Source organism: Caretta caretta, chromosome 23, assembly GCF_965140235.1.
Source record: "Caretta caretta isolate rCarCar2 chromosome 23, rCarCar1.hap1, whole genome shotgun sequence".
Taxonomy (NCBI): Eukaryota; Metazoa; Chordata; order Testudines; family Cheloniidae; genus Caretta; species Caretta caretta.
In genome coordinates this window covers 12,053,383-12,186,272 of record NC_134228.1, presented here as the reverse complement: position 1 = coordinate 12,186,272, position 132,890 = coordinate 12,053,383, and the positions used below count along the sequence as shown (strand labels likewise).

At 59.7% G+C, this 132,890-nt stretch overlaps 11 protein-coding genes across 18 annotated transcripts in view; 8 read left to right on the top strand and 3 right to left on the bottom strand.

The window, feature by feature from the left end:
* The window catches only part of LOC125627927 (uncharacterized), an 11,633-nt gene extending 5,613 nt beyond the window's left edge, over window positions 1-6,020 (top strand). The window contains exons 10-12 of the mRNA XM_048832543.2: window positions 375-1,825; window positions 5,492-5,541; window positions 5,735-6,020. Of these exons, the coding sequence (XP_048688500.2) occupies window positions 375-1,825; window positions 5,492-5,534 (1,494 nt within the window). The 3' untranslated portion in view covers window positions 5,535-5,541; window positions 5,735-6,020. The remainder of the gene's footprint in view (window positions 1-374; window positions 1,826-5,491; window positions 5,542-5,734) is intronic.
* A 355-nt stretch (window positions 6,021-6,375) lies between these two features.
* COX6B2 (cytochrome c oxidase subunit 6B2) lies at window positions 6,376-9,080 on the top strand. 2 transcript variants are annotated; one of them, XM_048832676.2, is made up of 5 exons: window positions 6,376-6,615; window positions 7,782-7,833; window positions 8,129-8,266; window positions 8,464-8,564; window positions 8,887-9,080. In XM_048832676.2, the coding sequence occupies exons 3-5, from the start codon at window positions 8,131-8,133 to the stop codon at window positions 8,938-8,940; spliced, it is 291 nt and encodes a 96-aa protein (XP_048688633.1). In that variant the 5' UTR covers window positions 6,376-6,615; window positions 7,782-7,833; window positions 8,129-8,130; the 3' UTR covers window positions 8,941-9,080. The 2 variants fall into 2 exon arrangements, with proteins under 2 accessions (XP_048688633.1, XP_048688632.1); XM_048832675.2 differs by lacking the exons at window positions 6,376-6,615; window positions 7,782-7,833 and having other exon boundaries at window positions 7,993-8,266.
* An 884-nt stretch (window positions 9,081-9,964) lies between these two features.
* RASIP1 (Ras interacting protein 1) lies at window positions 9,965-20,484 on the top strand. Of its 2 annotated transcripts, XM_048832549.2 has the most exons (12): window positions 9,969-10,145; window positions 12,428-12,582; window positions 12,932-13,509; window positions 14,076-14,446; window positions 15,119-15,739; window positions 16,305-16,342; window positions 16,744-16,895; window positions 17,179-17,294; window positions 17,461-17,701; window positions 19,090-19,262; window positions 19,483-19,630; window positions 20,045-20,484. In XM_048832549.2, the coding sequence occupies exons 2-12, from the start codon at window positions 12,449-12,451 to the stop codon at window positions 20,242-20,244; spliced, it is 2,772 nt and encodes a 923-aa protein (XP_048688506.2). In that variant the 5' UTR covers window positions 9,969-10,145; window positions 12,428-12,448; the 3' UTR covers window positions 20,245-20,484. The 2 variants fall into 2 exon arrangements, with proteins under 2 accessions (XP_048688507.2, XP_048688506.2); XM_048832550.2 differs by lacking the exon at window positions 19,483-19,630 and having other exon boundaries at window positions 9,965-10,145; window positions 20,045-20,211.
* Window positions 20,485-24,742: 4,258 nt separating this feature from the next.
* On the top strand, window positions 24,743-37,171 carry MAMSTR (MEF2 activating motif and SAP domain containing transcriptional regulator). Its single transcript, XM_075122312.1, is given in 13 exon segments — window positions 24,743-25,004; window positions 26,110-26,163; window positions 26,370-26,428; window positions 26,941-27,016; window positions 27,267-27,409; window positions 28,647-28,887; window positions 29,368-29,462; window positions 32,180-32,215; window positions 32,982-33,139; window positions 33,141-33,414; window positions 34,074-34,202; window positions 34,307-34,361; window positions 34,720-37,171. Coding segments are annotated over 13 exon segments (1,791 nt in total). The 5' UTR covers window positions 24,743-24,949; the 3' UTR covers window positions 35,136-37,171.
* Window positions 37,172-37,377: 206 nt separating this feature from the next.
* Window positions 37,378-45,776, bottom strand: IZUMO1 (izumo sperm-oocyte fusion 1). The gene is given in 10 exon segments (XM_048832643.2): window positions 37,378-37,581; window positions 37,800-37,894; window positions 37,896-37,972; window positions 38,116-38,266; window positions 38,838-38,938; window positions 39,340-39,420; window positions 40,021-40,041; window positions 40,277-40,363; window positions 45,292-45,366; window positions 45,542-45,776. Coding segments are annotated over 10 exon segments (999 nt in total). The 3' UTR covers window positions 37,378-37,505.
* A 1,878-nt stretch (window positions 45,777-47,654) lies between these two features.
* NTN5 (netrin 5) lies at window positions 47,655-83,475 on the top strand. Of its 3 annotated transcripts, none has more exons than XM_075122521.1 (7): window positions 47,655-47,747; window positions 71,841-72,808; window positions 73,167-73,355; window positions 73,460-73,609; window positions 74,992-75,045; window positions 76,313-76,393; window positions 81,828-83,475. In XM_075122521.1, the coding sequence occupies exons 2-7, from the start codon at window positions 71,872-71,874 to the stop codon at window positions 81,845-81,847; spliced, it is 1,431 nt and encodes a 476-aa protein (XP_074978622.1). In that variant the 5' UTR covers window positions 47,655-47,747; window positions 71,841-71,871; the 3' UTR covers window positions 81,848-83,475. The 3 variants fall into 3 exon arrangements, with proteins under 3 accessions (XP_074978622.1, XP_074978621.1, XP_048688544.1); XM_075122520.1 differs by lacking the exon at window positions 81,828-83,475 and adding an exon at window positions 79,034-79,781; XM_048832587.2 differs by lacking the exons at window positions 73,167-73,355; window positions 81,828-83,475 and adding an exon at window positions 79,034-79,781.
* Window positions 83,476-84,843: 1,368 nt separating this feature from the next.
* On the top strand, window positions 84,844-92,400 carry LOC125627973 (sulfotransferase 2B1). 2 transcript variants are annotated; one of them, XM_048832636.2, is made up of 7 exons: window positions 84,847-84,999; window positions 86,281-86,437; window positions 88,663-88,871; window positions 89,050-89,176; window positions 89,440-89,534; window positions 90,326-90,506; window positions 90,614-92,400. In XM_048832636.2, exons 2-7 carry the CDS (start codon window positions 86,293-86,295, stop codon window positions 90,727-90,729), a joined length of 873 nt encoding a protein of 290 aa, XP_048688593.2. In that variant the 5' UTR covers window positions 84,847-84,999; window positions 86,281-86,292; the 3' UTR covers window positions 90,730-92,400. The 2 variants fall into 2 exon arrangements, with proteins under 2 accessions (XP_074978606.1, XP_048688593.2); XM_075122505.1 differs by lacking the exon at window positions 86,281-86,437 and having other exon boundaries at window positions 84,844-84,999.
* Window positions 92,401-94,115: 1,715 nt separating this feature from the next.
* On the top strand, window positions 94,116-106,199 carry DBP (D-box binding PAR bZIP transcription factor). Its single transcript, XM_048832628.2, has 4 exons — window positions 94,116-95,289; window positions 99,491-99,820; window positions 102,037-102,257; window positions 103,840-106,199. Exons 1-4 carry the CDS (start codon window positions 95,127-95,129, stop codon window positions 104,053-104,055), a joined length of 930 nt encoding a protein of 309 aa, XP_048688585.1. The 5' UTR covers window positions 94,116-95,126; the 3' UTR covers window positions 104,056-106,199.
* A 798-nt stretch (window positions 106,200-106,997) lies between these two features.
* Window positions 106,998-116,739, bottom strand: SPHK2 (sphingosine kinase 2). The gene is made up of 6 exons (XM_075122506.1): window positions 115,551-116,739; window positions 111,028-111,177; window positions 110,571-110,665; window positions 109,734-109,849; window positions 109,044-109,356; window positions 106,998-108,817 (listed from the first exon to the last, which is right to left on the bottom strand). The coding sequence occupies exons 1-6, from the start codon at window positions 115,972-115,974 to the stop codon at window positions 108,380-108,382; spliced, it is 1,536 nt and encodes a 511-aa protein (XP_074978607.1). The 5' UTR covers window positions 115,975-116,739; the 3' UTR covers window positions 106,998-108,379.
* A 1,578-nt stretch (window positions 116,740-118,317) lies between these two features.
* Window positions 118,318-123,268, top strand: RPL18 (ribosomal protein L18). The gene is made up of 7 exons (XM_048832678.2): window positions 118,318-118,578; window positions 119,691-119,777; window positions 120,047-120,154; window positions 120,519-120,617; window positions 120,759-120,882; window positions 122,563-122,632; window positions 123,144-123,268. Exons 1-7 carry the CDS (start codon window positions 118,576-118,578, stop codon window positions 123,217-123,219), a joined length of 567 nt encoding a protein of 188 aa, XP_048688635.1. The 5' UTR covers window positions 118,318-118,575; the 3' UTR covers window positions 123,220-123,268.
* Window positions 123,269-124,745: 1,477 nt separating this feature from the next.
* On the bottom strand, window positions 124,746-132,201 carry LOC125628457 (uncharacterized). Of its 3 annotated transcripts, none has more exons than XM_075122503.1 (4): window positions 132,085-132,201; window positions 126,406-126,661; window positions 125,747-126,233; window positions 124,746-125,329 (listed from the first exon to the last, which is right to left on the bottom strand). In XM_075122503.1, the coding sequence occupies exons 2-4, from the start codon at window positions 126,584-126,586 to the stop codon at window positions 124,897-124,899; spliced, it is 1,101 nt and encodes a 366-aa protein (XP_074978604.1). In that variant the 5' UTR covers window positions 126,587-126,661; window positions 132,085-132,201; the 3' UTR covers window positions 124,746-124,896. The 3 variants fall into 3 exon arrangements, with proteins under 3 accessions (XP_074978604.1, XP_074978605.1, XP_074978603.1); XM_075122504.1 differs by lacking the exon at window positions 132,085-132,201 and adding an exon at window positions 126,809-127,087; XM_075122502.1 differs by lacking the exon at window positions 132,085-132,201 and having other exon boundaries at window positions 126,406-127,087.
* Window positions 132,202-132,890: the final 689 nt, after the last annotated feature.

Sequence of the window (132,890 nt, the reverse complement as noted above, 5' to 3'; positions counted from 1 at the left end):
GGGAGGCAGGATGGAGGACTCAGCCAGGTGAATCACACATGGGATCCACCCCCTTTCCATTCATTCTCCTTCAGTGTGACGACTTTGCAGGCCCTTGGTCCCTGGGGCTGAATCCCCGTCCACAGGCACCACCCAACTCCCCCGGGGAATGGCCAGGCAGGCCACGGAGCCTGAGCCCATATCTGCCTCCAACATAGGGCCCCCGGGGCAAGGGGACTGTGTGAGCTGGGGGGGGACTGGCACCATTCCCATCCCCCATAATCCCCTGCAGCGCTCGTGCTCACTCCCATGGCACCCTGTGCCCTGAGCCCTCCCCCCCACGGCATCCACTGCCCTGAGCCCCGTCTGATTCTCTGTGACTTCCCTCCCCAAAGAGAAGGAGCCAGGAAGATGCCAAGACGCAGCTGTCTTCGAAGCCCTCCAAGCGGGTCACCATCTCAGGCGTGGTGGAGCTGTCGGTCCCGGGCAGCCAGGAGACCAGCTCCGTGGCACCCTCAGCTATCGAGAGCACCAGGGTGCAGGGCCCGGCTGGCTCCGGGGCAGCTCCGCAGCGGGAGAGCGGCCCACTGCCCAAGGTGCAGTCTGGGAGATCAAGAGCCGCCACAGTTCCCAGCCCCCCTGAGCGATCCAGAGCCTCCGTGGGCGTGGGGCACTCAGCAGTGGCCACGGCCTCCGTGGGCGTGGGGCATTCGGCGGTAGCCACAGCATCGGCAGCAGTGGGTCCTTCCAGGCTGGGCAGTGCCCGGACCTCGGGGATGGGCGGAGAGAAGGACCCGGGCAGGAGATCCAGGGAGCTGAGTGTGGAGAGGAGCCGAGCCCAGCAGGGCCACGCCAGCCCCTCCACGGAGCAGGGTAGGTCCCGTTCCCGGAGCCCCATGGGGAGGCCAAGCCAGCCAGGATCCAGTGCCGTGTCTGGAGATTCTGGAGCAGCCAGGCTTTCAGAGCGATCCAGAGTCTCAGTGGCCGCCGGCCCTTCAGAGAGATCCAGAGTCTCAGTGGCTGCTGGCCCTTCGGAGATGGCTACGGTGTCGGTGGCCGTGGGTCCATCCGAGCTGGAGCCATGGAGCAGCGCCCGGCTCTCAGGGAGGGACCAACTGAGCCTGCCAGGCAGGGGATCTAGAGAGTGCAGCAAGGCAGGGAGCTCCACGAGAAAATCTGGGACCCCCAGTGCCGTGGCTGCCCTAGGGATGGAGGGTGATGATGTATCTAGAGAGACATCCAAGAAGTCCAGAGCCTCTGTGGTTCTAAGCTCTCCAGAAAGATCGAGACCTGTGGCTCTAGATTCTGCGGAAAAATCGAGAGCGTCGGTAGCTCCAGGTTCTCCAAAGCGATTCAGTGTCTCGGTGGCCTCTGGCCCATCAGAAAGATCCAAAGCATCCGTGGCTGCTGGCCCTTCGGAGATGGCTACGGTGTCAGTGGCCGTGGGACGGTCTGAGCCAGGGTCTCTCAGCAGCTCCTGGACCCCGGGGACAGATGCTCAGAGGGCTCCCAACGCGGGGAAGAGCCGGCTTAGCTCCCCGTGCTCCGGGGCTCCTCTGGGGACGGAGGCCGGCCACGCATCCCCGGGCAGTGCCACCCTGGGGACATCCAGGGAGCAGAGCCGAAGCCTGGCCAGGGAGGAAGCAGGGGCCCGTTCCCAGAGTCCCTCGAGCCAGGCGCCCCATGCGAGAGCTGCAGTCTCGGGGCCCAGAAGCACCCGGCCCTCGGAGCTGGACAGACAGGGGGAGCCCGGCTGGGGATCCAGCCGTCCCAGCGCGACGAGGAGCCGGAGCAAAGGCCGGAAGGAAGACAAGCAGGACCCCTCTGTTGGGCACCCTGCCAGCAAGTATGTGGGGCTGGGGCACGTCATGTCAGCTGCATGCGTTCAGCAGAGGCCATTTCCGCAGGACTCCTGGGTTCTCTCCCTGGCTCTGGGAGGGGAGTGCGGTCTAGTGGTTAGAGCCGGGGAGGGGGTTCCATACCCAGCTCGGGCTAGCTGGACCAGCCTTCCATTCCATGAAACGGGTCATTTTGAGATTTGCTTCCCTTGTGACACTGAAAAGAGGCCCTTTGAATGCGTTCCCTGGCCAGCTGGGACCCGGGGGCGCTCTCCTGGCGTGGCCACCTGCCCACCATCAGGGCACAGCCCTGTCATGTGATGCCTCTGCTCTGCGCCATTTGGTTGAGCGACCTGAGCCAGGGCATGGCACTGGCCAGGGGCTACTCAGGGCTGTGATGGCCCCCGTTGCCCAGAGTGCTCTGCGGGGAGATCTGCTCCCCAACTCCACAGGCAAAGCAAGCCGCCGCCAGACCTATGCAGGGCAGCCCTACAGGCACACCCCAACACTCGAGGGTCCCCCTGCAGCCTCCAGGCCCTGGGTGCCCCAGTTTACCAGCCCCCCTCCACTCCCTGCGCTGCATTAACCTCCAGCGTTTGGCCCTACGTCTCGTGAGCCACAATCTAGGCAGGTTTCGCCACACTAGACTCAAGCGGTCTCGGTCCTCTTGCCCCAGGCCTGCCTCTGCCGCCAGCCGGTCTGGGATCCCCCTTTCATGAGACAGGCCCGCGAAGGATCCTGGCGGGGCATCTCCACTGGGTCAAGCTCCTGCACCTGGCCTGGGTCAACTGGCCTGGACCGCCAGGCTAGAAAATCGCAGCGGAGTCATTTGGGCCTGGGTTCTGGGACCTTCCCCCTCACGGCCGTTTCTTTTCCCCTCTTAATCATAGAATATCAGGGTTGGAAGGGACCTCAGGAGGTCATCTAGTCCAACCCCCTGCTCAAAGCAGGATCAATCCCCAATTAAATCATCCCAGCCAGGGCTTTGTCAAGCCTGACCTTAAAAACTTCTAAGGAAGGAGATTCTACCACCTCCCTAGGTAATGCATTCCAGTGTTTCACCACCCTCCTAGTGAAGAAGTTTTTCCTAATATCCAACCTAAACCTCCCCCACTGCAACTTGAGACCATTACTCCTTGTCCTGTCCTCTTCTACCACTGAGAATAGTCTAGAACCATCCTCTCTGGAACCACCTCTCAGGTAGTTGAAAGCAGCTATCAAATCCCCCCTCATTCTTCTCTTCTGCAGACTAAACAATCCCAATTCCCTCAGCCTCTCCTCATAAGTCATGTGTTCCAGACCCCTAATCATTTTTGTTGCCCTTCGCTGGACTCTCTCCAATTTATCCACATCCTTCTTTTAGTGCGGGGCCCAAAACTGGACACAGTACTCCAGATGAGGCCTCACCAATGTTCACGTTCTCTTCACATTTTCAGGCCAGTTCCCTTCCCCCTTGCTGTGCATTTCAGCAGTTTCTGGCAAAAATGTTTTGTTCAAACAATATTTTGTTTGTTTCTTGCCAATTTTTGGTCAAAATTAGGGCTGTTGATTAATCGCAGTTAACTCACGCGATTAACTCCAAAAATGAACCGTGATTAAAAAAATCAGTCGCCGTTTTAATCGTATTGTTAAACAATCAAATACCAACTGAAATGTATTAACTATTTTTGGATGGTTTTCTACATTTTCAAATATATTTGTTTCAATGACAACACAGAACACAAAGTGCACAGTGCTGACTTTATATTATTATTTTTATTACACATATTTCCACTGTAAAAATGATAAAAAAAATTAGGGTTTTTCAATTCGCCTCATACAAGTACCGTGATGCAATCTCTTTATCCAGAAAGTGAAACTTACAAATGTAGATTTTTGTTTGTTTGTTACATAACTGTTACAAAACCAAAACAATGTAAAACTTTAGAGCCTACAAGTCCACTCAGTCCTACTTCTTGTTCAGCCAATTGCTCAGACAAACAAGTCTGTTTACGTTTACGGGAGATAATGCTGCTGGCTTCTTATTTAAATCTCACCTGAAAGTCAGAACAGGCGTTTGCATGGCACTTTTGTAGCCAGCGGTACAAGGTATTTACTTGCCAGATATTCTAAAGTAACATTTGTATGCCCCTTCATGCTTCGGCTACCATTCCAGAGGACATGCTTCCATGCTGATGATGCTTGTTAAAAAATAATGCATTAATTAAATTTGTGACTGAACTCCTTGGGGGAGAATTGTATGTCCCCTGCTCTGTTTTCCCCGCATTCTGCCATATATTTCATGTTATAGCAGTCTTGGATGAAGACCCAGCACATGCTGTTCGTTTTAAGAACACTTTCATTGCAGATTTCACAAAACGCAAAGAAGGTACCAATGTGAGATTTCTAAAGGTAGCTACAGCACTCGACCCAAGGTTTAAGAATCTGAAGTGCCTTCCAAAATCTGATCAGGACGGGGTGTGGAGCATGCTTTCAGAAGGCTTAAAAGAGCAACATTCCAATGCGGAAACTACAGAACCCAAACCACCAAAAAAGAAAATCAACCTTCTGCTGGTGGCATCTGACTCAGATGATGAAAATGAACACGCGTTGAGCTGCTCTGCTTTGGATCGTTATCGAGCAGAACCCGTCATCAGCATGGACGCATGTCCCCTGGAATGGTGGTTGAAGCACGAAAGGACATATGAATCTTTAGAGTATCTGGCACGTAAAAAACTTGCAACGCCGGCTACAACAGTGCCATGCGAACGCCTGTTCTGACTTTCAGGTGACATTGTAAACAAGAAACCGGCAGCATTATCTCCTGCAAATGTAAGGAAACTTGTTTGTCTGAGTGATTGGCTGAACAGGAAGTAGGACTGAGTGGACTTGTAGGCGCTAAAGTTTTACCTTGTTTTATTTTTGAACGCAGTTTTTTGTGTGTGCATAATTCTACATTTGTAAGTTCAACTGTCATGATAAAGAGATTGCACTACAGTACTTGTCTTAGGTGAATTGAAAAATACTATTTCTTTTGTTTTTTACTATGCAAATATTTTTGTAATAAAAAATAAATATAAAGTGAGCACTGTACACTTTGTATTTTGTGTTGTCATTTAAATCAATATATTTGAAAATGTAGAAAACATCCAAAAATATGTCAATAAATTGTATTCTATTATTGGTTAACAGTGCGATTAATTGTGATTAATTTTTCTAATGGTGCGATTAATCGCGATTAATTTTTTTAATTGCTTGACAGCCCTAGTCAAAATTTGTTTAATTTTTCAGCCATTTCTTGGGGAGGGGGGACGGTTGGCCAATTTTTATAGCCCAAATTTGGTCGATTATTTTCAATTAACCCTTTTCTTAGCCACTTGTTTTGCAGCTGTTTGTATTACCTGGCAATTTTTTCATGACTTTCCAGTTTCCTGGGTGATTTTTTTAGCCAAAGTCAAAATTTAGATGGAAATGGAAAATCATTGGGCCGGTTGTGATTTGCTATGGAAAATCCACCCCATTTTCCGATCAACTTTAACCAGAGAGTTCTGCTTAATAGCTTCTCTTGACTTGCCTTTCTGCGGAGCAGGGCAGTTGGAGGGCTACTTACTCTCGTGCAGAATCAGGTGTTTTGATCATGACATTGGGGCCAGGACGGTCCCAGCTGATCACGGCGCGGGCGTTTGTCTCCACAGAGGCGGCAGTGAGCGGGCTGCAGACAGAATGAAATCCCAGTAGAGGTCAGGTAAGCGCAGGCATAGCTCCATCTCTGTGAGCTTGGATGTGGTGCATCAACACGCTGAGATCAGGGCCCCGGTCGTGCCGGGCGCTGTACAGACCGAGTGCAATCCCTGCACCCCACAGCGTCCCATGCTGCAGGGTGCAGTGGCCAGCAGTACGTTCTCTGCCCTACATGACGACGGTTTCTCTTCCCGCAGGCCGGACACAGCCCGAGCTGGAGGGGAGGATTCGTCGCTGGCCCCCGGGAGTCTCTCAGGGACAGGACGGCTGGAGGGCCCAGGCCAGGGGATCGGGGCAGGGAACAGCTAGGACGCCCCACAGCGGCCGGCCGGCCAGGGGCACAGGGCAGCGAGTGTCGCGCCTTTCCCAGCTTTGCCTATTAAACTTTGCAGTGAACGTTGGGTCAGGGTTGTGTGTGCAACTGTCCCTCCGCTGCGGCAGCCAGTGACCACCAAGGCTCAAGGCTGGACCCCTGCCCTAGGGCGGCGCTAGGGGGCTTGGGCTGCAGGGAGGGGGCTGAGTGCGGGGGGGGTTCGGGGGAGGTGTCAGAGGACGCAGGGGGGAGGGGACTATGGGGGGGCATTCAGGAGGGTGATGGGGGAGCAGCATGAGGAGGATGGGATCCGGGGGGGGGCGTTCAGGGGGGTGGGGAGAGCAGCATGGGAGGGTTCTGTGGGGGGGCATACAGGAGGGTGGGGGGAGCAGAAGGGGGGACTGGCTCGGGGGGGGGGCTTTTAGGGGGGTGGAGAGAGCAGCGTGGGAGGGTTCTGTGGGGGGGCATGTGGGGGACACACGCTCGGGGGCTTGGCATTCGGGGGGGGGGGTGGGCGGAATCAGGACCATGGAACCCCACGCTCTTATTGGCTGAAAGGCCTCCCCTCCCCGCACATTTCTAGAAGGTTCCGTGGCAGTTGCTCCTAACTGACATGCGGTGGGGAGAGGCCAGGCCCCGCCCTTTGCTCCCATTGGCCAGAGCCTTCCATGGCGGGGAAGGTTCCAGCCAATAGGAACTCAGGGGACACTAAGTCCCCTGCCCTCTCAGAGTCTGTGGGGAGCAGTTCCAACCCATGGTCACACTGTATGGGGGGGCGGCGAGGGGAGCGCAGGCTGGGGGGAGGGGTTGGGGAAGGATCCTGGCAGCTGGGGGGGGGGTTGGGGAAAGATGCTGGTGGCTGCGGGCGGTGAGGGGAGCGCAGGCTGGGGGGGTCAGGGCGGGATTCTGGCAGCAGATAGGGGGGCAGCGAGGGGGGCGCAGGCTGGGGGGGTCAGGGCGGGATTCTGGCAGCAGGTAGGGGGGCAGCGAGGGGGCGCAGGCTGGGGGGGTCAGGGCGGGATTCTGGCAGCAGGTAGGGGGGCAGCGAGGGGGGCGCAGGCTGGGGGGGTCAGGGCGGGATTCTGGCAGCAGGTAGGGGGACAGCGAGGGGGGCGCAGGCTGGGGGGGTCAGGGCGGGATTCTGGCAGCAGGTAGGGGGTAGCGAGGGGGGCGCAGGCTGGGGGGGTCGGCGGGATTCTGGCAGCAGATAGGGGGGCAGCGAGGGGGGCGCAGGCTGGGGGGGTCAGGGCGGGATTCTGGCAGCAGGTAGGGGGGCAGCGAGGGGGGCGCAGGCTGGGGGGGTCAGGGCGGGATTCTGGCAGCAGGTAGGGGGGCAGCGAGGGGGGCGCAGGCTGGGGGGGTCAGGGCGGGATTCTGGCAGCAGGTAGGGGGACAGCGAGGGAAGCGCAGGCTGGGGGGGTTGGGGTAGGATGCTGAGGGGGTTGGGGAAGGATGCTGGCGGCTGGGTGGGCGAGGGGAATGTAGGCTGGCGGGGGGGTCAGGGAGGGATTCTGGCAGCAGGTAGGGGGGCTGCGAGGGGAGCACAGGCTGGGGGGGTCAGGGAGGGATTCTGGCAGCAGGTAGGGGGGCTGCGAGGGGAGCACAGGCTGGGAGGGTCAGGGCGGGATTCTGGCAGCAGGTAGGGGGGTGACGAGGGGAGTGCAGGCTGGGGGTTCAGGGAAGGATCCTGGCAGCGGGGGGGGGCGGCACAGGGAGCCCAGCAGCAGGGGGTGGGGCAGCGAGGGGAGTGCAGGCTGGGGGTGGGGAGTGCAGGCCAGGGACTAGTCGTGGGGGGATCCTGACAGCTGGGGAGTCAGGGAGGGATCGAGCAGTGGGGGGGCGCACGCCGGGGGGGTCAGGGACAGATCTCAGGAGCACCCCTGGGGGCAGAGGGAAAGGTCACCCCCCCATTTTATTCTTTCTCCCTTTAGAAGTGCAAAGCAACTGAATTTACTAGCTTGGGGCATTGGGGGTGAGACACAGGTGAGCCGCAGCTTTGGGAGGGGAGTGGGGGCCAGCAGCCAGAGCTCGGGGAGCAGGGCTGGGAGCCAGGACTCCTGGGTTCTCTCCCCGGCTCTGGGAGGGGAGGGGAAGGGAGGGAGGGTCTAGTGGTTAGAGCAGGGGGGCTGGGAGCCAGGACTCCTGGGTTCTCTTTCTGGCTCTGGGAGGGGAGTGGGATCTAGTAGTTAGACCGGGGGGGGCAGGAGCCAGGACTCCTGGGTTCTACCTGGCTCTGAGAGGGGAGTGAGTCTCCACTTTCACATGCCTACTTTTTCAGGAATGCAAAGCTCTTATGGAGCTGGCGGGGGGGAGAAGGGCGCCCCCCAGGGGTCCCGGGGGTATTACCGCACTGCCCCCTTCGACCCCCGCTTCCCCAACACCAACCAGACCCGCAACTGCTACCAGAACTACCTGGGTGAGTGGCAGAGGGCCCTCGGGAGGAGGGGGGGGAAACTAGGAGCCAGGATTCCTGGGTTCTCTCCCTGGCTCTGGGAGGGGAGTGGGGTCTAGTAGTTGGGGGCAGGAGTTTGGCTGTGAGGGGAAGGGTGGCAGGGTTGGGTCACTGGTGCCTCCTTGTGGTGGCAGAGGGTAATGCGTGCTGTCTTCCTGCAGACTATTACCGCTGCCTGAAGACACTGGGGGCGAAGGGAAAAGACATCAAGCCATGCCAGTGGTACTACCGGGTCTACAAGTCCCTGTGCCCCATCTCCTGGGTATGTGGGGTGCCAGGACCCCGGGGGTACCCCCCCACTCTGCACTCAGTGGGAGAGGAGGGGAAAAGGTCGCATGCCCTATTCCCTACCCTCCTGAGCCAGCCAGTGCCCTGCTCTGGGGCTGGATGGGAGCCGGTACCTCCCAGGGGAAAGCCCCCCCTGCCTCATTCCCCACCCCCTGCTGGGAGGGGGGCTGGGCCCTGCTCTGTGCGTGGGGGTGGGGGGCCCTGCTGCCCCCTGCTGGGAGGGCTGAGACCTGCTCTGTGTGGAGCTGCCCCTCTGGATGTGGCCCCCACCCCTAACCCCGTTTCCCTCCCCCCAGGTGAAGCGCTGGGATGAGCAGCGGGACGACGGCACCTTCGCTGGCAGGATCTAGGCCCAGCTGTTGCTGGGGGGGGAGGCAGACCCACAAGCCCTGCCCCATGGCGTGGTCCTGCCCACTGCAGCACACCCCGTAGTGACTCTCCCCGCTGGCATCTCAGAGCCCCACAATAAACCTGCTTGTTCCATAACTTGGCCCTGGAGTCCAAGTGTTCTAGTCCCCATAGCGCTCCCTCCGAGGAGATCCCCCGCTAGCTCTGGGTTTGGGCCCAGAAAGCCCTAGTGGGCACGCGGGGCAGTGCAGGCTGGGCCAGTCCCAGTGCACCCCCTCCCTGCCCCCTCACACTGCGTCCCTCTCCATACACACACACTGCCCTCACCCTTCCTGCTCCCCCTTTCATCCCCCACTGTCCCCCCACTGCGCTGTGCCCCAGACACTGCCCTCTCCCTCCCACCCACTACCCCCACATCCTGTGTCCTCCCCTCCCACCTCATGCCCCTCCCCCACACCCACTGCCCCCCAACGGTGCCCCTTCCCCATTCACTGCTCCCCATATCATACCCCTGCCCCCCACTGTGCTTCCCAGTGCCCCATCCCCCATAGACTCACTGCCCCCTCCCCCACACCACACTCCCTCCCCCACTCACGGTCCCCCCGTTGTACCCCTTCCCACTCATGCCTCCCCACCCCCTCACACATTGCATCCCCCCTCGTGCCCCTGCCCCCACTCTACCCCCTGCCGCCCCCTCGCATCCCCTGCCCCAGCATACAGTGCTCCCCCACTCACAGCCCCCCACATTGTGCCCCTCCCCCACTCATGCCTCCCCATCGCACCCCCTCCCCCCATGCTGCCCCCAGAAATCCCGCCCCTCCCCCACTCACTGCCCCCACATCCCGCCCTCTTGCCTCCCACTTTGCACCCTTTCCCCCCCACCGCTCCCTCTCGCTTGTGGCCCCGCCCCCCCTTTGCTCTGCCCCTCCCCGCCCCCCAGCTCCGTGTCCCCCGCCCCGTCGGAGGGGCCCCGCTTCCTGGCCCGGCTCCTTTTCCTGCCCCCCCGCTCCAGCCGGGCGGGGGCCGGGGAAATCTGCGCTCAGTGACTCCAGCCCCGACTGGCAGCGGGCTGGCTGCAGAGCTGGGGCTGGGCTGGGGGTCGCGCCCCACCGAGGGGCCATGGGGCGGGCGGGGCAGCCCCCAGGCTGGAGCTGAGCGCGGGAGCGGAGCCCGGGAGAGGAGACGTCCGGCGCCCCGACGGGACTGGGTAAACCCCCTCCCCCGCTTTTCTCTGGTGCAGCGCAGCTGGGGGGGAGAGGGGTGATTGGGGGGCAGCCGGGGGGAGGGGCAGAGTGAGGTGATCGGGGGCCAGTCAGCGGGGGGTGGGGAGTGGGATGATCGGGGACCACCGTGGGGGGGGAGTGGGGAGATCAGGAGCAGCCAGCCGGGGTGGGAAGTGGGGTGATTGGGGGCAGCCATCTGGGGGGGAGTGGGGTGATAGGGGGCAGCCTCCCCCCCCCGCTGTAATTACTAGCCCCCACTCCCCAACCAGAGGGGGGGACAGAACCCAGGAGTCCTGGTAGCCCAGCCAGGCTCCTTACGGCTTTGGGGTAGGGGTGAAGTGGGGGTAATTCGGGAGGGCAGCCCAGGGGGGAAGGAGAAATTGGGGTGATTGGGGGGCAGCCAGCTAGCCGGGGGGAGGGGCAAAGTGGAGGTAATTGTGGGCTCCAGAGCTCAGATAGAACCCAGGAGTCCTGGCCCTCAGCCCCTGCCCCCGCTCTAACCACTAGCTCCCACCCCCTCCCAGACTGCGGGACAGAACCCAGGAGTCCTGGTATCCCAGCCAGGCTCCTTACAGCTTTGGGGCATCGGGGTCTCCCCGATGTGGCGCCTTTGTCCCCTCTGAATCTCACCCTGGGGAGGGGGAAGCATTTGAACCAATAAAGGGCCTCGAAAGACAGCCCAGGATGGCCCTGGGGTCCCTCCACCTCCATGGATCCCCCGCCCCGATGCAGCTGGCTCCGGGGCGGAGTGGAAGGGGGGCTTGCAGCTGGATCTAACTCGGTGGAAGCCACTAGCTGTGCACTGGCAGGACCAGACCTGGCCCCCAACATCCCGGCCCCCAACCTACCCCCCAACCCCGACTCACCCCAACACCGCATCCCCCACTCACCCCAACCTCCCAGCCCCTAACCCACTCCCATCTCTGACTCACCCCAACACCCCATCCCCCAACCTACCCCCATCCCCTGCTCACCCCAACATCCCAGCCCCTCACCCACCCCCATCCCTGACTCACCCCAACACCCCATCCCCCACTCACCCCAGCATCCCAGCCCCAACCTACCCCCATCCCCCTTCACCCCAACATCCTGGCCCCCAACCTAACCCCATCCCTCACTCGCCCCAACACCCCGGCCCACAACCTACCCTCACCCCCCACTCACCCCAACATCCCGACCCCCAATGTACCCCCATCCCTCTTCACCCCAACATCCTGGCCCCCAACCTACCCCCATCCCCACTCGCCCCAACACCCCGGCCCACAACCTACCCTCACCCCCCACTCACCCCAACATCCCGACCCCCAATGTACCCCCATCCCTCTTCACCCCAACATCCCGGCCTCCAACCCACCCCCAACCCCCACTCACTGCAACATCCTGGCCCCCAACCTACCACCATCCCCCGCTCACCCCAACATCCCGGCACCCAACGTACCCCCATCCCCCTTCACCCCAACATCCTGACCCCCAACCTAACCCCATCCCCCGCTCGCCCCAACATCCTGACCCCAATGTACCCCCATCCCCCACTCACCCCAACATCCCGTCCCTCAGCACACACCCAATCCCCCCCTCACCCCAACATCCTAGCCCCCAACCTACCTCCCATCCCCCACCCACCCCAACATCCCGACCCCCATCCTACCCCCCATCCCACACTCACCCCAGCATCCTGGCACTCAACATACCCCCATTCCCCAGTCACCGCAACATCCTGCCCCCAACCCACCCCAACATCCCTACCCCCATCCTCCTTCACCCCAACATCCCGGCCCCCAACCTACCCCCATCCCCCACTTGCCCCAACATCCCGTCCCTCAGCACTCACCCAATCCCCCCTCACCCCAACATCCCAGCCCCAACCTACCCCCATCCACCCCAACGTCTCAGGTCCCAACCCACCCCTTGCCCCCACTCACCCCAACATCCTGGCCCCCATCCTACCTTCCCCCGCAGCCTGCAGCCTCCTGGCCCCCAACCTACCCCAATCTCCCACTCACCCCAACATCCCGGCCCCCAATCTACCCCCGTCCCCCACTTGCCCCAGCATCCCGGCCCCCAACCTCCCTCCATCCCCCACTCATCCCAACATCCCAGCCCGCAACCTCTTCCCCCCTCCCCCCGCATCCTGCAACCTCCTGGCCCCTCACCAGCGCCCTCTGCCGGGTCTGGCTGCCGGCTCCCACGCTGTCTGGCTGAGCCCCTGCCCCTGGCACGACTGCCCCACTCCCGCCAGCGCTCTGCCATGGCCGTGTCCCCCCAGGTGCCCGGTGCCCCCGGCACCATGTTCTCAGAGGAGCGGAAGGAGGGCAGCCCCCGCTTTGGGAAACTCCACTTCCCCGTCGGGCTGTGGATCAACTCGCCCAAGAAACACTTCGTCAAGATGAGCCGCCGCTGGCCCAGCGTGGGCTCTGTCAGGTACCGGTCCCCTGCCTCCTGCCCCCTGGAACGCCCCTCCCTCCTGCCCCCTGGAGCGCCTCACAGCTCTGCTACCCCAATATTCTGCCCCCTGGATCAGACCCACGGGCCCGTCTGCCCTGGTATCCCGCACCCTCCTGCCCCCAGATCAGACCCACAGGCCCATCTATCTCAATATCTTACCTCCTTCCTCTCCCCCAGTCAGTCCATGGCCCCATCTCCCCCAGTATCGCCCCCTCCCTGCTACCGAGGCCAGCCCCACGGACCCCTCCAGCCCACACTCCCGGCCTCCCCTCTCCTCTCAGAGCAACAGGCCCATCTAGCCTGGCCTCCCGCCTTCCCTCCCCAGGTCCACCTCCTCGGACACGGCCAGCCGGGGCAGCGAGACGGTGGAGCTGCGACCCCCCAGCAAGGCGAAGGCGGGCCGCCACAAGCGCCTCTCCAACCTGTTCCACCGCAGCCCCAGCAGTGGGGCGGGTGTGGGGGGCGGGCGCTGGGGCAGCGAGAAGAAGCTGGCGGATCTCATCGACCCGGTGCCCGAGGACCTGGTGGAGCTGTCCAGCCAGCCCCAGCTCCCAGGCATCCTGAAGATCTTCGGGGGAGCCATCTCCCGGGGGGCCAACTACAAGAGCGTGCTGGCCACGCCACGCTCCACGGCGCGCCAGCTGGTGCGGGAGGCACTGGAGCGCTATGGGGTGGCGCCGGAGGAGGAGGGGGGGGGCTATGTGCTGTGCGACGTGGTGGGCCGCTTCGAGGGGCCCGGCGGGGCCTGGCAGGCCGAGCACCTGCGCCCCGTGGGTGACACCGAGCGGCCCCTGGTGCTGCAGGACGTGTGGAAGCCCAAGGCCGGCCTGTCGCGGCGCTTCGAGGTGCGGCGCCGGTGTGAGGTGGAGCGGGTTGGCGAGGCCGAGGATAACGAGACGGCAGGTGAGGCTGCAGGGGGGCTGCCCCCGTCCCCTGGGTCGTCCCAGGCCAGGAGCCACGGGACCCCCAGGTCGTCCCAGGCCAGGAGCCACGGGACCCCCAGGTCGTCCCAGGCCGGGAGCCACGGGACCCCCAGGTCATCCCAAGCCGGGAGCTACGGGACCCCCAGGTCGTCCCAGGCCAGGAGCCACGGGACCCCCCAGGTCATCCCATGCTGGGAGTCACGGGACCCCTGGGCATGCCAGGCTGGGAGTCACGGGACCAACGGGTCATCCCAGGCCAGGAGCCACAGGACCTCTGGTCATCTCCCAGCCAGAAGCTATGGGGTTCCCCAGTCATCTCCTGGCTCGGAGACGTGCCCCCCCCATATTCCTGCACCCAGGAGCCACGGGACCCTCTGTTGTCCCCAAATTCGGAGCCATGGGGCCCCCCAGTTAAGTCCTGGCTTGGAGCTGCAGGGGGAGAATCCCTGAAACCCCCAGGGCAGGGAACCGGGCTGCGGGTCTCTGAAACTCCCGGATTGGAGAACCAGCCAGCCCCCTCTGAGGCCCCCCCTTCTCGCGCTCCAGGCATCAACGCCCAGGCGCGGCGGCTGCAGAAGAGCCGCTCACGGGCGGCCTCGGGGGGCCCAGCACCCAAGGAGCGGGCCGACAACCTGTCCCTACGCCGCAGCATCAGCGACATGAACCTGAGCGCCCGCAAGCGGCGCGAGCGCAAGGCCGTGCTGAGTGTGGCGGGCGCCGAGGTGGGGCCAGCCAGCGAGGAGCAGGACGGGGAGGTGTCTCCGGCCCAGGAGGCAGAGCCAGCGGACGGGGGCGCCAAGTCCGGGGAGGCCGAGGACTCGGCAGACGGGGCCAACCTGGAGCAGCTGTCCCAGTGCCTGATCCAGCCCCCCACCCAGCACCCTTACTTCCTGCTGCTGCTCGGCTGCGACAAGCAGGTCGGGCAGGGGGCTCTGTGGGAGGCTGGGCTGCAGGGAGCGGGGGCTCAGCAGGGGGCGCTGTGCTGCGGGGAGCAGAGTGGGGGTCAGTAGGGGGCACTGGGCTGCAGGGAATGTCTCAGTAGGGGGCGCTGTGCTGTGGGGCGAGGTCAGTAGGGGGTGCTGTGACTCCAGCCCCCAGGACCATTTGCTCCTCACTGTTGTCCAGCAGAGAGCATGCTGGGAGCACAGCTTTCCCATAATGCTTTGCACCCTCCGGGTTGGCCGTGGGGGAGGGAAGGGGTGGTGGGAGCACCTCAGGAGATGGGGGGCGGGGGGGTGCAGTAATGGAAGAGCCCATTTTAACATAGAAAATAGAGGGGATTCTTGGGAGATTCCCCCCCAAGAGTGGTGGGGTGCCACAGTGGGAGAGAGCCCATTGCCCCCCAGAGGGCAGGATGGCATGGCAGGTGTGGCATGGTGGGAGAGCCCATTCCCCCCCAGAGGGCAGGGATGGTGCAGTGGGAGAGCCCATTCCCCCCCAGAGAGCGGGGGTGGTGTAGCAGGAAAGCCCATTCCCTCCCAGAAGGCAGGGGTGATATGGCGGGAGAGCCCATTCCCCCCAGAGGGCGGGGCAGGCCCACGTTCGATGCCATTCCCGTTTTTACGCCATTTTCTCCCCTCACCCCCCAGGATTTTGTGATCTACGTGATGACCCGGCGCCGGCACGTCTTCGGGCGCCGCCTCCAGCCCGACAAGGGGGGCTACGTGGACACCTTCCTCTGTGCCCCGGACATCCTGCCCCGTCACTGCTGCGTGCAGGAGGCCGAGCCGGCCCCGGGGCTGGCCCTGGTGCGGCCCTTCCGGGGAGCAGCCGTCACCCTCAACGGGGGGGCCCTGGTGCGCGAGGCCGAGCTGCACCCCGGGGACCTGCTGGGGCTGGGCCAGCACTTCCTCTTCATGTACAAAGACCCCCGGACCCCCCAACCTCAGCCGGCTTGGCTGCCCCGGCCCTGGGCCTCACCCGGGCTGGCGGGCGCCTTCTCATGCCAGGCCTGCGGGCGCTCCCTCCAGGAGAGGCAGGACGCCTTCCAGGCCTACGTGGAGAGCCGGGAGCCTGAGCTGCGCTACCGGCCCCAGGAGGAGGAGGCGCTGCTGAGGGAGATCGTCCGGCTCCAGGGGGCCACTGCCTTCAACCTGGCCCCGGCTTTCCTCCTGGGCCTGTGCCTGGAGCACTCCACCCGCGTGCTGGAGCCCGGCCACTTCCCCCGCCTGGTGGCCAGGATGGCCCAGCTGGTCAAGGAGGCCGTCTGGGTAACGAGAGGGGGGATGGGACGGGGGCTCGGGGCTGGGGATCAGCAGTGGCGGATTAGCCACTGGGCCAATGGGGGCCCGTGCCCAGGACCCCGGCCAATTGGGGGGCCCCGGAAAAATGGGTGCCCTGACCCTCTCTGCCCACCCAGCTCCTGCGAGGGGCGTGGGGGCTTGGAGTGCCAGGCAGGGGGCGGGGCAAGCCCCCTGCCCTGACCCCATGTACCCGGCAGCAGCGCACGGGGGGGCAGGGGCAGACGGACTGCAGGTGGACGGGGTGGGGAATGGGCCCCCACTTGGTCTGGCCCAGGTTCCTATAAAACCCCAATCTGCCCCTGGGGGTCAGGGACCCCTCCGAGAGTGGGGAAGGGCTGAGGGAAGAATGGCTGGAGACAGGGGCTGCTGTGTATCCCAGGGTTGGGGCAGGGCTGGGCATGGGGGCCCTTGTGTATCCCAGGGTAGGGGCAGGGATTGGGGTGGGGTTCCCCTGTGTATCAGGGGTCAGGGCTGGGGGAATGTGACAGCAGCCCCATGGCCCGTTCCAGATCTGTTCTCTCTTCCCTGCCAGGAGAAGATCAAGGAAGTCGGGGACCGGCAGCCGGAGAAGTGAGTGAGAACCCGGGACCCCAGCCACACCTCACCCTGGGTGTGGGGGCTCCCTGTCACGCCCTCCTCTGCGGCAGCAGGCAGGGTAGGGGGTGCTCTGTCCTCAGACTCCAGCCCCATGCCAGAGGGGTTGCATCTTAGCGCCGGGTGAGGGGACCCCAGATACCCAGTCCCTGTGCCCCACCCCAGAGGGGCCGTGTCCCAGTGTCGGGCGAGGGGTCCCCGGATACCCACCTCCGCATCCACCCCAGAGGGGCCGTTAACCCATTCACGGCTAAGTATGTCCCAATGGAAGCTGCTAAGAACTGCATGGGGTCCCAAAGGGCCCGGGGTGGGGGGAGGGTGTCTCAGCAGCTCCGATGATCCCCCAGTTGCTCCCCCCACCCCTCTCTTCTCTCCAGCCAGCAGGACAAGGGCCAGGTGGGGGCGCTCAGCATCGAAGAGGTGGCAGCTGACTTGCGCCCCCTGATGCTCTGGATGGCCAACGCAATGGAGCTGCTCAACCTGGTCCAGAAGAAAGTGCTGGACATGGAAAAAGAACTTGACCTGGAGGGTGAGCAGGACTCCTGGGTTCTCTCCCTGGCTCTGGGAGGGGAGTAGGGGCTAGTGGTTAGAGCAGGGGGAGACGGCTGGGGGCCGGGACTCCTGGGTTCTCTCCCCGGCTCTGGGAGGGGAGTAGGGGCTACTAGTGGTTAGAGCAGGGGGCTGGGAGCCAGGACGCCTGGGTTCTCTCCCCAGTAGGGGATGGTGGGGTGAATCCCAGAGGGATGGGATGAGCTCAGCAGGGAGCCCGGCTCACAGAGAGCCCCACAGCTGGCCCCCTTTGTCTTCTCCAGGAAGTTCCCATGATGCTTTGCTGTCCAGCGACCTGGAGACCTGCGACGAGGCCATGGCGGTGCTGGACGAGGTCATCATGTCCACGTTCCAGCAGTCGGTGTATTACCTGACCAAGGTGAGCTCAGCCCCCCTGCAGCCCAGCGCCCCCTAGGGCCAGCCCTGCCTGCCTGGGGAGAGCACCCCCTGCTGAACCCCCCACTCCCTGCAGCCCAGCACCCCCTAAAGCCCTGTTGGCTTATTGCAGCCCCTGTCTGGCGTTTAACCCTTTCCTTTCTGGGCAGACGCTGTACTCGGCCCTGCCCGCCCTGCTGGACAGTAACCCCTTCACTGCCGCAGCGGACCTGTCCCATGCCCAGGAGCTGAGCACCATGCCTGAGGGCATCCGTGGCACCCTGGCCATCTACCAGGCCACGCTGGAGCTGACCCGGGAGTGTGAGCTGCACCCCGACCTGGTATCCCAGACCTTCGGCTACCTCTTCTTCTTCTCTAACGCCTCCCTCTTCAACACCCTCATGGAGAGAGGTGAGTGGCTAGGGTCCGGGACTCCTGGGTTCTCTCCTGCTCTGGGAGAGGAGTGGGGGCGAGTGGTAAGAGCAGGGAGTTGGGAGCCAGGATGCCTGGGTTCTCTCCCTGGCTCTGGGAGGGGAGTGGGGGCTAGTGGATAGAGCGAGGGTGGGGAGGCTGGCAGCCAGGACTCCTGGGTTCTCTCCCCAGCTCTGACAGAGTCACCATTCTCATGAGCCAGACTCAGTGAATCACAGGCAGCCCGAAATCCCAGCCACCCTCCCCCGTTTCCTCCCATTGTCCCATCCCGGGATCAGCAGGAAGGCAGCTCCTTCCTGCCCATGGGCCCCGGGGCAGGGCAGGAAACGGGTCCTCCCCACCCCCACCGAGCCAGGAACCAAGGCTGGAGGGGAGGGCCATGAGAGGCAGGGATGTGTGGGGAGGGAGGGCTCAGTCAGTGGGGCCCAGGAACCATTGTGGGGTTGGGAAGGCTTGATCCCGGAGGGGGAATGGGGGGGTCGCTGGGGCTACCCCAAATCCAGACTCTGAGGCAGGGCTCCCAGCCGTGTGTCTTGCCCCCTTCCCCCAGTCTCAACCCCTGGCTCCCTGCCCCCCACCTCTCCTCCCCCACCTCATGGCCTCCCCCACAGCGACCAGCACACGCCCACACATCACATCACTGCTTCACCCCTCCTCCCCCCTCATATTCATCATGTCTCCTGGTGGGTGAGTAGTCAGGACAAGAGGCTGGGCAGGGGTGGATGGAAGGGGTAGGGGGTTGGGAAGGTAGGTGGATGAATGGGAGGGAAGGCGGGGAGGTGGGGGACAGGTGGGAGGAAAGGTGGGGGTATGGCCTGGGGAGGGGAGGCAGGGGGATGGGAGGAGGGGAGGCAGGGGGATGGCTGGGGGGAAGGCGGAGGTGAAGGATGGGAGGGAAGAGAGGGGGACCGCTGGCGGGGGGGGGATGGATGGGAGAGAAGGCGGCAGGATGGCTGGGAGATGGGTGAGAGGGAAGGCAGGGGGATGGGTGGGAGGGGAGGGGGGGGAAGGCGACCTGACAGCCAGGAGATGGGTGAGAGGGAAGGCATGGGGAGGGCCAGGAGAAAGGCAGGGGGGAGGGGAGGCGGGGGGATGGCCAGGGGGACAGACGGGAGGGAAGGCTGGGAGATGGATGGGAGGGAAGGCAGAAGGATGGCCGGAGGGGAAGGCAGGGGGGAGTCAGGGGGGACGGATGGGAGGGAAGCTGGGGGGACAGCTGGGAGTTAAGGTGCATGGATGGATGGACGGGTGGATAGGAGGGTGGGTGGCTGGATCCTGCCCCAGCGCGGGGTCGAGGCCCAGCTGCCCCGGGGGTCCCATCCAGCCCCACCCTGCTGTGACTGTGGGTCTCCTGCTCCCGACGGCAGGCACCGGGGGGCCCTTCTACCAGTGGGCCAAGGCCGTGCAGATCCGCACCAACCTGGACCTGGTGCTGGACTGGCTGCAGGGCGTGGGGCTGGGCGACATTGCTGCCGAATTCTTCCGCAAGCTCTCCACCACCGCCAACCTGCTCTGCGTGCCCAAGACCAGCCTGGTCAAGGTGAGGGGCAGCCTGCAGGGGGCGCCGCGGCCACAGCGCCGCTGGGGGAATGGGGCAGGGGGCCTTTCCCCTCCAGGGGGCGCTGGCTCCCATCCGGGGCGGCGACTGGCTGGCTCAGAGCGGCGGAGAGGGGGGCACGGGGCGGGGGGATCTTTCCCCTCTGGGGGGCGCCAGCCTCCTGCAGCTCCCAGGGATCTCAGCGTCTCTCGGCTCCCCCCAGGCGACCTGGTCCCGGCTGCGCAGCGAGTACCCGGCCCTGACGCCCGCCCAGCTCCACCACGTGCTGAGCAACTACCACCTGGGGCTGGGGCGCCCGTACCCCGAGGGCTGGAGCCCCCCGCCGCAGGAGAGGGAGGAGATGGCGAACAGTGAGTGCCGGCCCCCCTCGCTCCCACCCTGCAGCCCCGCCCCCCAGGCCCCCTCGCTCCCGCCCCCGCAGCCCCTGACAGCTCAGCCCTGCCCCACCGGCGCCCCTCACTCCCGCCCCACAACCCCGCCCCCCCAGCCTCCCTCGCCCCCGACCCGCAGCCCCCTGCCAGACCAGCCCTGTCCCCCCAGCCCCGCCGGCGCCCCTCACTCCCGCCCCGCAGCCCCGCCCCCCCTAGCCCCGTCGGCGCCCCTCACTCCCGACCCGCAGCCCCCTGCCAGCCCAGCCCTGCCCCCCCCAGCCCTGCCGGCGCCCCTCACTCCTGACCCGCAGTCCTGCCCCCCGCAGCCCCGCCGGCGCCCCTCACTCCCGATCCACAGCCCCTGCCAGCTCTCACCCCTCTCCCCTCCCCCAGGTGAGATCTTCGAGAGTTTCTCTGACCACCCACCCCTGATCCTGCCCAACGAGGGATTCCGGCTCTGCCCCACGGCCCCAGTGACGGACGACGCCCTCCACCGCCAGTTGTGCGGCCTACGCCGTTTCCTCTGGGACCTGGAGCAGGCCTCGCTGCCAGCCAACCAGCGGGCAGCCCATGGGCTGGAGGGCGGCCAGTGACCGCGGCTGGCACCAAGGGCACCGAGCACCTGCCGACACCCGACCCACCTACCCGGGCTCCCCAGCGTGGGGGGACAGACATCACAGGGCCTGGACAGTGGGGGGCTTCACCCCAATAGTCCCCCAAAGTGCCTCTCCTCTGCGAGAGCTGGGACCCCGATGGGGTTCCCGTAGCCCCTGGGCTTGGACGAACTGTGTATTCCACTGTGTGTAGCAATAAACCCTGTCTCTGTGTCAGCACCCATCTCTGCCAGCAGGAGGTGCTGGGGGCCTCTCCCAGCAGCGGGGTCTGAGTGTGTGTGAGACAGAGACCAGTGCTGCCCCTGCTGGTGTGTTTGTGGTGGGGGTGGGGAGAGCCAGGACTCCTGGGTTCTCTCCCGAGCTCTGGGTGGAGAGTGGGGCCCAGTGGTTAGAGCATGGGGGGGCTGGAAGCCAGGCCTCCTGGGTACAGTCCCTGGCTGGGGAAGGGGAGTGGTATCTAGTGGTCAGAGCAGAGCTGTCCCGGCTGGGTCTATATTTATCAATGGCGTCAATCCCGGGCGTGATTTAATCCTGGAAACTTTAGCTGGGGAAAGACGCATGAGCTCATCGCGCCCGGCTGCAGCCGCCACCCCCCAGGGTCCCTTCACAGCTACAGCACCCAGCCCTGCTCCCCAACCACCCCTCAGGCACCCAGAGACAGGCATCAGTCCCCACAGAGGCGAGGGGAAAGAACCCTGGAGTCCTGATTCCCAGCCCCCATGCTCTACACATTAGACACCACTCCCCCCTCTAGAGCTGGAGATGGAACCCAGGAATCCTGTCTGCCCTTCAGCAGCCCACACTCCAGTAGGGGCAGAGCCCATCTCACCCCACCTGGGTTTTCCCTGCAGGTGCTTTTGGTTTGGCCGTTTGTCTGGCTCAGCATCAGCACGGAGCTGGGGCTGGAGGGGGGAAACATGGGGGTACAGGGCCAGGCAGAGGCGGGGCCTGGGTGCGGGGTGGGAGGGACCGTGGCTGGGGGCAGGGTGGGCATCAGGTCGGCTCTAAATACCCACAGCTGAAACTGATCCGCAGTGTCAGTGAAATCCAGCTCAGGCCAGACGGCCAGAGACAGGTGCCACCTGTCGCGGGATCCCCCAGTGCCCCGCTGCAGCCGCCGGCAAAGGGCACCCGGCGCGCCGGTCCCTGGCTCGCCCTGGGCCCCGCAACTGCCCTCGGCACAGCCCCACAGCGCAGCCCCAGCTCCCAACACGTGTGTCCAGGCCACACCTAGTGCGACGGGGCCCCCATCTCGGTGACTGTGTCTGGGCTGCGCCCGGCCCGACGGGGCCCCGATCTCGGTGACTGTGTCTGGGCAGCGCCCGGCCCGACGGGGCCCCGATCTCGGTGACTGTGTTTGGGCAGCGCCCGGCCCGACGGGGCCCCGATCTCAGAGACTGTGTCTGGGCTGCGCCCGGCCCGACGGGGCCCCGATCTCGGTGACTGTGTCTGGGCTGCGCCCGGCCCGACGGGGCCCCGATCTCGGTGACTGTGTCTGGGCAGCGCCCGGCCCGACGGGGCCCCGATCTCAGAGACTGTGTCTGGGCTGCGCCCGGCCCGACGGGGCCCTGATCTCGGTGACTCTGTCTGGACAGCGCCCGGCCCGACGGGGCCCCGATATCAGTGACTGTGTCTGGGCAGCGCCCGGCCCGACGGGGCCCCGATCTCGGTGACTGTGTTTGGGCAGCGCCCGGCCCGACGGGGCCCCGATCTCGGTGACTCTGTGTCTGAGGAGTGAGGAGTTCGGGTGCTGAGCCAGAAAAAGGACCCAGGAGTCCTGACTCTCACACACGCCCCCTCCCCCGTACTAACTCCTGAAGGCGCAAGAGTCACATCCCCCTCTCCTGGTCAAACCCAGGACTCCTGGGTTCTCCCCGGCTCTGGGATCGGGGTGGGGACTAATGGTTAGAGAGGGGGTAGGGAGCAGGACTCCTGGGTTCTCCCTGGCTCTGGGGGCGGGGACGGGGGACTAATGGTTAGAGAGGGGGTAGGGAGCAGGACGCCTGGGTTCTCCCCGGCTCTGGGAGGGGGGTGGGGTCTAGGGTCAGCCCAGGGGCGGGTCCCTGCTGAGCCAGCAGCGCGAGTGGCGGTGTCGGGTGACCGGCAGGTGGGGGCTTTTCACACGTGGGGGGGGATCGCAGCTGCTGCCCCCCCTCTTTATCGGGGCAGCTGTGACATCACCGGCCCGCGGTCCCCCCCCCCAGCCTGCAGAGCCCGCCCGTGACCGGCCCCAGCGCCCCCCACGCAGCCGGGCCGGGACCCGCGGGAGAGACCGACCGAGCCGGGCCGGACAGCGACCGGGACAGTCACCGCGCGGCGCTGGTGGGTGGGACCCCGATCCCCGAACCTGCCCCCTGGGGCCTCCCGATCCCCCAGCCCTCCCCCTGGGAGCCCCGATCCCCCCAACCTGCCCCCTGGAGCCCCCCAACCTGCCCCCCGATCCCCAACCTTCCCCCTGGTGCCCTCCGATCCCCCCAACCTGCCCCCTGGATGCCCGATCCCCCAGCCCGCCCCCGGAGCTCCCCCGATGCACCCAACATGCCCCCTGGGGCCCCCGATCCCCCAACCGGGCCCCTGATACTCGAAACCCGCCCCCTGGGCCCCATGATCCCCCCCAACCTGCCCCTTGGGGCCCCAATCCCCGCAACCCACCCCCTCAGGCCCCGATCCCCCAACCTGCCCCCCGGTCCCTCTAACCCACCTCCTGGGACCCCCAATAACCCCAACCTCACCCTATGATCCCCCCAACCTGCCCCCTGGGCCCCCCTGATCTCCCAACATCCCCCCTGGGGCCCCCCAATCCCCCAACCTGCTCCGTGGGTACCCTAATACTCTCTACACACCCCCTGGGCCCTGTGATCCCCCCAACCTGCTTTCTGGGGCCCTGTACTCCCCCCAACCTGCCCCTCGGTCCCTCCAACCTGCCCCCTGGGGCCTTCTGATCCCCCTAAACCACCCCCTGGGCCCCCCAACCTGCTCTCTGGGGCCCTGTGATCCCCCCAGCCCACCCCCTGGGGCACCAGATACCCCCAACTTCCCCCATGAAGCCCCCAATCCCCCAGCCTGCCCCCTGGAGCCTCCAACCTTCCCCCCTTGAGACCCGATCCCCCCAGCCTGCCCTCTAGGGCCCCTGATATCTGGAATCCCCTTAACCTGTTCTCTGGGGTCCCATGATCCCCCCAGCCTGCCCCTTGGGGCCCCTAATCCTCACAATGCAACCCCTGGAGCCTCCAACCTGCCCCCTTGAGACCCGATCCCCCCAACTCACCCTCTGGGGCCCCCAATCCCTCTGACCTGCCTCCCGATACCCCCAACCCACCCCCTGGGGGCCTCCAACTTGCCTTCTGGAGCCCCACAATCCCCTCAACCCACTCTCTGGAGCCCTGTGATCTCCCCAGCCTGTCCCTTGGGGCCCCCGATCCCCCCAACCTGCCCTCTGGAGCCCCAATCCCCCAAAGTGCCCCTGACCCCCCTATCTGCCTCCTGGGGCCCGAACCTGCTCCCTGGAGCTCCCAATCCCCACTACCCACCCCCTGGAATTCCCCAATCCCCCAAATTGGCCTCCTGTACCCCCTGATCCCCCAACCTGCTCCTTGGGGCCACCTGATCCCCCACCTGCTCCCTAGAGCCTCCAACCCATAACTCAGCCCCTAGATCCCCCAACTGGATCCCCCCAAACCTGACCGCTCTCCCCAATCCTGACCCCCAGTCGATTTCCCTTCACCCAGTCCTGCCCCAGCCCCCCCAAATCTGCCCCCCAAGACATCCCTGCCCTCAAACCTGCCCCCAATCCCTTTCCCACAAAATCTGATCTCCCAAATCTGTCCCCCTATAGCCCCCCTGAAATCTGCCCTCTGGATCTTCATGTCCCAGAATGTGCCCCACCAGGTCCCTCTGCTGTCTGACCCTGCCTCCCAATCTCCCCCCCCCCCCAGATATGCCTGTCTCTAAACTGTCCCATCCTGTCCCCCAAGCTCCCTAGATCGGCCCCCAGATCTCCTCTCCCCTCTCCCCTTTGTTCTCTCCCCCTCCACACAGAGCCCCCTAGATCTGCCCTTCACCCCCGCCCGCGCCCCCATCCCAGCCTCCCCCCTCAGCAAGGAGCTGGGATGTGTGTCTAGGATTAAAATGACCCCCTATGCAGGAAAAAATCTCTGTCCCAACAGGATTAGAACTGAGGGAGGGGTGTGCTGGGAACCAGGACTCCTGGGTCCTTTCCTGGCTTGGGGTGCGGTGGGGTGGGGTGGGGAGGGGAGGGGAGGGGAGAGGTGATTAGAGCAGGGGGGCTGGGAGCCAGGACTCCTGGGTTCTATCCCTGGCTCTGGGAGGGGTGTGGCATCTAGTGGTTAGCGCAGTGGGGGACTGGAAGTCAGGACTCCTGGGTTCTTTCCCAGCTCTGGGAGGGGAGTGGGGGCTAGTGGTTAGAACAGGGGGGCTGGGAGCCACTGAGTGAGAGTTTCTGAGTGTTCCCTGCATGCCATTATCCACCCCGGGACATTTTAATCTCCCTCAATTTATGGGGGCCCCTTTCTTGGGGGAGGGGTTGTTCAGTCACAAGCTTTATCTGTGACCCCCACATTCTCCTTCTGTCTCTCCTCCCTGCTGGATTGTTTTGGGATCCCCCCAGCCCAGGGCAGCCAGCCAGGTGCCCCCCCATTCGCGCTCGATACCCCCAGCCCTGACCATGACCCTGCTGGCCTCCGAGCGCTCCATGCTGATCCGCAGCAAGTTCCGATCCGGTGAGTGGGGCCGGGAAACGGGCCCCCCGCTCCCCTGTCCTGCATGCCTGGGTCCCCAAGGCCTCATTCTGGCCCACCTGAGGTCCCGCCTCTGCCCGGATGCCTGGGTCCCAGAGCTGAAGGGATTCCTCTGCTGGGGGGAGGGGGGTGTCTGTGAACAAAACAACCCTGCCCCCTCCTGGCCGGGGCAAAACCCAGGCCCTGGTTTAGCCCCAAAGGGCGGAGGGGGGGGGCTGAGTGGCACCAGTGGCGGAAAGGGGGCAGGGTGATCCCCCAACCCCCATGGCCATAACCATCCCCCTCCCAAGCTGGGGTCTGGAGCTCTGCGCTGCAGGGCCCCCGCCAGCCTGCTCTGCCGGGAGATAGTAGGCAGCCCTGTGGGGGTTAATGAATCAGGATCCCCCCCCCGGAAATGAGCTTCTCCTTCACTTCCTGTCCTAAATCTCCTCTTGGCTGCCTGTTCAACAGCCGGCCGCAGCCACCCCAGAGCCAGCCGCAGCCCACAGTCTCAGAGCCAGAGTCTGCAGCCCAGCGCCCCCTGCTGAGCCCCCGCCCCCCGCAGCCCAGCGCCCCCGCTGAGCCCCCGTCCCTCCCTGCAGCACAGGGCCCCCCGCTGAGCCCCCAGGGGTATTTCATGGGTGGGGGTTATATGGGGTGGGGAGAGGGTGGTCCTGTGGGGGATGGGGTGTCTCATGTTACTGGCTCCCGGAATAGCTCTCGGTCCCCTGATCCCAGCTGCCACCCGCCGGACACCTGCTAGGGGGGCGGGGGGAGGATAAGAATAGAAGGGAGCGCCATGCCCCGCCCCCCTCCTCTGCTGCTCCCCTCCCATGCCCCACCCCTTCCCCCACCTGCCCCTCCTTCTCCCCCTCCGGTCCTCTGCTGCCCCACCCCATGCACCCCAATCCCATGCTTCTCTCCCCTGCCCCCCTTTTCCTCCCGGGTGGGAACTGAGAGGCAGCAGGGGCTGGGGGGGTTGCCCAGGATTGTGGGGCTGCATGCAGAGCTCTGGGGGGGACCCTGGGATGTGGGGGAAAAGGGGATTCCTGGGGGGAAGGGCTGGTGGTCCCACCCCCCCTGACTGTTTTCTCCCCCCCCCCCCCAGTGCTGCAGCTGAGGATGCAGCATCGCAGATCCCAGGAGCAGCATCTCCTGACACGTGAGTGGGACCAAGGGGTTGGAATGGGGCAGGGCTGTTAAGGAGTAGGTCCATGGGGCAGGGGCAGGGGCAGGGGCCCTGGAGGGGTTGGGTAACCAACCACAGCATGTCTGTGATGGAGCCCAACCTCGCAGCCCTCCTTGGTGTCCAGGGAAGCCTCTCCTACTGAGGGTGGAGGGCTCTAATCTTCTCATCTCTCCCCACAGCTCTGACCAAGCCTGTCCCGACCTACCTGGAGGTGAACGGGACCCCAGAGCAGAGCCGGGTGAGCAAGCAGGATGGCCTGGGGGCAGGAGAGACTTGTGTGGCTATGTTGCTGCTGCAAGGCAGGCTGGGTAATGGAATATGCAAACGACCCCCCCCACCCACTGGAGGGGCTGATTGTGCTGGAGACGCATTCAGGTGGAAGGGAGTCAAATTCCCATTGGACAGTGGGGGAAACTGAGCCACAGAGAGGGGAAGGGACTCGCAGGGGAGAGAATCCAGGAGTCCTGGTTCCAATACCCCCCCCCCCAACCAGTAGACCCCACTCCCTTCCCAGAGCCAGGAGAGAACCCAGGCGTCCTGGTTCCCACCCCCCACCCCCTCTAACCACTAGACGCCACAACCCTCCTAGAGCTGGGGAGAGAACAGGAGCCCTGGATCCCAGTCCCCACTGCTCTAACCACTAGACCCCACTCCTACCCCTCGGCAACCAGTGCTCCTGCCCTGCTCCCCCCCAGCACCCCAATACCCCCCTTTGTTGTTCCAGGCTGTTCTGACCCCCACCCCTTACAGGCCAACGAGACCCTGAAGGTGAAAGTCCAGACGAGAACCCACAAACCAGGAGCTGCCAAGGGCCAGTTCACAGAAGGTAGGTGCTGCCCGGACACCTGGGTCCCCAATCCCACACTCCGGCTCATCTGGGGTCCCCCCCACCAGGACATCTGGGTCCCCAATCCTTTGCCCCAGCCCATCTAGGGCTCACCTGCCTGGGGTCCTGGTTCCTTCTCCCAGATGTCTGGGTCCCATGACTGGCACAGCCAGATCAGTGCATGGTACTTGGGCTTCCCGCACCCATGACCTGTGCCCTCCCCACTCATGCTGTGCCCCCCCCCCGGCAGAGTCTGGGGGGGACCCCTCAGAGCGGAAGGAGAAGAAGACGCGTCTGGCCGAGGATCTGAAGGAGAAACTCCTGCAACGGCCGGGGCCGCTGGAACTCGTGACGAAAAACATCCTTTCCCTGGACGCCAGCCTCAGAGATGCTGTGAAAGGTGGGGCAGGCACCAGGATTCCTGGGTTCTCTCCCCGGATCTGGGAGGGGGGTGGGCTCTAGTGGTTAGATCGGGGGGGGGGGGCTGAGATCCAGGACTCCTGGGTTCTCTCCCCAGCTCTGGGAGGGGAGTAGCGTCTAGTGGGTAGAGCGGGGGCTGAGATCCAGGACTCCTGGGTTCTCTCCCCGGATCTGGGAGGGGAGTGGGGTCTAGTGGGTAGAGCGGGGGGGGGACGACTGGGATAGGGGGGATGCGTTCTGGGGATGGGGGGCCGGCTGGCTCAGGGGGGCAGGTGAAATTTTCGAGACATCTCTAATTCCCCCCCCCAGCAGCTGATCCAGCCCCTGCTGCCTCAGGGACCTTCCTATTAGAGGAGGATCTCAGCACCTCTTCATCGTCCTCCTCCTCTTCTTCCCCGTGCTTCACCCCCTGCCTGGGGGGGCCCCCCGGCAACCCATCCCCCCCCTCGGCCTCAGCGGCCGCTGTCCAGGTGAGATACATGGGGGAGCCCAGAGCTGGGGACAGGAGGGGGCTGCGGGTCGGGAGTGAGGGGCACTGGCTGAGCTGGGGGGTGCCCTAGGTCTCTGCTGCCATCTGGTGTCTGGATTTTTCCACTGCAGTTACCACGGGGGGGGGGGGGGGGGCGGGGGTGCTGCAAGCCAGGACTCCTGGGTTCTATCCCCGGCTCTGGAAGAGGAGTGGGGTCTAGTGGTTAGAGTTGGGGGGAGGAGGGGGGCTGCCCAGGACTCCTGGGTTCTATCCCTGCTCTGTGACTCCTTGGCTTTCTGGGCCCCTCTCCCTGCAGCCGGAGCTGCTGTCGATCCTGGAGTCCCTGCCCCCCTCGGTGCCTGCCCCGGACCCCAATTCCCAGACTCCTGCGGGCAGCCCCCCGGCTAAGGCCCCGGCCTCGCTGCCCAAGGTCTGTGCCAGGCTGGGATGGGACCGGGGGTGGGGGGCTGTGGGACGGGTCCCCAGCAGGAACTGGGAGGGGTTTGTAGGGGGGCTGGAGCTGGGGTGTCCCATCCAGGGGGTGGGTGTTGGGGTGTCCCAGCGGGGGGATGGGGAAGCGGGGCCAGCATTGAGATGCCCCAGCTGGGAAGTGGGGGGGCCAGAATTGGGGTGTTCCAGTGGGGGATGTGAGGCTGGAGTTGGGGTGATCCCAGCAGTGGGGTGGGGTGGGGAGGGGGCCCCACTGGGTGGGTCCCAGCCAGATTCTCCCCCCTTCCCCAGGCCCCCCCACGCCCCAAGAAGGCAAAGGACCCCAAGCCCAAGGTGAGGAAGTTGAAGTACCACCAGTACGTGCCCCCCGCGGCCCGGCCCCCCCGGGCCCCGGCCCCCCTGGACGCCGCCTACGCCCGCCTGCTCCAGCAGCAGCAGCTTTTTCTCCAGCTCCAGATCCTGCAGCGACAGCAGCCGCCGGCCCCCCCGGGACCCCCCACAGCGCTGTGCGTGCCAGCCCTGCACCCCCTGAGTGCCAGGTACCCCCCAACTCCCCCTGCACCCCCTCAGTGCCAGGTACCCCCAACTATCCCCGCACCCCCTCAGTGCCAGGTACCCCCCAACTCCCCCTGCACCCCCTCAGTGCCAGGTACCCCCAACTATCCCTGCACCCCCTCAGTGCCAGGTACCCCCGCACCCCCTCAGTGCCAGGTACCCCCAACTATCCCTGCACCCCCTCAGTGCCAGGTACCCCCGCACCCCCTCAGTGCCAGGTACCCCCAACTATCCCTGCACCCCCTCAGTGCCAGGTACCCCCGCACCCCCTGAGTGCCAGGTACCCCCAACTATCCCTGCACCCCCTGAATGCCAGGTACCCCCCTGCACCCCCTCAGTGCCAGGTACCCCCCAACTCCCCCTGCACCCCCTGAGCACCAGGTACCCCCCCTACACCTCCCTGAACCCCCTGAGTGCCAGGTACCCCCCAACTATCCCTGCACCTCCTGAGTGCCAGGTACCCCCCTGCACCTCCCTGAACCCCCTGAGTGCCAGGTACCCCGCCTGCACCCCCTGAGCGCCAGGTACCCCCCTGCACCCCCTGAGTGCCAGGTACCGCCCAACTATCCCTGCACCCCCTGAGTGCCAGGTACCCCCCTGCACCCCCTGAGTGCCAGGTACCCCCAACTATCCCTGCACCCCCTGAGTGCCAGGTACCCCCAACTATCCCTGCACCCTCTCAGTGCCAGGTACCCCCGCACCCCCTCAGTGCCAGGTACCCCCAACTACCCCTGCACCCCCTCAGTGCCAGGTACCCCTGCACCCCCTCAGTGCCAGGTACCCCCAACTACCCCTGCACCCCCTCAGTGCCAGGTATCCCCCAACTCCCCCTGCACCCCCTGAGTGCCAGGTACCGCCCAACTATCCCTGCACCCCCTCAGTGCCAGGTATCCCCCTGCAACCCTGAGTGCCAGGTACCCCCCTGCACCCCCTCAGTGCCAGGTACCCCCAACTACCCCTGCACCCCCTCAGTGCCAGGTACCCCTGCACCCCCTCAGTGCCAGGTACCCCCCCAACTCCCCCTGAACCCCCTGAGTGCCAGGTACCGCCCAACTATCCCTGCACCCCCTCAGTGCCAGGTACCCCTGCACCCCCTCAGTGCCAGGTACCCCCCAACTCCCCCTGAACCCCCTGAGTGCCAGGTACCGCCCAACTATCCCTGCACCCCCTCAGTGCCAGGTACCCCCAACTATCCCTGCACCCCCTCAGTGCCAGGTACCCCTGCACCCCCTCAGTGCCAGGTACCCCCCAACTCCCCCTGAACCCCCTGAGTGCCAGGTACCGCCCAACTATCCCTGTACCCCCTCAGTGCCAGGTACCCCCTGCACCCCCTGAGTGCCAGGTACCCCCAACTATCCCTGCACCCCCTCAGTGCCAGGTACCCCCAACTATCCCCGCACCCCCTCAGTGCCAGGTACCCCCACACCCCCTCAGTGCCAGGTACCCCCAACTACCCCTGCACCCCCTCAGTGCCAGGTACCCCCGCACCCCCTCAGTGCCAGGTACCCCCAACTACCCCTGCACCCCCTCAGTGCCAGGTATCCCCCAACTCCCCCTGCACCCCCTGAGTGCCAGGTACCGCCCAACTATCCCTGCACCCCCTCAGTGCCAGGTATCCCCCTGCAACCCTGAGTGCCAGGTACCCCCCTGCACCCCCTCAGTGCCAGGTACCCCCAACTACCCCTGCACCCCCTCAGTGCCAGGTACCCCTGCACCCCCTCAGTGCCAGGTACCCCCCCAACTCCCCCTGAACCCCCTGAGTGCCAGGTACCGCCCAACTATCCCTGCACCCCCTCAGTGCCAGGTACCCCTGCACCCCCTCAGTGCCAGGTACCCCCCAACTCCCCCTGAACCCCCTGAGTGCCAGGTACTGCCCAACTATCCCTGCACCCCCTCAGTGCCAGGTACCCCCCTGCACCCCCTCAGTGCCAGGTACCCCCAACTATCCCTGCACCCCCTCAGTGCCAGGTACCCCTGCACCCCCTCAGTGCCAGGTACCCCCCAACTCCCCCTGAACCCCCTGAGTGCCAGGTACCGCCCAACTATCCCTGCACCCCCTCAGTGCCAGGTACCCCCTGCACCCCCTGAGTGCCAGGTACCCCCAACTATCCCTGCACCCCCTGAATGCCAGGTACCCCCCTGCACCCCCTCAGTGCCAGGTACCCCCCAACTCCCCCTGCACCCCCTGAGCACCAGGTACCCCCCCTACACCTCCCTGAACCCCCTGAGTGCCAGGTACCCCCCAACTATCCCTGCACCTCCTGAGTGCCAGGTACCCCCCTGCACCTCCCTGAACCCCCTGAGTGCCAGGTACCCCCCCTGCACCCCCTGAGCGCCAGGTACCCCCCTGCACCCCCTGAGTTCCAGGTACCCCCCAACTATCTCTGCACCCCCTCAGTGCCAGGTACCCCCCTGCACTCCCTGAGTGCCAGGTACCCCCCAACTATCTCTGCACCCCCTCAGTGCCAGGTACCCCCCTGCACTCCCTGAGTGCCAGGTACCCCCCAACTTCCCCTGCACCCCTGAGTGCCAGGTACCCCCCTGCACCTCCGAGTGCTAGGTACCCCCCAACTATCCCTGCACCCTCTGAGTGCCAGGTACCCCCCCCGTACTCCCTGAGTGCCAGGTATCCCCCAACTCCCCCTGCACCCACTGAGTGCCAGGTACCCCCCAACTCCCCCTGCACCCCCTGAGCACCAGGTACCCCCATGCACCCCCTGCAGCCCCTCAGTGCCAGGTACCCCCCAACTCCCCCTGCACCCCCTGAGCGCCAGGTACCCCCCCTGCACCTCCCTGCACCCCCTGAGTTCCAGGTACCCCCCAACTATCCCTGCACCCCCTCAGTGCCAGATACCCCCCTGCACTCCTGAGTGCCAGGTAGCCCCCAACTTCCCCTGCACCCCCGAGTGCCAGGTACCCCCCTGCACCTCCGAGTGCCAGGTACCCCCCAACTATCCCTGCACCCTCTGAGTGCCAGGTACCCCCCCCGTACCCCCCTGTACTCCCTGAGTGCCAGGTATCCCCCAACTCCCCCTGCACCCCCTGAGTGCCAGGTATCCCCCTGAACTCCCTGTGCCCCCTGAGCGCCAGTTACCCCCAACCCCCACTGAACCCTCTCAATCCCCCCTAACTGAATCTGCCCCCCTCTAACTCCTCCTCTCTCTCTGCCCCCCCCCAGTATTTCCCCAGATCCGGTGATCACCTTCGCGGCCCCCCAAATCACCCTGGCAGCCCCGCCCACACCCCTCACCCCTCCTGTGCCCCCCAAGCCTGAGCTGCTGCCTGCCAACCTGGATGACCTGACAGTGAGTGTGTCTGTGAGAGGGCAAAGCTGGGGAGGACCCTGATCTTTCTCCTGCTCCCCCATGGGGGCAGACTGGCGGGGGGGCTGCCAGGGTGGAGGAGGAGGAAATGGGGAGTGGGGATTTGGGGGTTGTGAGGGAATGGGGGAGGGTCATGGGCGTGGGGGGGTTGTGACGGGGCGGGGAGGGGTTATTGGAGGGGTGGGGCTGGGGCTGTGAAGGGGTGGGGAGGGGAGTTATTGGAGGGGTGGGGGGATGATGAGGGGGCGGGGAGGGGAGTTATTGGAGGGGTGGGGGGATGATGAGGGGGCGGGGAGGGGTTATTGGAGGGGTGGGGCTGGGGCTGTGAAGGGGTGGGGAGGGGAGTTATTGGAGGGGTGGGGGGATGATGAGGGGGCGGGGAGGGGTTATTGGAGGGGTGGGGCTGTGAAGGGGCGGGGAGGGGAGTTATTGGAGGGGTGGGGGGATGATGAGGGGGCGGGGAGGGGTTATTGGAGGGGTGGGGCTGGGGCTGTGAAGGGGAGTTATTGGAGGGGTGGGGGGATGATGAGGGGGCGGGGAGGGGTTATTGGAGGGGTGGGGCTGTGAAGGGGCGGGGAGGGGAGTTATTGGAGGGGTGGGGGGATGATGAGGGGGCGGGGAGGGGTTATTGGAGGGGTGGGGGGATGATGAGGGGGCGGGGAGGGGTTATTGGAGGGGTGGGGGGGATTACAGGGATAGGGAGCTTGGGAGGGGCTAGCGGATTGGAGGGGCTCCCTCCTCTGCCAAGAAGACATCCTTGGGGGGGTGGAACGGGGGCGTCCGTCTGTGCCCCCCCCGACACCCCCCTCACCCCCAGGTGTCAGAGCTCCGGCAGCAGCTGCGCCAGCGCGGGCAGCCGGTGTCGGGCACCAAGCCGGCGCTGCTGGAGCGGCTGAAGCCCTTCCAGGTGCGGGGGGCCCCGGGGCCGCCCCCCCCCGGCCCTGCCCCCCGCCGACCGGGCGCTGAGGGAGAAGCAGCGGCTCATTGAGAGCCTGACCTGGGAGCTGCGGCGGGAGCAGCAGGAGGCCGACGACCTGCGGGAGGAGCTGCAGCTGCGCAAGTGCCGGAGAGGCCGCCCGGAGGGGGAGCCCCGGCCCCCCTCGCCCCTGGCCAGCCACGGCCCCCGGCCCCCCGCCGGGGAGACCGCCGAGGGCACGGCCCCCGGGAGAGAGGGCTTCCTGGTGAGAGCCGGGGGCGGGGCTTGTGTGCCGGGGGCGGGGCAGGATCAGGGGTGAGGGCGGGTGTGCCGGGGGCGGGGCTTGTGTGCCAGGGGGCGGGGCAGGATCGGGGTGGGAGCATGTGTGCCGGGGGCGGGGCTTGTGTGCCAGGGGGCGGGGCAGGATCGGGGGTGAGGGCGGGTGTGCCGGGGGCGGGGCTTGAGTGCCAGGGGGCGGGGCATGATCGGGGCGGGGCTTGTGTGCCGGGGGCGGGGCAGGATCGGGGTGGGAGCATGTGTGCCGGGGGCGGGGCTTGTGTGCCAGGGGGCGGGGCAGGATTAGGGTGGGAGCATGCGTGTTGGGGGCGGGGCATGATCAGGGCCAGGGCATGTGTGCCAAGGGGCAGGGCATGATCAGGGGCGGGGAGGATGGGCCAAATTGCGGGGCGCATGGCAGTGGGTGTGGCCGTACCATAATTGGAGTGGGCGGAGCAATCAGAGAGGGTGGGGCATCCCAGGTAAGCGGGGAGTGGCTGAGGGGGCGGGGTCATGACCAGCTGGTAGGGGAGGGGCACTCAGAGGGAGGCGGGGCCTAGCCAAGGAGGGAGGGGCAAAGGGCTATGTGGGGAGCAGGGGATGAGCTGGGGGACTCTCAAATTTACCCCCGTGTCCCTCCCCCCTCAGGTTTTCTGCCCCCCTTCCTGTGAGCCAATCGGGGAGGACCTAGAACTGCCCCTGCAGATCACGGCCAGCCCCGCCCCGGCCCCCCGCTCCCTGGAGGAGGAGCTGCAGGAGGCCATCCAGAAAGCCCAGGTACTGGGGGGGGGGTCCCCATATACCCAGCCCCCGTGCTCCACCCCAGAGGGGCCGTGCCCCAGTCTCTACCCTTCACTCCCTTTCTCCCTCCCCGTCCACAGCTGGTCCCAAGTCAGTCGATTGAAGACATCCTGGAGGAGCCGCTGGGGTGTGCAGGTGAGAGCCAGGTACACCCCCCCCCGCCCTCAGCACTCGCCCCCCTGCCCCAGCCTGGTGTATGGGGTGCCATGGTGCAGGGGGCTCGGCCAGGGGCCCTGGGCTGTGGGGAGCTGGGCAGGGGGCTCCACGGAGGAGGGGGATTCAGCGGGGGGCGTTGGGCTGCAGGGAGCGGCATGGGGGGCTCAGCGGGGGGCGCTGGGCTGCAGGGAGCGGCATGGGGGGCTCAGCGGGGGGCGCTGGGCTGCAGAAAGCAGGGGAGGAGGGCTCAGCGGGGGGCGCTGGGCTGCGGGGAGCGGCATGGGGAGTTCCATTCAGCATCCCATGTCTATCTAACCCCCCAACACCCCCTCTCCAGGTGACCTGCTCCCCACGGATGCCCCCTTGCTGCTCCCCACGGAGCCACGCCGGCCCTCCTCGCCCCTCAGCCAGCAGGGGGCACCCAGCAAGAAGCCCCGTCGCAGCCCGTCGGCAGCGGCCATCTTGGATTTCCCTGGCCACTACGACTTCCTCACCCCTCCCTCCTCCTCCTCCTCGTCCCCCTCGGACTCCCTGCGCGGGGTCTTCTCCCCGGAGCCCCCGGAGGGGCCCCCATCGCCCGGCCCCCGGCCCGCCTTCGACCCCGTCGATTGGCTGGAGGCCTTGACGGCTGGCCCGGCCTCAGGGATGGGGCCCGGTGCCCCCGGCAGCAGCAGCATCTTCTCCACTGACTTCTTTGACTCGCCCGAACTGAGCGTCAACCACATGATTGACCTGATGGTGGAGCAGTGGTAGGGGGTGCGGGCCTCCCTGGCCCGGCCATGGGGAGCCCCCCACCGCCACCCCAGAGACGCCAACCAATCACACCAATGCGGGCGCCATCTTGGACGGGCAACGTCAACTCTGGGCACCATCTTGCATGACTGGACCCATTGTTCGGAGTGATGTCAATCCGGGCGCCATGTTGGATGGGTGGAACCATTGTTCAGGGTGACATCAACTCCAGGTGCCATCTTGGATGGGTAGAAGCATTATTCTCAGTGACGTCAACTCCCGGCACCATCTTGGATAGGTTGAACCCTTATTTGGCATGACCTCAATTGCAGGTGTCATCTTGGATATTTGGAACCATTACTCCAGGTGACATCAACTCTGGGTGCCATCTTGGATGGGTGAAACCATTGTTTGCAGTGACGTCAACTCTAGGTGCCATTTTGGATGGTGATATCAATTCCAGATGCCATCTTTGATGGGTGAAACCATTGTTTGGGGTTGACATCAGCTCGGGATACCACCATTGATTGGTGAAGCCAACTGGATGCTATGTTGGATGGATGAAATCATTGCTTGGGGATGATGCCAACTCCAGACACCATCTTGGATGGGTGAAACCATTTTACTGGGTGACGTCAACACTGGATGCCATCTTGGATGGATTAAACCATTGCTGTTTTGGTTGTCAGCCCCAAGGGGCATCTTGGAAGGATCAAACTGTTGGTGTTCAGAGTGATACGGTGCGTGGCTGCCATCTTATGTAAGTCATACCATAACTGTTCAGGGTCACATCAGCTCCAGCTGCCATCTTGAATGGTTAAGCCATTGTTTGGGGGTGATGCCAGCTTCCACCACCATCTTAAATGGATCAGACCACTGGTGTTTGAGTCACGTCAGCTCCAAGTGCCATCTTGGATTGGTCCAGTCATTGGTGCTTGGGGTGATGCCAAGTCCAAATGCCCTCTTTATTTGGGCCGTACCATTTAATTGGACCTGAGTGTTTCATTGGCAGGTGGAAGGCAACTCCACCTGTGGGATGCCATCTTGTTTGGGACATACCACCTTTGACTCCAGTGTCTTACTGACCAGAGGGGAGGCTGTGGAAACCATCTTAGTTTGGATTGTACCATCTTTGGATCTAGCTGGGTTGGGAGTGGAGTGGCCAACTCTAGACACCATCTTGGACGGATCGTACCATTTTTTTTAACCTCTTGTTTTACTGGCAGAGGGAGGTGGGAAATGGTGACTGTAGACGCCATCTTGGTTGGACTGTACCATCTCTGAGCCTAGTGTTCTATTGGGGGCTGCCCCACTCCCGCTGCCGCCCCCGGCCCTTTTCACTCTCCCCCCACTGGGACCGGGTCCTCCCCTCCTCCCAGAGCCCTTCACCTCCCTCCTCCCACCCAGGCTGCCCCCCAGCTCCTGGCCTCCTCCCATTTACACCCCGTCCCCCCCACCCCCACTGTGCCCTGCCTGATAATTAAGGGGTGGGGAGTCTCTGACCACTGGTGAGGGGGCAGCTCCCTAAGGGGGCTGAACTAGTGGGGGAGGTATCGTAGCACGGGGGGGGGCGGGAGCTGACAGTGGCCAAAGGCTACTGAGAAATTTGGACTGATTGGGTGATAGGGCACCGCTGTGGGGAAGCTCGTAGCCCCCCCCCCAGGCACTGCTGTGGGGAAGCTCGCAACCCCTTTGGGGCACTGCCGTGGGGAAGCTCACAACAGCGGAGCTCAACTCCTGTTTGCTCCCCAGAGTGGGGGTAGGGGCTCGTTATCACACACATCACTGTGGGGGGGGCAGTGGAGGCTCTGGCCTCCCATGAGCCCCGATTCGCAGGGGACTGAGTAGAAACCCCCACTTATATCCAACCCCCCCAATACACCTGGAACTGCCTAGCCTCGTTCAAACCCCCGCCCCAGCTCCACAGTTCTGATGGCTCCGCCCACATGGATCGGGAGGCCCTTCCCCCAAGTGCTGGCTGGGGGAGGGGTCAGTCGAGGGGGGACTTCTGGAAGCCAAGCTGCTCCCCCCACACAATAAAGCCCCTTCCCACTGCACCGGCTGCCTCTGTGGTTTTTAACTCCAGCTGGGCAGGGCGGGGTCAGCTGAGGGGTTGTCCATAGGGAGGGAAACTGAGGCACAATGAGTTTGGCATAGAACCTAGGTGTCCTGGCTCCCAGCTCCCCCCTCCACCCTGCTCCAACCACTAGACACTGCTCCCTTCCCCAAAGCGGGGACAGAACCCGGGAGTCTGGGACGACAGTGCGTTGGCAATAAAATCCCATCTATTTCAACGTAGCGGGGGGAGGGGGTCCAGTACCCCCCTCGCCTCGGAGGTGGGAGGAACCAGTGCTGGGCTGGCGGGGGGGTTGGTTCCGGAGGGGGGGCAGGTCATGTCTTCAGCTGCCCCCCCTGGCTGCCACCGTCCTCCTCGGGCACCTTCTGCTGGCGGCGATAGACGCAGGCGCTGTAGGGTGGGGAAGGCGGGTTAGGGAAGGAGAGTGGGGGAGCTGTTGGTGGGGGGGAAACAGAGGCAGCATCTGCCCCCCACACTGGCTCGGGCCTTTCCCCCCACCCTGGCACAGGCCTTTCCCCCCATCCTCCCCCAGACACGCAGACCCTGGCACATGGGGGCCCTGCCCCCCTGGGGGAAGGGGTGAGGGGGACCCCGGCATCTGGACTCACCAGCCCCCGAGGAGCAGTAGGACCAGCCCGGCGCTGCTCCCGATGATGACCCAGACGGTCCAGTCTCCAGGCCCCCCCAGGGGGGTCGGGCTCCGTGGTGGGGGGGGGCAGCGTCAGGGGCCCCAGCAGGGGCGGCAAAGGCGGTGAGGTGCTATTCCCCAGCAGGGGAGTCACTGCAATGGGGAGGGGACAGGTGTTAGAGCGGGGAGGGGGGGGGGCTGGCTCCTCTCCCAGCTCTGGGAGGGGAGTAGGGGCTAGTGGTTAGAACTGGGGGGAAGGGCTGGGGGCCAGGACTCCTGGGTTCTGTCCGCCTCACCTGTCACCTGGAAGCGCAGCTCGGAGCAGACCCAGCCCTGGGTGTTCAGCATCTCGCAGCGATAGAGCCCCGAGTCCTTCACTGTCGCCTCTTTCTTCACGAGGAAGGCATCGGGGCCCGTGACTATGACCTGCTCCACGCCCTCCACCACCTGCCGGAGAGACACAGGGATCAGGCAGGCTGGGGGTCGGGAGTGAGGGGCACCGGCAGAGCTGAGGGGAGCCCAGGGCCAGGCTAGCAGGGGTCTGCAGGTCGGGAGCGAGGGGCACTGGCAGAGCTGGGGGGGAGCTCAGGGCTGGGTTGGCAGGGGCTGCAGGTCAGGAGTGAGGGTCACCGACAAAGCTGGGGGGGAGCTCAGGGCTGGGCTGGCAGGGGCTGCGGGTCGGGAGTGAGGGTCACTGGCAAAGCTGGGGGGGAGCTCAGGGCTGGGCTGGCAGGGGCTGCAGGTCGGGAGTGAGGAGCACCGGCAGAGCTGGGGGGGGTAGGAACTGGGCTGGCAGGGGCTGCGGGTCAGGAGTGAGGAGCACCGGCAAAGCTGGGGGGGGAAGTTCAGGGCTGGGCTGGCAGGGGCTGCGGGTCGGGAGGGTCACCGGCAGAGCTGGGGGGGAGCTCAGGGCTGGGCTGGCAGGGGCTGCGGGTCGGGAGTGAGGGGCACCGGCAGAGCTGGGGGGGGGCAGGACTGGCTGGCAGGGGCTGCAGGTCGGGAGTGAGGGGCCCTGTACCCGGTAGAAGCGGTAGCTCTTGGCCCCGTAGCTGGCACGGTGCCAGGTCAAGGCACAGTCCAGGATCAGGTCGTCCTCCTGCTGGACCTGCAGCCTCCGCTCTGCCAGAGACCCAGAGATCAGAGCTCATACCCCCCCCCCGACCATCTCATCCACCCCAGTAACACCCCCCACATCGACCCCAGCAGTGTGCCCTGGATCACAGCAATTGGCCCATCCCTCCCTGTACCCCCCCCGGGTCAGAGCAATGGGCCCATCCAGTCCAGCTTCTGACAGTGGCCAAAGTCAGATAGAGGGGACCCCATCGTAACCCACAATACACCTCACCATGTGGTGGGGAGGGGATTTTCCTTCCTGACCCTGCAGGAGGAGTCAGGCCCTGGAGCCTGAGAGTGAAACCCCAAAACAGGCTGGAGGCCTCTAGACCCTCCCCGAATCCCTTCACAGTCGACCCCTCCACATCGTCTGACCCCTCCATCCCTCCCTGGCACCCCCCGCTCACCCCCACAGCGCAGGTCCCGGTTGCAGGAGTAGATCTCGGTGCCACAGGCCCGACAGTCGATGAACTGGTGAACCATGCACCCTGCGAAGAGGCGGGGGTCAGAGTCCAGTGGGGAGGTCAGAGCCGGGGGGCTGTCAGGGCCTAAGGGGTGGTCAGAGCCAGGGGTGGGTCAGAGCCCTGCAGAGAGGTGGTGGTCAGGGCCCCGGGGGGGTGGGGGGGTGCCAGAGCCCTGCAGAGAGGCAGGGATCAGGGCCAAGAGGAGTGTCAGGGATGGTAGGGGTCAGAGCCCAGGGGGTGTCAGGGTTAGGGCCCTGCAGAGAGGCAGGGGTCAGAGCCCAGGGGGGAATCAGAGCCCCAGAAGCTGGGGTGGGGGGATGGCCCCTCGGGGAGTAAGGTTGGTGCCAGTGTCCTGGGGGTCAGAACCTGACTTGCTGGGGGAATTGGACCCAGGCATTCAAGGGCTGGCGGGAGGTGAGGGATTACTGGGGGTCAGCAGGGAGGCCCTGAACAGCTGCAGGGGGGTTAGCATTAGGAGGTCAGGGCGCCCTGGCCTGGAGTGCAGTCAAGGATAGGACCCTCCCAGCACGGAGATCCCTGACCCCCCCCCCCAGGGAATCAGAGATGGGGTCCCTGGAACCCCCCAGGATCTGTCCCTGCCCCCCCCCTCCAGCTCCCACTCACCACACTTATTCGGGCAAAAAACTGCAAAACAAGAAGGAAGAAGAAGGGTGAGAAATGGAGCCCATCCCCCCCCCCAATCCCCTGGGGAACAGGGCTGTGGGTCGGGAGTGAGGGGCACCGGCCGGGCTTGGGGGGAACAGGGCTGGGCTAGCAGGGGGCTGCGGGTCGGGAGTGAGGGGCACCAGCAGAGGTTGGGGGGAACAGGGCTGGGCTAGCAGGGGGCTGTGGGTCAGGAGTGAGGTGCACCTTCCCTCACCCTCTCTCTGGAATCGGGCCATGAGGCTTGTGAAGGTCTCTCTCAGCTCCTGCAGACTCCACATCACCTCGTTGAAAAGCTGCCCATCTGCAGAGCAACCAGGGTGCTGTGAACACCACACAGGACAGTGCCACGGCCCCACACAACTGGGCAGCCATGTGAGCGTGGCTCCCGTCTAGCCACACCCATAGCCACCCCAGCCCCACCCCTCAGATCCTCACCATGTGACTCAGCAGCTCAGGTCCTGCCCCGCCCCATCATTAGGTTCAAGAGGCAACAGGGGAATTTAACTGAAAACCAGACACCCCTCCCCGACACCAAAGCGGAGCCCCTCCCCCCATATCCCACCACCCACATACAGAGCAAACACCCCCACCCCCCGCGAAAATCCCTCTCCTAGAATCGACCCACGTCGTCTAAGCGGTTCAGGGTTCAAATGGTTAATCGAGCTGCAAAACCGCAGAGCAGCCAGCAGAGGGCGCTGCCTCATTGGCAATTGGAAGGGGGAGCCCAGGGCTGGGCTAGCAGGGGGCTGCGGGTCGGGAGTGAGGGGCATCGGCAGGGCTGGGGGGAGCCCAGGGCTGGGCTAGCAGGGGGCTGCGGGTCGGGAGCAAGGGGCACGGGCAGGGCCGGGCTAGCAGGGGGCTGCGGGTCGGGAGTGAGGGGCATCAGCAGGGCTGGGGGGAGCCCAGGGCTGGGCTAGCAGGGGGCTGCGGGTCGGGAGTGAGGGGCATCGGCAGGGCTGGGGGGAGCCCAGGGCTGGGCTAGCAGGGGGCTGCGGGTCGGGAGTGAGGGGCATCGGCAGGGCTGGGGGGAGCCCAGGGCTGGGCTAGCAGGGGGCTGCGGGTCGGGAGTGAGGGGCATCGGCAGGGCTGGGGGGAGCCCAGGGCTGGGCTAGCAGGGGGCTGCGGGTCGGGAGTGAGGGGCATCGGCAGGGCTGGGGGGAGCCCAGGGCTGGGCTAGCAGGGGGCTGCGGGTCGGGAGCAAGGGGCACGGGCAGGGCCGGGCTAGCAGGGGGCTGCGGGTCGGGAGCAAGGGGCACGGGCAGGGCCGGGCTAGCAGGGGGCTGCGGGTCGGGAGTGAGGGGCATCGGCAGGGCTGGGGGGAGCTCAGGGCTGGGCTAGCAGGGGGCTGCGGGTCGGGAGCGAGGGGCACGGGCAGGGCTGGGCTAGCAGGGGGCTGCGGGTCGGGAGTGAGGGGCATCGGCAGGGCTGGGGGGAGCCCAGGGCCGGGCTAGCAGGGTGTGATGAAGTGGGACTGTTCTTAATGTTTCCTCTGAATAGTGTGGGGGTGCCTCAGTTTCCCCCAGGCAGTTCTTAAGTATCTAGGGGGTGGAGTAAGGGTGTATGATCATTGCAGAGCCCTAGAGGGCATGTGTGTGCAGGAGTCTGGACACAGAGAATGGCCGACACCCTGTTTCCTGGCCACTGATGGCCTGAGCCCTTCCCCCCCTGCAAGGTGAGAGCTGAAGGGTCCGAGAACAAAGGAATCAGGTGCCCTCCTGGCCCGGGAAAGGAACAAAGCCCAGAGGAGGAGGGGCTGGAGGGAGTTTCAGTTTGGGGCTGGCTGGGACAGGGAGTGAAGTGCAGACGTGGTTGTCTGGCTCACTGCCCCCCAAAATGGACCCAGCTGAGGGGTCCCGTTCTCTGCACCTGCAAGCTCTGTTTTAGACCATGTTCCTGTCGTCTAATAAACCTTCTGTTTTACTGGCTGGCTGAGAGTCACGTCTGACTGCGAAGTTGGGGTGCAGGACCCTCTGGCTTCCCTAGGAGCCCCGCCTGAGCGGACTCGCTGGGGGGAAGCGCACGGAGGGGCAGAGGATGCTGAATGCTCCGAGGTCAGACCCAGGAAGGTGGAAGCTGTGTGAGCTGTGTGTCCTGAAGACAGGCTGCTCACAGAAAGGCGACTGCCCCAGAGTCCTGACTGGCTTCATGGGGAGCAGTTCCAGAGCATCGCCCAGGGACTCCGTGACAACTGGTGGCAGTGGTGGGATGTATTGCACCCCGTGGATGGTGCTTCCTGCAGTAAGTGACTGGGGAGCAGTAACACGAAGGGGGATTGCCGAGGACTAGGCCTGCTGAAGGCTCAGAGAGGAGCGGTTTCGGGGGGCGGTTAACCCCTGGGAGTGTGTGACCAGCGAGAAGGACTGTGCAGTAGCAGGGTTCCCCTGGGGATTGCAGTGAGCAGTCCAAGGGGCGGAGGAGTCTGCAGCTCGACCCTGGCAAAGAGGTGGTGACCTCGAGAAGGGCTGGCACACTAGGGGTTCTCCCTGGAAACCGTGGGGAGCTGAGAACACCCAGGCCTGTGAGTCCACAACAACTTGGGAGGAGCGGAGTGATGGCCTGTCACTGTCTCCTTAAGAAGGACATTGTCACCCTGTGCAAAAAGAGAGGGTTGAGCGTTGGAAAGTTCACCAAAGCACAGTTAATCGTGCAGCTGGAGGAGGATGACCGCTCTAAGGAACAGATTCCTGACCCCAACTGGGGCTATAGCAGGATCTGGGAGCAGCTGGAGCGGGAGCCAGGCATCGCCAAGACTCCTGTCCCCGACCAGACGAGGGTCTTCACGATCGGGTTCCCCATCGGGGGATCGAGACGGACGGGACTGGAGCTGAGTCCGAGAGACCAAGAGGACTGTGAGAGACAGCGAGAGCCCGAGAAAGAGCTGCAGAAGCAGCAGCAGCATGAACTGGCGGTGGGGGAGCGGAGAGGCATAGGGGACCCCTCAGGGGTGAGTGGGGATAGACCCCGGGGGGCCAGTTCCGCAGGGAACCTCGAGACTAAATTGCTGCCCCTGGTTAAGGGGGGGGGTTTGGATGCCCACCTCACTGCCTTTGAGCAGGCGGGAGATTTGAACCAAGGGGACCCTGCGGAAAAGCCCCGGTGTCTAGCTCCCTTGCTGGGTCCCAAGGCCATAGACTCCGTCAGCCAGATGGTTGGGGATGTGGACAAGCTCCCACTCCTGACCCCAACCTATATGTCTGGGTGGAGTTTCCTGGGGCCAGGCCCCCCGGACCTCCAGTGGGAGCAGAAGGTGATGGTCAATGGGGAGACATTCTTGGGGTGGCCAAAGGGCATGGGCTGCATAAACCTTCCCACATGCGGCCTGCGAGTGCTATCGACCACCCCTGACCTAAGGGAGGGCGTGAAACTGGAAGGGCCTGGTGTAACTCCTACCAAGGAATGGGAGAGATGCTGGGGCATCCATGGGAACGTTGGTGGCTTCGAACTTCCCCAGGTCACCGGCTAAAGTGACCCCGCTCAGTTCGATCTCGAAGGGGGGAGAGATGTGACGAAGTGGGACTGTTCTTAATGTTTCCTCTGAATAGTGTGGGGGTGCCTCAGTTTCCCCCAGGCAGTTCTTAAGTATCTAGGGGGTGGGGTAAGGGTGTATGATCATTGCAGAGCCCTAGAGGGCATGTGTGTGCAGGAGTCTGGACACAGAGAATGGCCGACACCCTGTTTCCTGGCCACTGATGGCCTGAGCCCTTCCCCCCCTGCAAGGTGAGAGCTGAAGGGTCCGAGAACAAAGGAATCAGGTGACCACCTGGCCCGGGAAAGGAACAAAGCCCAGAGGAGGGGGTTGGGGGGCTGGAGGGGGTTTTCAGTTTGGGGCTGGCTGGGACAGGGAGTGAAGTGCAGACGTGGTTGTCTGGCTCACTGCCCCCCAAAATGGACCCAGCTGAGGGGTCCCGTTCTCTGCACCTACAAGCTCTGTTTTAGACCATGTTCCTGTCGTCTAATAAACCTTCTGTTTTACTGGCTGGCTGAGAGTCACGTGTCATGGAGTCCCTGGGCGATGCTCTGGAACTGCTCCCCATGAAGCCAGTCAGGACTCTGGGGCAGTCGCCTTTCTGTGAGCAGCCTGTCTTCAGGACACACAGCTCACACAGCTTTCACCTTCCTGGGTCTGACCTCGGAGCATTCAGCATCCTCTGCCCCTCCGTGCGCTTCCCACCGCGAGTCCGCTCAGGCGGGGCTCCTGGGGAAGCCAGAGGGTCCTGCACCCCAACTTCGCAGTCAGACGTGACTCTCAGCCAGCCAGTAAAACAGAGGTTTATTAGACGACAGGAACATGGTCTAAAACAGAGCTTGCAGGTGCAGAGAACGGGACCCCTCAGCTGGGTCCATTTTGGGGGGCAGTGAGCCAGATAACCACGTCTGCACTTCACTCCATGTCCCAGCCAGCCCCAAACTGAACCTCCCTCCAGCCCCTCCTCCTCCTCTGGGCTTTGTTCCTTTCCCGGGCCAGGTAGTCACCTGATTCCTTTGTTCTCCAACCCTTCAGCTCTCACCTTGCAGGGGGGGGAAGGGCCCAGGCCATCAGTGGCCAGGAAACAGGGTGTCGGCCATTCTCTGTGTCCAGACTCCTGCACACACCTGCCCTCTAGGGCTCTGCAATGATCATACACCCTTACTCCACCCCCTAGATACTTAAGAACTGCCTAGGGGAAACTGAGGCACCCCCACACTATTCAGAGGAAACATTAAGAACAGTCCCACTTCGTCACATCACGTCTGACTGCGAAGTTGGGGTGCAGGACCCTCTGGCTTCCCTAGGAGCCCCGCCTGAGCGGACTCGCTGTGGGAAGCACATGGAGGGGCAGAGGATGCTGAATGCTCCGAGGTCAGACCCAGGAAGGTGGAGCCGGGTGAGCTGTGTGTCCTGCAGACAGGCTGCTCACAGAAAGGCGACTGCCCCAGAGTCCTGACTGGCTTCATGGGGAGCAGTTCCAGAGCATCGCCCAGGGACTCCATGACACAGGGGGCTGCGGGTCGGGAGTGAGGGGCATCGGCAGGGCTGGGGGGAGCTCAGGGCTGGGCTAGCAGGGGGCTGCGGGTCGGGAGCAAGGGGCACGGGCAGGGCCGGGCTAGCAGGGGGCTGCGGGTCGGGAGTGAGGGGCACGGGCAGGGCCGGGCTAGCAGGGGGCTGCGGGTCGGGAGCAAGGGGCACGGGCAGGGCCGGGCTATCAGGGGGCTGCGGGTCGGGAGTGAGGGGCACCCCAGGGCTGGTACCTTTGAAGTCATTCTCCATGATTCGGGTCACGGCCCGTCTGAAGTGGGCGGCGGCTTCTCCCATCGTCTTCTCATCTGGGGGGGGTGATGTGTTAGTGGGGGGGGCAGCAAAGGGGATGAGACCCAACGCTCTGGATTGCTGCCCCCCCCAGACAGCCCCTCCTCTCCTAACATCCCCCCAGCTCCCTCTCCCCCCTCCCCCCGGGCTGTATTGGGGTGGCAGAGGCGGGGGGTAGGGGCCCCTGCGCACCGATGACCCCCATGTATGTCTGGGGCCCGATGGGCAGCTCCGCCAGCCCCTGGAGGCTGCGCTCGAGCAGGGCCTCCAGCCGCGCCCGCAGGTCCGGGTCCCCCCGCAGCTGCCTGGCCAGGTAGGGCCCCTTCAGCTCCCGCAGCAGCCGCATGGAGCCGGGGTCGCAGCGCAGGCAGCCCCGGCCCCCTGGACCCCCCAGCACCCACAGCGCCAGCCACACCGCCCAGGCCATGGCCGGCCACCAGGGGGTGACCTCGCACCACCCCGCCCCCCTGCCTTGCGGCCAATCGCCTTCGGCACCCACCCCCGACATCACAATGGCCGGGCCAATCACATGGTAAGATTCAACCCTTCACACCCTGATCTGGGCGAGGGGTCCCTGTATACTCAGCCCCTGCCCCACCCCAGAGGGGCCACGTCCCAGTGCCGTGCAAGGGGTCCCTGTATACCCAGCCCCTGCCCCACCCCAGAGGGGCCACGTCCCAGTGCCGTGCAAGGGGTCCCTGTATACCCAGCCCCTGCCCCACACCAGAGGGGCCACGTCCCAGTGCCGTGCAAGGGGGTCCCTGTATACCCAGCCCCTGCCCCACACCAGAGGGGCCACGTCCCAGTGCCGTGCAAGGGGTCCCTGTATACCCAGCCCCTGCCCCACCCCAGAGGGGCCACGTCCCAGTGCCGTGCAAGGGGTCCCTGTATACCCAGCCCCTGCCCCACCCCAGAGGGGCCACGTCCCAGTGCCGTGCAAGGGGTCCCTGTATACCCAGCCCCTGCCCCACCCCAGAGGGGCCACGTCCCAGTGCCGTGCAAGGGGTCCCTGTATACCCAGCCCCTGCCCCACCCCAGAGGGGCCACGTCCCAGTGCCGTGCAAGGGGTCCCTGTATACCCAGCCCCTGCCCCACCCCAGAGGGGCTGCATCCCGACGCCGGGCATGTGAAATCCGAGCTCCTTTAGGGTGACAGGTGTCTCTGATTCAGGGTTAATCCCACCTGCCTTTCCCTTCCCCCTCCAAGCTGAGTCCCAAATGGTTGCTGTGTCCCCACAGCCCCGCAGTGAGTCCCCGGCCCCCTGGCAGGGCCGGGGCCCTGTTGGTCTTTCATAGCAGCTTGTGTGTCAGGGCTGGGACCACCTGCCCGGGCGGGGGTCAGAATAACTCTGGACACGGTCTGCTTCGGATTAATTAACCTTTGATCCAAATGGGCAACCCGGGGTGGGGGGCGGAGGGGGGTCATAAAACCAGCATCGAGATTGATGGCTGCTTTCATCAAGTGAAGGACAGAGTTGGCCAGCTGGGAATGGGAGGTGGGGCTGCGGGTCGGGAGTGAGGGGCACCGGCAGAGCTTTGGGGGGAGCCCAGGGATGGGCTAACAGGGGGCTGCGAGTTGGGAGTGAGGGGCAGAGCTGGGGCCCTGCCCAGGGCTGGGCTGGCAGAGGGCTACAGGTTGGGAGTGAGGGGCACCGTGAGAGCTGTGGGGGAATCAAGGTCCCTGTTGAGCCGGGTGCTGCACAGACCTAGAGATCGTTCCTGCCCCATGGAGCTCCCACTCTAACTAGACCCCAAGAGAATCATTCTCCCCACTTTACAGCCGTGGGGCAGCTGAGAATAAAAACAGATTCCTCTGACCCTCGTGCCCCATTCCCCACCCCCATGAACCAGCCAGTCTCTGCCCTGGGGGCAGATGGGAGCCAGCACCCCCTTGAGGGGAAAGGCCCCATGCCCCATTCCCCGCCCCCCTGAGCCAGCCAGTCCCTTCCCTGGGGCTGGATGGGAGCCAGCGCCCCCTTGAGGGGAAAGGCCCCGTGCCCCATTCCCCACCCCCCTGAGCCAGCCAGTCCCTTCCCTGGGGCTGGATGGGAGCCAGCGCCCCCTTGAGGGGAAAGGCCCCGTGCCCCATTCCCCACCCCCCTGAGCCAGCCAGTCCCTGCCCTGGGGCCGGATGGGAGCCAGCGCCCCCTAGAGGGGAAGGTTTGAACCCAGCCACGACCCAAGCGCTGGTCTGGGTCCCTCCATCCAGTGGTTCTCCACCAGGGATACGTGTATCCCCAGGGATACGCCGAGGTCTCCCAGGGGGTCTATCAACTCATCCAGATATTTGCCTGGTTTTACAGCAGGCGACAGAAAACGCGCCTGCGAAGTCAGGACAAGGGAACATTTCATCCAGACGGTGACGGGTTCGGACGGCTCTGTGTACGATCCCCTGGGAGGTAAGGACAGGATTTCTATCCCGGTTGGTTCACCTGATATGGGGACAAGGCGAGGGGAAGCAGGTTTTCAGTAACACTGTGTCTGGGGCACTGTCGTATTTGGTGGGTTGATTTTGGAAGCAGGTCGTTTTTCAGGGAGGTGAAACTCGGGGGAACGCAAGACGCGTTGGCCTCCTGCAAGGGGTACAATCGTCTGGGAAGGCTGAGAGCCAGCACCTTCCTCTCTGCTGATTCCTTCCTTCGCTCCCTCTCCCCGTCCCGCCCCCGCCTCTCCTTTTCCCAGCCCCACACGCCTCTCCCCACAGCCGGCCCCTCTGGAGCTCCAAGCCCTCAGCAGCTGGGACAGGCTGGAGGGCTCAGTGGGGAACGCCAGGTGACCCCAGCCCTTGCCCTATGAGGGCAGCACCCAGCTCGGTGTTCCTGTCCCTCCTTGGAGAATCCGGGGTGTCTGGCTCGTCTTTCGGGGGGCGACCGTCTCCCCTGCGGCACGGTGAGTCCAAACGAGACCAGGGTCCGCCCCAGCTGTATCGGTTTCTCAACCCCCCCCCATGCACCCCAAATCGGAGTGGGATCTAAGAGGTGCCCATGTGGGTCCATAGTGAGACATGTGTGAATCTGAGTCCCTGATGGGCGTCCTGGGCGTCCCTCCCCGAGGAGAGAACCTAACTCCTAGCTCCCAGCCCCACTTCTCTAACCACTAGACGCCATTCCCCTCCTATAGTCAGAGAGAGAATCCAGGAGTCCTGGCTCCCAGACCCCCCCCCCGCAACCACTAGCCCCCACTTCCCTCCCAGAGCCAGGGCTAGGACTTCTGGGTCCCATAAATGGGGTGCGGAGGGGTCAGATCCAGAAGCCCCAACACACAGTTCGGGGCTGGCCACTCCGGGTGAGTTGGGCATCAACTCCGGGTGGGTGCAGAGCGCAGGATGAAGGAGAAATGGAAGGTGAGTTTCTCTGGGAAATGTGCGTGTGAATGAGAGAAAGAACGAATGAAGAAATGAGGAAAGACATGAAACTATGAAAAGAAAGAAAGAAGGCTGTAAAAGGAGAAAAGAAAGAATGAAAAACAGGAAAGAGAATGAATCAATTAATTAGCGAAAAGTGAATGAAGAATGAACAAGTGAAAAGACGATTGAAACCGAGAAGAAAGATTGAGAGGGAGATTGAAATGAAAAATAGCTAAGAATGAATGACTGAAAAAGCGAAAATGGGTTGAAAAGTGCAAATGAATCAAAAAATCAAAAAGAATGAAAATAGCAAATGAAAAAATAAATTAGCGAATGGATGGAGAGAAAGAAGGTGTTAGGAAGGCAAAGAGTGGGGAAAAGAACAGGAAGAATAGAAAAGAATTAATGAAAAAAATGGATTAGTGAAAAAAGAGAATGAATCAAAACTAGAAAAGAAAGAATGAATGAAAGAAAAAAGAATGAATGAAAAATTGAAAAGAAATATTGTCTGAATAAGAAAAAGAAAAAGGAGGAAATTTACTAGACAACAGAGAATGAATAAAAAAAGAAAGGGAAACATAGAAAAGACTGGAAAAGAAAAATGAATGAAAAAGAAAGAATTGAAAATAGAAAAGAAAGAAAGAAAGAAAGAAAGAAGAAAGAAAGAAAGAGCAAATGGATGAAAGAAAAAAGAACTAATGAAAAATAGCAAAGATAAAGAATGAAAAAGAAAAATGAAAATCTTAACTAGAGAATGAATGATAAAGAGAATGAAAAACAGAAAAGAAGGACTGAAAGAAAGAGAGAATGAATGGAAATTTGAAAAGAAATGGTGGATGAATGGATGAAAAAAGAAAAATGAAGAAATGAATGAGAAATTAGAAAATGAAAAAGAAAAATTGAAAATAGGAAAGAAAGAATGAAAGCAAAAGAGAGTGAATGAAACAGAACTGAAAAGAAATATCGAATGAATGAATGAAACAGACACTAACTGGAGATTAATGCAAATCAGAAAAGAATGAATGGAAAAGAGAAAGAGAACAAATGACCCAAGGAAGATGGAATGGAAAATTGAAAAGAGAGGATGAAAAGGGACAATGAATGAATGAACGAGAGACGAGAGGGAACGAAAGAATGAAAAAGGAAAGAACTAATGCAGTAAACAGAAAAGGGGGGAAGAGAGAGGATGAAAAATAGAACATTTTGAATGAGAAAGAAGAAGAGAATGAGTGGGAAATGGAAACGAAAGAAAGAAAGAAAGAAAGAAAGAAAGAAAGAAAGAAAGAAAGAAAGAAAGGTGTTCCTGTGCTGGGGGGGGGGGGGTATTACAGTATAAGCCTCCCCTACACACACACGTGGTGTCTCTGCCAGCTGCCGGGGCCGGGTGGGGGGGGGACCATTAGCTCATATTTAGCACTAGAGGGTTGCAAGTTTTGTTGCTTGTCGGCTCAGCTCACTGCATCCCCCCAAACTCTGTGCAGCCCCTGGGGGCCACCCTCCTGGCCCCCCCATTTGAGGGACTTCCCTGCACCCCCTATCTGCTCCCGCTCATGCCAGGGGCTCTGTGTCCCCTCCCTCCATGCCGGGGCTCTGGGTGCCCATCCCTTGCGCCAGGTCTCCCCATTCTCCTCCCTGTGCCTGGGGCTCAGTGTGTACCCATCCTTTGGTATCAGCTGCATTAGGCTGAGGGATTAGCTCCATCCAGGCATCAGGCTCAGGATGTTAGTACCAGTGCTGGGGCATTAACTGCAACATACTTGGGATTTTACCGTCAATACTGGGGCATTAGCTCTAGGAGGTTCAGGGTGTTAGTATCGATACTGGGGTATTAGCTGGACCAGGCTCAGGGTGCCAGTATCAATGCTGGGGTATTAGCTGGAGCAGGCCCGGGGTGTTAGTATCAATACTAGGGTATTAGCTGCAACAGGCTAGGGGTGTTAGTATCAATACTGGGGTATTAGCTGCAACAGGCCCGGGGTGTTTGTATCAATACTGGGGTATTAGCTGCAACAGGCTAGGGGTATTAGTATCAATACTGGGGTATTAGCTGCAACAGGCCCGGGGTGTTAGTATCAATACTGAGGTATTAGCTGCAACAGGCTAGGGGTGTTTGTATCAATACTGGGGTATTAGCTGCAACAGGCTAGGGGTATTAGTATCAATACTGAGGTATTAGCTGCAACAGGCTAGGGGTATTGGTATCAATACTGGGGTATTAGCTGCAACAGGCCCGGGGTATTAGTATCAATACTAGGGTATTAGCTGCAACAGGCTAGGGGTGTTAGTATCAATACTGGGGTATTAGCTGCAACAGGCCCGGGGTGTTAGTATCAATACTGGGGTATTAGCTGCAACAGGCTAGGGGTGTTTGTATCAATACTGGGGTATTAGCTGCAACAGGCTAGGGGTATTGGTATCAATACTGGGGTATTAGCTGCAACAGGCTAGGGGTGTTTGTATCAATACTGGGGTATTGGCTGCAACAGGCTAGGGGTGTTAGTATCAATACTGGGGTATTAGCTGCAACAGGCTAGGGGTATTGGTATCAATACTGGGGTATTAGCTGCAACAGGCTAGGGGTATTAGTATCAATACTAGGGTAGTAGCTGCAACAGGCTAGGGGTGTTAGTATCAATACTGGGGTATTAGCTGCAACAGGCTAGGGGTGTTAGTATCAATACTGGGGTATTAGCTGCAACAGGCTAGGGGTATTGGTATCAATACTGGGGTATTAGCTGCAACAGGCTAGGGGTATTAGTATCAATACTAGGGTAGTAGCTGCAACAGGCTAGGGGTGTTAGTATCAATACTAGGGTATTAGCTAGGGCGGGCCCAGGGTGGGTTGGGGTGTGTGGGACCCGGAGACGTGTGGGTAGGGGCGGGGTAGGAAGGGAGAAGATATTCACGGCTGGAGGAAATGAGACGAGTGGGAGCCGTGGGCAGCTGTGCTCCGAGCAGGGCCGAAGGTGAGAAATCAAAGGGCTGTGAATGTTTTTCGCTAATGCTGTAGGAAGGGGTTAAAAAGTATGTGATCCTTTGGTCTAACTCCTAGACCCCGCTCCCCTTCTAAAGCCAGGGATAGAACCCAGGTGTCCTGGCTCCCAGTCCCCTCTGCTGTAACCACTACCCCCACTCCCCTCCCAGAACTGGGGATAGAACCCAGGAGTCCTGGCTGCCCCCCACCCTCCCTGCTCTAACCAAAGGGAGTGGGGTCTAGTGGTTAGAGTGGGGGATGGCTGGGAGCCAGGACTCCTGGGTTCTATCCCCAGTTGTGGGAGGGGAGTGGGAGCTAATGGTTACTGCAGGGGGGAGTGGGAGCCAGGACGCCTGGGTTCTCTCCGTGGCTCTGGGAGGGGACTGGGGTCTAGTGGTGAGAGTAGGGGCGGGCTCTTTAGAAAACAACATCCAATTTCACAGTTCACCCGGCCGTTTCCCCTTCTCCCGTCGGAGGTTGAACAAATCGGAGCCGCGCAGAGGTAATAAAGCTTTGATTTCAGCTGGGCCGTCAGCTCGCGTGGAAGCCGAGACCCCAGGGCTTGTAAACTGGGCAAAGAGGCGGGATGGTGGGGTCTTGTAAACCTAGGATCTAACTGAAAGCAAACAAACCCCGGGTGATCCGAGGGCTGCGAAATCTGGGCCCTGGGGGAACAGGCCCCAGGCGCTGGCCAGTTGGGGAGCACATGGAGAGGGGAGACGCTGGCGTGGATGAGTTTGGGGGGCAGGAGGGGGGCGTGCTGGTACTTTTCGGGGCTGGAGTGAAGCAGGAAGAGAGGCGGGAGGCAGCGGTGCTGGGGGGCCCCTGGCTTGCTGTGGTTTCCATCCTATCCAGGGTTTGCAGTTTGGTTCGATGGCTCTCAGCACCCCGGTGGGGGAAAGGATGGAGGCTTGCGGTGAGCGGGCAGCTGGGGACAGCGTAGCATGACCGACCGCGGGCCGAGCTAGGTGCACTGTGGACAGAATCCGGGTTTAAGAGCCTTTGCCGGGGGGGAAGCCAATGGCCTGGAACGGCTCGTAAGAGCGACCCAGGAGCGTGGCGAAAGGAGAATAAATCAGCAGGGTCTAGAGGTGGGAATATTAACAAACAGTAACACAGAAAGTAGCCGAGATTCGTTAATAATGATACTAAATAGCAATTTAACATTCTTAATAGCAGAAAGCTTAACAGCCTGGAATGAGCGTGAACATAATTAATCCTGTTAAAAAACTCTATACGGGCTAACAAGAGTGACCATCCTCCGAGCCGAGTTTTACTAACACCTGAGAAATGTATATTAATAATGACAAAGGCCGATAATGTGTCATAATAACAGTATAAGAAAACCTAAGTTAATATGAATAATATTAAATAACCTAGAATTGTTCAGAATAGTGATTATTATTATTAGACTAATAGTAATAACTGATACACATTAGAGAACACATAATATGAATAATAAATAGCCTAAAATTGTTACTAAGAATTATTATCATTAGTATTAAACTGGAATTCATAATAATAATTAATCAATAGTCTTGAATTGTTAATAGGAATTATTACGGTTACACTAGCATTCAGAACAAGTAATTAATTAATTAATAGCCCAGAATTGTTCAGAAGAATCATTATTGCTAGGCTAGAATTCATAATAATTGAGCAATAGTTTAGGTTTGTTAATAAGAATTATTATAAGGCTAGAATTAATAATAAATTCATTCATAGTTTAGAATCATCGATAATCAGATTGATGATGATCAGTCTAGAATTATTATTTCTACTTTTATTTAATGAATATCACAGCAATGCTAATGTTAATAATAAATTAGCTAGAATTATTAACAGTATTATTTATTAATAAACTACAATGATTAAGTACTTATTGTTATTTAGTGATATATTATTATTACATTATTATTGTACTAATCTAAAATTAGTAGTAAGTACATATTCTTTAATACTAATGTAGAATGATTATTAATAAGTAATTGACAGCATGTACTTGTTAATAACAAATAATTGCCCATGATGGTTAATACATAATTAATAGAGTAAAATATAATACATTTATAAATATTTGTTAACAGCATAGAACTATTATTAATAATAAAAAATAGGTTAGAATCGTTCGTAATAATCAACTATCACTTTAGATATTTAATAATAATAATAATAATAATTATAGAAGAAGAAATGCCTGTGAGGGTTGTTAAAAATTTGAAATAAACAGTAATGTGAGGTTGGAACAGAACCAATAATTAATAATCCATTTGACTAGGAATAACAAGAATTTATTGTACTTTAAGATTTTTATTAATAAATTATATTTTAGAATGTTTAATAAGCTTAATAAAAGAGTAGCCTAAGCTAACTGGTAGTAGAGATAATGAATTATAATAAATAATTAGCTTATGATGTTTAGTAGTAACATCAATGCATAATAAGTGATTATAAAAATATTAGGAATAATAAATAATTAGCCTATGATTTTTAGTAATAATACTAATAATTAATCAGTCTAGAGGGTTGGAAACAAATAGTGGTGTATGATTGTTTATAAGAATAAACAGCTTTTGATGGTAGGTAAAAATATTAATGCATAAAAACTGAACATAAGTAAGAAACTATAGCTTATATTTATTAATAAAGAGCTAATAATTAATAATTAGTAATAGGCACTGGTAGGTCATAGAATATTCAACTGTAATGATTTAAGATTGTTAGTGATATAAATTATATCTTAGAGTTGTTACTAAGAATATATTAAAATTAGTTAATAATTATAAGTGATAATAAATTACCTCTGATAGTTCATAAATCAAACATTTAATATATAATAATTTACATTTCTTAATAATAAAAGTAATACATTATCGCTTATAGTTGATAGTAATACAGTAATAATTATTTATAATAAATAGCCTCTGATAGTTCGTAAATATTATAATAATTTAAGCTAGCTAGTAATATTAATAAATTATAGTGTATACTTGTTGATAAATTAATAATTAATGTATAATAGTAATTAGCAAGTAGTTACTGATAGTTCATAAAATATTACTCTATAATGTAAGATTATTAATACTATTAATTAATTATCTTTTAGCATTGTTAATATTAATTAATAAATAACCCCGGTAGTTCATAAAATAATAATCTACAATAATGTGACTGTTAGTAATAATATTAACAAACTATAGGTTAGAGTTGTTAATAATAAAAAATAGTTCTAATAATTAATAAATGTCCTCTATGATATCATTAAATATTAATCTACAATAACTAAATATTGTTAGTGATAATGTTAATAAATTATAGCTTAAAATTGTTAATAGTAACATTAATAGTTAGTTAATAATTAATTAGTTAATGAGTATTTATACATTGATGATCATATTACTTACGATTGCCCGTGCTAACACTCAAGCAATAGCTTATTTTGTTTAGCCAGATGACTACAAATTGCTTGGAATTGCTAACTGCAGTAATTACACATCCTGGCCTGTAGGGGCTAGAAATAATTTCCTTGTTTCGTAGGCCCAGAACCTCACAACTGTGGGGGGGCCTAACAGCCATGGGCCCTGTCAACTCCAATGGGGCGACAACCAATTTACCCCAGCTGGGGATCTCCCCCCCACCCCATCCCATGTGTCCAGTCCTATGGGAATTAGGCACCTAAACCCATTTGACTATCTGGGCTATAGAGTGTCTACTCTGCCCTGTTCAGCAGAGAATTTCCCCCAAATGCCCCACAACCCAGGGTGGGGGCAGAAACATTGGGCCGCGGGCACGAAGCAAGAGAGACGGTCACCGCGCTAAAAGAACAGGGAGAGATTGCTTGTAGAACCAGTGCTGGCTACCCACTGAAAACGGGGCTCATGAATGTCTCGTGTCATTATATTATGTTGACATTGTCATCGGTGTTACAGGCAATACATCATGACACGATTCCTCGCTGTTGTTATTTTCTGTTCTTACGTGGCATCTCCCTTACTGGAGGTTTGCAGCCACAGCGGGGTCTGTTCTGTGCCATCCTCTGCTCATCTCTTTGGGGATGACAGGTGCTTGGAGCCACCACGTCATGAATCCAACGTCTTCTTTTTCTGCTTCGTGTTCTTCTGCCATCAATTCCCGGGGCCTGTAAACATGCCGTGCCCGCCGAACCTCTTAAACTGGGCCCGGCGAAGCAAATCTTTCTTTCGCTAAGATTCTTTCTGCTAGCGTTTGCCGAGTCCCGGTCTTGTTCGTCGGTTACGCCGTCTGCCCTAATATTTGCAGAATTCGCCAATAGCACTAGACGTCGTCTGGTTGTGATTGCTTTGGGGTCATTTATTTGAATGTCCCCATGTCGCAGCCGGGATTTCAGTTAGACCAGATTTCAAAGGCAGGTTATTTTTATATTCAGTGTTTCAAATGAGCAGCAATTATTTTATATAATGTATCATTTAATTTAAATTGATAATATAGACAATACACAATTCCTTATCATTCTTCATGATTCTTTTATTATTTTATATTACTGATAACTACTTTATATAATTTATTATTTAACGTATTTGTATTATTAAACTATTATTGGTCATACAAATGATACGTAATTGCTAATGATGCATTTTTATTTATGGTATCAATACTTAATATTATTTTATGTACTTTATTATTCATTTGCATTATTATTGAATTAAAATAGATGGTGGCAGGTGCTGTGCATAATTGTTTTTAAATATCCTAAAATCAAACTCTACTGAGTTCTCCAGAAATATTTTTCTCACTTTGTTTCTGTGCGACGGGGCCCCGATCTCGGTGACTCTGTGTCTGGGCAGCGCCTGGCATGACAGGGCCCCGATCTCGGTGACTTTGTGTCTGGGCAGCGCCCGGTGCGACTGGGCCCCGATCTCGGTGACTCTGTGTCTGGGCAGCGCCCGGTGCGACTGGGCCCCGATCTCGGTGACTCTGTGTCTGGGCAGCGCCCGGTGCGACTGGACCCCGATCTCGGTGACTCTGTGTCTGGGCAGCGCCTGGCATGACAGGGCCCCGATCTCGGTGACTCTGTGTCTGGGCAGTGCCTGGTGCGACGGGGCCCCGATCTCGGTGACTGTGTCTGGGCAGCGCCTGGTGCGACGGGGCCCCGATCTCGGTGACTGTGTCTGGGCAGCGCCCGGCCCAACGGGGCCCCGATCTCGGTGACTCTGTGTCTGGGCAGCGCCCGGTGCGACGGGGCCCCGATCTCGGTGACTGTGTCTGGGCAGCGCCCGGTGTGACGGGGCCTCAAATCCGATCTCAGTGAGTCTTCATTCTATGTGCTAATCTGGAGCAGGCACTAATAATCATCAGAGCGCGGCCACTAGCGAGTTACCACGGTACGATCCCCAGAGAGTTCAGGGTAGCGCAGAACAATGTTTATCTTTCCCTCAGCAGGGATAAAATTATCGCTGGAGAGCTGGGAAATGTGACCCCACTAACTTGTGGAGCAGGGAAAGACCAGTCAGTGCTTTGAAGATTTAAAGCGTTAGGAGACCAGACGCGCAGCTAGTGTCTCTCGGCCGGAGCTCCATTGGGGTCACTGGGGCTGATTTACCCCACCTCAGGGTCTGTGATAAAGCTGTTCTTTAGGGAACAACTGGGGCACGGTCCCTGTTCTCTGCTGAATGTCTCTGGTCCTCACAGCGGTACCAGGGCTCAGCCAGGTTGGAGTGGGCAGCGGGGCACAGAAGAAATCCAGGATCCGCGACCCCAGCTTTCTCCCCCACTTGAAGTCCGCCCCTCAGGAGCTGAGTAATGAACTATTGGACTTAATGTATCAGTCAGTGCGGTCATTTGTTACCTAGCAGCGGTTTCATTTTTCCTCTTATGTATTTACCTGACTTAGTTAGTCAATCTATCTATCTATCCTTGTCCACCCCCCATCTATCTATCTGTCTCCATCCACCCCCTCTATCTATCTATCTATCCTCATCCACCCCCTCTATCTATCTATCTATCTATCTATTCCCATTCAGGGAGAAGGGGGGGGGCAAGTGGGAGGCAGGGGGGAGGCACAGTTTTGGTGCCATGGAAACAATTTGTGCATTTGTGTCAATTTCATTCAATTCTTCCGGTCCAAGAAAAAAATGAAAAAAAAAATCCTCCCCCCAAAATGTTTCGTTTAGACATGTTCTAACCAAATCATTTTGCTTTTTCAATTGAAAGCGTCTCGTCCGTCAGAAATCGCCTTGTGTTTTTAAAAATGCTCAGCTTTGAAGGGAGACGTTTCCTTCAACCTGAATCACAAACAATTCCAACTTTTGGGTGCAATGAAAAATGTCACCAAAAAAAAAATTTTTTTTAACTAAAAATGCATCCGCCCGCCCCCCCCCCCCCCGCCCCGATTTATCAGAAGAACCAGAAAGTCTCTTTGTCACCCAGCTCATGACAGGAACAAATTCAAAAGGTCCTATCTCAGTTACTCTCAACCAGGAGTACGAATACCCCTGGGGGTACCCAGAGGTCTTCCAGGGGGTCCATGAACTCATCCAGATATTTGCCTAGTTTTACAACAGGTGACATAAAAAGCACTAGCGAAGTCAGGACAAACCAAAATTTCCTACAGACAATGACTTCTTTATACAGCTCTAGGTACTCTCCACGGATATGTAAGTACAATATTTAAATTCCTGTCCAGTAAGTACAATATTTATAACAATATGGTAAAAACGAGAAAGTCAGCTGGTTTCCAGGAATCGGTGTGGCTGGGACGCTTTTGTATTCTTAGTTCTGATTTTGGAAGCAAGTCGTTTCTGAGTGAAGTGAAACTTTGGGGGCACGCAGGACAAATCAGGCTCCTGAAAGTCCCATCGTCTGGAAAGGCTGCGAGCCTCTGGCCGAGCTCATGGGATTTTCTGTAGGCAAGGGTGTGATCTTCTGCAAAGTTGAATCTTAACGAAGAGAAGGCTAAGATGTGACTTGATCCTAGTCTAGAAGTACCAATGTGGGGAACAAAGATTGGATAACGGGCTTGTCGATCAAGCAAAGGTCTAATGTGGCTGGAAGCGGAAGCTGGACAAATTCCGACTGGAAATAAGGTGGAACAAGGAGGGTGATTAGCCATTGCAATTGGAACAATTCCCCCTGGGTCGTAGTGGATTCTCCGTCACCGACAATTTTTCAGTCAAGACGGGATGTTTTTCTAAATGCTCCTCTCTAGGGGATGTTCTCGGCCCTGCGTTATCCAGGAGGTCAGAGCTCATCACAGTGGTCCCTTGGAGTCTATGAAGTTTTTTTGGTCGGAGGGCATTGGGGGACTGTTTTTAAAATGATTTATGTTCCCCGTCACTCTGCCCTACAGGGGTGCCTCAGAACATCTGGCTCGGGGCGAGGGGGAATATTTCGGTGTTGATGCGTGAAATGGAAAGGCACCAGGGGAGCTGATGTGAAATTTGCTCCTTCCTCTGGACTCATCTTTCTTTCTAGGCACCAGGCCATTCGTTAGCAATGCACTTGCCGATTCCTTCTAGGCCCAGGATCGAAGTAGAGGCGGGTTGAGCGGTTAGGATTCTGCTCTCACTAACTACGGGATTTCTGGCAGTGTAAATGAGAACAGAATTGGGCCCAAAAGAAACCAGTTGCAAAGGTCCTCGGCTGGTGGAAACATATCATTTCATGCCTGGAGAAAGTTAATCTGGAATGGGGGAAATGGGCCAATTCTTTAGCTGACAATTCTTTAGCTTTTTTTTCCCTCCTGAAAGTCAGCGGATCTACGTCGATTTAGTCACGGCTGATGATTTGGCCCGGTCTTGGTCACCGAGAGGAGAAATAGATTTAACTCAGCCATCTGTTGTGATTCTCGTGTGTTAATTGTAACATCGGCAGGTACAGCAGAGGGGGCGGGAGGGGATTTTGTCTCTGTGAAATACAAGAGGCCTGTTGCTTTAAAAAAAACCAAAAGATGGCAAACTTAAAAAAAGGCATCATCCCATTTTGTGGCTCAATGAACATGATTTATGGGGGCGATTTTCAGAAGTGGAGATTGAGTGTCTAGCTGCTGGTCGCACCTGCGATAACCCTCTTCTTTGGCCTCTGCTGTTCGGAGCCGTTTGATCGACACAGCTGAAGATCCGATTCTTTTTAAACGACTTTAGCTGCAACAATCATTCTTCACTCCGTTGCACGGCAGTCTGATTGCCAGGGCTGGTGGGGAACAGGACTTTCTGTTATGTCGGAAATTCTGACATCTGGGGGAGGGCGGGGGAGCCTGTTCAGAGTCTGAACCAAAAGCTGAAATTTCCCACAAAACACAAATTCTGAAAAATGTCAATTCCAGGCCCAGCCGAATGATTTGTTTTGAAAATATTGAAACTTTTGATTTTTGATAAGGTTAAAACATTCCATATTGACTGGATTGTTTTGATTCATTTTGTTTGGACTTTAGTATTTATATTCAGTCTTAAATATATATTCTGGAGATTACATCTTAAATATATACATATTCTATATATTACTTTAGATCTTATATATATATATAACATTTTAGAGCTTAAAATAGCTATAATTTTAGAGTTTTACTATATTTATTTTTATATATAATCAGATCTTAAATATGTATATACTATACATTAGAGCTTAAATTTATATATAATATATCTTATATATGTTCTATAGATTATATTTAATATTATATGTTAAATATGTTACATTAAATATATAAAATATAATATTAAAATAAAGAGAAGACTGAGAGGGGACATGATCACAACGTGCAAGTACATGAAAGGGAGAGGGAGAGAAATTGTTCTCGTTAACCTCTGAGGACAGGACCAGAAGCAATGGGCTTAAATTGCAGCAAGGGTGGTTTAGGTTGGACATTAGGGAAAATTTCCTGTCAGGGTGGTTAAACACTGGAATAAATTGCCCAGGGAAGTTGTGGAATCTCCATCACTGAAGATGAGAGCAGGTTGGACAAACACCTGTCAGGGATGGTCTAGTTAATATTTAGTCCTGCCATGAGTGCAAAGGACTGGACTAGATGACCTCTCGAGGTCCCCTCCAGTCCTATGATTGTATGATTCTATGAATAATACAAACAGTATTATATAAACATAATAATAATATAATATAAAAGCTAAAACAAAATGCACCAAAATAATAAACTCAGAACATTTCAACTTTGTCAGAGCATAATGAGAAAGTTGAAACAATTCACTTGGGCATCTCCCTGTCTAAAATTTCCTTGAAATTGACACATCCCCCCACAATAATTTTGATTTCCACAACATTGGAATTTCCAATAGAAAACAGATCTGGTGGAAAATATTTTTGACCCTTTCTAACAGCAAGTTTGTGTTGTTCCAGTAACACAAGTGAAGACTCACGCGTGTGTTTCATTTCTTAAAGGATCCATTCTTTAATTTAATTCTATCATGTAAACAAATGAAGAGATGGAAGTGGCGCTCCTCAGGAAATCCATCCTTTCGTCATGGGGAAGCACTGACGGTTGGAGGAGGGGGCGTTATATTTTTCCTACGTAGCAAAGAGCTTGAATCTGCACTTTGAGGGCACTATTGAAGCTCATCTTTTACCCTGGAGCTGACTTGTGCTTGCGTTGTAGCAAAAATATATTTAATTCCTCCGCCTCACACAATTCCTGTCATTGTAAGTGAGACTTGCCATGAAAACAGGTGCAAAAAAAGGTCAAAACTAATGCCGTGATTGAGTGGCAGGTGTTTTTGTAAAATCCAAGATGCCTGTTGCTAAACAAACGATGGCAAATTTCAAAAATTCTCTTGCAGTTTGTGCGGTCTGGGTTGATGCCTTACCGCTGATGTTTTAGAAGGAGTTCACTGATTTGCCCTCATTCACCACAGCTGAGGGGCTGGTCCTGCAGACTAGAAAAAAACATACATTTAACTTTAAATTCTGAAATGGGACAGCAAGTCCCAAGAAAATTCAGAGAGAAGAATCTTTGCTGAGTGAATCCCTGACCCTAAAAACTGATCACAAATTTGGGCACAGTATTTCAAAGCACCTGTTTGTTTGGTTGGTTGGTTTTTTAGAAGCACGCGTTTGGGGATTTAGGTCTTTTTGAAACCCCCTACAAATAAAAACCTCGCCTTCCCGTTCTGAATCCCTGAATGTTATTCAGACTCTGATATTTTGGGATAGTTTTTAACAGAAGGCCATCCCGGTTTTCTTTCGCTTGAATTCTATATACAAGGCAGTGTCATGTTATTTGAAAAATATCTCACTGCCTACAGGAGGTTCTTCTTAACAGCCTTCAGTGATGGCAGATGGTGAAACAGAAGGAAAATCTGGTGTGGTGATGGGGGGAGGTGAAGGTTACGGGAGGAGTGGAAAATCGAATTTGGAAAGTTCCAATCATTAGGGAGGAATCAGAGGGAAAGAGAGGGGGTTTTTTGGGGGAGGGGTTACTTTTATTTTTTTGAGGAGGAGGGTTTTAAGAGAGAAGAAGACAAGATGAATGAAAAATGAGGGGGGAAATCCTAACTGAATGAAGAAAAGTTTAAATAAACTGAAAGAGGTCTTTTCAGGTTGTAAAAGAAACTTCACCAGGGCCTGGTTCTCAGCGAGTGGGAATCCAAGGAAGCGACGTTGGTTGATCCGGTGACACCTTCATCAGGTGGTGCAGTTCTGGTTGAGTCCCAGTGGATTTTTTAGAAAGATAGCAGGGCAATATTTTCAAAAGCACTTCAGTTCATTTGGAGCCTTCAATCCCGCCAAAAGTCAGAGGGACCAATTTTCAAAGGTGTTTAGGTGACTTTGGAAAACTTTAATCCCAACTTTGATTTTAAACTCCCCTCACGCGTGTTTTGACATGGTTGTTTCTAGTCTATGCTGGTGTTTGAGTGAGAAGAGTCAGATCTCCCCTCCCTCTGCATCTTTGACGCTCTCTGTTTGGCCCCTACCTCTCTGGACAGTGAAAATAATTGAGTCGGTTTCACCTGGGCATCTTGTCAATTTCACACACACACACATACACCCCCTTTGTTCTGGAAAGTTTCCCTCTGTGGGTTTTTCTAGGCTAGTTCTCCCCTGGCCTACAGCCCAAGAAGGTTTCTGATTTCAGGGAAATAATATGCCTTGGTTTATTAATCACTCTGATGGCTACGTGGCCGTGGATCCTGATGGGACTAACTCAGAGCTCAGCATGGGAGTTCGTGGGAGTGGGCCTCTGCCCTGGGCCTGATCAGATGTGCGTGTTTCTCGGCCTTCATCTGAAGCAGTGACGGGCTCAACCTGCAGCTCGCGAGCTGCCAGTGGCTCTTTAACATGTCTCCTGTGGCTCTCTGCAGCACATCGTATTAAAACACTGTCTGATTTCATTATTAACCAATCTAAGTTATTTACCCATCTGGATGCTTTTACTGTGTTCTTAACCAGTGAAGTTACCAACTTGCACTAAGTTATTAACTCATTTGCAGCGAGAATTATAGCTCTCGTTGTATAAACTTACATATTTCCTCATCAGACTGTTTAAATATGAATAGTACTGTAGTAAATGAAACAATGAGTTCACACTGCTATGGCTCTTTCAGGTAATGCTGATCACTGATTCAGCTCCTGAATCCCTGAGGTCTGAGTGTCACTGATAAGAACCATCAGCTCTGGCCATGGTCAGGGATGGGACACTGGGCTAGACAGGCCTCGTTTGTGATCCAGACTCAGTTCTGACTCGCGCTGCCTATTCCTAGGGTTCCCTTTTGACTCATCCTGGCGTAGACTGGCTGGGGATCGGGTCCCATTGAGTCCAGTGGAGCTATGGCTGATTGACGCTGGCTGGGAATCTCGCCCAGAAGTAGCTGGCTGCTGATCTAGCGGGTCACAGGGTCGGGCCCCTCGTCCCCACCTGCCTCCCGGCTGTAGAGCTGACAGCGCTGGCGAGGAGCGTGCAGATCGGAGACGTTAGCCACAGAGACAGGACGCTGAGCAGCTGATCTCAAGGGGAGTCCAGATTTTGCTGTATGTGTCTGTCTGTTTCCTCCTAGGCTTACCTCTTTGTCTGCACCCTGGGAGGGGCGGAATCTGATCACGAGCTGTGGTAATATCCGTCGGTTACTTAGCTGTGTTAGCGCAGGGTCCACAAGGCGTGGCCGAGATCGGGGAAGCCTGGGTCCCTGGGCACCTGGCACAAGCATCTCACAGGGCCGCGGCGCAGCATTTCTGCCCTCGCTTGGCCAGCGCTGGCTCTGAGCCACATGGTGTCCGGGGGGGGAAGTTTCAGGATAGGCAGGTGCTTCAGGTGTTTGGCTCAGGTGGGTGGGTTTCCTCTTTGTTTAAAAGAAAGAGCCCTCCAAAAAAGTTTTCTTTCGGGGGGGGGTTGTTTTGTTTTTGCTTGGGTGTTGTTGTTGGTGTGCTGGGTGGTTGTTGTGTGTAGGTTCGTGTGTGAGTGTGTTTTTGCTTGGATGTAGGGGTTTTTTTTTGGGAGGGGGGGTGTTGGTTTTAGCTGTCTGTTTGCTTTTTTTGTGAGGGGTGTTTGTCCTGTGTAGGTTTGTGTGTGCAGTATGTGTGGTGTTTTGTGTGTACTTTTTTTTGGGGGGGGGGTGTTGTTTTTTGCTGTCTAGTTGCTTAGGGAGGGTTGTCATGTGTAGGTTTGCAGGGGGCTGTATGGTTCTTTTTGCTTGTGTGTATTTTTTGGTGGGTGGGTGTGTCTGTGACTTGTTTTTTGCATCTGTGCGTGTGTGCTGATTTGCATCCTTCCGGAGTTGTGAGATACCACAACCTCACCAGTGTCTCTGGGCCCGTCCTTTTCTTCCACCTCTCGGGAAGGACGGTGCGGACTGGAAAGATTTATTGAGCAGCTAATCTAATGAGGGCAGCTCCCCTGCGCGGTTCATTAGTGCAGACAACACGCTGCTGGTCATTTATTGGCCAGTCGGCGAACATGGGGGTGCGGATTGAAATGGGGGGCCGGGGGTTGGAGAAAATGCCACCGCTGAACAGAAGAGCAAAAACCCCGGGAGTTCCTGATCTGGAGCCCTCAATGTTCCCTGGCCCCATTCCAGCACGCTGGATTCAGAGATTCAGACAAAAGTGTTTCAGTGGATAGTTTATAGAGCAGTATAAACAAGTCATTGTATGAAATGTTAGTTTGTACTCACTTTGCTGGTGCTTTTTCTGTCACCTGTTGCAAAACTAGGCAAATATCTGGATGAGTTGATGTTGATGTACCCCCTGGAAGACCTCCGCATGCCCCCAGGGATACATGTATCCCCGGTTGAGAACCACTGCTTCATCAGATCCCCCAACCATCTGTATAACCCAGATGATTCAGTGTCACCCACTTCCCCCCTGTGTCTCTCTCTCCCCCACAGTCCCTCGGCACCACGTTGCAATCTGTAACATTATTGTGAAGGGGTTATTAGGCACGCAGGAACAGCTTTTAAAGATTTGTAAGTAATGAAGAGCAAGGCTAGATTTTCCTAGCGATCCATAATGGCTTCTTTGCACAAAGGATTGCTAAGATGAATAGCGTTTAAAAGTTAGTTATGAGTAAAGATCAGGGCTAACTGCCTAATAAAAATAATCGCAGACATGATTACAGATCCTAATAGATTTCAGATATTAGTTATTAACAAACTGCAACGCTAGGTTTTAATAATGAGTCACAATTATTGCTCTACACAAATGATTGCAAATAGGAATAGAATGCACAGATTAGTTAGTAATAAAGATCAGGGATCAATTTGAATAATACTTAATAATTACACACATGATTACAAATCTGAATAGATTTTCAATAGTAGTAATTAATAGAAGGCAAGGATAGGTTCTGATAAGGATTAATAACGGCTGTCACACATGAACAATTGCTGGCCTCACGAATATCTTTTCAGTATTCACAGTAAAGAGCAATGATAGGTTCTAATAATAAATAATGGCTACTCATTACACACCAATTACTACTGTCAGTAAGAGAGTTTGAATATTAGTAAGGTAGCTTTTAATAATGATTTTGACATTGGTTATACACAATTATTAATAATATGAATTGCTTTTAAATATTACTAACAGAAGTTAGTGGTTACTAAAAGCAACACCAGGTTTTAATAGCAATTAATAATTACTGTCACTTGTACATACATTACTGTCAGTAATAGGTGTCACATTTAATAATGACTACTGAATGTGACATTGTTAATAATGTCCGTTTTATGGTGTTAATATTAATTTCCATTATTTTTTGTTTTGTCATTCATACTAATTAGTGCATATGTATTAACAATGGCTAATACCACCACTTTATTGATATTTGATTGATTATTTATTTGCTGTCATTCAGTTTATTAATTAATATTATTATAGTTAATTGTAGACAATCAGTAATTGTCTTCAATTATTTGTTAATATTCGTTATTCATCAAATATTGGTTACTTATAGCTCATTTATAGCATCACCATTTACCATGTGCTATTCATTATTTGTTAATATTTAGTAATAGGACTAATATAACTAAATGTAACTTATAATAAGTAAGTATTATTATATAATTAATTCCCAGTAACTGTGATAGGTTCTTTATTAATAACAATAATTGATTGTTTATTAAACATCCATATTTATTAACTGTTATTAATTGCAAATTATTTGTTATCAAGTAGTAATTGTCATGAAATATTCATTAGTCATGATAGATAATTGCTAGTAATTGATTGCTAATCATTAGACGTTAGTTGTCATTATTTATTAGTAAGTATTGTCATTAACTATTAGCAATTGTCTATTGCTAGTTAACTGTAAGTAATTATTAATTATTGCTAATTATTTGTTAGCAAGTATTGTCACATTCATTAGCAATTATGAATTATTACCAGTAATTATTACTGATTGTTTAATTTTTTGTTAGCAGTTAGTTCTAATTATTTATTAGAAAGTATTAATTGCCACTAATTAAATATTTGGCAATTGTCTATTGCTAATTATGTGTTAGTAATTATTATTGATTGCTAGTTATTGGTGATTATTAATTTTTTATTTGTTAGCAATTACTACTTGTCACTAGATATTAATTGCCAATTATACATAATTATTCAGTATTAATTAGCCACGTTAGTATATATCTCATTATGGATGGCCATGTGTTATCAACACTGATGCATAATTGTTAATAAATATGTGTTGACTAGAAATAGCACTCATGCTTTTAGCCATTAACAATTGATGCTAATAATCAATTCATTTTCAATAATCATTAATGATTAGATAGCCATTATTAACCACAGCCCTTTAGCCCCCAGGACTAATGAATGACTTTCTATCCTGACCCGCTTGTTGAATTCAGCGATTTCCCAACCAGGGCTAATGCTGGGCCCCAGATCCACCCTCCACCCCCCCCCAACAGCTCCCCAAAAAACTAATGCCGACAGCTTCCCCCACACCCCGATCTCCCCCAGCCCAGTATAAGCTGCTCGCTGCTGGTGGCCTCCTGCACTTCTCCACTGGCCTCCTCGTCTTTCCCTCCTTCCGTCGCTTTATTCTTCCCTCTTTTCTTCATTTCCTTCCATCTTTCTTTGATTCTTTTGGCTTTATGTCTTTTGTCATTCATTCCTCAGCTTTTTCCTCATCCATCCATCCATCCATCCATCCATCCATCCATCCATCCTTCCCTTCTTTGTGTCTCCTTCATTCTTCCTTCTCCCGTCAGTTCCCATTTGTTCACTCTCTCTTTAATTCTTTCCTTCCTTCCTTCTTTTCTTTGCTTCTTCTGTTCGTCCGTTCATTCTTTCCTATATGTTTCCCTCACTCTTTTTCCTTCATTCATTCTTTCCTTCAGTCGTCTGCCACACTTTCGGGTGCAGTTTCTTTCCTTCATCCATTGGTTCTGTCCTTTATTTCTTTCCTTCATTCTTGCGTTTATTCTTTCACTCACACTTTCCTACATCCAAATCTTTCTTTCTTTCTTTCTTTCTTTCTTTCTTTCTTTCTTTCTTTCTTTCTTTCTTTGAACCTGAAATCAAACACAGGCGAAAACCTGCAAAAGTTCCAGGACCGCTCCCACCAAGAGGGAGCTGAGAGACCTGTTAAACCCTTTGCTTAGCTCATCCCTCACCCGCTGGGTGCCTCTGTTGGCCACCTGTCACAGCCCATCCGATGCCTAGGTCCACTCGAATGACGGTGTCTAGGCAGCACCCGGCACGACAAGCGCTGATCTTAGCAACTCTGTCTGGGCAGCGTCTGGCGGAACTCAGCCCCGATCTCGGCGATTTTGTGTCTGGGAAGCACCCAGCCCGATGGGGCCCCGATCTCGGTGACTGTGTCTGGGAAGCACCCAGCCCGACGGGGCCCCGATCTCGGTGACTCTGTGTCTGGGCAGCGCCCGGCCCAACGGGGCCCCGATCTCAGTGACTCTGTGTCTGTGCAGCGCCCGGCCCAACGGGGCCCCGATCTCGGTGACTCTGTGTCTGGGCAGTGCCCAGTGCGACAGGGCCCCGATCTCAGTGTGTCTGTGTCTGGGCAGCGCCCGGCCTGACGGGGCCCCGATCTCGGTGACTCTGTGTCTGGGCAGCGCCCGGCCCAACGGGGCCCCGATCTCAGTGTGTCTGTGTCTGGGCAGCGCCCGGCCTGACGGGGCCCCGATCTCGGTGACTGTGTCTGGGCAGCTCATAATAATCGTTATCAGTGTGCAGCCAGCATGTCCCAAACTGAGAAACGATTGGGTGATGTTTGCGTTCAGAGTGGTCACTGGGATTTTAGGAGGAAGGTTCAGGGACATGAGGGTGAGTTTAGGGGGAAGGTTCGGGGGGAGGCTGAGAGCGAGTTTCAGTGGGCCAGGGGAGATAGGGTGCTTAGAAAGGGTCCCATCCTTCCCCCCTGCCCTCCCATGCTCCTGCGCCATGTCCCATTATTATTGTAGGTCCTACCCAATGACAGTATCCACTCCCTGGCAACCCAGGTGCTCCCGGACCTGGCCTGGCTGAGGCCTCTGATCCAGGGCCAGTAACCCCCAACCCAGAGGGGCTGGGTCTGGTGCTTGGGGTGGGATGGGCCCCGGGAGAGCGAAGACAGGGACCTCCCAGCCCTGCAGGAATGTTAACAATTAGAGCTGGCCTCAGCAATTAGCAATCAGGGAAATCAGAGCTGGGCACAGACTTATGGCTCCCAGCACGTCTGCCCCACCTGGGGGGCTTCTCAATAGCTCCCACTGCCCTCCCAGTGCAAAGGGAGAGAACCCAGGCATCCTGACTCCCCACCCCCACATCCTCGCTCTAACCATTGGCCCCCATTCCCACACTCCCCCGGGGTGATAAATAGCTGGAAGAAGCAGTGGGATGGGCCCGAGTGTAAAATCCCAGCTGCCATGAATCAAACAGAAGAGCCTGCCAGACATGAGAGGGGCTGTGCTGGGGGGCGTGGGGAGCTGGGACCAGCGCTGGAGGATGCTGGCAGCCGCAAGATCTTGAGATAGAGAGAGGATCGGGCAGGAGGATGTGCAGGGCACTGCTGCGGGGAAGCTCACAGCACTGGAGTCCCTGGCTGGGGCAGTGCTGTGGGGAAGCTCGCAGCTCAGAGAAGAGCGCTCTCGGTTGGGAGTGGTTCCTGGCAGTTTGTATATTTTCTTGCCCTGGAGGGGCGGGAGCTGAGTTGGGGGGTGGGGGGCCCAGATGGGGGCGAAGGTGTTTACTTAACATGGCGCGCAGGAACGCAGCGAAAATCAAGAATTTGCGACGACCTAATCCCAGACTTAGCACCCCTGAGTCATCGATCAGTGTCCAAGAGACACAGGGAGGCAGAGACAGGTGTCTGGCCGGGCTAATGCAGAATAAGAGAATTTCCTTCTGGTCACAATCAGGCACCCGTCGTGCCGAGACCTGCCCAGACACAGAGGCACTGAGATTGGGGCCCCGTCGCACCGGGCGCTGCCCAGACACAGAGGCACTGAGATTGGGGCCCCGTCGCACCGGGCGCTGCCCAGACACAGAGTCACTGAGATCGGGGCCCCGTCGTGCCGGGCACAGATACAGAGTCACTGAGATCGAGGCCCCTTCGCACCGGGCGCAGACCCAGAGTTGCGAGATCGGAGCCCCGTCGCACCGGGCGCTGCCCAGACACAGAGTCACTGAGATCGGGGCCCCGTCGTGCCGGGTGCTGCCCAGACACAGAGTTGCCGAGATCGGGGCCCCGTTGGGCTGGGTGCTGCCCAGACAAAGAGTCACGAAGATCAGGGCCCCGTCAGAGTTTTACACGTGGACACAGAGGATCCAAGTGGGAAACAGAACCCAGGGGTCCTCACTATTTTATCCCTGCAAAATTGTGGCTGCATCAGAACCAGTTCTCTGTGTGGAGTGAAAGGCCCCGTGCCCCATTCCCCACCCCTGAGCCAGCTGGTGCCCTGCCCTGGGGCCAGATCGCAGCCGGCACCCCCTAGAGGGGAAAGGCCCTGTGTCCCATCCCTGGTCTCCTGAGCCAGCTGTTCCCACTGGGGATCATTTGGGGCTCTCCGTGCGGTGGCTGGCTGGGTGGGTGTCCTTTACCCCTCCTATCTCAACCCAGAGACCTCCTTAATCCTGGATTGACTCCAGCTGCCAGCGGACCCTCTCTCAGATCCACCCCTTCCCCATCGGCACCCCCAGGGAAGAGGGAAGGGGGCTTGGGTGGGTTGGAGGGGGAGCGGGAATCAGGACAGAAACAAGCCGATGAGCCCTTAATAACCGTGAGAGTCTGGATTTAAAGGGCCTCTTCTCACAGCAGTCACGCACCCGGATTAGCGCCGAGCTGGGGCTGCCGGGGTGGGGCCCTGTTAACCTTTTCCAGGCTGGCCGCAGCCAGGACTGGGGCAGGTTGGAGCAAGCCTGGGGCATGCAGATGCCTAGATCCTAGGGGGACCAGTGGCCAGTCAGTTCCACTCGGTCCCTTACCCCTCCGGGACGCCTGGAGATTGGCGTGAGATCAAAGCGACCTCCTGGGCCAGGGGCCGAAAACGGGTGTGTCCCAGAGTGGCAGAGGCTGGTTCAGGTGAGACAGCCCCAAATTCCGGCTTCCCCAGGCGGGCGAAAGGACCAGTCAGGGGAGGAACAGCTGAGATGGGTGCGCAGGATTATCCCTGCTGAGGGGGGAAGGGGGATGTATCCCAGCTCAAGGGGGGCGTAAAGAGGTCAGGGATCAGCTGGGCTCCATGTGGGACAGAGACGGGCTACGATCTGTTCCCGGCAAGGGAGATCTAGGGTGGATATTAAGAGGGGGCTCACAGGGGCCGGAGCAGGGCACCGGCATTGGGCATGGGGCCCTATTATGATTGTAGGACCAGGTTGGACAAACCCTCGTTGGGGAGGGCTCAGTCACCACGGGTCTGGTTGAGCGCAGGTGGGGATGGACTGGCCGCGCTCCCCAGACCCCTGCCGGCCTGCCGCTGCAGTGAGCCCAGCTGTGTGACCCTTTCCCCCCCAACCCACAGAATTCCTAGCCAAGCTGAGCTGGGGGAGAAATTCATTCCTGCCCTGCTCACCCCAAATCTGCTGATCATTTAGACCCTGCATGTAACACCCCAAGCAGGAAGCTACAAAGATAATTCTCTGAGCACCAGTCCAAGGCCAGCTCTGGGAGAGGAGTGGGGGCTAATGGTTAGAACTGGGGGGCTGGGAGCCGGGACTCCTGGGTTTTATCCCTGGCTCTGGGAGGGGAGTGGAGTCTAGTGGTTATGGGGAGGGGCTGGGAGTCAGGACTCCTGGGTTCTATGGGAGGCCGCATGGTGGTGTATGTAACACACTGGCTACGTATGTTCTGTAGCCCTTTTGTGTCTGGTTTAGCTCGAGGGTAACAGCCTACTACAGCTGACTGGAGCTGGCAAATGGAGCTACTCCACTAGGTCATTGAGCATAAGCTCTGGCTTTGGTGTCCCAGAAGCAGCAGTCTGCCCTGGGTGGGGAAGGTGTTAGTTGGAGCAAGTGGGTCAGAGACGGTCCCCTGGGCCCCACCTGCTTCAGGGCAGAACACGTGGGGCACGACAGCGAAGGAGATCCAGCCTGCTGAGCGGTTAGCCTGTGGAACTCACCGCCACTGGATATGGCTGCGGCAGAGTCCTGCTGTGTGACAGCTGTTTCTGTGATCCACCACAGCTATCCCTAGAGTGGGGAAGGAATGAGAAGGCACCTGCCTTCTGGCAAGCGGGTGGGCCTGGGGCTGGCTCCTGCAGGCCGTCTTCTGCCCACCCTGCCCCTCACCCTCTCCTGTCTTTGTCTCTCCAGGTGATGCCGTCCCGGCACTGACCACCTGGCCATGCCTGGCGTCTGGCGGGGCCTGGGAGTGCTGCTCTCGCTCCAGCTGGCCCTGCTGGGCCTGACCTCCGACCCCTGCTACGATGCCGCCCGGCGGCCCCGCTACTGCCTCCCAGAGCCGGCCGACCTGGCCGCCGGGCGCCCCGTCCAGGCCTCCGCCACCTGCGGCCGCCCCCCACAGCGCCTGTGCGTCTTCCGCCACCCGGGCGATGCCTCGTCCCGCCGGTGCCGCCTCTGCGACGGGGCCGACCCTGCCGCCGCCCACCCCGCCGCCCACCTGACCGACGCGGGCGGCGAGGCCACCTGCTGGCAGTCGGGGCCAGTGGCCAACGCCAGCCTGACCCTGGCCCTGGGGGGCCGCTTCGAGCTGCTCTACGTGGCCCTCCGCTTCTGCTCCCCCCGCCCCCACTCCCTGGCCCTCTACAAATCCACAGACCATGGCCACTCCTGGACCCCTTTCCAGTTCTTCTCCGCCCGCTGCCCCCAGGCCTACGGGCTGCCCCCGGCCTCCGCCGTCAGCAAGGCCTTGGAACATGAGGCCATCTGCACCGCCGCCCAGACGGACCCCACGCCGCTGGTGGGGGGGCTGGTAGCCTTCATGCCCCTAGCCGGCCGCCCCTGGGCCCGGGCCTTCGAGTACAGCCCAGTGCTCCAGGACTGGGTGACGGCCACTGACCTGCGGGTGGCCTTGGATCGCAGGCACCGGGGGCTGGGGCTGCGGGGCCGGGAAGCCTCCTACGGGGTGTCGGAGCTGCAGGTCGGGGGCCGGTGCCGGTGCAACGGGCACGCTGCCCGGTGCGGGGCCACTGGGCCCAGCGGCGCCCCCCAGTGCCATTGCCGCCACAACACGGCCGGCCCTGAGTGCGAGACTTGCAGGGCCTTCTACTGCGACCGGCCCTGGCAGCGGGCCACGCCCAGCGAGGCTCACGAGTGCGTGGGTGAGTGACGGGGGGGGCGCGGCTGCCAAGGGCTGGGCACTTGGGCAGCTCAAGGGTCCTTCTCAGCACAGAGACCCCTAGCGGGGATGGCGGGTAGCACAGGCCGGGGCAGGGTCCCTCTGAGCCCAGAGACCCCACAGGCTGGGAGAGCCGGCAGGAGGCTGTGGCTCAGGACTGAGGGGCCCTGACAGAGCTTGCGGGGCGCCCAGGGCTGGGAGAGCAGTGTCGGAGGAGGCTGCGGGTCGGGACTGAGGGGCACCGAGCAAAGGATGGGCGGGGTTGGCTGGTGGTTGAGGCGCCCCCTGCTGGGTGTCCCTGGAATGACGACTCCCCCACCTCTGCCCCACTGTCTCCACAGCCTGCGAATGCAACCGCCACGCGCACCGGTGCCGCTTCAACATGGAGCTGTACAAGCTTTCGGGGCGCAAGAGCGGGGGCGTCTGCCTGAACTGCCGGCACCACACGGCTGGGCGGCACTGTCACTACTGCCAGCCGGGTTTCAAACGTGACCTGGGCCGGCCCATCACCAGCCGCAGGGCCTGCAAGGGTGAGCCACCCAGGGCACTGCTGTGGGGAAGCTTGCAGCATGTCCCCACCCCTTGTGAGGCCTGCTGCTGGGACAGATATTAACCCTGCCTGTCTCCTTCCCAGCCTGCCAGTGCCACCCCATCGGAGCAGTCGGCACCATGTGCAACCAGACCACAGGGCAGTGCCAGTGCAAGATGGGTGTCACCGGGCTCACCTGCAACCGCTGCGCCCAGGGTTTTCAGCAGAGCCGCACTGCCCACACCCCCTGCCTCCGTAAGTCGGTCCCTCAGGTTTACTGGCTGAGTATAATCCCACAGACAGAGCTCATGTAGGCTGCTCAATACGGTAACCAGGAAGGGCCCATATATTCTGCTCAATACGGTAACCAGGAAGGGCCCATATATTCTGCTCAATACGGTAACCAGGCTGGGCCCATATATTCTGCTCAACACGGTAACCAGTCAGTCCCTTTATACTCTCTTCAGTACAGAGTGACCAGACTGTCCTAATATTAGGGGCTTTGTCTCATATAGGCAACTGAAACACACACAGACACAAAGAAAGTGCCTCTGTTTGTCACACTTGCTATCTGGCCACCCTAGTTAGGTGCAGTAAACAAATTGGGACTTGTATTCTGTTCACTAAAGTAACCAGGAGGGGCTGCATATTCATTCAATATGGTAATTAGTCAGCGCCCGTATATTCTGTTCAATATGGTAACTAGGCAAGGCTTGGCCACCAGGTAGGTCCTGTATATTGTGTGCTGGATGGTAAGCAGTCTGGGCCCATATATTCCGTTCAGTTTGGTAATTGGGTTGGGCCCATATATACTGCTCAGTACGGTAGCCAGGCTGGGCCTGTGTATTCTATTGAATGTGGTAACGCAGAGCCTTTATTTTCTATTCAATACCGTAAGGAGGTGGAGTCCCTATATTCTGATCAATAAGGTAACCATTTGTAACATAGAAGCCCCGCCCACCAATTAATCCACGCATCAGATCCTGCTCAGGAAGCCCCGCCTCCTGGGAGTTTTGCAGGGCGGGGGCGGGAGAGAGATGCTAATTCAGGAAGTGAGGTCATATCTCTGGATCTGAGCTCTGGTTCAGGGCACTTCAGGAAGTCCTGCCTGTGTGGGAGGAGCTCAGTCAAGAAATGACCTCAGAGCTCTCCAGGGGTGTGGCGTGTGGTGTTATGCACTCCAGGAAGGCCCACCCCAAACTGAGCCTGGGCGGCGGGCATTGTTAATTCTGGAAGTGGCACCATGGATCTGGCACTGTGGCCTGGCGTTTGGCACTTTGGGAAGTCTAGCGCTCCAGGATGTCCCACCTCCGATGGTGGAAGGGGGAGAGAGAGAGAGAGAGAGAGAGTGTGTCATTCAGGAAGTGACATCATAACTCTAGAAGTGAGTCATCCATCCAGGAAGTGCAGATACTAATTCAGGAAGTGATATCATAGCTCATGACTTCAATCTGTCCTGGCAAACAGTCAAGAAACACACCTGGAACACGCTTAGTGGCAGCCTCTCTTGCATGTTCCATGAGCGAACCTTGCTCTCTACACGCATGAGACAGGGAGGGGGTGGCAGGATCATGCTTATTAAATCCACACATCTCTCTCTTTCTCCCTCTCTTCTTCCCTCCATCCTTCTCTCCCAGGCATTCAAGAAGTGATGACCACCACGGCTGCCTACCCCTTGGAGTGGAACACAGGTGCCTGGGGCAGGATGAGAGGGATCAAAGGTTGGGCATCGTAATCCCCACTCCCATTTCCCAGCCTCAGGATGGAGCAGTCACCCCCACCAGTGTCATTCCACCCAGTGCAAGGCTCTGTAGGGAGGATGACTGCCTACTACTGCTGCCAGCTAGGGAAAGCCGCACCTTTAGCGTGACTAACAGAGAGCCATGGCTTTGGGGGGAGGGTTCAAATCTTGCTGGTAAGACACGGTGGAGGCTGTGCTGCAATGCAGTGTGGGTCGCAGAGCCGGCGGGTTCATGGCATGAACCAACCCAATGTGCCTGCTCTGGTGGAGGGGAAGTTGGGAGGGTGCCGAGGAAGGGGGGCACCTAGCAGATGGGGATGGAAGCGGGGCAGGCAGGAGAGGTCAGAAGAAGGAAATGGGGGGAAGAGGACAATGGGAAGAGGAGGGGAATATTAGGAGGGGGCATATGGCTGATCACATTTGTTGGGATACCTATAAAGAAGACCCTCCCCCAATGGAGTTTCAAGGTTCCAGGGGCTGTAGGCGGGAAGTGATGTTATAGCTAGTGCGCCATGATGTACAGCACGCCAGGAAGTGGGAAATGTAATTCATAGACCTGGAACTGTGACACAGTGTAGGACAATCCAGGCAGTCCCGCCTCCAAAGTGGGGGAAATGCTTATTGAGGAAGTGACATCGTAGCCCTGGAGCTGTGCTGTAGGGTAAGACATTCCAGGGAATCCTTCTCAAAGGTGGATGGTGAACACAAATTCAGGAAGTGACATCATAAGCCCAGAATTATGTCCTCTACCTTGCATTCCAGGAAGTCCTGCCTCCAAGGAGGGAGGCATGCTAGTTCAGGAAGTGACATCATAGCTCCAGAAGTGTGCAGTACAAGGAAGTGCTGCCTCTGGGGAGGAGGGGGAAACGTTATTTCGGGAAGTGACATCATGCCTCTGGAGCTGTGTTATAGGTCCTGCCTCCAGGGGGGAGGGACACATGTAAATTCAGGAAGTGATGTGATAGCCTAACAACTGTACCATGGAATTTTGGCACTGCAGGAAATCCCACCTCCAAGGAAGCAGGAATGATAATTCAGGAAGTGACTTCATAACTCTGGAGCTGGAGGTCCTGCCTCCAGGACTGGAGTCGCAGTTGTGGGAATCAAAGGCATGATTTGGGACAGATCCCGGTTCATGAGAAGCAGGAAGGAGTGGGGAGCCAGGGTCAGGCTAACCCCACTGTACCCATGTCCCCCCATCTGTGCTTTCCCCTCAGGCACTGAATGCCAGACTCACTGCAACCCCTCCCACGGCCGCATCCACATGAACCTGCGAAAATACTGCAAGAAGGATTACGGTAACATTGACCTGACATCATTATCATCTATCTATCTAGCCATCTCCATACACTCCCTCTATCTATTCATCTATCTACCGCAGCCACCTATCTGTCTCTCTCTCTGTCTCTCTCTCCCCATACATGTCCATCCTGAAGCTGGGAAATTTTATATTATTAGTAGAAAGAAAGAAAGAAAGAAAGAAAGAAAGAAAGAAAGAAAGAAAGAAAGAAAGAAAGAAGTGCTATGGGGATAGATAGCTAGATAGATGTGTACGGAGAAGGATGAATATGATTTATTCCCAAGCAATGCTCTGTTCGGGATCTGGTCCATGCTCACCGCCCTCACTGTAGCAATTGGCCCGCATGAAATTCTCCCGCACTGCGGGGTTGACCCTGAGCCGGAGGCCGGGGCTCAAGGCACAAAGGGCATTAGGAGTCTACGTGGTTTTTCTCCCAGGGATTAGGAGGGGATTATCAGGATGGACCGCCCACTGCCCCTGGCCCCAGCTCCTGTGAGCAGCTAAAGGGCGACGCACACTCTGCACAAAGGACAGTGAGAGACCAGCCTGCCCCACTCTCTGCTTCCACCCCCAACCTGTGTGTCCACCCCCCCACAACCATCTCTGTGTCCGTTCCCCTTCCTCCACCACCCTTCCTCGCTGGCTGTCTCAGTATGATTCCCTGAGTGCCAGAGCCAAATTATCATTCCCTGAGTGCCAGAGCCAAAATACCTGGGCGAGTCCGGGCGGCCAAGTCCCTGGGCATGATCAGGCACCATTCCTGGGAGAGTGGGGCTTTCTCTGGGGTGGTTACAATTTCTGGGCATGGCAGGGTCTGATTGCTGTCCCTGGGTAGGAGCTGGGGCCACTTGCGGGTTTTATGGCATATATCACTGGGTATTAATCAGCATCAGTTGGTATCTGTGGACATCACTGGGTGTTACTGGGTATCAATAGATATCACCGGCTAGCACTGCATATTGTTTGGGTATCAATGAGTATTGTTGGGTATCACTGGTTATCATGGTTTGTTGGGTTTCAATGGGTATCGATGGATATCACTGGGTATTGTTGGTTTCAGTGAGTATTGCTGGATATCACTGGGTATTGTTGGGGTTCAATGGGTATTGTCGGGTATCACGGGATATCACTGGGTATTCTTGGTTTTAGTGCGTATTGCTGGATATCACGGGATATCACTGGGTATTGTTGGGGTTCAGTATGTATTGCTGGGTATCACTGGATATTGCTGAGTATTGTTGGTGTTCAATGGCTATTGTAGGGTATCACTGGATATTGGGGTTCAATGGCTATTATTGGGTATCACTCGGTATTGTTGTTTTCAGTGGATATTGCTAGTTATCACTGGATACAGTTGGGTTTCAGTGGGTATTGCTGGCAGAGTTGGATATTGGTGGGTATCACTGGACATTGGTAGGCACTCTTTGGTATCACTAGGCCTCTTCAGTATCGGTGGGCATTGCTGGGCACTGCTCGATATTGGTGAGCATTGGGCATGATAGGCAGTATTGGTGGGTAAGTTTCACTGGGTACTGAAGTGCACTTCAGTTCATCGATGAGTAACGTTGGGTATTGGTGAGTATCGTTGGTTGTTGGTAGACACTGTTGGCCACCATTTGGGGTCACTGAGTTTTGATGGGTATCACTAAGTATTGGTGGGCATCAGTGAGTATTGATGGGCATTGGCATTATTTGGTAATGTTGGATGTTGATAAGTATCATTGGATATGGGTGAGTGTTGGTATCATTTGGGAACGTTTGACATCAATGAATAATGTTGCATATTGGGTCTCATTGGATATTGGTGGGCACTGTTGGGCATCACTGGGTATCGGTGGATATTGGTATCAGCATCATTGCCTAATGTTGGGTAACACTGAGTACTGTAGGATATTGGTATCATTGTCTATGGTTGAGTATCATTGCGCATCTTTAGGTATTGTAGGGTATTAGTATCCTTGTCTATTGTTGAATATCATTGGGTATTGTTGGGTATTGATATCATTATCTACTGTTCAGTATCATTGGGTATTCTTGAGTACTGGTATGGTCTAATGCTGAGTATCACTGATTATGGTTGGGTGTTGGTATCATTGGCTAATGGTGAATATTGCTGAGTATCGTTGAGTATTATTGGGAATTGGTATCAATGGCTGAGTATTGTTGAATAACATTGAGTATTGCTGGGTGTTGGTATCATTGGCTAATGTCGATTATCATTGAGTATCCATGGGGAAAGGTGAGGTTTCGTATCACTGGATAATGTTGAGTATTACTGTGTATTGTTGGGTATTGCGATCTATGGCTAATGTCAATTATCATTGAGTATCGTTGCATAATGGTGAGGTTTGCTATCATTGGCTAATGTTGAGTATCATTACATGTTGTTGGGTATTGCTATAACTGACTAATGTTGAGCATCGTTGAGTATCATTGGGTATTGTTGTGTATTGTTATCATCTTCTAATGGGTATTGTTGAATATCAGTGGGGATTGGTATCACTGGCTAACACTGAGCATCGTTGTATATCATTGGCTGATGAGCATTACTGGCTATCGTTGGGGACTAGCATCACTGGCTAATGTTGGGGATTGGGGAGTATCCTGCCCCTTCCTGACCTCTGACCTCCTCCTGCAGTGCTGCATGCCCAGCTGCTGGCCATGGTGGAGTCGGGCGAGTGGTGGCAATTCACGACCTCGGTGCTGGCAGTCTATCGGCAGCGCCAGGTGCCCATCCGCCGGGGTGAGCAACCGCTCTGGGTGCCCCGGCAGGACCTGGCCTGCGGCTGCCTGCGCCTCCAAATTGGCAAGGCCTACCTGGTGATCGGGAACGACGCAGAGTCGCCCGACCCGGCGCGCCTGGTGCTGGACAGGAACAGCCTGGCGCTGCCCTGGCGCGATGTCTGGGCCCACAAGCTCCGTCGCTTCCAGCAGCAGAACCGGCGGGGCAACTGCCGGAGCCCCTGAAACCCAAGGAGGTGGGATGGAAATGCCAGGGACACTAAGGCCAGGGGAGGGGGTGCGCCAGGCACCCCAAGACCCGGGGCAGGATCTGTAACGCCTGGCGCCGCTCCTCCAGGGGCTGAGATCCCCCATTGGCCCCTGAAACTGGGCCCAATCCCCTCCTCAATCCCCTGGATTCCCCCATATTGAGACCCTACCCCCCCTATGCAGGGCCCAATCCTACCTCCCCTCATCCAGCCCTGAGGGAGGGCCCGTCCCCACCCAGCTTCCCACTCCCCCCTCACCCCACATTTTTGCAATCAGGTTGGGGGGGGACAGAGGAAAGACCAAAGATGACCTTTGACCCCTGACCTATGGCCTGCTCTGCTCTTGCACTTGTAAAAAAGATAAATGGAATAAAATGAGAAATTATTTTACTCTCAGGAGAGTCTGTTTATTGGGAGGGGAGTGGGGTCCTGGTTAAAGTATGCGGGGGGAAGGGAATGGTGGCTAGGGCCTCTCCCCTCTAGGGGGCGCCGGCTCCAATCCAGCCCCCGGACCAGGACTGGCTGGCTCAGGGGGCAGGGAATGGGGCGCGGGGCCTTTGATGTGCTGGTTCCCAGCTGCCCTTGTCAGCACTGGGAGGGTGTAGGGGGGGAACACACGTCCTGCTTGAACCCAGCCTTGTTGCCATTGACCGGAACCAATTGTTGGGCGCGGGCGTGAAATCGGCATCTGTGCCAGAGGGTCCTGTTACTGCGGGGGGGGGGGGAGGGGCTGTGCATATCCACCCCCCACCCCCTGCCACTTCACACCTTCCTGCCCATTCACTCTGCCTGCCAGCCCTGCTCAGCCTCTGACTCTGTGGGGCCCTGCCCCGTGTCCAATTCCCCAGCCCCCTCTCCCCAGAGCCCTGAGCACCCTGGCTCCAGAGGGACCCCCAGGACCCAAAACCCCCACGCCCCCAATCTGAACACCAGAGTTGGACACTCACAGCCCCATCTGGCCAGCTGGCTGGGACTGTCTGACCCACTGGGTCTGGTGCAAACACCCACCTCCAACCCCTCTACCTGTCTGTCCCTCCATCTCCCTCACCCCTGTCTCTCCATCCATCCCCCCACACCTCCCATCTACCCATCCCTCCATCCCCCTCACCCTGTCTATCCATCCACCCCCCCACAACCTCCATCTATCCATCCCCCTCACACATCCATCCTGCCATCCACCCCAACTATATCTATCCCCATCCACCCCATCTATCTATCTATCTATCTATCTATCGATCTATCCCCATACAGCCTCTCTCTCTCTATCTTCCCATATATACTGCTCTATCTTTATCCATGCGATTGGCGGTGGGGTACCAGGGTAGATGGGCCCCAGGGGCTGATCCTGGGGTAGGGGCACTAGGATACCATGGTCGGTGGACCCGGGGCATGATCCGGGGGGCAGGCAGGAGGCGGGATACTGGGGTAGATGGGCCTGGGGCAGGGCCGGACTGCCGCCCCTGGAATTGTGCCACCCCTGGATGTACATGCTTCCTTTGCTGGTGCCTAGAGCCGGAGCTGGCCGGGGGGGGCTGAAACAGGGGGAGGCAGGAGGCAGGATACTGGGGTAGATGGGCCCCAGGGGGCTGATCCAGGGGACAGGCAGGGGGTGGGATACCAGTGTAGATGGGCCCCAGGGGCTAATCCAGAGGCAGGGAGGTAGGAAGGACGTTGGGTTAGTCACCCCCAGCCCCAGCTAATCCCCCCCAACCCCTTACAGCGCTGGGAGGGGGAGGGGTGCGGGCAGCTGCTGGGGGCTTAGGCAGGTGGGGAGGGGGGCAGGGCTCTGACCCCAGATGGGGGAGGCAGGAATCGGGGAGGGGGGCTGAGTGGGATGCTCTGTGGGTAGCTGGGGGGCACCATGGGGCTGGGGAAGGGGTGCCCCTGGTGAAGCCTGGCACAAACCCTCTGTATGGGGCACAGCGCCCCCAAGGGGCCTCAGAGGCAGCCCGCCCCCCTCCACCCCATTGCCAGGCACAGCCTGCCCCCACCCCTTCCATTTCTGGAGCCGCTTCTCCCCCTGGTGGCCATTCCCCGCACAGCAGCCGCAGGCTCCGGCGCTGGGTTATTTGCTAGTGACAGGCCGCGACTCTGCAGGCGATACGGGGTTAATCCAGGGGAGGGGAGTTGGGCCTGGTTCCACAGAAAGGGAAACTGAGGCACCGACGCTGATGAACCAAATGGCTGGAGCATGACAGAGGCCAGTAAGGACTCCTGGGTTCTCTCCCCAGCTCTGGGAGGGGAGTGGGGTCCAGTGGTTAGGGCGGGGGGGTGGTGGCTGAGAGCCAGGACTCCTGGGTTCTCTCCCCAATTTGGGGAGGTGAGTGGGGATCAGGGGACTGGACTGGAACTGGTGCCCCTCACTGCCAACCTGCAGCCCCCTGCTAGCTCAGCTCGGGGTCTGTGCCCCAGCCCCTTAACCTTTGGGTGGTGTCTTTCCAGGGCATCTGTGTTGTCCCTGACCCACGGCCCCGCCCCGCCCCCTCCCTCCATGTGGGAACCTACCTGCCAGCCACTGGTACAAGGGGTGTGAACCTGGCCGGGACCACAAGGAAAGTCCAAAGCAGACTGAGGCGTTACAAAGGGATCCCACAACACTGGGCGACTGGGCCACAAAATGGCAGATGAAATGCAATGCTGAGAAATGCAAAGCAATGCCCATTGGGAAAACATAATCCCGACTATTCATACAGAATTAGCTGGTACCCCGAGAGAGAGAGATCTTGGCGTCATTGTGGAGAGTTCTCTGAAAACATTCACTCAATGTGCAGCGGCCGTCAAAGAAGCAAACAGAATGTTGGGACTCATTAGGAAAGGGATGGATAATAAGACAGAAAATATCCTAATGCCACTACATAAATCCATGGTGCACCCACATCTTGAATACTGCGTCCAGATCTGGTCACCCCAGCTCCCAAAAGATACAGTGGAATTGGAAAAGCTGCAGAGAAGGGCAACAAAAATGATCAGGGGGCTGGAACAGCTGCTGTACAAGGAGAGATTAATAAAACTGGGACTTTTCAGCTTGGAAAATAGACGACCAAGAGGGGATACAATGGAGGTCTAATAAATCCTGACTGGTGTGGAGGAACATGAGAACTAGTAGTCACTCAATGAAATTACTAGGCAGCAGGTTTAAAACAAACAGAAGGAAGTATTTCTTCACCCAACGCCCCATCAATCTGTGGAACTCCTTGCCAGGAGATGTTGTAAGGCAAAAAGTATAACAGGGGTCCAAAAAGAACGAGATAAGTTCCTGGAGGACAGGTCCATCAATGGCTCCTAGCCAAGCTGGTCAGGGATGCAACCCCATGCTCTGGGTGTCCCTAAGCCTCTGACTGCCAGGAGCTGGGACTGGATGACAGTGGATGGATCACTCGTTAATTGCCCTGTTCTGTTCATTCCCTCTGAAGCCCCTGGCCCCAGCCACTGTCAGACGACAGGACACTGGGCTAGATGGACCATTGGTGTGACCCAGTGCGGCCATTCTGTACATTCAAGTCATTGCTCACTATGAGGCAGGAGGGGGACAGGCCAAGGGGCTGGGTGTGTGGATCCCCCCTCTACCCCACAGTGCAGCCCCAGAACCCTTTGGCCGAGAGTAGACCCCAGGGCTGGGCAGTGCCCTCTATAGAGGGGATTCTGCATGAAGGCTGCCCCGGCCTGCAGCACCCGACGTCCCCACTGACAAGGGTGTGCAGAGCCAGGGTGCGTGGGGCCATTCAAACCCCGCTAGCTCACACAAGAACAGCACCGAGCATCTGCCAATGTTCCTTCCAGCCCCTCCATGTGCCCCTGCTGGGCTCGTCCACACCCGACGCAGGGGCTGCTCCCATCCACCTCCCCAAGGGCAGGGATAATTCCCGTTGGCTGAGTGCTGGCTATACGGGCACTGAGGTTTGCTTAACCGTGCCGCTCGGGGCTGGACTTTTCCCACCCCGAGCGAGGTAATTTTCTAGTGTAGCCCCAGGCAAATCCCCTGCTTGGAAGGATTTCATTTTTATTGGGAAAGGTGGTTTCCCTGCACGCCTCTGAGCCCAGGGAGGAAGATTTCCCTGGATAATAATCGACACCTGCTCAAGAAGCTGTTAGGGGCTGATTTATGGCTATTTCCCTAGGGCGGGGCGGGGGGGGGGGGTTTGACCTGCTGACAATTTGTGTTTTAACTTAGCTGTTGGAGAGAGACCTTGGAGTCATTGGCCACACCTTGAATACTGGGTGGAGGTGTGGTCCCCCCCATCTCGAAAAAGATACATTGGAATTGGAAAAGGTTCCGAAAAGGGCAACAAAAATTATTAGGGGTCTGGAACAGCTTCTGTATGAGGAGAGATTAATAAAATGGGGGCTTTTCAACTTGGAAAAGAGACGACTAAAGTGGGATACAATAGATGGCTATAAAATCATGACTGATGTGGAGAAAATAGATAGATAGATAGATAGATAGATAGATAGATAGATAGATAGATAGAGTATCTGGGGATGGATAGATGGATATTTAAAAGAACTTCCCATACTCCTATGCAGGCTTGGAAGGTTTGAGTTTTTATGGGTCAATGTCAATAAACGTCAATTTCACACGGACACAGGGAAAATTATTTCCATTGATATAAAACCATGACTGGTGCGGAGAAAGTAAATCGGGAAGTGTTGTTTACTCCTTTTCATAATACAAGAACTAGGGGTCACCCAATGAAATGAATAGGCAGCAGGTTTAAACCAAACAAAAGGAAGTATTTCTTCACCCAACGCACAGTCAACCTGGGGAACTCCTTGCCAGAGGATGTTGTGAAGGCCAAGACTATAACAGGGTTCAAAAAAGAACTTGATAAATCCATGGGGGATAGGTCCATCAATGGCTATTAGCCAGGACGGGCAGGGATGGTGTCCCGAGCCTCTGTTTGCTGGGAGGACGACAGGGGATGGATCACTCGCTGATTCCCTGGTCTGTCCATTCCCGCTGGGGCACCTGGCACTGGCCACTGTTGGCAGACAGGACACTGGGCGAGATGGACATTTGGTCCGACCCAGTCTGGCCATTCTTATGTTCTTAACCTCCTGCATCTCCCCATCTGCTGTCCTCTCATAATTATCATCTGAACCCCCCCCCCCCCATTCTGCACATCTCTCAATATTTCAGTGGATAAAAATAGAGAAAAATGCTTAACCCGGGTCATGTTGTGCCCTTCTGGACCTTTCCCTCAACACACCTCTCTTCCCGGGCCTGGAGCCCCTGAGCTGGCCCCTCTCCAGAGGGGGCCGGGGACAGGCCCCAAATCAACCCAGCTGCGCCCTGGGGGGGTCTGGGGCAGGAAGCCAGGCGCTGCTGGCGCCCAGGGGCCTCGAAAGGGCCGGCTGGCCACTGCGCGGGCTCCCGGCGGGAGGCACCAGCTGTTCCCACCGGACCCCCGAGTGGGGCAGCCCCCCCGCGGGACCCCCCCGCCACGTCACTGCGCAGCGCGGGGCCCGGCTCCGGCTGGGGCTGCCCTGGGGGAGGGGGATCCCCCCAGCAGTGACCCGGATTCACACACAGCACCAATGTGCGGGGCTGGAAGGTGGGGCGGGGCCGTGGGAACCCGGGACACAGACAGAGCCCTGGAGAGACCCCGGCCGCAGGGTAAGGGGGTGGGGTGCAGCCCTCCAGCCCTGCCGGTGCCCCTCACTCCGACCCGCAGCCCCCCCCAGCGCCCCCCACTCCCGACCCGCAGCCCCCCCAGCGCCCCTCACTCCGACCCGCAGCACCCCGCCAGCCCCCCCAGCGCCCCTCACTCCGACCCGCAGCCCCCCCCAGCGCCCCCCACTCCCGACCCGCAGCCCCCCGCCACCCCCCAGCGCCCCTCACTCCGACCCGCAGCCCCCCGCCAGCCCCCGCAGCGCCCCTCACTCCGACCCGCAGCCCCCCGCCAGCCCTCCCCAGCGCCCCTCACTCCGACCCGCAGCACCCCGCCAGCCCCCCCCAGCGCCCCTCACTCCGACCCGCAGCCCCCCGCCAGCCCTCCCCAGCGCCCCTCACTCCGACCCGCAGCCCCCCCAGCGCCCCTCACTCCGACCCGCAGCCCCCCCCAGCGCCCCCCACTCCCGACCCGCAGCCCCCCGCCACCCCCCAGCGCCCCTCACTCCGACCCGCAGCCCCCCGCCAGCCCCCGCAGCGCCCCTCACTCCCGACCCGCAGCCCCCCGCCAGCCCTCCCCAGCGCCCCTCACTCCGACCCGCAGCCCCCCGCCAGCCCTCCCCAGCGCCCCTCACTCCGACCCGCAGCACCCCCAGCGCCCCTCACTCCGACCCGCAGCACCCCGCCAGCCCCCCCCAGCGCCCCTCACTCCGACCCGCAGCACCCCCAGCGCCCCTCACTCCGACCCGCAGCACCCCGCCAGCCCCCCCAGCGCCCCTCACTCCGACCCGCAGCCCCCCCCAGCGCCCCTCACTCCCGACCCGCAGCCCCCCGCCAGCCCTCCCCAGCGCCCCTCACTCCGACCCGCAGCCCCCCCAGCGCCCCTCACGCCCGACCCGCAGCCCCCTGCCAGCCCAGCCCCCCACCTCCAGCCCTGCCGGTGCCCCTCACTCCCGACCCGCAGCCCCCTGCCAGCCCCCCCCCCCAGCGCCCCTCACGCCAGACCCGCAGCCCCCTGCTAGCCCAGCCCTGCCGATGCCCCTCTCTTCTCCCTAACTTCAACTCTACAACTCCAGACTGTCCAGCCCCTCCCCCCTCCTGCACTGCCCCAGTGGGTCCCTAGAGGGCGTTCCCCGCCCGGGGTGGCGGTTGGGAATTGGGGGGCTGGAGGGGGAGGGGCTCAGAGGTGGGGATGGCGACACAGCAGGGGGATTAATGGGGAGGGGGGGACCCAATAACACAGGGCTGGTGCTGCCCATTGCTGAAGGTCCCCCTGTGTCCCCGCAGCCCCCCAGCTCCATGGCCGCCCCCGGCCCGCACTCGGTGCTGTACAAGGGGATGATGCTCCCGGCCCTGGTGCACAGCACAGAGAGCCTGAGGTACGCTCAGCTCGGCTTCCAGGTGCGAGACAGAGACATCTTCAGTGTCACATACCCCAAATCAGGTGAGAGACTCCCCAGTACCTACTGCTGTACCCCCGCCCCTACACCTCCCCCACACCAGGTGAGAGACCCCCCATGCCCCTCTCCACCCCATATCCTCCTTACCTGCCCTGCACCCCCGAGCCCCACAGGCCCAATACCTCCCCTGTACCCCTTTATATCCCCTGACAGTCCCTGAGCCCCACCCCAGTGCGCCCCTACCCTAAATCACATGAGAGGCCTCCAGAGCCCCCCTCTGCCTGCCATACCTCCCCTGCACCCCCACACCTACCCACAAAATTATGTTAGATCCCCCTAGACCCCCTGAATACCCTCACCCCCCACTGCACCCTCACACCTAACCCAAAGCAGATGAGACCCCCCCCCAATTCCTGGGATCCTCCTATTCCTCCCCATCCCCTGGTGCCCCCCCCACATTTTCCCCCCATCTTTCCCCCCACATGCCTCCATGTACTGCCGTCCCATCCCTAGCTCAGGCTACTAATCCCCCTCCTGAGTCTGCAGGACCGCCCCCTCCACCCCCAGCCCCAGCCCCTGGGATCCCCCATAGCCTCCCCCAGGATCCCCACTGCACCCCCTGAACCCCAACATCTGCATCTCCCTAAACTCCACTTGCCTCCTCTGAACCCTGGGACAGCCTTTGAGCGCCCGGCCATCCCCCATAGCCCCTGGGTCTCCCCACCTCCTCCACACCCTAACTCCCCCTCCTTTTCCCCTCTCTATGATGAGATTACTGGTTCTGTGGATGAAGGGAAAGCAGTGGATGTATTGTTTCTTGACTTTAGCAAAGCTTTTGGCACGGTCTCCCACAGTATTCTTGTCAGCAAGTTAAGGAAGTATGGGCTGGAAGAATGCACTACAAGGTGGGTAGAAAGCTGGCTAGATTGTCGGGCTCAACGGGTAGTGATCAATGGCTCCATGTCTAGTTGGCAGCCGGTATCAAGTGGAGTGCCCCAAGGGTCGGTCCTGGGGCCGGTTTTGTTCAATATCTTCATAAATGATCTGGAGGATGGTGTGGATTGCACTCTCAGCAAATTTGCGGATGATACTAAACTGGGAGGAGTGGTAGATACGCTGGAGGGGAGGGATAGGATACAGAAGGACCTAGACAAATTGGAGGATTGCGCCAAAAGAAATCTGATGAGGTTCAATAAGGATAAGTGCAGGGTCCTGCACTTAGGACGGAAGAACCCAATGCACAGCTACAGACTAGGGACCGAATGGCTAGGCAGCAGTTCTGCGGAAAAGGACCTAGGGGTGACAGTGGACGAGAAGCTGGATATGAGTCAGCAGTGTGCCCTTGTTGCCAAGAAGGCCAATGGCATTTTGGGATGTATAAGTAGGGGCATAGCCAGCAGATCGAGGGACGTGATCGTTCCCCTCTATTCGACATTGGTGAGGCCTCATCTGGAGTACTGTGTCCAGTTTTGGGCCCCACACTTCAAGAAGGATGTGGATAAATTGGAGAGAGTCCAGCGAAGGGCAACAAAAATGATTAGGGGACTGGAACACATGAGTTATGAGGAGAGGCTGAGGGAGCTGGGATTGTTTAGCCTGCAGAAGAGAAGAATGAGGGGGGATTTGATAGCTGCTTTCAACTACCTGAAAGGGGGTTCCAAAGAGGATGGCTCTAGACTGTTCTCAATGGTATCAGATGACAGAACGAGGAGTAATGGTCTCAAGTTGCAGTGGGGGAGGTTTAGATTGGATATTAGGAAAAACTTTTTCACTAAGAGGGTGGTGAAACACTGGAATGCGTTACCTAGGGAGGTGGTAGAATCTCCTTCCTTAGAGGTTTTTAAAGTCAGGCTTGACAAAGCCCTGGCTGGGATGATTTAACTGGGAATTGGTCCTGCTTTGAGCAGGGGGTTGGACTAGATGACCTTCTGGGGTCCCTTCCAACCCTGATATTCTATGATTCTATGATTCTCCCCTCCCCCCCTCTGACCCCCAGGATCCTAGCTTCCTACCCTATCCCCCAGGGTGTCCCTCCTTCATACCCCATTCCTCTGACACTCCGGAAGCCACCCTGAACTCCAGGATCCCCCTGCACCCTGACATCCCCCTGACCCCTGTGAACTCTCCTCCACCTCCCTCCCGCAGCCCCATCTTCTCCCCACATTCCCCCCATGCTTCCCCCCCACACCTGGCTCTAACCACCCCCTGGGGCCCGCTCCCCCGATATCTACCCAGCCCCCCAGCTCCATCATTCTCCCCCCACCCCCAGGCACCACCTGGATGCAAGAGCTGCTGACCCTCATCCACAGCGACGGAGACCCCCAGCTGGCGCAGTCGGTGCCCTCCTGGGAGCGGGTGCCCTGGGTTGAGCAGACCACGGCAGCTGGGTTCCTGGAGAACCGGCCCTGTCCGCGGCTCATCTCATCCCACCTGCCCTGCGGCCTCTTTCCGACCTCCCTCCACGGCTCCAACGCCAAGGTGAGGGGCTGCGGGTCGGGAGTGTGGGGCACCGGCAGGGCTGGGGGGAGCCTGGGGCTAGCAAGGGGCTGAGGGTCGGGAGTGAGGGACACCGGCAGGGCTGGGGGGAGCCTGGGGCTAGCAGGGGGCTGCGGGTCGGGAGTGAGGGGCACCGTCTCAGTCCCTGTCCCTGTCCCAGGTGATCTATACTGTGAGGAACCCCAAGGACGTCTGTGTCTCTCTCTATTATTACTCTAAAATGGCCTCGTTCCTGGAGTTCCCGGAAGATTTTGGGGAATTTGTGGAGCTCTTCAGCGCAGGCAAAGGTACCAGGCAGCGCGGTGCAGTGGTTGGGGGGGGCTGAGAGCCAAGACTCCTGGGTTCTCTCCCTGGCTCCGGGAGAGGAGTGGGGCTAGTGGTTAGAGCAGGGGGGGCAGAGGGGGTGGGAGCCAGGACTCCGGGCTGGGGAGCTGCGTGTGGCCCAGCTTTTATACCAAAAGGATCTTCAAGCCCAGCCTCTGGGTCCCTCTGTTCGTTTGATGCATGAGTTGGCATTTTACCTCCCTCCCTAATCCCGCCTTGCTTCCAGTACTGTTTGGCTCCTGGTTCCAGCACGTCAAGGGCTGGCTGGGCCTTAGGGACCGGCTCAACTTCCTCCTCCTGACCTATGAGGAAATGCATCAGGTGAGAGACTAGCACCAGACAGAGAAAGGGAAAGACCCCGACCCCACATCCTGGGTCACACCCCTGGGCCCATCTACCCCAGTATCCTGCCCCCTCCCTGCTCCCTGAGTCAGAGCCCAGCTGGGCCCGTCTACCCCGGTATCCCACCCCCTCCCTGCCCCCAGATCAGCCCCCCGGGCCCATCCACCCCAGTGTCCTGCCCCCTCCCTGCCCCCAGATCAGCCCCCCGGGCCCATCCACCCTGGTATCCCACCCCCTCCCTGCCCCCAGATCAGCCCCCCGGGCCCATCCACCCCAGTGTCCTGCCCCCTCCCTGCCCCCAAATCAGCCCCCCGGGCCCATCCACCCTGGTATCCCACCCCCTCCCTGCCCCCAGATCAGCCCCCCGGGCCCATCCACCCTGGTATCCCACCCCCTCCCTGCCCCCAGATCAGCCCCCCAGGCCCATCCACCCCAGTGTCCTGCCCCCTCCCTGCTCCCAGTTCAGCCCCCCGGGTCCATCCACCCCAGTGTCCTGCCCCCTCCCTGCCCCCAGATCAGCCCCCTGGGCCCATCCACCCTGGTATCCCACCCCCCCTGCCCCCAGATCAGCCCCCCGGGCCCATCCACCCCAGTGTCCTGCCCCCTCCCTGCCCCCAGATCAGCCCCCCGGGCCCATCCACCCTGGTATCCCACCCCCTCCCTGCCCCCAGATCAGCCCCCCGGGCCCATCTACCCCAGTGTCCTGCCCCCTCCCTGCCCCCAGATCAGCCCCCCGGGCCCATCCACCCCAGTGTCCCGCCCTGTGACAGGACCTGCGGGGCAGCGTGGAGCGGATCTGCCAGTTCCTGGGCAAGCCGCTGGAGGCGCGGGCGCTGGACGGGGTGGTGGAGAACGCCTCCTTCCAGGCCATGAAGCAGAACAGGATGTGTAACTACAGCCTGGTGCCGGAGAACATCATGGACCAACGGATCAGCCCCTTCCTGAGGAAAGGTGGGCGAGGGGCTGGGCGGGGGCTCCCAGCTACCCCGGCCTGGCCTCTCCCAGCAGGGGCCCTTGGGGAAGACTCCCTGAACCCCTCCATTCTCTGCTTCCCACAGGGGTCCCGGGCGACTGGAAGGGACATTTCACGGTGGCGCAGAGCCAGGCATTTGACCGGCTCTACCAGGAGCAAATGCAGGACGTGGGCATCCGATTCCCATGGGACGAGGCCTGAGGGGTCACTGCCCCCCCTCCTACAGACAGCTACAGTCTGTAGGGACCCCTAGATCCGTGTGTGTGGGCACTTGAAGAGTGCACCTCCCACCCCCACCCTGCTCTAACCACTGGACCCCATCCCCTCTCCCAGAGCCAGGGATAGAACCCAGGAGTCCTGGATTCTGTTCCTGGCCTCTGTCACTCTACAGCCATTTGGGCTTATCAGCGTCCGTGCCTCAGTTTCCCTCTTTGTGGGACGGGGCTGAACCCCCCTCCCCTGGATTAACCCCATATGGCCTGCAGAGCCATGGCGTGTCACTAACAAACAACCCCAGCACCAGAGGGTGCGGCCACCGTGCAGGGAACCGGCCACCAGGGGGAGAAGCGGCTCCAGAAATGGAGGGGGTGGGACAAGCGTTCTCTGATACTGAGCCCTGCTTAGGGGACTGGAGTGTGTGTGTGGGGGGGGCTGCCTCTGAGGCCCCTTGTGGGTACTGTGCCCCATACAGAGGGTTTGTGCCAGGACTTGCCAGCAGCTCCCCTCCCCCAGCCCCATGGCACCCCCCCAGGTACCCACAGAGCATCCCACTCAGCCCCCTCCCCCCGATTCCTGCCTCCCCCATCTGGGATCAGAGCCCTGCCCCCCTCCCGAACTGCCTGAGCCCCCAGCACCTGCCCACAGCCCTCCCCCTCCCAGCGCTGTAAGGGGTTGGGGGGGTTAGCTGGGGCTTGGGGTGACTAACCCAACGTCCTTCCATCTCTGGCAGGGGCTGCAGCCTGGAGTCTCCTTCCCCCATCCCTGCCCCTGGATCAGCCCCCAGGGCCCATTTACCCAGTATCCCACCTCCTGCCTACCCTGCGGATCAGCCACCCAGGCCCATCTACCCCGGTATCCCACCTCCTGCCCTCCCCCCAGAACAGGCCCCGGGGCCCATCTACCCCGGCATCCCGTCCCTTCCTGCCTGCCTCCCGGATCAGCCCCCGGGGCCCATCTACCCCAGTATCCCACCCCCTCCCTGTCCCCCAGCTCAGCCCCCACAGCCCATCTACCCCGATACCCCACTGTGACCCTTTCATGGTTCTCCGGGGGTTCAGGGTGAATCAGCAGCACCAGGCCACCTTGTCTGTCCTCACCGGGGGAAACGGCCAAACCTTCTGGCTGGTGGCTATGCGAGTGCCCCACTCTGGGCCCCACCAGCCTGTCCCAGCCTGGGGCATTGGGGTTTGCCTATGCTGGCCCTTAGGGTCCTGGAGCGGGTCCTTGGGGCAGAGCTAATTTGAGGCTAAATCTACGGAGATAGTTACCCGCCCTGCAACCGCCCCGAGGTCTGCTCTGTCCCTGGGGCACCACCCCCTCCAGCCTGTCTGTGCCCAGCCCCTCAACTGCTGGGGACCCGCTTCGCGCTCAGATCGGCTGTCTCCATGGGAGCTCCTCCGCCCCCCTTAACCGCTGTCCCCTCAGTCCAGCCCTCTGCTAAGCACCTGGCCCGGGGTCATGTCTGCAGCAAAACCTAGAGTCAAACAGGAGCAAGTTTAAGGCTTGGAAACACATACAAGAAGAATATCAACCATGGGGTAGGGTCCGCGCTTATTCCTAGTTAAACTGGCTAGAACCCATAGTTATTACCAGTTAATAACCAGTCGGGAACCTGTAGTAATTACCAGTTAATAAACTGGCTAGAGTCATAAACACAGTCTAGAGCCTGAATTTATTCCCAGTTTCCTTTCCTGGTCCTTTCTCCCCCGTTGGTCCGCCCATCCAGCGCTTGTCCCATGGGAAAGCCAGGATCCACTTCTCACGAGAGGCTTACGCTGGCAGGGTGTTTTCTCCATAAGAGAGCCCAACTTGGGGCCCACACCACCACCACCACCCCCACATGGTTCCCCCCCTTTTCTCTCTGGTTGCACAGAGGTGTTTTGTTAATTCACTTTGCCCCAATGGGTCCCCCATGCAAAGCCTTTCTCTCAGGCATCTTGTCTAGGGCGTCCGCACGTGGCTGGGCCGGACCCCAGCTGTCCTCTCTTCTGGGTGAGTTAGCACCCAGAGCCACCGGCCCAGGGCCCCATTCCCCCTCCCAGAGCCTGGAGAGAACCCAGGAGTCCTGGCTCCCAGCGCCCCCCATCACAAGACCCCACTCCCCTGCCAGAGTCAAGAAAGAACCCAGGAGTCCTGGCTGGAGGGTGGGGGGTCCCCAAATGTGTCCAGTGTCTGAATCCCAGCACCAACTCCCCTCTGTCTCCGGCAGGGAGCAGCCCAAGAGGGTTCTGTTGCATTGGGGGAGGGTCTTTTCATAACCCTCCCCCTCATTTTCCTCCTTCTCTTACAGTGGCTGGCACCTAGGGCCCCCCGGACACCAGTCAGCAGTCCCACAGCTCCAGCCTCCCCACGGACCAAGCTCCAGGACCCCCACCCATGGGGGGCCGGGGCTGGGGGCATTCCCCCCTCATTCAGGGGAATCCCTCTTCACAAGAAAGTTGCAGCATTCCACATTTCCCATGGATGGATCACTTGGGGTGGGAGTGGAGATAGTTTGGGGTATGCCCTGCAGGCCCCCTCAATCTCTCCTCTGAGGGGCTGTACCCCAAGATTCCTGCAGCCCTGCACAGACAGCCCCTCTCTCCAGATTGCTGCACCCCAAGATTGGGGAGAGAGATCCATACCCCAAGAATTCCATCTAGATGGATTTGGGGGACCCCTTAGCTGTCTGCTCCGCACGTCCCAAATCCTCCCCTACCTCCTGGAAGAGGGAGTCCCCTTAGTTGGTCCCAGACCAAAGGATGGGACCCCAAATTTCATTTGGGGATTAGACACAGGGCCTCTACCCCAAGATCTGTAAATGGGGAGGATGCTGGGAACCCCTAAACTGTACCCAGAGGCCAGTTCATGCCGTTACAGGGTGCCCTGTGCTGTGGATGTAGTGGGGGGGGGGCTTGGGGTGACAGCAGCCCTACCTCAGTCCAGGATCTGGGCTCCCCCAAACAAGTACCCAGCCCCCTCATTTGTAAATAGCCCCAGCAGAGGTGGGAAGTCCCTGGGGGGGCTGCTGGAATGAGAACCCTGGAGCCCCTGCTCAGAACAGAGCCACAGAGAGGATCAAAAACCCTGAGTCGGTCTCCGTCCTGGGTGAGGGGTCCCCACGCCCCCAGCCCCCTTCCCCACCCCAAAGGGGTCGCATCCCAGAGCAGGGCGAGGGGTCCCCGTATACCCAGTCCCGCGCCCCACCCCAGAGGCAGCTGGGTAAATAATCCGGGGGGGGGGGGGCAGAGCAACAGCTGCAAAAACCTGCATCCCTCTCTGTGCGGTCGCGCAGGGCCAAAGCCCCGGGGGGCGCTGCGCCCCGCTCTGAGGGAAATCCGGCCGCGGAGGGGAAGGGGGCTCCAGTGGTGGGGGTGGGGCTGGGAGTCAGGACTCCTGGGTTCTCTCCCCGGCTCTCGGAGGGGAGCCGGGACTTCTGGGATCAGCAGCGGGCCCTGACGGAGCAGTGAGGTGATAGCGAGTGCCCCGTGGCCAGGTGGGGGGTCCTGCCCCACACACTCTAGTACCCCCCCAGCGGGGTCAGGGCTCTGCTTCCCCACCCCCCCCGGCGCGGTGCCTTTAAGAACTCAGCCGACCCGCTCTGTCTTCCCCCCCCGCCGACACGTGCCGCCCCATGTGCTGCCAGCCCCCCAGGCCTCTCCCCCTGCCGCCTCCCCGATTGGCTAAAAGTGGGTCAGGCTCCTCCCACCCTCCGGCTTCCTATTGGCCAAATCTAGGTCAGTGCTCCCCTCCCCCCGCCCATCGCCTCCCCCCCCCATGGCCCGGACACATGACCGGGCCGGGCGCACGAGTCTGGGCCTTGGCAAACATTCCCAGCCCGCCGATTGGCTCGGCCGGAGGCAGCTCGGGTTCAGGCCCCGCCCACTTCTTCAAGCCCCGCCCCGTTTTCCCAAAGCAGGGAGTCGGGCAAAAAAAGAGATTAAAAAAAAAAACCACCCAGCAGCCACCGACAGCTGCGAGGCGCTGGCGGAGATCGGGGGGCCGCTGAGCTGGGATCGGGGGGGCCAAACTTCCCAGCAACGCTGCACCCCAAAACCTTGGGGGTGCTCCCAACAGGAGAGGCCGGGGTGCTGGGGGGAAGAAGGAATCTCTGGCTCCTGCCCTGCGGACCCCCCGCCCCCCGGGCCACTGTGACACTGGCAGGCGTGAGAAGTTTTTTTGCTGCGGCAGAGAAGTCGGTGCCGGGGAGCTGCCCGGCTAAGGGGGGAGCCGGCTGTTTTGGGGAGCTGGGATTTTTTTTCTCAGGGTCTCCACAGCAGGGATCTGCTGGAGCGTGTTGCCAGACCAGATCCTTTCAGCTGCGAGGGATCAGCCGGGAAGCTCTCCTCGCCCTTGGGATCCCCAGCTCCTGTGGGCACAGCGGGGATCCCTGACGGGCCATGGCCAGGCCAGCTGCCCAGCTGGGCGCCACAGAGCGGCTGCCGAACCCTTTGCTCTCCTCCCCACCGCTGGGGGTGCCCGGGGCCGGCATGGTCAGCCTGAAGAGCCTCCTGCAGGGGCCCATCAAGAGCCCGGAGCGCAGGCCCAAGGACCTGACCACCTGTAAGTGCCCTGGCGGCCGTGCATCTGTCCGGTCCTGCGCGGGTCCGTCAGGCTGGTGATCGCCATCCCTACGCCACCGGCCAGCCAGCCAGCCCTATGTGCACCCCGCCATCTGTCTGTCCCCCCTTCCCCATAGGAACCCCACCATCCATCCAGCTGTCCATTCATCCATCCATCCATCCCCATAGGAACCCTGCCATCCATTCATCCATCTGTCCATCCCCATAGGAACCCTACAATCCATCCATCCATCGATCCCCATAGGAACCCATCCATCCATCCGTCCATCCATCCATCCCTCCCCATAGGAACCCTACCAGCCACCCAGCCAGCCACCCATCTATCCCCATAGGAACCCCCCATCCATCCATCCATCCATCCATCCATCCATCCACCCGTTTGTTCATCCATCTGTCCATCTCCATAGGAACCCCCCATCCATCCATTCAATTGTCATCCATCCATCATTCTCATAGGAACCCCACCATCGACCCATCCATCTACCCGTTTGTCCATCCATCTGTCCATCCCCATAGGAATCCCCCATCCATCCATCCCCATGCAAACCTTGTCATCTCTCCAACCATGAACCGCGCCATCCATCGCTTCCCCTAGCCCCCCTATCTAATCTTGGCAGTCTCTCTCCATACTGCCCTCCCATCCGTCCTGCCCTCCCTGTCGGCAAACTGCCCAGCACGGTCATATTGATATGGAAATACACCCCGGAAAGAGCCCTTGGTGCCCCTCAGCAGCCCGCCTTGCACATCCCTTGGCTGCTTTCAGCCCTTATTTGTCTGTCCAGTGGTGCCCACCCTCTCCCCCAGCTGGCTGTCATCTGGGGCAGGATTTGCACTCTGGGCTGGAAAGGGGCAGCCAAGAGGGAGGGAAAAGTGTGAGGAATTGTACCGGGACCCAAGCTCAGGGGGCCCCCAAAAGGTCTGTGTAAATGCAGTGAAATGGGAGGGGTCCCAGTGAACACGAGGTGCCCAGACCCCAAATTCCTCTGGGCCGGCCTGGCCATGGGGACCCCGCTGGGCAGCAGCCCTGGCTGCAGCTGGGCCCAGGCATGGACTCCTGGGCCACCAGGAGCACTGACTTGTGAGTGGGAGAGAGACAGAGGCAGAGTGTGTGTGTATTTGTGTGGTTTTGTGTACAAGACAGACAGACAGAAGTGGAGCAAGTGTGTGTGTTTATTAATGTGGGTTTGTGACAGACAGAGAACATGCGTATTTGTGTGAGAGAGAAGGACAGACAGAGGCAGTGTGGGTCTATTAGTGTGTATTTGTGTGTGTTTTTCTGTGTGAAAGAGATGGACAGACAGAAGCTGTGTGTGTGTGTATTAATGTGTGGTTGTAAGACAAGCAGAGTGTGTGTGTGTGTGTGTGTGTGAGAGAGAGAGAGAGACAGACAGACTGATAGAGGCAGAGTGTGTGTGTACTGGTGTGGTTTTGTGAGAGAGAAACAGACGGACAGAACCCGAGTGTGTGTGTGTATCTGTGTGTTTGTGACAGGCCCGGACCGAGGCAGAGCATGTGTGTGCGTCCTCCTGTATATTTGTGTTTGTGTGTTTGCAGGAATGGCCCTGGTTTTCCACCGGCCCCATCTGCTCCCACTGGGAAGTTCAGAAAAGTCCCGAGGCGCTGGGGAAGGTCTGGGGGGCAGAGTCTGTGCAGGTTCACTGTCTAATTGCGTGACACACACACACACAGAGAGCTCTAAATCCCCACAGCCAGCACACAGCCGGGACACGGGATGTGACAGGAGGCAGAGAAACGTGCACTGAGGGATGTTTTTTATTTTTTTTATTTTTTGCCTAAGGAAATGTTGGTAAAAAGCTGCCAAGCGCCTGCGCCCATGTGGACCCAGGGCAGGGGGTGGGTTCGGCTTTGACAGATGGGCAAGTCCCACATCAGGCCAGGATGTGGCCTCCGGGGTCAAGCCGGGGCACCCCCGGTGGGGAAGCTCTGACAAGGATCTCGCTAGCCACAGGGTAGCCCCCTCCCATTCCATCCCGAACTCAGCCTCCCTGGCACATACTCCCTGAAGAAGGCCCCGAGTTGCTCCAGGTCAGGAGTGAGGGGCATTGGCAGAGCTGGGGGGGGGAGCCCAGGGCTGGGCTAGCAGGGGCTGCGGGTCGGGAGTGAGGGGCACCGGCAGGAGTGGGGACGTGGGGGCTGCGGGCCGAGATTGAGGGGCACTAGCAGGCTTGTGCGGGGGAAGCGCCCCCCCCCAGGGATGAGCAGCCCCTCCTCCCATATGTGCCAGGGGAGGGGGCCCCTTGGGCAGTGACTCAGCTCTGCTCTCGGGGCGCTGCCCCGCTGGGCATGGGAGAAACTCAGCGCAGGGCGTGACCCGGGGCTGCCACCTGGCTTCCTCCACACATGGGCCGGGGAGTCAGGCCCCAGGAATGGGGTGTTGCCCGGGCATCCCGCCTGCTCCAGCCCCGTGCCAGCCGGCAGGCAGGGGGAGGGGCAGCCTGGAGTCGAGGCTGGACGGGGCTGGGAGATGTGGGGTGCCCACCCGGCCCATAGCCACTTGTCAGCGCTGTCTTCACAGGGCGTCCCCGCAGCCTTTGCTCCATTCCCCGCTCGTTTCTTCCCAGAACCCTTTGCGCCATTCCTCAGTCTCCTTGGGGCATCCCAGAATCCTTTGCACTGCTCCCCACTCTTCTTGGGGCATCCCAGAATGCTTTGCTCCCTGATCCCTTCCCTCCTTGACACCAGGCGTTGGGGGGGGCGGAGGTTGCTTTTGAAGCCAGAGGCTGAAGCCAGACACACTGAACCCCAGGTGTTTTGGGGGGACAGGGGAGTCGGGGATCACAGGAGGACTTGTGATGCAGTCAGCTGACCATGAGAAACCAGGACTCCGGGGTTCTCTCCCTGGCTCTGGGAGGGGAGTGGGGTCTAGTGGTTAGAGCCAGGGGCGCGAGGAGCCAGGACTCCGGGGTTCTCTCCCTGGCTCTCCCTGGGTGACTTTGAGGCTCTGGTGCAACAGTGCTGCGTGTGGGAGGCAGGAGAAGAAGGGGCTCTCCTCCCCTGGGGGCCAGGCCGCTCCCCCCACCAGCCTGGAACCCGCAGCCGCTGGGCCACACACAGGGGGGCGGGGGGAGAGCCTGAGCTGCGCACGCTGCAGTGAGCCGAGCCGGGGTCGCCCGAGGTGAGCCAGGCCTCACGTGTGCAGGGAGCGGGCGGGCGGCACGTGCGGGGAGCCAGCCCGGCTGCGGCTGAGGCTGGGGAGCAGCTGGGGCCTGGGGACAGGGCAGTGTCTGGCTGGCGCCGTGCAGGCCCTGACTGTCCATCCACCCCACCCATCTGTCCCCACATCCCCACTCTGCCTATCTCAGTCTCACTCGGCTTTCTCTCTCTTCACCATGATATCTCGCTCCTTGAGTTCAATACACCCCCCGCCCGCAGGGTCTCGGTGCTCTGGGGGGCTCTGCCATGCTCAGGGCGGGGGGCCCGGCTGGGCTCCAGTCAGTTTCTCCTCCTGGGTCTCTGGCGAACGCGCCCAGCTGGGGACTCGTGCCCCCTGCCCCCATTTGTGCTCGCAGATCCACGCACTTGTGCACTTCCTGGGGCACGCACCCCCACCCCCGTGTGCACACACTCACTCATGTGGGCACGACGACAGGCCCGCACTCGCGGACTCCGTTCCCTGGCGCTCCCCCGCGCTCGCTAGGGCATTCTCCCCACGCCCGGCCGCTTGCTCCCGCATTCCTGGGTGTGGTGCCACACCGTGCCTGCCGCTCACACCCCCAGCCCACCCCCCACACGTGCGCCTGCTTGTGCTCTCCCCCGTGCGTGCAGCCAGCGAGCTGTGCAGGATTGCACTTCCAGCGCCCCACGTGAGCACAGGCCGGCTGCCACTGGGAGCCGACACTCGGTCGCTTGGGAACGCGTCCGCGAAATCCCACAGCTCCCACACTCACACGGATTTGAACACCCTGTGGACTCTCACAGCAGGGCCTTCGGCAGACACACAAAGTGCAGGACTCATCTCTGCCAGCAGGGGCACACTTCCAGCCCCCCTTCACCCCACCCCCTTGCTCTAACCAGTAGACCCCACTCCCCTCTCAGAGCCAGGGAGAGAATCCAGGAGTCCTGGATCCCCCCCGCCCCAAGCTCTAACCACTCGCTCCCACTCCTCAACCAGAGCCAGGGATGGAACCCAGGCGTCCTGACCCCCCTCTCTCCCCCTCCAGGCCTGGCCAAGGAGAAGGAGCGGAAGATGGAGGAAGAGCTGGGGGGCGCGCGGGCGGGACAGTGTGCCTACCTGGGCTCCCTGCTGTGGGAGCGCACCCTGCCCTACAGCGAGATCGAGTACGTGGACCTGGACGAGTTCCTGCTGGAGAACGGGCTCCCCCCCAGCCCGGCCCAGCCGCCCTTCTCCCCGGCCAGCCAGGCCACCAGCTCGCCCTCCAGGGGCATCGCCGTCGACCTCAGCCGCCCGGCCTCCTGCACCTCCTCTGCCTGCTCCTCGCCCGCCGAGTGCCCGGGCAGCAGCGACGGGGACCAGTGCTGTGCCCCTGCAGGTAGCCGGGGGGCAGTGGGGCCAGGGGGCACTAGTAGGGAGCAGAGCTGGGAGGTGAAAGGGAGCACGGGGGGGGGGGGGGCAGCAGGGAGGTGGAGCTGCGGGGGGCAGTGCCCAGGGGAGCTAGGGGGCCCAGCAGCTTAGGGGGGCTGTGTCTGGGCGTGGGGTCTCTGCTGAGTCACGGCCTCTCTGTCTCTGACACGTGGAGGGGGCAGACCCCTGGGCCTGCCCCACTTACAGCCCCACAAGCCTCCCAGGGAGCGTGCACATGGCCCCATGCCAGGGAATCGCTCCCAGGGACGCTCCCATACCAGGGAATCCCCAGCCCCCCTACCCATAACGGGGAATCCCCCCACCACTGAGTTATCCCCCAATCCCCCCCCCATAACGGGGAATCCCCCCACCACTGAGTTATCCCCCAACCCCTCCCATAACGGGGAATCCCGCCACCACGGGGTTACCCCCCCCTTGGACTCTGGATGTCGCCGGCCCTTCCCACCCCGCCGTGTTCTCCTCTGGGCCCCCCCAGCTGGATCCCCCCTCTCGCCCCCCCTTCACACTCCGGCCCACGTGCGCCCGCCCGGCCCCTCACACGCGGGGGCGGAGGCTGCGGAACGTGACGCGGGGCGGGGGGGTTCGTGCGGGGACACGAGACCGCGGATTAGACACGGGATTCCCCCGCGCGGCGCCCTGCGCCCCCCCTCGCCGGGCCTGCAACCTTGCCCGCCCCCGTGCCCCCCCCGACCTGCAACCCCCCCCCCGCGCGGCGCCCCGCGCCCCCCCGGCCTGCCCCCCCTCCCCCCTTGCCTGCAACGTCCCCCCGCCCTGCTCGCTCCCTGCCCTGCAAGCTTCCCCCCCCGCCCTGCCCCTTCCCCACCCTTGCAACCTGCCGCCCCCCTCTCTCCCTGCTTCCCCCTCCCTCCAGCCTCCTCCCGGCGCTCGCTCCCTGCTCCCCCCGGCCCTGCAATTTCCTCCCCCCGCGCGTCGCCCCCCCCCGCTCTGCAACCACCCCAGTCTTGCAACGCCCCCACTCGCTCCCTGCCCCCACCTGCAATCTTCTTCTCTTCCCCCCCACTCACTCCCTGCTGCTCTGGCCCTGCAACCTCCCCCCTGCCCACGCTGCAACCTGCTCCCCCCGCCCTGCACTCCTGCCCCCGAGCCCTGCCCCCCCGACCTTGCACCGCCCTACCTCCAACCTCTTGCCGTGCAACCCTCCTTGCTCACTTCAGGACCCCTCCCTGGTCCTGCAACCCCGCCCCCCTTGCTCCCTGTCCCCCCCAGCCCCGCAATTCCCCTGCCACATGCTTCCTGCCCCAGTCCCTCTGCCCTCCAAACCACTGTGACCCCGTGCTCTGTGCTCCCCTGCCCAGAGTCCCCACCCTGTGCCCAGCAACCGCCTCTCTGCCCCCTGCTCCCACCTTCATCCCTGGCCCCCACACCCTGTCCTGCACCCACTCCCTGCATCTCCCTGCCCCCCCCCCACCTGGCACCCTGCCTCCTGCCTGCTTTCCTTCCCCCGCTTCCCAGCCTGCATCCTGCCTGCAGCCCCCACCCCGTATGCACCCTACACCTGCTGTGCACAAACACCCTCCCCCCCATTTGGAAAGGAATACCAGCCCCCTCCCCCCACACACAAGCACACACAGATACAGGGACCGGTCTGGGAGCCAGGACTCCTGGGTTCTATTTCCTGTTCTGTGACTTTGTCCAAGTCCCTTCCCCGCACCGTGCGGGTGGCAGTTTCCTCCCAGGGGAACCGCCCCGGCAGGTGTTTATGGGTCCCGGGCGGCGCTGGGATCTCTCCCAGCCAGGCTGCCCAGTACCTGGCTGATCCCCGCGAGCAGCAAGGTCCTGCTGGCTGTAAACCCGCCTCTAATCCCCTCCTGGCACCAGAGCTCCCCGAAGGGTGAGGGTGCCCTCCCAGCTGCCCCACGCCTGATCCCTGCAGAGCTCCTGCTAAGCAGGGTCACAGCAGGTCAGGGCTTGCATGAGGCACCCGCCTAGGAAATGCCAGCTGCTGGGGGGGGCTCAGCAGGGGGCGCTCTCCCCTGGCTGTCAGCGCTGGGCCCCTTACACCGGGGTGGTGCTGTGCTGGGGTGGGGGGGGCTAGGCAGGGGGGACAGCTGGATAGCTTGGTGCTGCCATCTGATGGTGCGACGTGGGAATGCCCCTTGCTCTGACCTTTTCCTGTCCGGCCCCGTCCCATCCTGTCCCCAGGTCCGGTGACCCCCGCCTCCCGGCACACGCCCAGCCCGGTGGACCCCGAGGCAGTGGAGGTGCTGATGAACTTTGATCCTGACCCCGCGGATCTGGCACTATCCAGCGTCCCGGGGCATGAGACCTTCGACCCCCGGAAGCACCGGTTCTCAGATGAGGAGCTCAAACCGCAGCCGATCATGAAAAAGGCGCGGAAAATCCAAGTGCCAGACGAGCAAAAGGTGAGTCCCAGTTCTGGGGGGGTCGTGGGGCAGGGGGCCTGTCCCCTCTAGGGGGCACCAGCTCCCATCTGCCCCCAGGGCAGGGACTGGCTGGCTCAGGGGGGCAGGGAATGGGACACGGGGCCTGTCCCCTCTAGGGGGCACCAGCTCCCATCTGCCCCCAGGGCAGGGATTGGTTGGCTCAGGGGGGCAGGGAATGGGACACGGGGCCTGTCCCCTCTACGGGGCGCCGGCTCCCATCTGCCCCCAGGGCAGGGATTGGCTGGCTCAGGGGGGCAGAGAATGGGACACGGGGCTGTCCCCTCTAGGGGGCGCCGGCTCCCATCTGCCCCCAGGGCGGGGATTGGCTGGCTCAGGGGGGCAGAGAATGGGACACGGGGCCTGTCCCCTCTACGGGGCGCCGGCTCCCATCTGCCCCCAGGGCAGGGACTGGCTGGCTCAGGGGGGCAGGGAATGGGACACGGGGCCTGTCCCCTCTAGGGGGCGCCGGCTCCCATCTGCCCCCAGGGCAGGGACTGGCTGGCTCAGGGGGGCAGGGAATGGGACACGGGGCCTGTCCCCTCTAGGGGGCGCCGGCTCCCATCTGCCCCCAGGGCAGGGACTGGCTGGCTCAGGGGGGCAGGGAATGGGACACGGGGCCTGTCCCCTCTAGGGGGCGCCGGCTCCCATCTGCCCCCAGGGCAGGGACTGGCTGGCTCAGGGGGGCAGGGAATGGGACACGGGGCCTGTCCCCTCTAGGGGGCGCCGGCTCCCATCTGCCCCCAGGGCAGGGACTGGCTGGCTCAGGGGGGCAGGGAATGGGACACGGGGCCTGTCCCCTCTAGGGGGCGCCGGCTCCCATCTGGCCCCAGGGCAGGGACTGGCTGGCTCAGGGGGGCAGGGAATGGGACACGGGGCCTGTCCCCTCTAGGGGGCGCCGGCTCCCATCTGGCCCCAGGGCAGGGACTGGCTGGCTCAGGGGGGCAGGGAATGGGACACGGGGCCTGTCCCCTCTAGGGGGCGCCGGCTCCCATCTGCCCCCAGGGCAGGGATTGGCTGGCTCAGGGGGGCAGGGAATGGGACACGGGGCCTGTCCCCTCTAGGGGGCGCCGGCTCCCATCTGCCCCCAGGGCAGGGATTGGTTGGCTCAGGGGGGCAGGGAATGGGACACGGGGCCTGTCCCCTCTAGGGGGCGCCGGCTCCCATCTGCCCCCAGGGCAGGGATTGGTTGGCTCAGGGGGGCAGGGAATGGGACACGGGGCCTGTCCCCTCTACGGGGCGCCGGCTCCCATCTGCCCCCAGGGCAGGGATTGGCTGGCTCAGGGGGGCAGGGAATGGGACACGGGGCCTGTCCCCTCTAGGGGGCGCCGGCTCCCATCTGCCCCCAGGGCAGGGATTGGCTGGCTCAGGGGGGCAGGGAATGGGACACGGGGCCTGTCCCCTCTAGGGGGCGCCGGCTCCCATCTGCCCCCAGGGCAGGGATTGGCTGGCTCAGGGGGGCAGGGAATGGGACACGGGGCCTGTCCCCTCTAGGGGGCGCCGGCTGTTCTCAAGTCTCTTTCTCGTTCGTTTTCTCTCCCTCTGCCCCCCGCCCCCCCCGCAGGATGAGAAGTACTGGAACCGGCGCTACAAGAACAATGAGGCGGCCAAGCGCTCGCGGGACGCCCGGCGCCTCAAGGAGAACCAGATCACAGTGCGGGCCGCCTTCCTGGAGAAGGAGAACGCCGTCCTGCGGCAGGAGGTGGCCAGCATCCGCCAGGAGCTCTCCCGCTACCGCACCATCCTCACCAAGTACGAGTCTCAGCACGGCACCTTGTAGGACGCCGGCCGCCTGCTCCGCCACACGCCCCGGCCCCCCCGCGGACGGTGGGGGGGGGCTGCTTCCCCGCAGCAAGGGGGCGCCCTCTTTCCCCCTTCCCCCGCTCCTGGGCTCTCCCCGTGCGGGGGCGTTTGGGCTCCAGCCAGCTCCCGCGGGTGGAGGTGACTGTCCAGGACCAGGAGCAAGGAGAGACATTGGCTTGGAACCGGACCCCGCTCCCCGTTCCCGGGCGGAAGTGGGGAGCCCGGCTGACTCTTTCCCGGGGAGCGGGCCGGAGTCGGGGGGGGTCTGAACTGGTGATGTGCCCCCCCCCAGCCCTGCAGCAGGATGAAGCAGGGGTTTGGACGGGTATGCGCACACACGCGCCCCGCCCCACTGAATGGAAGAGGTGGGTGGGAGGCACAGAGCCAGTCGGTGGCAGGGTTATCTGATGAGGGGGCTGGGAGCCAGGACTCCTGGGTTCTATCCCCCACTCTGGGAGGGGAGTGGGGTCTAGTGGGTTAGAGTCGGGGGGTTGGCAGCCAGGACTCCTGGGTTCTGTCGCTGGCTCTGGGAGGGGAGCGGGGGCCAATGGTTAGAGGAGGGGGCTCTGGCCTCCCAGTGCTGAGGGTAGAACCGAGGAGTCCTGACTCCCAACTCTTTACCCCCGGTGCTGGAAAAGAGACCAAGGGCTGTTACTTTGCCAGCTCTTGTGCGTCACCTAGTGGCGGCGAGTAGTAATAGGAACCTGTGGCTTCTATTAGTCACAGCCAGGGACTGAGTAGGGGGGTGGGCTGGGGCTGGGACAGTCCTCTGGGGCCTGGGGGTCCTTCACCCTAGTGCCCCACACCCCCGCTCTCCCTTCTTGCTTCAAACTGCTTCTCAACCGTCAGATTTCAGAGCAAGCAAGGCCAGTAACTTCGCTGGGGGGTTGGAATCCCAGGACTCCTGGGTTCTCTCCCCAACTGTAGGAGGGGAGTGGGGTTAAGTGGTGGAGGTGCAGGGGGGAACCTCTGACCTCTCAGGGCAGGGATAGAACCCAGGAGTCCTGACTCCCAGCTCTCCACTGTTCCAACTACCGGAGCTCCACCCCCCGCCGATCCTGGGGATCGAACCCAGGAGCCCTGGCTCCTGAGCTAACCACCAAACCCCACCCCCTGCCCAGAGCCAGGGAGGGAACCCAGGAGTCCTGGCTCCCAGCCCTGATCCTTTAACCCTTTGCACTCTGAGCACTTTTGAGGCGCCGGTGTTGCTGGCAGGGGGGACGTGCGGCGCGTCCCCCCTGGAACACTCCATGGGTTTGCACAGGGGCTCAGGGCAGGGTGGGGGGAGGGGAGAGTTCTTCTTAACTGTTATTATTATTATTCTAACGATTCGCTCTATATTTTGTTAAGTGCGGCCGGCCTGTCTGGGCCCTGCGCCTCGTGGCTCCCGCCCGGCCTCTACCCAAGCCCCTTCCGCTCCCTCTCGCCGGCTAGCATTTTCCAGGGGGTTTCTGTCTTTCCGGGTGTTTTTATGAAGCCGGGGCCCCAGGCGCTGCCCCACGGACCCTGGGTGTTTACCGGCGCGCCAGATCCTCGCCCGCGGGCTGCTTTTCTCGGGGAGCGGGCGAGGCAGCGTGACAGAGCCCCCCCGGCCGCTAGGCCATTTGGGGGAGAAGACCGCCACCCGGCCCAGCCAGCGCCGCCCGTGGGAGAGCTCCGCTTTCGGAGCAGGGCTAGACGGCCAGCCAGAGGCGGCACTTCCAAAGCGGCACGTGAATCTATTTTTCCGGGGGGGGAGACAGACAGACAGACAGACACAGCTACTGCAGCTCAGCAGAAGAGAGAACTTTTCTGGGGGGAGAAGAACTATTCCAGAGCAGCGCGGGATCTGCGTGGGGGGGCAGTCGGCCGGCCGCAGCGATCCCAGGCCGGCGCGCGACGCTGTTTTATATTTTTATGGAGGGGAAGGAAACTTATTTCATACAGAAAGAAAAAAAATATATAAGGGGGGTCTGAGATGCAGGGCTCTGTTTCAATGCCTGGTCGGGGGGAGGTTCTGGATGGTTTATTTTTTCCCTTGCCGAATGCTCGAGGAGGAACGCAGAAGGGCAGCCGGCCGCGGCCGCCAGCTGGTGCCGATTGTACCAGGGCAATAAAAGAGCCGAGAAAGCGATGAACAGAGAGCTTGGGGGTGGGAGTGTTCTTTGAATAGGGGGTGGGAGGGTGCACCCCTGTGGGGGCTGCCCCCTGGTCTGTGGGGGGAGGGTGTATGATGCAGGGCTATGTTGGGGGAGGGTCAGCCCCTGGGTTTAACGCCCCACCCCTGCCTCGTGGGCATGGGTCACCAGCAGGTTTTATTACCGCAGGCCGTAATATATATCAGCACAGTTGTGTGTGTCAGGGCAGCATGCAGGCACCCCAGCTGGCTCGGGGGCCGGGTCAGAGCCACCCCACAGAGGCCAGCGCCCCCTAAAGGGGAAGACCCCGGACCCCATTCCCTACCCCCAAGCCAGCCAGGTCCCATGCCCCCTAAAGGGGAAAGGGCCTGGGCCCCATTCCCGAGCCAGCCAGTCCCCGCCCTAGGGCCAGCTCAGGGCCAGTGGCCCCTGGGGGGGAAAGGCCCCATTCCCTAGTAGGTGATGGGGCCTTGTTTATTTTCACCTGACACTTATGGTGTGCTGCCCCCTAGTGGTCAAACCCAGCACTGCGCCTTCATTTCACCTCCAACTTTGCAACTCACAAGGGTCCTCCCCCCTTTAACTAATGGGGGATCCAGAGCACTGGACTCCCCCCTGCCCAGTGCTCCTCATTCCTGACCCACAGCCCCGGCTAGCCCGACCCTGGGCTCTCCCCTGCTCCTGACCCGCAGCCCCTTCCTAGCCTGGCCCTGGGCTCCCCCCAGCTCCGCCAGTGCCCCTCACTCCCGACCCGCAGCCCCCTGCTGGCCCGGCCCAGTGGCTGAATGAAGGGCACGGCCCAGAGGCCTCATGCTCTTGCTTTATTGCATAGGTCTAAATCACTTCAACACAGGGACGAAACGTGGGAACAGCGATGGCAGCTGCAGCGCACACGGGATTAACAGAGGGCCTGACACCAGCTGCCCCCCCCTTCACAAGGCACCCCGGGGGGAGTCAGAGCTGCCCCCCCCACACACACCACTGCATTGCTGGACAGCAGGGAAAATGAGTTAATGGAGCTGATAGGGAAAAAGGTCAGTTACTGGGGTAGATGGGCCCATGGGCATGGGGCAGATAAACAGAGGGTCAGATACTCAGGTAGATGGGCCCACAAGGCTGATCTGGCCCAGGAGGGACAGGGCAGGGAGGGTACCAGGGTAGATGGGCCCAGGGATCTGATCACTTTCAGCTCATTCTAGTTTCCTGCTCACATCAAAGTTATGGGGCGGGGGGGGAAGCTGTTAGAAGGACACACAGGACAGACAGATATTAGGCTCCCCTCCGGCGGCACAGGCGGCCTGGCTGTCCCCATTCACAGAACACAGAGGTTTTAGTGCAAAGAAAGCTCCAGGCTGTGTCTTGGCAGGGCCCTGCCGGGCTCCAGTGCGCCTGGCCCACCACTGCCCTCACCCACTAGACTTCACTCCCCTCCCAGCATCAGGGGAAGAACCCAGGAGTCTTAACTTCCCCCCCACACACACACACACACTAACCCAGTAGACCCCACTCCCATCCCAAAGTTTTAACTACTGCTCGGGTAGGGGAGTAGGGTCTAGTGGTCAGAGCTGGGGGGGAGGGGCTGGGAGCCACAACTCCTGGGTTCTATCCTGGTTTTGCAGCAACTGGTCTGCAAAGCCACTTCCCCCCACTGCCCTGGGTGTACTGGGAATGTCTTGCCTGCAGCCCCACCTCCAGCCCCTAGGGGGAGACATGGGGTACTGCACACACTCAGACACCTGCCAGCCCATCCCACTCCCCCCTGGTGGCTCTCCCCCCCAGGTACCGCCTCCCCCCAGTGGCAGGCGGTGGGAACGCGCCCCGGTTCTGACGCCCTAGCGCCCCCTGGCTACATGATAGGATGGGAATGAAAAAGGACCATGCTCAGCACCTCCCATTCCCGTTCCTTTCTCTCCTGTGACCCCCACATGGTGGGAAACACCCCCGCCCCTGCCCCGGGGAGGGTCATGCCTCTGCGTTACATTCATTCAGTGGATGATACCAGGATCTAAGGAATAAATAGGCAGCTTTAGACAGGAGCCAGGCAGGGGCAACAGCTTGGCACCCGCTGCACCCCCTGACCCCAGGAGGGAGGGCAGCACCCCGCCAGCCATCTCCTGCTACCTCCTGAAACAAGCCGGCCGGAGAGGAGGCTGGGGCCCCTCTCTCCGCGCCCAGCCAGGGGCATTAGCCGCTGGCGATCTTGAGGCGATTGACGCCGGTGATGAGTCTGGCGAGGCCCTGGTGCACCTGGCCCTGGATGGGGCCATACTCCACCCGCTCACCGTCCACGGTCAGGATGCCCTTGCGGGTGAGGGGCTCCAGGCGGAAGGCCCGGACGGGCACGTGGACGAGGTGGGGACACTCCTGCTCAAAGTGGCTGCCCTTCTCCATGGCCAGGAAGAGGCGGATCAGGGCGGCGCGGGAGATGCCGGCTTTGATGAAGCAGAGGTGGATGAGCCCGTCGTCGAAGCGGGCAAAGGGGGCGGTGAAGAGGTCAGCCCCCAGGTGGCTCTGGTAAATGGCCAGCACCAGCACAAAGTTGTCCTCCACTGTCATCCAGGAGCCGGGCACCGGCTGCCCCAGCGGCACCAGCAGCTCATCTGGGGGGCCGCCCACCCGGGCCTCGCCTGCCCCGCCGGCCAGCAGCTCCCCTGGCCCGGGCTCGAAGGAGAAGCTGGGCGGGGGCAGGATGGAGGCGGAGGAGGGGGGGCGGGGAGCCAGGCGAGGGGCAGGGCACGGGGGCTGGCTCAGCCCCCCGGAAGGCGTGGCGCTCCTCGCACAACCCCATGTCGGACAGGGCACGATGCAGGGGCAGGCGCTGCAGGGGCAGGTGGCCGTTGGGGGCCACGGTGATGCTGCGGGAGATGGGCCGGTGGGTGGTGGCATCGGTGGCAGGCAGGTAGGAGAGGCGCCCGCGGTAGGTGTGCATGGAGGCCAGGCGCACCAGGGTGCCCAGCGTGAACCGGGCGGCACCCATGTGCCGGTACTTCTCACTCTCGATGTCCACGTCCGAGACGAAGCCCCAGGCCACGCTGAGGCAGGAGAAGCAGCGGGCGCCCGAGGCCATGGTGATGGCCACCAGGTCCAGTGGGGCCACGGCTGCATGGCACAGCAGCAGGGTGCAGTTCAGCAGCAGCTCCAGGCCCAGTACCTGCTCCAGCCTGCTGGGGGGCAGGGTTGGGGGTGAGCCGCCCAGCCAGGGGATGCAGTCCTCCAGCAAAGCACCCCCCCACACACCGCCCCTTGCTAGGGGAGGGAGCCGCTCACCCCCAGCCCCCATGGGAAGAGCAGGTTGGGCAGGAAGTGCGGGATAGGAGTCTCCCCCCCACTCTCCACAACCCGCATCTGCTCCCCATGCACCCCCCCATCCCACCCACATACACACACCCCGGCCCCCACTCCCTTTCCTGACCTGGGTATAGAACCCAGGAGTCCTGGTTCTCACCCCCCGACCACTAGACCCGCCCTCCCAACCCAGAGCCAGGGAGAGAACCCAGGCATCCTGGCTCCCAGTCCCCCCCGCTAGCACTGCCTTTACCCTGCGTTACAGTTGATGGCTCCGGCTAAGGCGTTCCCCGAACCACTCGGTAAAATCCCAACTGGCATCTTGATCGCCTCCTCCCAGTCATGGCGCTCCATCAGCCCGTTGAGAACCTGCCCGGCAGAGAGGTGAACTGCTGTGGAGGCTAGTGGTGAGAGCAGGTCAGGCTGGCAGCCAGGACTCCTGGGTTCTCCCCCTGGCTCTGGGAGGGGAGCAGGGTCTAGTACAGAGGTGGGCAAACTACGGCCTGCAGGCAACATCTGGCCCGCAGGACCGTCCTGCCCAGCCCCTGAGCTCCTGGCCCAGGAGGCTCGCCCCCAGTCCCTCCCCTGCTTTGCCCCCTCCCATGCGGGCAGCGCTCTGGACAGCTGGGCTGCGCGCTGATGCAGGGTAGTGCATTTGGCTCCAGCCAGGAGGCGCAGCTCCCAGACATGTTGCTCTGAGCGGCATGGTAAGGGGGCCAGGGCTGGGGGTCTGGATAAGGAGCAGGGGGTCCTGGGGGACAGTCAGGGGATGGGGAGCAAGGGGGGGGTTGGACAGGGGGTGGAGGTCCCAGGAGGGGGCGGTCAGGGGGCAGGAATGGGAGGGGGCGGATAGGGGGTGGGGGCCAGGCCATTTCTGGAGGCACGGCCTTCCCTACCTGGCCCTCCATACAGTTTCACACCCCAATGTGGCCCTCAGGCCAAAAAGTTTGCCCACCCCGGTCTAATAGAGCAGGGTCCTGGGAGCCAGGACTCCTGGGTTCTCTCCTTGGCTCTGGGAGGGGAGTGGGGTCAGATCTGCAGCAGGGGAGGGTGCCAGGGATGTTGAGGCCGTTGGGGGGGGGGGTGTTACCTCATATAGGAGCCCATCCCCCGAGATGGCGACGATCCCATCCCATTCTGCCAGGTTGATGCCCTTCACCAGCTCCCGGGCGTGGTTAGGCCTCTCTGGGAACAGGGGAGAGACGGGGCACCAGACATGCAGCCCTCCCCCACCAACCCGTCTCCCTGCCCCTTCCCCCTGCCAGCCCTTCCCCCTCCCCCCCAGGCCCTTCGCCCTCCTCCCCATCCCATTGCCCTGCCCCCCAGGCCCTTCCCCTCCCCCACCCCCATACCATCTCCCTGCCCCCATACTGTCTCCCCTCCCCCCCCCAACTCATCTCCCCTACCCCCCAGGCCACAGGCCCTTCCCCTCCCCCCACCCCAACTCGTCTCCCCTGCCCTCCAGACCACAGGCCCTTCCCTAACTCATTGCCCCTGCCCCCTCAGGCTGCAGGCCCTTCTCTCTCCCGCCACCGGTCCCCCCTCACCTGTCTGGATCAAGTTAAAGCTGATGTCCGCCTCCGTGATCATGGGCAGCACGTGGGTCTGGCACCACTGGAGGGCCAGGCCCCTGCCCCCGAACGGGTTCAGCAGCAGAAGCAGCCGGCGCGGGCGCGGCAGGAGGCTGGGAGCGATCTCTGAAAGGAGAGAGCGGGGACAGCAGGTCAGTGGAACCCTGCCTGGCACCGCGATGCGGCTGCCTCTGGGGTGGGGCGCGGGAGCTGGGTATGTCTTACAGACTCCCAGGTCGTGCCCACTCGTGGCCCTGTGCAGTCCCTGAGGGGAACCCCTTTCAGTGCGACAGCCCTTCTCGGGGGTCCACTCTCTCGGGGGTTAGGCCCCTCCACCTCCTGGAACTGCACCTCTCCGAGCCTTAGCACGCCTGTCTGACCCCCGGGGCCTCCACTCCCAGAGGGAATAATGCCCCCCTGTTCCCTAGCCTGGAGCGACTCTCAGCCAGCGTAACAGGAGGGTTTATTGAGCGTCTGAACCCAGCATAGGAAACTCTCATATGGGGAGTCCTCACCCGGCGCTGAGATGCGGCTGCCTCTGGGGTGGGGCGCGGGGGCTGGGATTACAGGGCTGCTAATGGAATGCTGAACTGCTGAGCCACCAGATGCCCACGGGTATCACACACCTCGCCGGAACTAACCTCCCCCCTGGCAGCACATTAAAGGCTGACAGAAGATCCAGCCGGGCGAGGGAAGCCCTGTACTCTGTCCAGATCTGATACGGACGCCTGCCGTGCTAGCAGCCCCGCCGCTTCCTGTACACAGGGTACACGCGCCGGGCTGCCAAGAGCGAGCCAGAGGGGGGACATGGAAACACCAAAGTAATAAATGCTGCAGCCAGGAAGCATTTAAAAAAAAACAAAACAAAACACTCATACACACAGAGGCCACAGGCTCCAATCACCCGGTCTCACCTCAAAGCCCCTGAATCTCTCATCTTCGCTAGCCCACCCATTGGCAAAGCTCCCCAAGGAGAGGGGCAATCTGCAAGGCGCTCCTTCCGTTCCGAGCCAATCACTACATGCTTTGACTTCCCTGAAGCCTGTTGCTAGGCTGACCAGATAAGGGTGCTGCCGATTTTTGGTGCCTACTTTATGCCGCGGAGAACCGTGCCTTATGGAACAGCAGGTGTCCAGCAGAGAGCTCAAGGAGCAGGGGGAAAGGCTGTCGGCTTCAGAAGAGCTCTGCATGCATTGGCTGGCAACATGAAAACACCAGAGCCAGACTGGGCGTTGGGTGCATGGCAGTTACAATTAAAGCCAGACTTAACTTTGTTCAAACAGCAAACCCCAGCAATGGGGAGGGTAGCTGGCCAAACCTGAAAAACCAGAAACCAGCTTAGCAGCTGTTTGGACATGGCAGGACAAATCGTTGCCATGAAACCTTGGAGGCAAGGAGAGAAATCTCCCAGGCGAAAGGGTCAAACTCCAAACGCCAAAGCCTGACAGCCTAAACGCACAAGTTGCGGAAAATTCATATCCCAAGAGACGACACGCTTCCAGCCCAAGGCACATGCTTTAATAAATGCATAAAATATGGACATTTTGCAGCAGTTTGCCACACCCACGTGGTCTGAGCGGGGACTCGTATGATAGACGATCCAGATGAGACATTGTTCTGGGATTGATCACGTGTGATGCCAAAGAGCCTGCCTGGAGAGCAAAACTGAACATTCGTGGCAAGACTTACAATCGCCTTTGACCCCAACCAGAGCCTAAGTCACCTCACGCAGCCGTGACTTGCCCTGGAGGGCAGCCCGGGCCGGCTCATCGCAGAACCGACTTACGGAGACGACAGCTTTGCGTTCAGAGCGCACGGGATCAAAGACCAATGACCTTCTCGGTCACAGCCACAACAGGAAGAACATGGAGGATTTGATATTAGATGTTGGAAAGGAGATCCGGTAGAAAACAACAGGCCACAATTCACCGCAGCGGGATTTCAGTCATTTTGGTTACAACACCAGTAGCCCACCTTTCTTGCAAGCAAATGGAGAGGCTGAGGAAATCAGAGAGCCAAGAAAAATCCCACAGCAGGGAAGACCCATCCTTCGCTCTTCTGACTTACAGATCGACACCGATAGTGGCTCCCGGCCACAGTCCTGCACAGCTCCGGATGGCACGACAACTCAGAGCTCCGGATCCGGCTTTGGAAAAGAATCTATGAAGGGAGTCGGCCAAGTCGGACACAAAGGCTGAAAGAGCCTATGGACACTTCTAGGCCAGACGTCACTCAGTCAGAGAGCCGCCAAGTCTAGAACCGGGCGATCACATTCGCAACGGAGAAAAAGGATGGCAAACTCCAGCTGTCGAGCACCCCGACCACACACGATCGACACGTCTCCAGTGCGTTCATCGGAAGGAACGAGCCACAGAGCAAACCCCCACAGGTGGCGGACACAAAGCGAGGCACCAACCGCTGAAGGACGCCAGGCCGACCACAGCCAGGCGGTGCGGCTAACGGCCAGCCAGGCAGCCGAGCTGCAACACGGTCGGGTCATGTAATGAGAAACCCAGGACAATTCAGAGACACTTAGACTGATCCGCCCTGAGCTTCTGAGCCAGCGTGACAGTGGCAGGAGGGTGGAATGTGGCAGCTCGTTATACAGGGACCCATTGCGCAGCACTGGGATGCAACCCCTCTGGGGTGGGACACAGGGGCTGATTATACATGGACCCCTCGCCTGGCACGGAGATGCAGCCCCTCTGGCATGGGGCACAGGAAGAGTGCCCTCTACTGAGCCGCCGACCCCACTCCAGGCTGCATAGCTGGGGCCAGCACAGACTGCCAAGGGAGAGTGCCCAGCCCTATTCCATGCAGCCAGGGCACCCCTTCCCTTACCACAAGGCCCGGCAGGGTGAGGGAAGTAGATAATGAAGCCCAGAGGATGTGCAGGGAGGAAAGATTAACCCAGAACCACCACCACACACACTGCAGAAGGAATGCTGGGGCATGCAAACACTCATCTATTTCCTAGCATCTGCCAACCGGGGGCTGGGAGCCAGGACTCCTGGGTTCTCTCCCTGGCTCTGGGAGGGGAGTGTGATCTAGTGGTTGGAAGCAGGTGGATGCTCCTCACTCCAAGTCAAAAGTTCCCCAGACGGAGACGGCTGCACTTTACACCCAGGGCTGATAGTGTGGCAGGTTCTGCAAGGTCCCTGGCCCAGAGAGGCAGAGCTGATATCCCCACATACACCCAATGCCCACATGCCCCACAACCAACCAGCCCCACTCACACACCTCCCCCCCTCCGCTGCACCCATGCACACCCATGCCCCAGCCCCCCCACTCCATCCCTATGCACCCCCTGGAGCCAACCACCATGCCAGCAAGCCCCCATCCATGGCATCTGCCCCCCCCCAGCCCAGATCTGCCTTCAGGCCTCCCCAATCCCTCAGCAGGTGCAGAGAGGTGGGGAGCCACTGCCCAAGGCAACCCTGAGCCCCCGCAGGAGGGATCCTGACCCCCGGGGTTCGGGAGGCTTCTTGAGGGCCCCTGATGTGGTAGGGGTTAGACCAAAGGTGGGGGGGGAAGAAATTGGGGCCCCAAGGGGAGCCTGTGGGGGCGGAGAACAAAGAATCCGACAGCCCCACCTTCAAGACAATCCATCGACCTTTGGCCAGGCTGCCAGAGACAAATAAGCCCAGCCTGGCCCTGCCCCTGGATCCCGGCCCAGGACAAGGAAAGGACGGGGCCGCGCCCAGCCTTAGATCCCTGAACCTAGGCGTCACAATCCGGGCCCCAAGCACTGGGTCCCCAGCCCCACCTGCGGGCACAAACAATCCAGATAGCCTGTCTCCCAGCTGCCCCATACTCTAGGGGCTGGACCCCTCTCCCAGGGCCGGGGAGAGAACTCAGGCATCCTGCTGCCCAGCTCCCCGCCTCTCCCCGCTCTAACCACCAGATCCTCCCTTCCCTCCCAGGGCCAGGGAGAGAACCCAGACGTCCGGGCCCCCATCCTGGTGCCTGTAACCCCCCCCCACACAGGCTGTTCCGCAGGCAAAGCCAGAAGGGGCTAGCAGGGCAGGGGGCCCCTCTTCGCTGGGTCTGGTTTCAGGGATCTCCAGCAGCTGAGATCACGGAGGGAGCCATCGCTGGCTGCAGCCTCCTGTCCCGGGCACACATTCAGGGCCGGGGCAGTGAAACATCTAAGGGGGGGCTGACGTCCCATCTCTGGGCGCCGGACGGAACCATCCCTGGGTCTCCGCAACAGCATCTGTTTTGTTATTGTTACGGCGGGTCAAACTGGAGAGAACTTAGTCTCGGGTTCCAGGACGCCTGGGTTCTCTCTCCAGCTCTGGGAGGGGAGTGGGGTGTAGTGGTTAGAGCGGGGGGGGGGGGGGGGGCTGGGAGCCAGGACTCCTGGGTTCTATTTCTAGCTCTGGGAGTGCGGTCTAGTGGGTTAGGGCAACAGGGGTGGGGACTGGGAGCCAGGACACCTGGGTTCTCACCCCAGCTCTGGGAGGGAAGCAGGGCAGACAGCATAGGGGCAGCCTTACCTGTTTCGCTGGAGACGGGGATGCCCAGCACCAGGCACTTGATGGCAGCCGCCCATTTCTCCGCCACCGCTTGGTTCTTCTCGTAGTCGTCGGCCCCATCCACCTGGAAGGTCCGTGCCGCCCTCTGCCGCCCGCGCCCCAACCCCACTGCCACCTTCCTCTTCTTCAGCGGGTAGGCATAGACAGAAAAGTATGCCGCCCGGTCGGTCGGCGCCCGACTGCGCAGCGTGTGGCAGCCCACCACCTCGGCCAGGGGCACCACAGTGCGCTGGTCCGTCTCTGGCTTGGGCACCAGCCGCTGGATGTGCAGCGCCATCTGGGTCAGGCTGAGGGCGTAGCGGGAGCCCTTGGAAGGGTAAGCCCCAAACTCCCCGTGCAGCAGCGTCTCCGCGCCCTCGCCATACGGGCCCAGGGCGAGGTTCATCTTCCCGGTGGCGTCGTGGCCCACCCGGCCTAAGCTGCACCTCAGGTGGGTCCTTCCAGCACCATCAACTCTCCTCTAGGTCCCTACCCCACCCCGTCCCGCCCAAACCCAAATCAAACAGCCACTAGGACATGGGTGGGGTGGATTGGCACCAGGCCAGGGAACAACTAACCCACCAGGAGAAATTTCCAGACCCAAACCCCAGTCTGTTCTGCTGCCTCTGGCCCACCTGGACTCCAGCGGGATCTTCACGCCCTGTGACGCCCCATCCCCGAGGGGAGCACCCCGGGGCAGGAATCTTGGGGAATCTCAAGCAGCCAAGGAATGAGAGCCAGCCTGACTAAGCGGCTCAGCAGGGGGAAGGGCCCGCAGGGATCCAGAAGCCGGCTTTAGCCTTTCCCCTCCCCAGGGGCCAAGCAGGGAGGGGGGAGCTGAGTTGGGTCCAGCCCTCTCCCCCCTCCCCGATGTCTGCGTTCACCCGGGGGTGGGGAGCCCGGCTAGGCAGGAGGAAGCCAGGAGTCGCTGGGATTTTCAAAGACACTTCAAAAGTTTCTTGCCACCCCCGCCCAGGAATAGGGCCTGGGGAAATGGGGGGGTTGGAACCGATCCAGACCCTGCTCGGACCCCCCAGCTAGGGACGCAGGCAGGGAGCAGCCTGGCCCCGCACCATAGGGCAGGGGGGCTGGGAAATGGGCCCCGCGGCAAGGCTGCCACCTGCCACCATCCCCCTGCCCCCGGCAGCAGGTGCTTCCCCTCGCCCTCGCCCTCGCCCTCGCCCCCCTTCCCTCTGTGCCCCCTGCCTCTGCCTGCCTCCCTCCCTCCCTCTCCCCAGGAAGTGCTTCCAGCAGGCGCCAGCCGGCCTCATAAATGGAGGGAGGGGCTGGATCCAGCCAATCACAGAACTGTCCCCTTCCCGTCCCACCAATCAGGACGTTCGACCCCCACCCCCGGGCCAGGCGGCGGCCATCTTTGTGGTGGGCAGCACCAGCCCCACAGGTTTCGCCTTCCCTCCAAAAGCTCTTGTGACGGCCATCTTTGTTATGGGCGGAAAGAACTCGCTCCACCCTCCTCCCTGCGATTCAATGGGATGTGACGGCCATTTTGAGTGTGGGCAAGGGAGATAGCGTCCCTCTCTGTATGAACGGACGGAGTGGGGCTGCCATCTTTGTTCTGGGAACTAGGCCCTGCCTTTATTCCCAGCCCTCCCATAGAAATCAGACGGGCATGACGGCCATCTTGTATGTGGGCAAAGGAAATTGCTTCACCCTCCATAACAGCTAACGCATATGGCGGCCATATTTAGTAGGGGAAATGCAGAGCTGGACTCCCATTGTGCTAGGCGCTGTACATTATTTATTAGGGGTATTGTGGTAACACCTAGGACCCTCTTGTGCGAGGCACTGTACATTATTATTTCTACCAGGTGTTAATAGAGTGCCGCCCAAGAGCTCACAATCTAAGCACCCACAGCGATTTAAGTTTATTATAAGTAACAAATTAATAATGATTCTATTCTTATTGATTATTTGCATTTGCTAATACTTAAATGCTTCAATCAGACTCTATTTATTATTTTTAATAATGAGACACACACTCTTCTTCTAGGTTTCAGAGTAGCAGCTGTGTTAGTCTGTATTCTTCCCATATTGGTAGATAGATTTTTTGTCCCACCTGTGTGGTAACCAATTCCTCCCCTCCTCCTATCCCTCAAATTCAAATGTACAAGTAACTGCGTATTAATGGCAACTAGAGAGACTTGAAAATGAACGGATGGAAGAAGGTTTCCATTGGAAAATGCTGATCTGGTAACATCAAAACGCAGGCATGTGTCAATGTCTTCAGCAGCAAGCGTTTCCTTTCAATATGGGCCAAAGGTTTCCTTTCGGCTGCTTCCTTTGGACTTTGATGCTCTCCGTGATAAGGCAACACAATAGAAAGGTTTATAGGCGTCCATGAGGCCGAAAGGAAGCAACTTGAATTATTTCGCCCAAACAGGTGAGATTTCCACTTGAGGGAGGAAATGAAATTGCAACACATCAGAATTCCCCGTGGATCTGAGACACAGTCACTCTGGTCTAGCCTAGTGTCCAAACTAGTCTAGTCCGGCTAGTCTAGTCTGTCCAGTCACCAAATTCGGATCCGTTCTGCTCTGATGAAGTGAGCTGTAGCTCACGAAAGCTCATGCTCAAATAAATTGGTTAGTCTCTAAGGTGCCACAAGTACTCCTTTTCTTTTTGCGAATACAGACTAACACGGCTGTTCCTCTGAAACATGTTATATTGTGCTCCAGTTAACTCCAGTAGCCAATTCTGTTCTGCTCCAGTCTCCCCTGCCTAGTTTAGCCCCCATCTCTGTGAGAACTCCTCCTTCCTCACCCCACCCCACCCGACCCGCGGGCTGGGCTCCATAAACTCTATCAGCTGCTCTCTCATAACTCGGAGTCCTCCAGCACCATTGAGCCCGCCGGCCGGAGCGTCGCACGTCTGGCCGCGGTGGGGCTCTGCCTGCCGCCGCGCTGCCATAGAGTGGAGCGCCGCTCCCATCAGCCCCCGCGCGGCCCCGCCTCCTTCCTTCCCGGGCCGAGCCGCCGCTGACGCCGTCATGGTAAGACCCGGGGCCGCGGGGGAATCCGCTGCCATCCGCCGGGAGGGGGGCGCCGAGCCCGGGCCTGGGCCTGCGGGGGGCTGAGGCGGGGCCCCGGAGGGCCGGATCGCCCTGAATGGACGGGGGGGGGGGCCTCCGTCGGCGGGGCCTCCCCGCGCACATGCCGGGGGGCAGAGAGCTGGGGGGGCTCCTGGCTGGGGGCAGCTGGGGGGGGCATGTGAGATGGGGGGTACCCTGTGTGGGGAGGGAGACGGGGGGCACTCAGTGGGGGGGGGAGGGATAGCTTAGTGGTTTGAGCATTGGCCTGCTAAACCCAGGGTTGTGAGTTCAATCCTTGAGGGGGCCATTTAGGGATCTGGGGCAAAAATTGGGGCTTGGCCCTGCTCTGAGCAGGGGGTTGGACTAGATACCTCCCAAGCCTGATATTCTGTTCTATGATTGGGGGGTGGAGGAGGATATGTGGGGCAGCCAGCACGGGTGGGGGGGGGGGTGGAGGAGGGTCTGCAGGGCACCTAGCAGGGGTGGGGGGCACCCTGTGCAGAGGCTGGGAAGGGAGGCACCCCGTAAGGGGAGATGAGGGACGTGGGGCACCAAGTGGGGGTTGGGGGACCCGTGGAGCAGAAGGCATGAGGGTTACTGGGTGTGGGGGGGAGCCCCCAGCCCGGGGGGGCACCCAGTGTGGGAGCAGGGCACCCAGTGGGAGGATACAGAGCACCCAGGGATCGAGGGCAGGGGTGATATGTAATGGTGAGGGCACGCTGGTGGGGGGTACTGTGGGGTATGTGGTCTGAGAAGGGGGTGGCACAGGTGGGTGGGCTGTTTGAGGGTAACCCTGTAAGGGGCAGGGTGAGGAGGGGAGGACCTGGGGATTGGGGGGGGCATGAGGAGCTTGGGGAGACGGGCTATGGGGGCGCTGCTGTGCACACCCTGGGTGCGGGGGGTTCTAATTTGCCTGGGAGCCGTGGCCATTGGGGTAGCAGCAGCAGGGGATGGGGTGACTTACGGGGTACTAGGTGTGTGGGAGAGTCGGGGCACGCCTCAGACCCATAGCTTGGGGTGTCTGGCGGGGAGGACACCGAGGCGGGGGCCCTGACAGCGTCTGTCCCCCCCAGGGTGTCGATATCCGACACAACAAGGACCGCAAGGTTCGCCGCACGGAGCCCAAGAGCCAGGATATCTACCTGCGCCTGCTGGTCAAGGTAACGCCCCCCTGGGGGTCTGCAGGGGGCCAGGACGCCTGGGTTCTCTCCACAGCTCAGGGAGGGGAGTGGGGGCTAGTGGGGGGAGGGGCTGGGAGTGAGGACTCCTGAGAGGCAGGACACCTGGGTTCTGGGACTGGCTGCTGCTGTCTAATGTGACCTGTGTAAGCACAGCCAGGAGAGCCTGTCACTGCCTCAGTTTCCCCATGGTGCCCACGGGGGGGGGGGGGGGCGGCAAGGGCTCCCCCTGATGGCCGTGTCCCCCCCAGTTGTACCGCTTCCTGGCGCGCCGCACCAGCTCCCGCTTCAACAAGGTCGTCCTGAAACGCCTCTTCATGAGCCGCACCAACCGCCCGCCACTCGCCCTCTCCCGCATGGTAAGTGGGGACGGGGGGACCCACAGCCCCCTGCTCGCCCGGCCCTACCTGTGCCCCTCAACCCTACCCACAGCCCCTGCTAGACCAGCCCTACCTGTGCCCCACGGCCACCTGCTCGCCCAGCCCTGGGCTCTCCTCAGGCCCCTCATCCCAGCCCTGGGGCCACGCCCCAGCTCTGCCTGACCCGCAGTGCCCCTGTGCTGTTCCATTTGACTTGACACGTGGACTCATGGGTTCTCCTCCTGCCTGCGTCCCTGTACCCTGGAGACACTGACAGCGTGTCCTGGGAGGGCCATGTCCCGGGGTGCTGCGCTGCCCAGAGTCGGGGGGGTCTCGCTGATCCTCTGTCCCCTTCCTCCCCCAGATCCGCAAGATGAAGCTCCCAGGGCGGGATAACAAGACGGCCGTGGTGGTGGGAACCATCACCGACGACATCCGCATCCACAACATCCCTAAGCTGAAGGTGAAGCCGGGTGCTGCGGGGTCCCCATCCCAACGGGTTGGGAGCCAGGACTCCTGGGTTCTCTCCGGGCTCTGGAGGGGAGTGGGGGCTAGTGGGGGGGGGGCAGCACCGGGGCCGTCACTGACCCATCTCTCCTGGCAGGTCTGTGCCCTGCGGGTGACCCAAGGAGCCCGCAGTCGCATCCTGAAGGCGGGGGGTCAGATCATGACCTTTGACCAGCTGGCCATGGCAGCCCCCAAGGGCCAGGGCACCGTGCTGCTCTCAGGTGAGTCCCCCCCACGCCCTCTGCTGGGCCGGGCACTGGCCCTGCCCCACACAACCTGCAACAGGCAGCTGGGGCCAGCTGGGCTGCAGGGATGGGACTCAGCAGGGGGCGCTGTCCCCGGGCAGCCAGTTTGAACAAGGTGGGGGCATTGGGGCCAGCGCTGTTAGTGCTGTTGAAATTGACCTGCCCCACCCCAGGGGGGGCGCGTCCCAGCACTGGGGGAGGGGTCCCTGTATACCCAGCCCTCGTGCCCCACCCTGGGGGGGCCGCGTCCCAGCACTGGGCGAGGGGTCCCTCTGTGACCAGCACCCACGCCCCACCCCAGAGCTGGCCACCCCAGCCGAAGGGCTCTACGCAGAATTGGAAGGGACCTCGAGAGGGCGTCTAGTCCAGACCCCTACATGCATGGCAGGACTAAGGATTAGCTGGACCATCCCTGACAGGGGTTTGTCTGACCTGCTCTTAAAAATCCCCAGTGATGGAGATTCCACAACCTCCCTGGGCAACTTATTCTAGTGCTTAACCACTGACAGGAAGTTTTCCCTACTGTCCAACCTAAACCGCCCTTGTTTCAATTTAAGCCCATTGCTTCTGGTCCTGTCCTCCGAGGTTAACGAGAACAATTTCTCTCCCTCTTCCTTGTAACCACCTTTTATGAACTTGAAAACTGTTATCACGTCCCCTCTGTCTTCTCTTCTCCAGACTAAACCCAATTGCTTCAATCTTCCCTCGCAGCTCATGTTTTCTAGACCTTTATTTTTGTTGCTCTTCTCTGGACTTTCTCCAGTTCCTCCACATCTTGCCTGGAATGTGGTGCCCAGAACTGGACACCATGCTCCAGCTGAGACCTAATCATCATGGAGCAGAGCGCAAGAATCACTTCTCGTGTCTTGCTCACAACACTCCTGCTAATACAGCCCAGAAAGACGTTCGCTGTTTTTGCAACAGCGTTAGTGTTGACTCATATTTAGCTTGTGATCCACTGTGACCCCCAGATCCCTTTCCGCGGTACTCCTTCCGAGGCCGTCCTTTCCCATTCTGTATGTGTGCCACTGATGGGTCCTTCCTAAGTGGAGCGCTTTGCATTTGTCCTGATTGAATTTCATCCTGTTTACTTCAGACCATTTCTCCCGTTTGTCCAGATCATTTTGAATTTTAATCCTATCCTCCGAAGCAGCTTGGTATTGTCCACAAACTTTAGAAGTTTCCCCTCTAGGCTATTATCTAAATTCTTGATGAAGATAACTGAACAGAACCGGACCCAGAACTGATCCCTGCAGGACCCCACTCGTTAGGCCCTTCCAGCCTGACTGAACCACTGATAACTACTCTCTGGGGAGGGTTTTCCAACCAGTTAGGCCCCCACCTCACAGTAGCTCCATCTAGGTTGGATTTCCCTAGTTTGTTGATGAGAAGGTCTGCAAGACAGTATCAAAAGCCTCACTAAAGTCGAGATATACCCTGCCCAGCCTCGGGCACAGCTGTGTGGGGGATCCTGGCGCAGAACAGGGCCCTGACCACCTGGCACATGGAGTTGCTGGCCCTGGAGCTCTGCAAAGGGCCCAGGCTGCCCCTGTGGGCTGGTGCCTGGAGAAGCCCTCCCTGCACTGTCTCTGAGCCGGGGGGGTCTGCACCCCTATGCGAGGTTGTCACTGTTGATGTAACACTGTCTCCCCCCAGGGCCCAGGAAGGGACGCGAGGTGTACCGGCACTTTGGCAAGGCCCCCGGCACCCCCCACAGTCACACCAAGTGAGTGCAAACCCCCTCCCGCTCCACTGAGCCACTGCTCTGGGTCCCGCTTCCTGTGCCTGCCCTGGGGGTGCCTGGCCCAGCTAGGCTGAGCATGAGCCCTGGGTGGGGAGAAGTTCAGGTAATAGAAGGATATCCCCAGAGTGGATCATGTTCCTGTGTCTTGTGGGGGTCAGGCCTCCTGGGTTCTCTCCCTGGCTATGTGGGGTGGGGGTCTGGTGGTTGGGGGCCAGGACTCCCAGAGACACTAGAGCCCTGTGACCAGCCCCACTAATGTGTTGGGTCGTGTTTCAAAACAACCTGCCCCTGGAGCCGTCACTGGCTGTGTCCAGCTCCTGCAGGCACCTCACTGTAGGGTGCTCCCTGGGCCTTCCGCCCCTGGAGAGCAGGTGGGGGTCAGCCTGTGAACTGGGCCTGAGCAGAGGGGGGGAATCCCTGGCATGGGAGGAAGCTGGGTTGGGGGAGCAGCACCCGTGGGCATCCCGCTAACCCCTCTCTCCCCTCCCCACAGGCCCTACGTGCGCTCCAAGGGGCGGAAGTTCGAGCGGGCCCGGGGCCGCCGCGCCAGCCGGGGCTACAAGAACTAACTGCGCCGGCCTGCAGCTGCCTGGGTCCAATAAAGGGGTCAGAACCATGGGCTGGTGTCTGCTCTGTTCGCTTCCCGGGCGGTGCCCTTCCTCCTGACTATCCAGAGGGCCACGTCCCAGTGCGGGGCGAGGGGCCCCCGAATACTCGGTCCCCGTGCCCCACCCCACAGGGACTGCATCTCAGCACCAGGCGAGGGGTCCCTGGATATGTAGCCCCTGAGCCGCCCCAGGTTGTAATGGGGTCTGTATTAGCTCCTGTCCCTCTCCCACAGACAGCAGCTGTGATGGCGGCAAGAGTAGGTTTTGGGGGCACCTGCCCTTCCAGGGGGGCTCAGGCTCCCTCCAAGGGCTACCCCCTGACCTGGCTCCTCCTTGGGGCTGTGTAGGGTGAGCCCCATTATCCACATGGAGCAGTAGTGTGTCCCCCCGTCATCCCCCGCTCCCCTGCTGAATAGGGTCTCTCTGAGTCAGTGGGGCAGAGGGGAGCCCAGCAATTGGGTCACTTATGCTGGGAGTGGCCAGTGCCCTGCCCCTTCAGCCAACCTCCCACCCCAGGGAAGAGCTGGGGACAGGCCATGGAAAGCCTGCCCCACCCCTGCTCTCACTCCCTAGAGCCCACTCCCAGGAGTTGTCATCCCCCCCTGCTAAACCAACACTCCCAGAGTGAGGGGCCCAGGGCTTTCTCCATGGCAGGCTGTGGCTGTGGGGCAGGGCTGTGCCCACAGGGAGAGGGGGAGGGCTCACCTTGGGTTACAATACCCTCTGTCCATGCCCCAGATGGGTTTTGGAGGGTGCCCTGCTCACGGATCTCTCCTCACAGCCGTTACCAGGAACAAAGGGTTTATTTCCAACCAAAAAGGCGGGGGGGGGGGACAAATAATCCAGGAACCCACCTGCATTGAGAACAACAGGGCTGTGGCCCTGCAGGCCTCCTCCCCCCGCCCCAGTTTGGCAAAGGTGGGGAATTGCCTCCCCTTCCCAGCTACCCCCCCACCCCCTCAAAACGGCTAGAGCCAGGAGCAGCTGGGCAGAAGGGGGAGAAAACAGCCGGAAACTGAGGCAGAAAAGGTGATGCTAGAACCCAGCAGTCCCGGCTCCCAGTTTCTCTTTCTCCCTAACCCCACCCTCCCCCCAACTGGGAGGGGAGTGTGACTAGTGGTTGGGGGCGGGCTGGGAGCCAGGACTCCTGGGTTCTATCCTTGGCGGAGCATGGTCTTTGTGCCTCAGTTTACCCTCACCCGTGTGGAAGGGGGAATGATACAGCTCCAGCTGCTTCCAGTACCCAGTTACCATCCCATCGCCCTGCCTTCATGGGCTGGAATCAATGGGGGGCTTGGCCCCTCCCAGGGCTCAGGCCCACAGAGGCCAAATGTGACCAGTCTCCTTCCTCCTAGGAGCAGGATTCATCCCTCCGCCAACCATAGCCCCCTTCCTGTGCAGAGACACCCCCAGGAGGGGGCACCGTGGGGCCAAATGCTCTATCCAGGCTGCCACGCAGATCAGCTACAGCTGTGAGCAGGACCCCCTGCCCACCCCCAATGAGCCTCCTCAGGTGCTGCACCCCCAGATCTCCCCACCAGCCACTGGTGTGGGGGGGAGAATCCAGGCCCCTATCACAGCCCTACACCTGCCAGCCACTGAGGAAGGGGGGAATCCCCAAAGCCCCACCTCCCTCACCTATGCCAGCCCCATGGGCTCATGTAGCAGGCAGGCCAGGTAGCAGCAGATGGCCCAGGCCCGCCCCACCTGGCCCTCCATGGTGGGGGGCTGGACCCCGTGCAGGAAGCGGAAGCGCAGGGCCTTGTCAGCCAGGCTGGCCAGGCTGAGCAGCTGCAGGCAGGCCTCCCCCTGCTGGGCGCTGAGGGCCACGGGGCCGTCCCGCAGGAAGGGGGCAGCCCCGGCCCTGCCCCCCCCTCCCCGCCCAGCAGGGCGGCACTGCAGCAGGAAGCCACTGGGGGCGGCCAGGGCACAGTCCTGCAGGGCATAGAGCTGCCGGCCCCGGCCCTCGGAGCGGAGCTGGGCGCAGTCCAGCACCACCCGCGGGACGCCCCTGACCCGGGACGCCCGCTGCGGCTCGAAGCGCTCCACGCGGGCTGCACCACACCGGCACCTGGGGAGAGGGGGATGGGAGTGTCAGGCCCTGCCCTGGGGGGCGGGGGGCCCTCCGTGCCACCCCCATTCTCATGTGTGGGGACCAGCCCCTCCAGGCCACACCCCCTTCCCAGGTGGGGGGGACCACACCTCCCCCCCATTTGGAGGGCCTACCTATCCCTCTGGGCAACCCCTGCCCCTTGGGGGGGCGGGACCACCCCTCCAAGCCACGCCTCCTCTCCATGTGAGGGGTGGACCAGTCCCTCCATATTCCGCATGCAGATACCCAGGTAGGGATGGGGGGTTCTCCCCTGCTCCCCTCTAGGGGGCGCCAGCTCCCATCTGGTCCCAGGGCAGGGACTGACTGGCTCGGGGGCCGGGAATGAGGTATGGGGCCTTTTCCCTCTGGGGGTGCTGGCCCCCCGGGGGGGCTCACCTGGGCCAGCCGGGTCTCCATGAGCTGGGTCCAGCTGAGCCAGTAGCGGGAGGCAGTGGCCTCGGAGAGCTGGAAGCGAAAGGCCAGATCCTGCAGGAGCAGCCCCAGCCGCACCAGCACCAGGAAGAGCTGGGGCTCAGGGCGCTGGGGGGGCCCGGTTCGGCCCCCCGCCGCGGCTCCCCCTCAGACAGGAAGGCCAGGAATGCGGCCAGGCGCTGGGCGCTGCCGAAGCCAGTGTAGAACCGCAGCCCCTTGCTGTCGTCCCGGACGCTGGCCAGGCAGGCCCGGCCCGGCCCCCCTGCTCCTTCAGCTTCTGGCCGACGTGCAGCATTGAGCTGCGGCTCCGCTCCGGCTCCTCCCGCAGCCCCCGTGTCCGGCTCTCCAGCTGGTCCCGCTCGCACCGCAGGTTCCGGTTCTCCGCCTCCAGCGCCGCGATCCGCTGGCCCAGCTCCGACGCCACCACCCAGCACTCGCTCTCCGACCTCTCCTGCGGCACGCAGAGCCGGAGATGCAGCTGACTCTGGGGTGGGGCTGGGTATCCGGGAACCCCTCGCCCAGCGCTGGGATACAGCTGACTCTGGGATGGGGTATGGGAAGGGTGCTCCCTGCAATGATCCCCCTGCCCCCTCCTTGCAGCACAGTGCTCCCTACTGCCTCACCTGCAGCTCCTGGCAGCGCTCCTGGCTGGCAGCCAGGGCCTCCTGCGAGTTCTGCAGCAGCTGGCTCTGCCGATGCACCATCTCCTGCAGCTCCCGCACCGTGCGGCCGGCTCCTGTGGGATGCCGTAGGCCGCCTGGTCGTGCTGCATGGCCGGCTGGGTCCCGCCCCGGTGCTGGGCATAGCAGGGGGACGCTCCCGTCACCTCCATCAGCTCGGCTGCCAGAACCAGGTCCCCAATGCCAGACGGGGCTTCCACTGCAGGGACAGGGCGTGGGGTCACTGGGGGAGAGAACCCAGGAGTCCTGGCTCCCAGCTCTACTCCCTGCTCTAACCACCAGACCCCACTCCTCTCCCAGAGCCAGGGAGAGAACCCAGGAGTCCTGCCCCTCTGCGGGATGGTACTTTTGGCCTCAGGTGTCTCTCCTGGCAGCCAGCAGCCCGGACGGATTCTCCTTCTTTGGGGCTCCAGCAGGCTCCTCTGGGTGCCTCGCCGAGCTCTGCCAGGCACCTCATCCCGCACTTCATGTTCCGGCCCGTAGTGGGTGCCGGAGAGGCTGTACGTGGAGATCTTGGCAAACCAGTAAAGTGCCTGAATCACTAACGTTTGCTGCTAACAGCAGCCTCGTCAGCTGCCCATAGAGAGGCCACGCAGCGGCCTTCGCTTAACCAAGGCAGGAGGGGAGCAGGTTCCGGGGTCCTGCTACGAACGTGGAAATCGCTGATACGTGTATTTTAGAAAAATAGGAATGGATCTATCAGGGCATCGAGGCACGTTCACGCTAAAACCACATTTGGTTAAATTAATGATCAGAAGGAAACCTCTTGCCTGACCTTTAAAAATTGCTCGCTTAGCAAGTGTTCTTTAAGTGACATGTCATCGTATTAGTAACGTGTAAATAAGGGGGGAAAGTCTGAGTTTGTTTGTCATCGTATTACTAACGTGTAAATAAGGGGGGAAAGTTTGTTCGGGGGAGTTTCTTCAGGGACACTCCCTCTGGACGCATCTCAGGGTCCAGACAGAAGTTTGGCCGGCGGAAGCCTGTCACAGCGCCACTCGAGGGCCACACTCAGCTTCGGTAATTATCAAGGGTTGAGGGTGTTTCACTAACCTGTTGTGTAAGTGCCTGACACTAAGTAAAGTTTAGCTTTAAGTGAAAGCACTCTTGTGTTGTCCTGTTTGTGCCAGCCATCGATCGGCCGCGTCTCCCCTGACACCACCTTGCACAGAGGAAAAGTTACCAAGAACTTTGGGTTGAAAGTACCCTGGGGACAACATGGCTGGGTTCATGATACTCCTGGAGAAATTGGGGGCAATGGGGGATAGATTCACCAAGGGCAAGTCATGCCTGACCAACCTGATTGCCTTCTATGCTGAGATAACTGGCTCTGTGGATATGGGGAAAGTGGTGGATGTAATACATCTTGACTTTACAAAGCTTTTGATATGGTCTCACACAGTATTCTTGCCAGCAAGTTAAAGAAGTATGGGCTGGATGAATGGACGATAAGGTGGATAGAAACCTGGCTGGATCGTTGGGCTCAACAGGTAGTAATCAACTGCTCAATGTCTAGTTGGCAGCTGGTATCAAGCGGAGTGCCCCAGGGGGTCAGTTTTGGGGCTGGTTTTGTTCAACATCTTTATTAATGATCTGGATGATGGGATGAATTGCACCCTCAGCAAGTTCGCGGGTAATACTGAGGGGAGAGGTAGATACGCTGGAGGGCAGGGATAGGATACAGAGGGACCTAGACAAATTAGAGGATTGGGCCAAAAGAAATCTGATGAGGTTCAGCGAGGACAAGTGCAGAGTCCTGCACTTAGGACGGAAGAATCCCATGCACCGCTACAGACTAGGGACCGAAGAGCTTGGCAGCCGTTCTACAGAAAAGGACCTAGGGGTGACAGTGGACGAGAAGCTGGATATGAGTCAGCAGCATGCCCTTGTTGCCAAGAAGGCCAACGGCATATTGGGCTGTATTAGTAGGAGCATTGCCAGCAGATCGAGGGACGTGATTATTCCCCCTATTTGGCATTGGTGAGGCCACATCCAGTTTTGGGACCCCACTACAGAAGGGATGTGGACAAACTGGAGACAGTCCAGCGGAGGGCAACGAAAATGATCAGGGGTCTGGGGCACATGACTTACGAGGAGAGGCTGAGGGAACTGGGGTTATTTAGTCTGCAGCAGAGAAGAGCGAGGGGGAATTTGCTTGAAGCCTTCAACTCTGAATGTGTGGGCCCCTTACTGAATGAGGGAGGCAAACTAGTGACAGAGGATGTGGAAAAAGCTAATGTACTCAATGCTTTTTTTGCCTCTGTTTTCACTAACAAGGTTAGCTCCCAGACTGCTACGCTGGGCATCACAAAATGGGGAAGAGATGGCCAGCCCTCTGTGGAGATAGAGGTGGTTAGGGACTATTTAGAAAAGCTGGATGTGCACAAGTCCATGGGGCCGGACGAGTTGCATCCGAGAGTGCTGAAGGAACTGGCGGCTGTGATTGCAGAGCCATTGGCCATTATCTTTGATAACTCGTGGTGAACCGGGGAAGTCCCGGATAACTGGAAAAAGGCTAATGTAGTGCCAATCTTTAAAAAAGGGAAGAAGGAGGATCCTGGGAACTACAGGCCAGTCAGCCTCACTTCAGTCCCTGGAAAAATCATGGAGCAGGTCCTCAAAGAATCAATCCTGAAGCACTTGCATGAGAGGAAAGTGATCAGGAACAGCCAGCATGGATTCACCAAGGGAAGGTCATGCCTGACTAATCTAATCGCCTTCTATGATGAGATTACTGGTTCTGTGGATGAAGGGAAAGCAGTGGATGTATTGTTTCTTGACTTTAGCAAAGCTTTTGACACAGTCTCCCACAGTATTCTTGTCAGCAAGTTAAGGAAGTATGGGCTGGATGAATGCACTACAAGGTGGGTAGAAAGCTGGCTAGATTGTCGGGCTCAACGGGTAGTTATCAATGGCTCCATGTCTAGTTGGCAGCCGGTATCAAGTGGAGTGCCCCAAGGGTCGGTCCTGGGGCCGGTTTTGTTCAATATCTTCATAAATGATCTGGAGGATGGTGTGGATTGCACTCTCAGCAAATTTGCGGATGATACTAAACTGGGAGGAGTGGTAGATACGCTGGAGGGGAGGGATAGGATACAGAAGGACCTAGACAAATTGGAGGATTGGGCCAAAAGAAATCTGATGAGGTTCAATAAGGATAAGTGCAGGGTCCTGCACTTAGGACGGAAGAACCCAATGCACCGCTACAGACTAGGGACCGAATGGCTAGGCAGCAGTTCTACAGAAAAGGACCTAGGGGTGACAGTGGACGAGAAGCTGGATATGAGTCAGCAGTGTGCCCTTGTTGCCAAGAAGGCCAATGGCATTTTGGGATGTATAAGTAGGGGCATAGCGAGCAGATCGAGGGACGTGATCGTTCCCCTCTATTCGACATTGGTGAGGCCTCATCTGGAGTACTGTGTCCAGTTTTGGGCCCCACACTTCAAGAAGGATGTGGATAAATTGGAGACAGTCCAGCGAAGGGCAACAAAAATGATTAGGGGTCTGGAACACATGAGTTATGAGGAGAGGCTGAGGGAGCTGGGATTGTTTAGCCTGCAGAAGAGAAGAATGAGGGGGGATTTGATAGCTGCTTTCAACTACCTGAAAGGGGGTTCCAAAGAGGATGGCTCTAGACTGTTCTCAATGGTAGCAGATGACAGAACGAGGAGTAATGGTCTCAAGCTGCAGTGGGGGAGGTTTAGATTGGATATTAGGAAAAACTTTTTCACTAAGAGGGTGGTGAAACACTGGAATGCGTTACCTAGGGAGGTGGTAGAATCTCCTTCCTTAGAGGTTTTTAAGGTCAGGCTTGACAAAGCCCTGGCTGGGATGATTTAACTGGGAATTGGTCCTGCTTCGAGCAGGGGGTTGAACTAGATGACCTTCTGGGGTCCCTTCCAACCCTTATATTCTATGATTCTATGATTCCCTGAAGGGGGGCTCCAAAGAGGATGGAGCTGGGCTGTTCTCAGTGGTGGCAGATGACAGAACAAGGAGCGATGGTCTCAGGTTGCAGTGGGGGAGGTTTAGGTTGGATATTAGGGAAACCTATTTCACTAGGAGGGTGGTGAAGCACTGGAATGGGTTTCCGAGGGAGGTGGTGGAATCTCCTTTCTTCGCGGTTTTTAAGGCCCAGCTTGACAAAGCCCTGGCTGGGATGATTTAGTTGGGGTTGGTCCTGCTTTGAGCAGGGGGTTGGACTAGAACCTCCTGAGGCCTCTTACAACCCTGATCTTCTGTGATTCAATAAACCAGAGATCCCTGTCCCCGGCTGAGGGCGCTGCTATTCCCCATTCCTCCAGCCCTGAATTTACCCACAATCCCTCCTACCTCTCCCCACCTTCCCTTTGCAGCCATCCCAGCTGGAGCAGGATAACAACCTACTACTGCTGCCAGCTCACGGAGCCAATTCTTCAGGGGCTCCGGGTGGGTGTTAGGGGGCTCTGGTCCAGGGCCTGAGGAACCCAACTTCTGTTGCCTGCCCTGGAACAGCCCCTGGAAAAGGAGCATCCGCTGGGTTTCTGTGCCTCTGGTTCCCTCTCTGTAGGAGGGGATAATGCGCCCCGGCCTCTCCGCCAGGGGGCGTCGGGAGGGTACAATCACGATGAGACGCTCAGGGGCGAGACAGACCAGGACTCCTGGGTTCCACTCCCAGGTCCATTTTCCTGCCCAGTGTGGAGAGGCGATTGTGGGTCGGGAGTGAGGGGCACCGGCAGAGACGGGGGGGAGCTGCGGGTCGGGAGTGAGGGGCACCGGCAGAGAGGAGGGGAGCTGCGGGTCGGGAGTGAGGGGCACCGGCGGAGCCGGGGGGGGGGCTGCGGGTTGGGAGTGAGGGGCGCCGGCCAAGCCGGGGGGGGGCTATGGGCCGGGAGTGAGGGGCGCCGGCCGAGCCGGGGGGGGGGGGCTACGGGCCGGGAGTGAGGGGCGCCGGCCGAGCCAGGGGGGGGGGCTACGGGCCGGGAGTGAGGGGCGCCGGCCGAGCCGGGGGGGGCTGCATGTCGGGAGTGAGGATCGCAGGCGGAGCCGGGGGGGGCTGCATGTCGGGAGTGAGGGGCGCCGGCCTAGCCGGGGGGGGCTGCATGTCGGGAGTGAGGGGCGCCGGCCGAGCCGGGGGGGGGCTGCGGGCCGGGAGTGAGGGGCGCCGGCCGAGCCGGGGGGGAGGGGCTGCGGGCCGGGAGTGAGGGGCGCAGGCAGAGCCGGGGGGGCTGCATGTCGGGAGTGAGGGGCGCCGGCCGGCCCGGGGGAGGCTGCATGTCGGGAGTGAGGGGCGCAGGCGGAGCTGGGGGGGGGGTGGCTGCATGTCGGGAGTGAGGGGCGCAGGCGGAGCTGGGGGGGGGGGTGGCTGCATGTCGGGAGTGAGGGGCGCAGGCGGAGCCGGGGGGGGGGGTGGCTGCATGTCGGGAGTGAGGGGCGCAGGCGGAGCTGGGGGGGGGCTACGGGCCGGGAGTGAGGGGCGCCGGCCGGCCCGGGGGGGGCTGCATGTCGGGAGTGAGGGGCGCAGGCGGAGCCGGGGGGGGCGCAGGCGGAGCCGGGGGGGGGCTACGGGCCGGGAGTGAGGGGCGCCGGCCGGCCCGGGGGGGGCTGCATGTCGGGAGTGAGGGGCGCCCCCAAGGCTGGTACCTGCAGCGCTGCAGGGGGGGGCTGGGCTGCAACTTTCTGGCCCCTCAGCCTCGCTCTGGCTCGAAGATGGCGGCTGATCTGAGCCTGCCCTATTCGGGCCCAGCCGGGAGTGGGCGCATCTGCCAGGGACAAAGATGGCGGTGGCCATGTGTGAAGCCCGGGGCGGAGCTTGACTTCCGCCAGAAGCTGGATCTTATCGCAGGGAGGGGAGAGAGATAGGACAAAGGGGGCAGAGCTCTTCCCCTGCCAGAGCTGGGGAGAGAACCCAGGAGTCCTGGCTCGCTGCCCCTCCCCCCACTCTAAGCACTAGCCCCCACTCCCCTCCCAGTCAGGAGAGAACCCAGGAGTCCTGGCTCCCAGCTCTCACTCGCCTGCTCTCACCACTAGACACCACTCCCCTTTGAGACACGGGGCTGGAACCCAGGAGTCCTGGCTGCCGACCCCTCCCCAGCTCTGCCCCTACAGCTGTCAGGAATGCTGCCCTGGGCAATTCACGCCCTGCGGAGCTCAGGCCCGTGTGGGGCAGGGGCCAGGCATCTGCCAGGGAATTGGGAGCTGCTTGCAGTGTCTGGGGCTTTGTCATTAGCTTCTGTGCAGGGAGCATCCTGACATTGCCTGGCGGGGGGCTGGGAGCCGGGACTCTTGGGTTCTCTTCCCAGCTCTGGGAGGGGAGTGGGGCTGATGGTTAGAGCAGGGAGGCTGGGAGTTATCCAAACAGCTGTGTCAATGACTCTCTCTGATCCACTCACGCCGTTTACACCACCTTTAGCTTTTTGTGCCTTTGTGGCCAGAATTTGGCGCCGGGC

What these genes read in the sequence shown, in the direction of transcription:
- COX6B2 (XM_048832675.2), top strand. Translation starts at nt 8,113, where the DNA reads ATGCCTACTTTTTCAGGAATGCAAAGCTCTTATGGAGCTGGCGGGGGG. An exon ending in CTGCTACCAGAACTACCTGG is followed by an intron (nt 8,267 to 8,463) that starts GTGAGTGGCAGA and finishes GTCTTCCTGCAG; the next exon opens with ACTATTACCGCTGCCTGAAG. An exon ending in CCCTGTGCCCCATCTCCTGG is followed by an intron (nt 8,565 to 8,886) that starts GTATGTGGGGTG and finishes CCCTCCCCCCAG; the next exon opens with GTGAAGCGCTGGGATGAGCA.
- RASIP1 (XM_048832549.2), top strand. Translation starts at nt 12,449, where the DNA reads ATGTTCTCAGAGGAGCGGAAGGAGGGCAGCCCCCGCTTTGGGAAACTC. An exon ending in TGCTCGGCTGCGACAAGCAG is followed by an intron (nt 14,447 to 15,118) that starts GTCGGGCAGGGG and finishes CTCACCCCCCAG; the next exon opens with GATTTTGTGATCTACGTGAT. An exon ending in GAGGGAGGAGATGGCGAACA is followed by an intron (nt 19,631 to 20,044) that starts GTGAGTGCCGGC and finishes CCCCTCCCCCAG; the next exon opens with GTGAGATCTTCGAGAGTTTC.
- NTN5 (XM_075122520.1), top strand. Translation starts at nt 71,872, where the DNA reads ATGCCTGGCGTCTGGCGGGGCCTGGGAGTGCTGCTCTCGCTCCAGCTG. An exon ending in TGCCCACACCCCCTGCCTCC is followed by an intron (nt 73,610 to 74,991) that starts GTAAGTCGGTCC and finishes CTTCTCTCCCAG; the next exon opens with GCATTCAAGAAGTGATGACC. An exon ending in ATACTGCAAGAAGGATTACG is followed by an intron (nt 76,394 to 79,033) that starts GTAACATTGACC and finishes CTCCTCCTGCAG; the next exon opens with TGCTGCATGCCCAGCTGCTG.
- LOC125627973 (XM_048832636.2), top strand. Translation starts at nt 86,293, where the DNA reads ATGGCCGCCCCCGGCCCGCACTCGGTGCTGTACAAGGGGATGATGCTC. An exon ending in GCTCTTCAGCGCAGGCAAAG is followed by an intron (nt 89,177 to 89,439) that starts GTACCAGGCAGC and finishes CCTTGCTTCCAG; the next exon opens with TACTGTTTGGCTCCTGGTTC. An exon ending in CAGCCCCTTCCTGAGGAAAG is followed by an intron (nt 90,507 to 90,613) that starts GTGGGCGAGGGG and finishes TGCTTCCCACAG; the next exon opens with GGGTCCCGGGCGACTGGAAG.
- DBP (XM_048832628.2), top strand. Translation starts at nt 95,127, where the DNA reads ATGGCCAGGCCAGCTGCCCAGCTGGGCGCCACAGAGCGGCTGCCGAAC. An exon ending in CCAGTGCTGTGCCCCTGCAG is followed by an intron (nt 99,821 to 102,036) that starts GTAGCCGGGGGG and finishes TCCTGTCCCCAG; the next exon opens with GTCCGGTGACCCCCGCCTCC. An exon ending in AAGTGCCAGACGAGCAAAAG is followed by an intron (nt 102,258 to 103,839) that starts GTGAGTCCCAGT and finishes CCCCCCCCGCAG; the next exon opens with GATGAGAAGTACTGGAACCG.
- SPHK2 (XM_075122506.1), bottom strand. Translation starts at nt 115,974, where the DNA reads ATGAACCTCGCCCTGGGCCCGTATGGCGAGGGCGCGGAGACGCTGCTG. An exon ending in GCCATCAACTGTAACGCAGG is followed by an intron (nt 109,357 to 109,733) that starts GTAAAGGCAGTG and finishes GCCCCCCAGCAG; the next exon opens with GCTGGAGCAGGTACTGGGCC. An exon ending in CCATCTCCCGCAGCATCACC is followed by an intron (nt 108,818 to 109,043) that starts GTGGCCCCCAAC and finishes GGGGCAGGCGAG; the next exon opens with GCCCGGGTGGGCGGCCCCCC.
- RPL18 (XM_048832678.2), top strand. An exon ending in ACAACATCCCTAAGCTGAAG is followed by an intron (nt 120,618 to 120,758) that starts GTGAAGCCGGGT and finishes CTCTCCTGGCAG; the next exon opens with GTCTGTGCCCTGCGGGTGAC. An exon ending in GGGCACCGTGCTGCTCTCAG is followed by an intron (nt 120,883 to 122,562) that starts GTGAGTCCCCCC and finishes GTCTCCCCCCAG; the next exon opens with GGCCCAGGAAGGGACGCGAG.
- LOC125628457 (XM_075122503.1), bottom strand. Translation starts at nt 126,586, where the DNA reads ATGCCCAGCACCGGGGCGGGACCCAGCCGGCCATGCAGCACGACCAGG. An exon ending in AGCGCTGCCAGGAGCTGCAG is followed by an intron (nt 126,234 to 126,405) that starts GTGAGGCAGTAG and finishes TGCGTGCCGCAG; the next exon opens with GAGAGGTCGGAGAGCGAGTG. An exon ending in TGGAGACCCGGCTGGCCCAG is followed by an intron (nt 125,330 to 125,746) that starts GTGAGCCCCCCC and finishes CCCTCTCCCCAG; the next exon opens with GTGCCGGTGTGGTGCAGCCC.